Here is a 144179-nt window from a genome sequence, read left to right on the forward strand (position 1 = left end):
ACAAACAAAAAAATAGTTTAATTCCATATTGTCTACAAATCATCTGTCAGTTTGATGAATGTTTTTATTGATGTAAAAATCATGGATAAGACCTGATGGTGCCTTAACTGTAACATATAAGCAGTTCTTGATGCCTAGGATGGAAGGGACAAGAGTGAAGCCATATCAGTTGTACATGGTTGTATCATTATCATGTTATTCTCGTGGAAATCAGATATGCTATTCCACATGCTAAACTAACATTTCAAGGGACATTTCCAGGATTATCAGGGCATAGGACTTGTAGACACTCTTCCAACCCATATACCCCCTAGTTAGTCTTAAAAAAATGGAAGAAGCAATTAATGAAATTCTGCAACCATTGCCAAAACAAAGTCATTATTATATGAGACTTCAGAACGGAAGCAATAATAAAACAAAATCAAATACTCAGAAACTTTTCTTTTAATGGCCTCACTCAGCTGACTACAACCCCACCTGGTAAAACCCTAAAATCAAACAAACAATACACTTTCCAAATTAATTGTCAAACCACAATCTCATTGCCACCTCTATGTCATTCAAAACCTTGAAGCTGCAATATAAATTAATCCAAACTAAAAGCTTTTATAGTCAAAAAAGAAAATCAACTACATGAAGAACTGCATACACCTGAATGGACTAATCTATATCAGGAACCCAATCAATTAGTGAACCGTAATTTGTTTAACTCAAAACTACAAGTCTTATCTGATAAATGATTCTGTTTCAAACAAAAGGGAAAAGGGGGAAATCTGCCCATAGAAAACATCTATAGTACATCGGCTCTTCAAAAAAAGAGATAACAGCTGGATAAAACTATTCAATAATCCCACAGTTTATCATCAATACATTTTCTTAAGAAATAATTGTAAGCTATAAGTAAAATAAGCAAATTCTACCTAAAAATACAAAGAAAAAGACAACCATGCATTCAGAGCAGAAACACTGCTGGCAGATAATAAGGGATACAGCCTACCACAACAAATTTAAGCATAACATGCCCCAACATAAAAAGGAATCCTTCCACTACAACAATTAAGAATTCAAATAAAATGACTAGCTGCTTCATTAACTTAAAACATCAGTGATTCTCTATAAGTTCCTCAGTAAAACGTTTTTATAAAATAGAATTCTTTCTCCTTGAAAAGATCATTGACCATATCTGTCAATCCTCCAAGCCCCCCAGACAAGCAGAGTAGATGCTTCTTACACCCATGACTAACCTACCTATAACACCAACTCCCTTCTTACTTCCAAAGCATCTATTTATTTATTAACTATGATAGAGGATTGATCGACATGGACCTTTTTCAGATTCATTCTGGGAGCACTATCTGTTTAACTGGCTTGTTCAGAGTCATACAATAGGTGACAGGAATCAAACCCTGGACTACAAGAAGCATCTCTCTGCCATAATCTCCTATACCAAATGACAAACTATAGTCAGAGTAAAGAGTTAAAGAATATCTGAAAAAATGGAAACAACTAATCCAATCCTTAAGGCACTCCAACCAGTCTGTGAGCATCAGAAATATCAACACCTCTCACCCATACATTTAACATCTCATTGATGCTAGGTAAAGTTTCACAGAAATTTAAATGTGTCTCAGTGATACTTACCTACTTAAAAATCTCCTCTCCAGTATGTCTCCAGTACTACCGTTCCATCTCAGTTATATGCTCACTAACTAAAATATTTGAAAAGATAATATGCAGGCAAATACTGTAATACATATATGGCTTGGTTATAGACATCTAACATGGCTTCAGGTCAGGTTATAACATGCTAACATTTACCTGGTACACAATATAGTGTGACATGGAAGCAGGTCACCTCATGAGTTCATCTCCATTGACCTAAAAAGGGGATTTTATTGGCTTGATTCTGTTACTAAAACTCAAAACTTAATATTTAGAAATTAATTGCTTAAGGGGATTTCAAATTGTCTGAAAATCGATCCTTCAATGTATTAAATCAAAACCAGCTGTCATGTGGTGGCGTTTCCACAGCAGGAGTACAACAAGGATGAGTGCTTGTCCCATTTCTTTCTCCTTTTTCAATACCAGCATAAAATCAATAGTAGGACTTAAAACAACTACCCTTGCTGACTGCAGTCTACTATAACACTCCAGCATGCCTACAAAGTAGAAAAACAAGCTAAACAAAGACTTCAAGGACATCTATAATTATATCCTGTTTAATTAACTCTGAATGTAATTAAAACTGCCACCATGCTTTTTGTAACTTATCACAAACTTACTTCTGACAGCATACTTAATATCACAGACCCAAAGAGCAACAAAGCCACTCAAGTGCAAAGCTATAAGTACTCATGTCTTCCCTTGGATCCATCTTTAACATTTTTCTATCAGAAAGAGAGAGTAACTGATAAAGCTATCAAACAGTTAAAGGCATGGTATACTGTTTCAAGTAATCTAATCAAGGAATCCAGTATAGTCCTAGGGGGAAAACAATTTGTAAAATGGAAAACTGTCAAACTCTGACTCCTCAAATTCATATACTGGCACAAAAAATTCTTCAAGCTACCAAAACAAAAACTTCATTACCCTATCTCCTACAGACGAATATCATTGTAACATACTAAACAAAGCAAACTGGTTCCCAGTCACAGCAAGGACTGTATTACCACTGTCCTCACTGACTTTCAAAATATTTTATGCTGAGCACTCTCCCACTTCCCCATATGTTTATGGATTAAATACCCCATGAAATCTCAGGGACCTAAATACTAGTTCAGTTATCTCACTTAGGCAACATAATGTCAAATCAATCAGTCAGAATACCATCTATAAAATAGTATCAGTTAAATGGAATCAAATCCTTAAACACTTAAAACAATAACTATCCCGCTTTCTAAAAAACAAAGCAAAACAAAAAAACAACAAAAAATATTGACCACATAAAATAAATGTATAAATGAAACTGTTTCAAAAATATAGGCTAATGCTTCATTACAGGCAGCTGAACCCCTAAAGGCAAAATTCATTATTAAAGGAAAAAAATGCAGTGGCAATATATTCAGCCACTGTTGCTTTGACTATTGTTGCATTATAACATAAATAATGCTAAATCTAGTGTAACTATGCAAACATGTAAGTATTTAAATACTTTACAACATAGTACTTTAAAAAGCTTGCCTAAACAATTTTCTTACCTAATTCATCACTGTAACTTATTTCTACACATTCAAGCCAAACAAGATTAATTAATATTATGATTCTCTAGACCACATCTTGCATTTGTGACATTTTGAACAAATTGTTATTGTAAACCGTTATATAAACAGGCCTATTTTATATATTCGAACGCTTAAATGTTCGAATCACTAAAGATCAAACTTTAGTGATCGAACATTTAAATGTTCGAATATTTTTAAAAAATTAAAAAAAAAAACTAATCAAATAAAAAAAATCTAAAGGATATAAGCAGGGGGGCAATCATTCCTGCACCCCCCACACCCCCGCTACTTAAATATACCAACTCCAAGATCACGCTACAGTGTAGGAAATGGGACATTTTCCATTTCCGCACTGTAGCACACTGAAGTGCGTTCTCGGAGTTAGTATATTTAAGTAGTGGGGGTTGTGGGGGGTGCAGGGGTCTTACACCCTTTACTTTTTCTTTTGTAAATATTTATTTTTAATATATTCGAACATTTAATTGTTCGATCACTAAAGTTCAATCTTTAGTGATTCGAACAATTAAGCACTCGAATATAAAACATAGACCCATATAAACTATACTTTTGATTCAATACACTCTTTGTAGGCTCAGCGCAAAAATTACATGGAGTTTAGATGCATGGCAAGTGGTAGTGCACAATGCATATTAATTATGTGCAGCCCATCTAAGCCAGGTTTTGTGGCTGGCAACAGTGTTGCTGGCCAGGAAACTATGTAAGTGAATGTGGATATCAAGTCTGTGTAAGGCATAGTAGGCGCAGTATGCAAATTTATGTGGAATGCCAAAATGATCACCAGGACTTCACAGATAGCTGTCAATGTGCACAAAGGCCAACATAATGAGGAAACAAATGACCAGAAATAGGGACATATTTGATACAGATGTTGCACAGAAATGTGTTAGAATGAAACTCTCTCAACCTCATAATGGAAGAAACCTGGCCAAAGCCATAAATAATGGGGGGGGGGGGTAAATGCCCAAAACTAGGAACAGATTTTTAATATCACTTTTCTAAACTTAGAAAGTTGAAGGAATAATAGGTTGTACAGTACCATGAACTATCAGAAGAGCTGAAGTTTGAAACTCAAATACCTGTCATCAGTTTCTAACTTCAATCTGCAATGACATGCCGATGATTTGCCAGAAAACAAAAATGTTCTGAGGAAAAGAACAGAAATCCGAGATAAAAAGTAGACATTCTGTATAAATTAGGACAGTTAAGAGATATGACCTTAAATGTATGTAATATTGACTCAAATCAGTCCTGAGATCATCCCAGTGATATGGCAGAAAGCCACAAATTTGATAAGGAAAACATCTGGAAATCCTGAGAATATCTGGACAGTTGAGCGGTATGAATGTGAAGTATATGATCCAAACACTGTACAGGACAGTGTACCTACAGTGCATAGTATTGTGATATCCCATTATTGGCACTGTACACTCATGCTGTGTAAATGATCTGTAATGGGGCATGGATTGCCAAGTTAAATGAACACTCAGGGGGAACTGTATGTATTGCATTGGGACATACCCATGTATTGTAGGAGTGAACACAGGCAAAGAGCACAGGTGAAACTACTTAATGTACAGTGGAGGAGGGCATGTCAATGGAAGATGGTTGTATCAGCAACACCAATCACATATCAATCTGGTAGAGTATGGACAGTACTGTGAAAATGTGACAAATGTGACTGTCACACAAGGTGACATAACAATGAGGAGGATGTCTGTGTGAGATAAGCATCCTCACATGAATGCTGTAGGTGATTTTATTAGGGATTTGACATGCAATTGAGGTAGGGTGCATATGCATTGGCCTGGGGAGAAATGCTTTAGATGCATATCTTTGGAATGTGAGAAGTACAAACTGATGTGACTGAATAGGAGTGCACCCTCAGTAGAGGTCTCCAGCAAGGTAGACACAGGTAAAGGCTCATGGAAAACATTACAAGAACCAGCCACAATCATGGACAATATCAGAATAATACCACCGGTAATCCCATGCCTCTGACATAACATATGTGATTTAGAGTAATGATAAATTAGCCTGCACACACCTGAACAACTGTTATGATTCATCCATACTCTATGAGGATAACCATGCGCAGTGCCCCTCCTAGTACACACTATGGGCAATACAGGCTAGTTGGCTTGTGTGCTTGGTATATATATATATATATATATATATATATATATATATATATATATATATATATATATATATATATATATGCGTGTGTGTGTGTGTGTCATAATCCACACTGTCATGAATGATATACATGCCATTAATGTTGTCAAGCACCTATGTATGTAGTATGTGCATAGCCAGAGCAGGTATCACACATGCATCTGGTGTAACAACTTGATTGGTGTTCTGCACCATCAGGCAATCAGGTATATTCTACAGAAATAATACCTAGGTATGGCCAATAAGCTGTGTGACAGCTCACTGTGGCAAAGATGGTGCACTTCAGTTATACATCACTGGAAGATGTGTTGAGAGGTACATGAAGAAGGGTGCACTGTAGTCAGTTATTGGTGTGATGAAGTCTGGGAACTATGAAGGTAATAGGGTCACTGATGTGGATGTCCTTCATATACCCAGTACTTGTGTTACATTCAAGGGAGTAGTCACCACTGTGAGCATATGCTGGTGGATGTATCACTTGCCATTAACCCCAACACATAGGTCACATACCTATTAGTCTAATTATAAGATGTGATGCTTACATTATACTTGGGGGGGTGTGTTTGTTTCCAGAATTAAAAAGACCCCCCCCATGTGTCTGGTCAATGCAGGTGTTGCCATGCATGTGGCAGAAGAGTTTATGTGTTGCTACTGTCTGTATTATTTTATTTTATTCATTTTATATAACATTTGTTGACCTGGAAAGTCCGAGTAGGACAGAGCCTATTTTCAGAGGAGGCCTGGAAAGAAATGCTTCAGATGCATGTCTTTGGAATGTGAGAAGAAACTGGAGCACCCACAGGAAACCCATGCAAACACAGGGAGGACATGCAGACTCCACGCAGAAGGCACTCCAGCTGAGAATTGAGCCAGAGAACCTCTACTGCGAGGCCACAATATTAACTTCTGCACCACTGCGCTACTATTAATGTCACAGTTGGAGTCAATGATTGCCCACATTCTGTAGTCCTTCAGGCAGCTGTGTGGACACAGCATGTGTATGTCATCTGTGATGTCCATCACTTAACTAATGGGCAAGAAAGGGCATAACAGACAGCCCTGATGTATAGACCTGATCACTAAGCCTGAGATATAGGTCACGCTACACATTTCTACATAGTCAGATGCCACATATGTGAGAGACTGCTCTACTCATTTGGTGATATAGCTGTTTATGGCCACATAATACAGTGTTGAGTAAATACCTCAGTGTAGATTTGTGTCAAATGCGTTGACCTGGTTTAGTTCCAAAAGATGATACTTTTGTCATCATGCATGCCCTCGATGACCTCTTTGAGGACATCTATCAGATGTAACAGACATGATGTAGCATTAATAACTGACACAGGACTGTTGCACACAGCCAGAATGTGACTAGTGTACATGTAGAAGAGGTCCATGTGCACATGTTGGTCCACCTCACAGTTAAGGAGAGTCAAGATGTGTGTATACGTGCATCCATCAGGTGTTGTTTCCTCTACTCAGATGGATGCATGTTGATGTACACCCTTGTATGGGAATATAGCCCTTTGTGGAGGGTGTGTTGAAGTGTGTATTCAACCATATCAGGAAGGTGTATGTGTTGAGTCATGCCACAGGCAATCTGTGATGTTGTCACAGGCCATTGCTTCTATGTGATTGGACTGGATGAAGGTGAGACAGTGTGTACTGCCTATCATGATCTGACCTAGGGTTTTGACACAAACCCCCATTCAGGTATCATTGATAAACCCTCTCAGCTGGGGATTAACACTTACATCAGTAGATGGATAAGCAATTTGCTCACCAACAGAACACATACTGTGAACGATGGTGAGTCAACCTCTACTAGTAGAGCTGTCACCATTGGCAAACCCCAGGGATCTGTGCTTGGCCCTTCACTGTTTGGACTCTGTTTCTCCACAGTTAAGGCTAAAGAATCTGGCCTTTGCTTTACCAGGATTGCTGATTCTTGCATATTGGGTGCAATCATTGAGTCCACCAATGATGATAACATAGTACAGGAGGAGCTAACACAGACAAATGAATGTGGACAAAGGCACACGATGCACAACTAAAGGCAGAAATGTCTTTTTTGATGTCTATCTGAAAATTTGAATTTCACGTTAATCATAGCACTGACAACAGTCCTACTATGTTGATACTCAGTAACAAGCACTGTGAACGCATGCACATAGCAGTCTGAATTTTGACCACCAAGTGTCCACACTGGTATTGAAAGCCTATGTTATGCACATCATACCATCATATGCAGATCTTAGGATTTTATGACAGCACTGTAGTCAAACCTCATAAGAACAGTAATAGAGTATAATGTTTCTCTGACATGTACCTCATCAGACACATGCAGCAGCTGGAGAGACCACAGGCTATCTCAGCAAGATAGCACAGGGCCTACAAACCATACCATGATGTATGTTGATAGAGTTAAAACCATGTCACTGTACTCAGTGAGTTGTAGGATGATGTGACATCTGGCTGGCCTCCAGGCCAATGTTTGACCCATGGTGGGAGTACTGCATATCCAGAAATCTGAGATAGCTGATGATAGTTGATGACATCAGCAGTGGCTGCTGAGGAGAATACGATAATAACAGTGCTCCACATATTGGCATAAAAGGCCCTCTGTAATGTCAAGCAAGTGCTCTCACACACACACACACACACACACACACACACACACACACACACACACACTGTTGACTACAGTGAGAATAGAACCCCTACCTAAGTAGACAGACTACAGAACTCAGTACTTTACACAAGCACCATGGCACACATCTGACTTGGAGTGTGTCAGACAACACTATATAGCTGATGACATCAGCAGTGTATGTTGAGGAGAATATAACAGTGTCCCACATGGTGGTGTAAAACTCTCTGTGCAATGTCAAGCAATAGCTCTCACACATACAGTTGACTGCAGTGAGAGTAGAGCACCGACCTAAGTACACAGACTACAGAACAGAGTAATTTACACAAGTGCCACAGCACAAATCTGACTGTTACAGGACTGCAGAAAAACGTATAGTAGATGACATCAGCAGGCCATGTCTGGGAGACAAGATGTTGGTGGGCTGCATGAAATGTTTATTTAGGCATCTGCAGGAATCAAAATACTGTCAATACTTGCTATTGGAACAGTAACTATGGGGCACATACACATGCTCTTCTGTCTAGACACATACACACATACACACTTGACTGCAGTGAGAAAAGAATTCCTACCCAAGTACACAGACTACAGAACACAGTACATCACATAAGTAACATGGCACAAGTGTGACTTTTCTAAAAGTCTAGGTGAACTTATAGTAGATGACATCAGCAGGCCATGTGGGAGACAAAATGTTGGGAGGACTGCGTAGGCTCATTGCTTCATAGGTTCAAAGGAAGTTGCTTGCCTAATGGCCCTAGGATGTTTAGATGCCTAGCTGTGTAAAAACACAAGTACCCTTATTTAGCATAATTGGATGGTTATTATTTTCAGAAGAATTTTGTGAGCAGCAACAACTGGCCGCATCCATGAGGGACATAGGTGCCACCCCAGTGGTAACTTTACAATCAGCCAACCAGTAGTCAAGGTTGTGCTTGAACAAGGTCATTCAGGACGACTGCTTCACATGCCATGGAAACCTATTACAGAGGAGTCTGAATCATTAGGGGATATATCTGTCTCCCTAGCATGTTCTGTTTATGTCACAGGCTAGGTTGAGTACTCTGGGCCAAGTTATCATTGTCCCATTTGATTTGAAGATGGGCAGCATTTCCACTAGGGCAGGGTCTGAGACTGCTGTGTAGGGCAGTCATAGGTCAACTCTGAGCAGCCTGCATGATACTGAGTACAGTGACAGGTCTTTCACTCTTTCCATGTATGTTTGTAGGGCCTTTAGTCTCCCAGGAACAACCCTGTGTTTTCTCCAATTGTTAGAGGTGTTTGGTGAGGTACAGACAGAAAGGAGTATTGTACTCAACTAGTGGTCTGATAAGGGTAGAGTACAGCAGAGCTATGACCACCCTGGTCTTGGATATGATGTCCATATGTATAAAGTGCTCACCACTATGGACACATAGTGACTAAAGTGTAGATTGCTATCAACATGTGTTTCCAAGACTGACAACACTGTGTTTGACCTTAGAGGGGGTGCTATGTATAGCACACTTAGCAGGGGTACTTCATTGCCAAAGGGGACAATGAGCCATTGTATGCTTTAAAGTTCAGTATGTGAGTTTGGCATCAATCAGTTGTGTGTGGCAGCTCCTTTTGTAATAAGTTACCATCATTGGGGAACTCAATATTAGTGTGTCTAGTTACCAGTCAAATGCAAACTTGGAAAACACTGGCCATCTGCCATTGCCTGCACTTCAGGGATGTAGTTCGCAAACAGCTAAGGGCCAAGCACATATCCTTGTGGTATTCTAATGGTAAATGGCTAGTGTTGGAGGTGCAGTCCCCAACACTGAGAGCAAAGGCCTTGGATAACTTAACATAGGTGGTATGTCCTGTTATCCCTCATCCAGCTTTTTGGGGTCGGTATCCAAGAAGTCCAGAAGGTTCAATAAGCTAGATCTACCCCTGACAAAAGCAAAATGGGTCAGGTCAAATTTGTTGAGGGTCACCTATGTCCCTGTGGTTATGGTCCATGCCGATTAATTCCCTAGCCTTGCAGATAAACCTTTTTAGGCATATTGGTCAATAGTTGAAGTTATGCATGTTACCAGATTGATGTATATTGCAAAGCACACATTTAATATTACATTTTGTACTATGGTTACTATATGTGTCAAAAAAACTACTGAGACACCGGAGTTGCAGTGCTTGCGTAGAGTGGCAACACATGGATATAATGTAAATATGTGACATTGTTAGATAGGGCCCTCAGTTTGTAATGTTTCCACATGTAATTTCATGTCATACACAGGGAATGGACAGTAAACAGCAGTAATTTAGCATAATATATATATTTCCATAGTGAGATGAGCAGCAGGTTTGTGCAACAGTTACCAAAGTGTATACGCATGTTTGATACACATGTTTGAGCATAGTTAAAAAATGCTCAAACATGAGCTGCAGTGCTAAACTCTGACAGTTAGTATTAAATCTATGAAATACACCTGCTGCTTACCTGACTCTTTGGCAGCACGTTAATGCATTGATACATTCATTGTTGGGGCCAGATGGCACTGTGTTCAAATGCAGGTTTATATAATACTTTTAAATGCTTTTAAATACATTGCTGCTGTTCACTGTTGCTGTGTGTTGTTCCGTGATGCTCTCCTTTGCACAAAAATGGATTAAAGAGGTGAAGTTGGGTAGATAGGACAGTAGTGAAATGGAGATCAAGTAGGGGGAAGAGCAAAAGGAAAGCAGGCAGGAATGTGCAGGAGGGAGGTAGGAAAGAACCATAGCTATCCATTTCTTTAACAGTGTAAAGTGAACATATGTAGACCATATTAACTGAAGTTGGACTGTCACCTCCAGAGAGAAGGGTAACCACAACACAAGCATGTTGCGTAGTCAATTGGATTGAGTCAACTGTGTCAAGAAGACATGTATGCGAAATTGAGAGCTATGTATGGGACTTTTGTTTTTTTTTTTTTTTTTGTTTTTTTTGTGGGACAGGTGCCATTTGTTTTTTGAGAGAGAGAGAGGGGGAGGAATGTTGGGGCAGGGATACAGGTATGTCTGGGTTCAGGTAAGTTGGGTAGGTGAGGATGCAATTGCAGACAGACAAGACAAACAACACAAGAGACAGGGACAGTGATGAGCACAAAAGGTTGGGTGACACCATGATTAGGGTGAGTGTGGGGACATCCTGAACCCATGGTCATCAAGCTGCATGACAGTGAGAATCGATTCTTCACCCACTGGACTGTCATCACCCTCACTTCACTCTGCCACTGGCTGGAGTGCTCATTGCCTCCTTCTCCTCCTAGTACTAAGCCAAATGAGGAAGAGCAGTTTCTCCAGCCAGTGTAGGCAAGCACCAACAATGTGATGCACAATATATGCACCATCCCTGGCAACTCGGTGCAGGTAATAAAATCACCACCTCTGCTACTGCTCATGGAAGGTACCACTGGACCAGCCTCTGGGGCAGAAATATCTGAGGGTGCACATTGCACAGGGCAGCAGAGGCAGTGCTGCCAGGTTGGCTGCCAGACATGCTGGGCATCAGTGCTGGAGCTGGTGGGGGAGGAGCAGGCGGATCCTGTGAGGGAGGCCTACCTCGCTGTGCTGCAGAGCATTTAGTGATGTGATATACATGGATGACATGGACACATATTGGCAACACATAATAACATAAAAAAAAAATAAAAATAAAATAAAAATTATTTTTTACACTACAATAAAATATAACAATAAAATAAAAAAGCATAAAAGAAAATAAAATTTAAAAAAATTACACAGAAATGTTTTATTATAAATAATAATTAAAAAAATAAATAAAAAAAATTGAGATAAGGATTGGGGTGATAGAAAAAAGAGAAAAAAAGCAATGGACAGAGGACACTCCAACAAAAATCCAATTCAGTAGTTTAATAGAGTAAAGTAAGTGCTTTCGTACAAGTCAATGCCTGTACTTCTTCAGACAAAAAGCACCATCAACAGAATCACTTAAATACCGTCCCCAGCAAGTAACCACACCTACCAAAAAATCACATGATCAATTAATACATTCATGGATAATAAAAAAAGTTAATACATTTAAATGTATTGATTTATAAAATAGTATTTTAAAACTGGTAGAGGTGAAAACCTGACAGCAATAATTCTCATTAAACATACCTAAAAAATATAACTGTATATATTCAAAAGAAATAATAAAAATATCATCTTATATAAACAACAATTGCATATACTATTAAGTATGATTATATAAATATATGTATATATGTATAAATAAAACAAATCCTAAAAATCAATAAGCTTACAAATAATAAACAACATAAAAAAGTATGTACATATATCAAAAATCTTATCTAATTAAACTCCTTAGTTTCAAAATACAAGTTATGGAGCACACATTATTGATGCGTATGTGACATACAATGTATTAGTACAATTCTTTGAGTCTATCTCAACTTTGACATTGGAGACTACCACCTCATAACAGATGCACACTATACTACAGATTGCAGCAAGTAATCATTGGCATGTGCATACATTGCACATGCGAGTGTTCCAACTATACAGGGTACAGTTTACAGCAGAGGTATTTGTGCCACTGGTATATAGGTTTTACTTCAATTTAAATATTATTGAAGAATTAACAGTATTGCATAGTTGGGAAGTGTGGTATTTGAACACACAACCTCCGACTAAAGTCTAATATTATACTTTTAGTTTGTGCTACAGACTAATGCATGCATACTTGCTTTTGCAGTTGTTATATGCATGCTCAATTTGATACAACTCTATAAAATACCAAAAAAACTATCATTAACGTTTAATGCTACCACAACACTACTCTTCTGCTGCATATATACCACAAGCTTCCTTCTTCCTCACCAGTCTAGCCTCATGGGACATTGCACTCATGGTCACTGGCAGACAGAATAGAACATATCACATGCTTCCTTCATCCTCACCAATCTAGCCTCATGGAACATTACACTCACGGTCAATGGCACACAGATCAGAACATATCACATGCTTCCTTCATCCTCACCAATCTAGCCCCATGGGACATTGCACTCATGGTTACTGACAGCTGTGGAAAAAACAGAATAGAACAGAAGACCATTATGAATACCAGTCTTGCCTATGTTTGGTTTTCTAAGTTTTACAAATACTCCCTGTGGATGATACACAGGTGTAGGATGTCCACTAAATTCCTCAGTCCAACAGTTGAGGCATTCTTCTTCCTCCTCTGTAGGTTATTATCATGATGACTACGTTGCTCTCCAGTGCACGAGATACCAGTGGCACTGGATACAGCCCAGGTCAACTATCCCAAGCATCCAACTTATACTGGGATTCAGAATAGTCCCATGTTAGGCAGAGCCCCTTGCTGACCCTCTTCAAGAGAAATCTTGATGAGTGGATGGGAAATCGTAAATTTACTCCTGGGATCACTTCTATGGCCCTGCTGGACAGAGGCTCAGGAATCTAGTCTAAAAGGGAGGTGAAAGCCAACACATTCTGGCTAGGCTTATAAATGCCCTAGGGCAGATAGCCTAGTACCTGCCTATGAACCTATGAACCTATCTCACTGTAGTTCTTAACTAGGAGTCCAATAAAAATCTTGGACTCCTGAATATCCCTCCTCTATACCTTAAACCTGGCACCTTCTCCACAAATGCCTGCCATGTCTGCCACAGATCTAGAGCAATGGAGACTGGTGCTTTCCCGTGAATTCTAATTATCACATTTACTGGTAGTGTGCACACTGCCTGGTTACCATCGCACAAATGCATTGTTTGACAGTGAGCACCCCTAGCAATGCGTTTGCGTGTTGGTAAGTGGAGAGCAGCAGTGAGGCATTACATAACTGAAATTAAAATTCCAAGGTTATTGGATGTACAGGCAGTTGTGTATGCTTTAGGCAAATGTGAAGGCCATGCTAATCCAAACAGCAGAATTATACTTACAGGGATATAGTACACAGTATGCCCACAGTCATACATCTGATAATAAATGTGATAATAAATACATAAATAATGAAATAACTGACACAATACTACTGTGTTAGCCCTCATACATATAAATTAATATCAGCTCCATTATCTCAAGTGTTATAAGTAAGAGTGACTATAATGGGAAGTGGAACAACAGTAAAAGTGTATGGGAATATCCGGTATTCCAACCCAGGACCATGTATATGGCAGTCCTACACTTACACTTATTGCCACAGTCATTATCTTCATCATCAGCAGCCTCCTTTTTCCCATTTTTTCTACATGAGGTCAGGGTATTGTTTTAACTGCTGCCAACTCTCTTGATTCAGTGCCACACTCCTGCCTTCTTCAACACTCATGAGTGACTGTCACAGATCTTCTTTCACACAATCCATCCACCTCTTTGCTGGATGTCCTCACTTCCTCTTACCTTTTTTCTGTCTGTCCCAAATCTTCCTCACCAGATTATCTTCTGCTTTTCTACACATGTGCCCAAACCGCCGTAATCTGATCTCTTTGATATTTTCTGCAATTGGAGCTACTTTGGCTTCTGCTCTTATGTCCTCATTTCTTCATTTGTCCCACAGTGTGCATCATACCACCTTTCTCAGGCACTTCATTTTCATCACCTCTAGTTTCTTCAACTGTTATGCCTTACTGCCCAGGTTTCTGTACCACACAGTAGTATTGGTCACACCACTGTCTTGTACACCTTACTTTGTAGCTTCTTTGACATTCTTCTGTCATAGACTACACCTGAGACTCTATGCCAGTTGGCTGTAGCCCCTCTGATTCTAGCTTTGACCTCTTCATTCAGACTACCCTTCTCCTCAACCACCTCTCCCAGATACTTGAAGCTGTTTACCTATCTTCGCTTCTATCTCCATTCTCAGCTTCTTCTGATTTCCCCAATTTGCTGCCATTACCACTGTCTTATCTGTGCTTTGTTTCATCCCATGTGGCTTCAGATTTGCATTCCATTCTCCTATCCTTTGCTGAAGTTGTAGCTCAGAGTCTGCTTGTACTGCCACATTGTCTGCATACAGCAGCTTTGTTGATGTGTCCCCTCTGACCTGTTTGATAATGTAGTCCATCACCACAATAAACAGCAGTGGGGTCAGAGCTGAACCCTGGTGTACACCCACTCCAACTGTTAACCCCTCTGTGATATCAAACCCTGTTTGTACTTGAGTAACCGATTCCTTGTACATAGACTGCACAAATTCTACCAATGTTTCTGGGACTTCAAACCACCCCAGTACTGCCCAAGTCAGCTTTCTTGGGACCTTGTCATATGATTTCTCCAAGTGCAAGAATACCCAGTTGGACTCTCTACTCATCTCTAGCTTCTTCTCAAGTATCTGTCTTAATGCAAACATTGAGACAATTGTGCTGCATCCTGATCTGAGTCTGAACTGCTCATCTCCCATCTTACATTCTACTACTCTGCATATCCGTTTATCAATCACCCTCTCCAGAACTTTCATGCAATGTGGTAGGAGTTTGATGCCTCTGTACTGCCCACAGTTGTGGATGTCCCCTTTGTTCTTGTACACTGGCATGAGTATGCTTATTCTCCAGTCATCTTGGATGCACCTTTCTCTCCACACTGCTATTAGTACCATCAGGAACCATTTTTCCCCTATCTCACCCAGCATCTTTAGCATATCTGCTGCAACCTCATCTGAGCCTGCTGCTTTCGCTGTCTTCGTCTTCCTTAGTGCTGCTCTTACTTCTTCTAAGGTGGGCTCTTCTTCTTCATTCATCGCAGGCTGTTTCTAGGGCAGCACATCTTCTGTAGGGTTTTCTTCATTCAGAAGCTGCTGAAAATATTTCTTCTATCTGCCTTTGATGTCCTGTGGACTGGTGAGTAGGTTGTTGCTGGCATCCCTTATGAAGGGGGTTGTATGACCATCTTCTTTATCTTTCTGTCTTTGCCTAGCAGCCTGATATAGTTTCTTTCTGCCCCTTACCAAGGCACTTTCCAGAAGTTGGTAGAGTGCCTATGATGCCCAGTAGTCCTTCCTAGCCTGGTCAGTCTTTTCTATCTTCCACTTCTTCCTGCACTCCTTCTTTCTTTTGATAACTTCCTAAACTTCTGCATTCTACCACCAGCTATCCTTATGTACCTTATTTCCATACCTGAATCAGCCACATCTTGTCTGTAATCCTAATACATGTGTTTTTAGGTGCTGCCATTCTTCAACTCCACCTATTTCCTCCTCTTCTTGAGGTGCTAGAGCCCTGAGTAATTCCTTGAACTGCTGTACTTTCTCTCCAGTCAACTTTCAGGTCTTCAGCCTGGTCTCTGTTGACCTTAGAGCCTTCTCTGACCACTGCTTGCAGCTGATTGTGGCAACTAGTGGTTTATGCAACTAGTGGTTTATGCTGTGGGCCAACTGTTTCACTGGGGATGACTTTGCAACCATGGATTCTACCCTAGTGTCTTTACTAGGAGGAAGAATACCTGAGTTGCATGTTGGCTACTCTTGTATGTGATCTTATGACTGTCTCTCTTTCTGAACCATGTTTGGCTACTATCAAGGCATTTGCCAGACAGAAGTCTAGAATGGCTTGCCCCACTATCTGGACCAAGGCAGTCCTCATATCCTGTTCTATCTGCCTGATATGTGCATTCAAGTCACCCATTATTAACACCAATTCATGTTGTCCTGACCTAGTAGGTACTGCAACTGCTGTCTGAATGCACTCTTTTCCTCACTATCACAACCCTACACTGGAGTATGATTGCCATGAGTCTGTCATTAATTCTGATGATATCCCTCACTGCCTTCTGAAGCCTCTCTCTCACCATAATTCCTACACCATTTCTAGCCTGTCCTCCTGTAGTAGAGTTTGGCTCCCAAGCCAAGTGGCTTTGTTGCACTGCCCTTCCATCTCTTGGATACATAGGATGTTCAGCCTCCTCCGTATCATGTCATCCACTTCCAAGCTACGTCCTGATCATGTCATCCACTTCTAAGATGTGTCTGGTTTTACATCTAGCTTTCGTTCAACAGAGCCATCATGCTGGGCAACTAGAGTAGCTTATTGATCCAGGTCTGCTGGGCTTTATGGTGGGCACACATTGGCCAACAGATCACACACCCCTCCCACCATAAGCAAGGGTCCCTGGTGTAGGCTTGGTCTTTAACCCACTTATCACCGATAATTACCCATGCCCATTTTTGGCGACATTAGTCAACATGGCCAAATCACGTAGAGCCATATTTTACACTGAGTGACTAGCCCTGCCACAGTGTGCAGTCTGTGATCTGTGTTCTCCTATCTTGAGGATACTGTTCACCACAGTAGATGCCCAAAGTGGTTGGTCTGTACAACTCTTCCCCCTATAGGGCACCATGTAGAGTCTGTGCTGCTGGCCACAGTACCCTTCATTGGTGAGTTTGAGATGGAAACACTGAGCATGTTTTTCAGACATGTGAGAAACCCCACAGAGACACAGGGAGAACATGCAAACTCCAAACAGGCATTGGTTGGAGGTCAGGATCGAACCTTGTACCTTGTGCATGAGAGGTAAAGACCTTAACCATTAAACTATCTGGTCTCTCCACAAGAAGGTTGAAATAACATGTGTCTATCTTTCAGTTCATTGGTATAGACTGTAATGTCACAACAGTGAAAAAAGGTTGCACACCCTGTACTAGAACCAAGGACCATCTGTACTCCAGTCCTACATTTACACCTGCTGCCACAGGACTAGTTACATGACATTCCCTATTTTAGTAATCATTTTTAAGGTCTTGCTGTTAACCGCTGCACAATGTTGCTTAGTGGGTTTGTGCAATGGCCAGTAGCATTAATTGAATGTATCCAGTTTCTATTTTTGGCTGCCTGGGTTCTGTCAGCCTCCTTGTGGTCCAGTTGCCCAGTATGTGCACTGCCATGCTTCACACAAATGAGATAAGCACAGCCAAACCTGGCATTCATTTCCTCCATTCCTGGGATTGTGCAAAGTGCTGCAACATGCAAACACTTGCCCCCCAAAAGAAAAAAAATTAGACAAACAAAACAAGAAAAGGAGAAAAAGAAAAAAAGGGGCAAGTAGTTGAAATGATGAAAATCAATGTATGACATACACACAAGAAAATAATAGGTCACATCAGGGATGTCTACATACAGTAGATCTGGATCTGAACTCTCACTCCAATGCACCTTCAGAGCACAGGATGGGTGCCTTATCACTCTTTGCCACACAAACAGCTTTGCAGCAAAGGACTGAACTCACTCTCTGCACAACCAACTGCATCAAACCATACAAGTGTTATTTGTACATTTATTATTTTTGGATGTAGTGCACCTAGTGATCATACAACATGTCATGATTACTGTTTCCAAATGTACAGCTCCATCTTCCATTTCTATGTTTGTTGGCCATTCTTCATTTATCTGACCAGTAATCTGAGTCATGCTGTGTTTAAGCCATTGCATATCATTGGCCTTACAATGTGGGGATATTGAGTGGAAATAATATCATATGCAGTTGCCAACAAATGAAGGCCAGGCTGGATGTCAAGGAACACAACCTGTGAAGTGTGTGCTGCTTACTTATATTTATAACCTATATCTAATACTTTGTAGATGTAACCTGATACACCCAGTGAAAGTAAGCAGCCTGCAGTGCTGTAGTGTTTTTCTTCCTCCAATTACTAATCATTCACAGTTGCAATCCATTGAAACCAAACACTAAGGGAGGGTCTGCACTATGTTTACATCTCCTATATGAATCCAAGTATTTGGGATTCAGCAATTCTAAAGACTTCACACCTCATTTGCATCTTCATTGTGCTAACAGCCCTGAATCTACACCATATAAAAAGGCAACTGTGTAGCTAGGCAAACTGATGGTGAGGAGACTTGTTTATTTTGGGAAGACTGCACATAAGCTGTAGAGAGAAGTACTGAACTTCAGAAAGTATGCTTAAATTTTGTCAGCTACATATTGCATATGTTGGAATGTATTTAAGAAAAATCTGAAGCAAAGGGTTTTACATCTTTATCTGTATGCATTAGTTAGAAGTGTACTGATGACATGGGCATGTTTGTCAACCCATTTCAAAGATATACATGGTTACCAATACATGAAAATGGAATGCTGTGTGATAAATATGTACATATCTTTCAGGGACAGTTCCATTGATAGCACATTTAACAACCTGGTTTGTCAGAAAAATTTGTCATTTTCATGTTCTTTTTGGGGGGGAGCAAAGGTGAGCTACTGTTATGGTACAAACAAGGGTACACTCTACTTTTTGAGGAGGAACAAAGGTGAGTTACTCTTATAGCACAAACAAGGATAGACTGTTCTTTAGGGAGGAGCAAAGGTACGTTACTGTTATGGCAGATACAAGAATATGTTGCTCTTATTACTGTCCTTGTTTTGCATCCTGCCTGTTGTTCATATTTCACATCTGTAGACTGCTGTATGTTTCTCCAGGGGGTAATACTGAGTGATTACCTTCTCTGTTTTATCTGGAAACAATTATTTAGTACTTATGTGAAACTTATGTGCATTATCCTTCTGTTGTCTTTTAGGACACCTAGAAGTATGCCACCCAGATGTGTCAATCCTCAGAGACCCCCTTCACCGATACTGAGAGCTAGGTTGTAGTGGATGCCTTTAGGCAACATGTTGCTTTTCTGCTGGAAAAGGGATGGGGAGATATGGCATGTAGGATGCAAATTTGACAAAAGATAGTGGATGATCTGAATGCTGTGGGTGGCCACGGCGGGACATATGAGCAGGTGTGCCACATGGCCACTGGCATGATCACATCTGCATGGAAGAGAGCAGCTGCAGTGGACCATAACAAGATGGTTACCAGGGGAGGGCCTGCTATTGAACCACTACTAACACCCAATGAAGAGTTCCTAGCCAATATCAGAAATCCAGACAGCTTCCTGGACAGTACAGTACAGCATGTGTTGGACGTCAGTACAACAGTTTCAGATACAGCAAGCTAGTCCCAGGAGGAACTTCCAGGTAGGGTTTGGTATCTCTAACAGTTGAATACGGTTTTATAGCAAAACAATTGAAATCAGTAAGTTACTTCTGTGTCACATATCTTTTTTTGGAGTGGGATTGAAGATTGCTACACTTATTAGTTTTGGTTTGAGTTGTCAGCCACATTCTTGTTGAAAGTATAGCTAATGGAAACATAAAGGGGTAAATTTTTACCCCTATGTTACTGTTAATTGTGATGATGCTGCCTTTACCTCTTGCTTAACTTCTTCCAGGACCTTCTGGATTGCAGAAGAATACCTCATCTGCAGATGGTAAGCCAAACATTTTATGTTAGTACTGCTGAACAATTTAAAGAAGAATTTTAGTGTGTGCTGTTGATGTCAGGGCTGTTGTGTGTATTGCTGTACTGTCTGTAAGCATATTTTTGACTATAGTAGTGTAGGTATTAATTTTTTCCTGCGTTTGTTGCTTTTTATCACAGGTGATCATGACAGTGGAAGTGTGGGCCCTCCACTACATGATGTCAGTGTATCAACAGACTCCAATGATGATGGTGGCCAGATTCAAGTGCAGTTGGGGGTGCAGAGGTCGAATCTGACAATGAGGTTGACATACAGTCATCCCCTGCAATTCCATCTGACACAGCCATTTCAGTGAGACCTCATATATTGGACAAGTGGAGGGTGAGGCCATTAATTAGGGAAGTGTTCCTACTGTGGCTTCAGTGCCTGTTGACTCTGGCCATAGCCAGAGTTTGGGCAAGGTGCCATGCAAGAGGGTTGATTGCTGGCTTGGCGGGGGCCTACTGTCCCTCCTCCACCTCGTGCAGGTGTCTTTTCCTGTGACACTCAACATATGTTTAGGGCCTTTGTGGAGACAGAGGCATGTTCACAAAGGTACTCCAGACAAATTATTAGAGTTGTAGATGTGGCAAAGTCTGATATGCTTGACTGCCTCCACCGTGTTGCAGATTCAATGGATTGGAGGGGTGTCTGTGATGAACCGAGGGGTTTCTATCATGGAATGAGCATTGTCTGTGATGGAATGTCTGCTGGGAGGGGAATGACATCCTTGTGGGCATAGGTCAGCCACATCATCTGCTGTTAGTGAATGTGGCTATGACTGATCATGCTCCCATAGTTGCAGTACATCCAGTGCTTCATCAGTGAGTGTACTGGCCACACCTAGATGTGGCAGGCCATTGGGTCATGGTCCTGGGCATCCCCCTGAGGGGAGATCATCCAGCAGACATCAGTCGTGTTCAGGCAGCAGCACTGCATCTGAGCATGGGCGTGGATGTGCCAGTGCAAAATTATGATTCACTAGTTTATTTATTGCTTGAATTTTACTTTTATTGCATATGTTTTGCAAGATTGGAATGTTTGACTTTTTTTTAATTATGATATGAACTTTTAGTGTATACTAATGTCATGTGATTTCTTAGGGCACTATAATTAGTGTTTTTTTAGTTTAAATAAGATGGTTGTTACTTGTTGCTTTAGTTCTGATGAAGTCCTATTTCTAGGGAATATTTCAGAGGCCCGCATATGCAATAGGAATATCAAGTTAAGCATATCATAACAGGTATATTTTAAGTCATTCAACAGAACAAGAAAAATTCCTTTCATAATACAGAGAAATTCTTAGCAGGAGCTGCCAACACATCATAGCAGACCATATGATAAAGTCACCCAGAACCCCTAAGTTTTTATATCACAAAACAGAGTCAAAAAGAAAAATGAGTAACCTCTAGTATACACATCTGTCAGACACTACTATATAGAAAATGATGAAAAAAACTACATTTTCATTGCTCCCATGATGCACACAGACATTTTGAAATCCTACTGGCAAACTATGCTATGAGGAATTTCAAACAGATACAAATCTAGCTGCTGATATTATCCCACTGGGGGCATTAAATGATGATGATGACAATATGAGGAGGAGACACTATAAGATACGGAGTAGAATTTTTGTTAGGTCATGTCTCCATTGTAGATGTGAAGCCAGCATTAAATTGCAATTTACAGAAAACTTCAGGTCTGTTGTGGATAGATCTCGTCTGTATACATCACCCTATAGGGATCTAAGGGAGGACAAGTCAAATAGTTCTGCCTGAGATGACAAGCAGCTATTCCTGGTGCTCACAGCAGTACAGATGAGTGTAGTTTTACAAACTATTTCACCATAGGCTGGAAATAAGAGGTGTGAGGACCCACTATGAGTGTACACCCATAAGTGGCCATAAAACGTAACTGAAGTATTTACACCAATGTTTACGTAAGATGTGAAGGTGTCTACCGACTGGAAAAATAAATCTTTGCACATATACTGGAAAAGAAAGGTGGAATGTTAGCAACACATCTCTATCAGAAAATAAAAATCCCTGATATGAACAAGAATGTGTGTTTTCAGAGATGATATTATGAAATTCATACCGCACATCAGACTGCTTGGTGTTGTCCCTTTGGATGGACACCTGCACCTTCTTAAACCTTCTTAACCCTCTCAGAAATAATCCTCAGTACTAACTATATGACTTCTGTGCCTGCTGCATTACCACATATTTTAATTGCTGCTATTTAATTTCTTTTTATTTTCATCCTCAGACATACTCCCTTCATACTGTCTGCTTGGTTAATCTCTTTTGTTTTTATAAACCTCTCTTCTTGGCTTCTAACATTTCTACTGAACCTGCATAGCTTATTTTTTCTATATCTGCCTCTATTAGTTCCTTGCTCCTAATTATTTCTGAGCAGAATGACTGTATTATTAATTCTGATTTTTGTCTAAATCTATAAACTTTCAATTCCTTTCTAGGACATTTAACCTGATATTATGTATTTGCATGGTCTCATTTTCCTCTTCAAAAGCTAGCTTTTCATTTACATCTTATTATCTTGGTGATGTGGTATTATAAGATTGGTAGAACTCTTCTGTCACATGTAGTGATGATATTTTCAATCTCATGGTGGTTGTTAATGCCTATGTCAGAGCTGCTGTACATGACTCTCCATATCTTCCACTGTGAACTGATGTTATCTCTGGGATTCAATACCACCTTCACCATTCTGAGCGGACAAACAACACAGACATAACTGAGACCTTCTTCCTCCTAATTTTAGTTTTCCTACTGATCTGCTTACAGCTTTAAATATTGGCAGGGATTCATAAAGGTTACCACAAAGTGTAGGCTACATGTACACTTAGAGTAATCTTTCTGAGTGACTAGAAAGCATAAACAATGTGAGAAGGATGTTATTGAATGCATGTCATGTACACTTAGTGTACACTAAGTGTAGGCTTTTCCATCATAGACTGTTATCAATACTGGAAGATTGGGAATATCTAGGGATACTTATTCTTTGATCCTCTTTGCGTCTGATAACAGATGCTTTTATTTGTGACTATATATGTTAAAATATACTGAGGGATACTTATTCTTTGATCCTCTCTGCGTCTGATAATAGATGCTTTTATTTGTGACTATATATGTTAAAATATACTGCATGCATGTTCACTTCTAATGCCTTTGCTTATTTTCCATTTAATTTTAACTGAAAATGGCATCTAATTTAAGCATTTCATGGCTGTAGTTCAGTTGTTTAACTTTTATCTTCTGGAAAACATCTGATTTTTACTTTAAAATCTAACAGATTTACCTCTTTATCTTAGTATACTATTAAAATTTAATTGAACACTTTTTATTACCAACAAATTTCTTTTCATTTCTTTTCTGTGTTTCCAGTTTTATTGAAGTCATGTAAACTGTGGAACTCCATCCCATTAGAGTTAAAGCTTACAGAAAACAACAAATGATTTAAAAGTCTGCTAAAACAGCATCTGCAAGGCACCTATGTCTGCTCTTGCTATACACCTGGATAATTTCTAATCCTGAAGAAAATACAAGCTGCAATGCCTTTAACAAAATGATAGCTGCTCTGTATTAAATTCTCACATGGTGATTATTATACTTTCCCTTCTATCTACATAAACATTTAACTGATTATATTACTTAACTACCTACTTCTACTAAATCCTTGTTCTCCCTCATCATATCCCTACTTACTAACTTCAACCCAAATGACAATCTTTGTCTCCCCTTGCTTTCCATTGTATTTCTGTCTGCCACATACATATGCTTATACAATTACACAAGTAATTTCTTATTTTCTTGTTTTCCTATAGTAACAAATTGTATAATACAAGATTATCATTAATTATCTGTTACACCTAGCTATGTATGCAAATATATATATATATATATATATATATATATATATATATATATATATATATATGTAAACAAGATGAAAATATTATATAGAATGTGGAAAATGAAAATATGCTGTATGCTGCTGTTTCCCTATTAAATCAATGAAGTTTCAAAATGTCAAATGCCCTTTTATCGACACCTAAATGTTGAAACACCCAAATCCTGATCAAACAGAACAGCAATTTTTTTCCTAGGGAAAAAATCGCTGGTCCACAATAAAAAAAATAAATAAATAATACACTCCCCTACTTAAATATAGCAATGTTGAGATCGCACCAGAGTGAAGGAAACAGCTAAGTCCCGAAAAAGGCTCAGTGTTTTTCTTTCCCTAGGTAAAAAAATCACTGTTCCGTGTCTTCGGCATTTGGCCTTTTGGACAATCAGCTGTCGATAAATTGGTGTTCAACATTTCAGACATTCGCTCAACTAATACGGAACCATGCTGCCTATTTATGTGAATATGGAGCTTTTCTCCCTGATCCTCTACTGAAAAAAGGGTATCTACACCAGCTGGACTTTCCCAGTCAACAAAGATAAATAAATAAAATAAATTTATGGAGCCAAGTTTTATGCTGCATAAAAAATCCAAAGACATTGGCAACCTCCAAATGCTTGACCCCCACACCGTTTGGTTTTGTCAAAGGGAGATCATGCCTGTTAAACTTGGTTGACTTCTTTGAAACAGTCAACAAAGCCTTCTACCTTGACCTAGCCAAAGCCATTGACACTATTCCCCACTCGGGAATAATAGATAAACTCTCCCAGCTAGGCATATGTTACCAGATGGGTAGCTAACTAGCTCACTGATAGAACCCTCTCAGTCAAAGTAGGGGAACCCACCTCTAGTAGTAGACCCATAATAAGTGGTGTACCCCCAAGGATCGGTCTTGGGGCCTCTACTGTTTGGGATATACTTTTCTGAGGTGCAAGCCAATACCAGTGGTATATGGCTGACCAAGTTTGCAGGTGACTGCAAGCTGGGTGCTGTCTTAAGTTCCCCTAGTGATGTGAACATCCTCCAAGAGGGCCTTACGCAAACTAATGACTGGTGCCAGAAGCACGGCCTCAAACTGAATGCCAAACAATGCATCATTATCCCCTTTGGGGAAAATGTCATCGCCACTAATTATCACATTAATAATAATATACTAAGCATGCAATCAGTCGTGAGGGGCTTGGGGCACCCAGGTTGATAGCAACCTAACTTCTGAACATCACTTTGCCTCCATTGTACGGAAGGCTTTCTACATGGCCCATCTCATAAATAAGGGTATTTCATCCAGGAACAAGGAGATTATAACATCCCTGTACACCTCCCTTATCAGATCCATTATCGAGTACAATGCCAACTTCTGCATGCACCTTGCCAAGCACATGCAGCTGTTGTACAAGTAGAAGGACACAACAAAATACTACCAAAAAAAACAAAAAAAACCCCCCAAAAAAATGGAAGATGTGGAGCACACAAATCACTTTATTTACAAGATTAGCACTTTCATCTGTAAACCTTAATCAGACATCATCAGATAACATTCAATAGCAGAGATGAATTAAATACCCTTACCCCATGATTCAAATTTCCTCCAAAAACTCATTTAATTAACATTTAAAGAGACATTTAAAAACATATAATAACATAATTGTTTAAACATTTAAAAAACTTCTAAACAGTAAAAATCAGCCACGTTTTGCAACATCCTACATATAGCATTGTGTAAAAAATGATAATAATAAATACATAAAAGACAACATTTAATAAATAATTAATTATTAATTAAAATCTGTATATATTTTTTCATTCTATATATTATAAAAATGATAACCTCACATTATATAGTTATAATAGGAGTATAAACAGTTCACAGACCAAATAACTCCCAAAGGCAAATACTGCAAGCAAAGATAACACCAAATGTATAAGAATGAACTTTAATTTAGCGCTTTCGTCAGGTAAATGACTTCTTCAGAATAAATCAATACAGTACATCACAGTTTCAATAGAACTCCTAGCCAATCATCTAAAAAAGGCATCCATCCAGACATCATGCCTTTTTTATATGATTGTCTAGGAGTACTATTTAAACTGTGATGTATTATATTGATTTATTCTGAAGAAGTCATTTACCTGATGAAAGCGCTAAATTAAAGTTCATTCTTATACATTTGGTGTTATCTTTGCTTGCAGTATTTGCCTTCAGAAGTTATATAATTATAAGTTATTAGTTGTTGAATTATAAAAACCTTTTTTGTCATCACTCTAAAGCTTTTAATCTCAGAAGGCAATAAATAGAACTGATGTCATTCAAAGCTGGCCACGAACAAGTGTCCAATCTCAATTGCCAAATCAATGATTTCTTCTCCAAATATAAACCTATCGGGCCACCCCTAGGATCACTTCTAATATTATCTATGTCCATATATTGAAATGAGTGGTCAGGATATTCTAAAATATGTTTTGCTAAGGCATTTGATTCCTTATCTTTTCTGATACTATATTCACACTCATATAATCGATCACAGAATCTCCTTTCCATTTTGCCCACATAAAAACATTCACAAATTTTGCATGTTACTAAATAAATAATGCTCTTGGAATCACATTTATATTTATTATCAATGTAATACATCTGCCCTCTTATTAGAAATGAATTCCCAGTCTGTATTTTAACACAATCTGGGCAATGTCCACATTTAAGCATGGATTTAGTACCATTAATTTCATTTACATTGACATTCATACCCTCCAGTATGTTCTTAAAGCTCAGGCCCTTCCGATATACTATCTTTGGTTTATAAGGTATATTGTCTGTTATGAGTTTCTCACTCATAAGGATGTTCCAATTCTTATTAAACTCCCATCTAACATATTCATAATCTGCACTATATGTTGTGACCAAGGCCAGTGTAAATTGGGTAGGTGTATCCTCCACCCCGTGAATTCCCATAGAGTTCTCAATTGTATCCTTTTCTACATGGTTCATCTGCACCACCAAAATAGGGCTAAAATGGCCCAAGATCCTTTTATTACTGACTTCATTAATCAATTCATTAATCAGGTTACTCGGATAGTTTCTACTAACAAACATAGAGCTCAGCAGTTCACATTCTTTTTTAAAATCACCATCTTGTGAAACCATTCTGGCCACCCTCACCAGCTGACCCTTAACTACCGATTTCTTTTGGTGGTAAGGGTGAGAACTGGTGAAGTGCGGAAAGGAATTCAAGTATGTTGGTTACGGATGAATTAATGAAATATATCTATTATTCTCCTCATCTTTCAACAAGAGATCCAAATAGGCTAACTGAGTATCACTATATACAACAGTAAATTTCAAAAAATGAGTTATGTTGTTAATATATTCCACAAAAAATCAGTAATTCTTCCAAACTATCCCTCCAGACTATACATATATCATCCAGATAATGTTTATAAAGTCTAATTTTAGACTCATAAGTGTTATTCAGAACAAATGTTCATTTCCAATGTGCCATAACAATGTTGGCAAAAATACTACCACAGGGTGAGCCCATTGCAACTCCACTGGTCTGTACAAAATATTTGCCCCCAAAGTAAATAAAATTGTTGGAAAGTACAATATCAAAGTTTCATATAAATACAGTTTATCATGGGGTACGCCCTTATTCAATAAGAATTCAACAACCCACTGTACCCCTGTATCATGGGGAATTACAGTGCACAAATCCTTTACGTCTATGGTCACCAATAAATCCCCCTCATGAAATTCCAAATTCTTAATAGTACTCAGGAACTCCCATGAGTCCTTACAAATTTGCTTCTCATCATGTAAGATTTTTTTCAACTCAGTATCTAAGAACTTGGCAGTGCCTGAAGTTAAACTATTCCTCCCATCCACTATCGGCCTAAAAGGGGGTTTGAAATACTCTTATGCATTTTAGGAAGCCCAAACATGGTGGGTATTTTAGGTGAAAGCATGTTAACAAAATTATATTCTTTCACTCTTAAGCTTCCTTCTATCAATAAGTCATTAAGTAACATATTTACTTTGTGTTTCGCCACATTAAGCTCATTCAAGGAAATCTCCTTGTAGGTGTCAGTATCCAGTATCTCAAAGATTTTATGGTTGTAGTCACAAATATCCATAATGACTAACCCTCCCCCTTTATCTGGCTTCATTATCCGATTTTTTTGATTTTTCAAAAAGTTAATAAGTTGTTTCTCATTTCTAGATAGATTAGGTGAATTTATGTTAATATTATGCTGCCTTCCATTAGATATATATATGTTTGTCTTAAATCTAAATCGAACATTTTTTCAAAAACCAACAAAACGGGATGTAATGGTGGATTGTATGTACTGGGGGTTCTATATAGACTTGTTGATGTATTCTCATTCTGATATATTAATTTTAAATGTATCTTCCTTAGAAACATTTTAATGTCTATTAAAATGCAAGGTATTTGTGCTTTTCATTCTGGAACAAAGGTTAAATCCTTCGCCAAAATATCCACCATATCAGTAGTAACTACAGTGCTAGAAAAATTATAAATTTTAAAGTCCTTTTGGATATTACATAACTCAATAGGTTGTAATGTCTGTTCATTCAAAACATGTACAAATGTAGTATGTTCAAAGTCACAAAAGGCTCCTTCTACTAATTCCATTGTCTGCCATTCTGTCATTGAGGTTTCTTCACTGTGGGTTGCGGCCACCTGTTCGTGTTCTGCTGATTCCTCTGATGGTGTTGTTGAAAATCCTGCTGTTCAGCAAGAAATTCCTGTTGGCGAGATTGAAAATCTTGATTCTGATTTTGTTTCTTTTTAATGCGCTGAGACCTTCTGAGTGGAGGATAATTCTTATTGTAATTTATTTCATTGATCTCCTCTTCCTGATCTTGGCGAAAATGATGTGAACCCGCAAGCTCAGAATCCTGCAAGTTGTTTGGCTGATAAGGTGGGACTTGTCTTCTGGCCCTTATTTCCCCACATTTGAGAGTTAGGTGGAGCTGGATAAGCCTTACCTTTACTATAGTTCTCACAGTCACGAATCAGTTTCTGTCTTTTGGTAGCCAGCATTTTATTAAGGTGCTGCTCAATGTTGTGAAACACATGCAAATGTTGTGCTTTGACAGACAGTTTGTAATCTAATTTATTCAAATCCTGCAACAAGTTGTTTATTATGTTTGATCAAAATTAATAAAAATTCACATCCCATGTTATTAAAGAATTCAGTAAGTTCCTTATGTAAAGGTGAGTTTAATTCAAGTCCAGTGGGATATTTCCAAAATCTCAATCCTTTCGGTATTTCCAGCAGCAGCAGTTGGAGAGACCACAGAAGTTCCTGACCAGGAAAATCTAGAGTCTCAAACATCTATCCTTAACCTGGTCTGTGACATTAATAGAACTTGTTGATGGGATAGATTTGTGTCCCATAGACTCTCCCATCTGTGGAATAGACTCCGTCTCCATGTCAAGCAGAGTACCTCTCTAGCCCTCTTTAAGAGGAACCAGGACGACTAGATGGGAAACAGAAAATATACCCCTGGGATCCCACCTGTGTCCCTACTGGACAGGGAAAACAGGTGCTGACTTTGAGGGAACATGGGAGAAATTCTTGGCTAGGCTTATAAGGGTGTCCGAGCCAATAGCATTGTATCATCCTATGAAACTATGAACTTATTGACTAAATGTGATGCATGCCATGTTAAAGGACTTAATTTTTCTAGGTGTAAATAATGCAGGGAAGGTCAAGGTGACTTTAAAATAGCATCTTTTAATATAGGTTGACAATATAATGTTAGGACATCCGGTTATCAGGGGGGAAACTATTTTGTTTAATTTTATGAATGAATATGTGTTTGTAAGTATTCCTATATTATTGATTAATGAAGTTGATTGTATTATAATGCAGTTGATTCTATTATAATGTTTTATCACATTTGCAATTAATTGCTTTTATTGACATTTTAAACATTTGATTGGTTGTGTTATTTTAATTGTCATATAAAAACAGGATGTGACAGATGTTTTCTAACTCTTATGAAGTCCCTAGCATTGTGGTATGGGACGAAAGCACTTAGTTTTATATTAATAAATCTGATACAATATCTCAGGTTCTGCCACATTTTTCTTCTGGTTTTCAGGGTGAAATCTCAAACTATTGGAATTATAACCTTTCATTTAAAATTCCATTCAAAATTCAAGCTCCAGAACACAGAACGAATGTGTAAACAAAGGAATACATTTTATTTACTTCATGAACCTAACAAATAAACAATTTCTCTTGAACATATGTAACTAGTCAGGGCACCAAAGAAATGTCAGATTTTTGCAAATGGTATTTAATTGTTATTCAGAACTTCAAGCACCATCAATGTTAGGGTGTTTGGCATGAAGAAAGCAGCTGAAGGTTTTTCACAGCTCTGCATTGCTGAATTGCAGAATATAAGTTTCCTCATGAAAAGCAGCTCTGTGGCTTAATAATATAGGTTCATAGGTTCATAGTTTCATAGGAGGTTATTAGACTAATGGTCCTAGGGCCTTTACAAGTCTAGCCATGCAGAAAAAAAAAATGTAACCTAATTGACCATAGTTAGACGGTTGTTTATAGCATAGAAATTCTATGATCAGCCACCAACTGCCCCTGCCCATGAGGGACATAGGTGCCACCCCAGGATGAATTTATGGTTACCCATCCAGTTGTCAAGGTTTTACTTAAATATAGTCATTGAGGAGCTCTGCTTCATGTGAAGTGGGCATTTATTCCAGAGGAGCGGCAATCTCTGGGAGATATGTCTGTCTCTCCCATGTCTTCTTTTAATGTCACAGACTAGGTTGAGATCCTGAAACAAGTGGCTCTTGTCCCATTTGATTTGGGGATGTGCAGCATTTCCATTAGGGCAGGGTCAGAGACTGCTATATAGGCAAGGCACAGGTTACCTCTCAGCAGCCTGGATGATATTGAGTTCAGTGACAGAGCTTTCAGTCTTTCCATGTAGGTCATGTCTTGGAGGCTCTGGATTCTCTTGGTTAGAAACCTCTGTGCTCCCTCCAATTGCTGCAGGCATCTGGTGAGGTACATACAGAAGGGAGCATTATACTCAATTAGTGGTCTGACAAGTGTCGAGTACATCTGAGTTTTGACCTTCTTGGTCTTGGATGTGGTGCTCTTATTTATGAGATGTGCAGTGTAGAATACTTTCCTTACCACTATGGGCACATGGTGATTGAAGTTTAGATTGCTATCAACCTCTGTCTCCAAGTCTCACACCACTGGGTCTGAGCTAAGAGGGGCACTATCTAGATCATAATTTGGAGAGACTACTTCTTTGCCAAAGGGAATAATGAGACATTTTTTTTTGCATTTAGTTTTATTCTATGACTTTGGCACCAACCATTTGTTTGTGTCAGTCCCTTCTGTAATATGTTGACATTGTTGGAGGACTCTACGATTGTGCTCAATTTACAGTCATCTGCAGACTTGGTAATCCACAAGCCATCTACTTTTGTCTGGACTTCAGAGAAATAGATTCCAAACAGTAGGGGGCCTAGAACAGATCCTTGTGGTACACCACTGGTAACTGATCTACTGGTAGAAGTGGACTCCCCAACTCTGACAGTGTGTATTCTATCACTGATCCAGTTGGCTACCCATCTAATGACATATAGGTTAATTCCCAGCTGGGAGAGTTCCTCAATGATCCCTGGGTGGGGAATTGTGTCAAATGCCTTGGCTAAATCAAGATAGGCAGGATGTACTGCTTTCCCTTCATCAAGGGCTTTGGTGACATTTTCAAAGAAGTCCATCAGGTTTAATAAGCAAGATCTACCTTTGAGAAAACCCAACTGAGTTGGGTCAAGAGTTTGAAGGTTGCCTATGCCCTGGTTGATGACATCCATGATGATTCTTTCCATGGGCTTGCAGACAAGGCTGGTCAGGCTAATGGGTCTATAGTTTCCAGGGTCGGTTGGTGGACCCCCTTTGTGCAAAGGGATTACTGTTGCTGTTCTTCACTTCGTCAGCACAAAAACAGTGCTCAGGCTATGGTTAAATTAGAGTGCTAAGTGATTCCACTAGGTCTTATTTAAGATTGTTTAGTAAGCAGCCTGGGATATTATCTGGTCCCTTAGAGGCCGTATGTTTGGCCTTGGACAGCACTTGTATGACCTGCTATTTGAAGATAGTAGAGGACTGGTGCCAGGAATGCTACGGAGTATGGCTGGTGGGGACAGAGGGGAAAGGTTATCACCAAATCTGTTAGCTAACAGATTGGCAATTTCTTCAGGTTTAGTGTGAGTGGTGCCATGCAGTTTAAGTTTGTCGCACAGTTGGGCTTTCCTTTTTAAGTTTCAAATGAGCTAAAGAATGCCTTATAACTGTCTTTAGCCAGGGATGCTAATTTAGCCTTGTAACTAGCTTTAGAGGACTGTGCAAGGTTTCTGATTTGCTTGTTTAAGTTGTGGAGGGTAATCTTCCTTTGCTGCATACAATCCTTCTTGTTCTTAGATATCAGTTTCGTTCTTTTGTTATATAACTTATGTATACTTGCACTCCACCAGGGTGGCTTGTTTTTTTGAAAAGACCTGGTTTTAGTCCTGTCAGGTACAACCAAGCCAATACATTTCTTGAAGTGGCTATACACGGCATTTATGTACTCCTCTGCATAGGAGCCATTGCTGGCTGTGTTAGCAAGGCTTTGAATTTTTTATATTATCACTTAGAAGGCTATAATTTGCTTTGGAGACATTTTTTAGTTTTTTGCTCCCATGGTGGTGTCAGGTCTGAGCTTTACTTCAAATGGGACAGATTTATCATTTGACTTAACCAGGGTGGGCAACACATTGGGGGTAGTGCAGTGACCCTCCATGTTGGTGAGTACTAGGTCTAGGACATTGGAGCTCCTTGTGGTGATGCAAACTAACTGCTACAGGGCATTTGAATTAAGAAAGTCCAGGAACCTCGGAGCAATCGTGCTTATGCTCATCACCAAATAGATGGATGGGTAGTTAAAGTCTCCCATGACCAAGGTGTCTGGCTGTATATTTATTTTATTTGTATTTATTTAACATTTGTTTATCGGGAAGGTCTGACTTGGAACGAAGACAGTTTTCAGTGGAGGCACGGGGAGAAATGCTCCAAATGCATGTATTTGTAACTTGAGCAACTATAGCAAGTACAGGAAGGCAGTGATTGATGGTGGGGGACTTATTGCTAGGTTTGATATGGTAGGGTATTTCACCTATAGTTAATTGGGCCTGGAGTAGCTGAAGAGAGTCATACTGTTTCAGCAGTCTCGAGGTGTATTTGGATTTATTGACAACGGATGTACACCTTTGATTGTTCTTTAATGCTTGTTTTGGGGTCCAAATGATGTGTGAAAGGCATTGTAGTCTTGTACAGCTAGAGTGCTCTCTGTGGTCTTGAACTAAGTCTCAGTGACTGCAGAGATGTCAGGATCTTCCAAGGTGGGGAGTGCATCCAGCGAGTGCAGTTTACTGTTTAGGCTCCTAGCATTAAGCAGCATGACCATGAGTTTGTCTCCAGTGGATTTTTTACTTTGGAAGTTTTGTTGTTTTGACATAGCCTAAAAGGCATTATGGGGGAGGTAGGTGTCTTTGCCAGTATCCAAAAGCCTTGAGGAGACAGGTGAAGGCCATCTCTGGCCTCCTAGGCTGACAGATACTGGATCCCCTTGGAGCGGTACCAGAAGCTAAGCCAGTTATTGAAATCAGTCATCTTTTGTCTGTATTGTGGCATCATCCTCATTTAAGGTAGAATGCTGCTTAGCATTAGGGACATACCTTCATGGGACACATAATCTAAGAGCTCTATCATGTCTGCTCCTCATATAGTCCAGAAAAGTATGTCTCAAGTCATTCACTCAAACATGTGGAGTCATAACAGTAATTGCTGCTGAGTGTCTTGAGTGCGTGCATGACTTGACAGATCTTGGCACCTGACAGGCAGCTGACCAGGACCTTCTCCTTGTCCAACGTGGTGAGAGGGACATCTGTGTGTCTCACTTTTGACTCGCCTATGACCAGGAAATTAGGTTTTGAGGTATTTTGCCATAGGGGCGTAATTGCTGAGACATTGATATGTTTGTTGTTATATGTAATGGTGGATTCAGTTCATGTACCAGTATGTGTGGGCTGTTTGCGCTTGAGAAGTCTATGGTCTTTTGGTAGGCTCTTGGTAAGCACCTCCATTTATGTGGGTTTATGTGCCTTGACTTTATCTTGTGTACTGACAACCTGTTTGATGTCTTGTTTATTGTTACATGAGAGGACTGATTCAAGTTTCATGGTACAGTTACATCGCTCACATAAAGTATTTGTTTACTTTAGGAGCAGGTGGTTGTCAGTATACATCAGGCAATTGCTACATTGCCTCAGGATGTTCATGTTAATCAGGCTGGCTGGAGAAATGTTGGGAAACTGACTGTCCATAATAGCAGGTAAGTACTAATTTGTGAGGGCAAATTAGATCAGTTATTGCTCTGGGATTAACAAACGAACATAATTCTATAGAATATCAGGGGTGAAAAGTGGGGAGACACTGCTCAGTGCTCAGTTGAGTTGCCTACGGTGCAGAAGTGTGCAGTTCAGTAGTCCAAAGAGCAGCAAGGAATTATGGGAGGGGTTCACTGACTGGAGTCTTGGGAAAAAAACATTATTGCTTCTGTACAAGGCAGAGCTAACCCCGTTGAGTGGTGTGCAGCTACACACCAATGTGAAGCTTATATACAGGAGGAATTAAACAGTTTTAAACTACTCTGCCAATAGGAAATCACACAATAATCCTTCCTCTAGCAATCCCCAATTCAGACAAAGTTATATCTACACTCTTCTTTGACAAGGGTGCAAGGGAGCCCTTCTTAATGTAAGATGGCTGGATTTGAGTTCAAGAGTATGAAAAGCAGGCTAGATTCAGCAAGTCTGGATCTAGTCTGTGCTAATATAAGCAATATTTCAGTGCAAAATAATTGGAGGTAATAAGCAGGCGCAAACAGTGAAAACAGTCAAAAAGGCACACATTAATACAGTAAAACAATAAAATACAGAAGAAAAAGTGTATATCAAACTCAAAATAAGCTTACATTTTGTTCTTAGCTTTGGATGGCTTGGATTCAAGCAGAAACACTTTGGACCCCTGGCAAAGGACACCAAACGCAAAGCAGTTCCATTTAAACTGTTCTAATGACATACATCAAAAGCCTTATCTACAAAGCCATGAAAGGTATAATTACTAACTTCATAAACTGGGATAGCAAAACTCTTGTGAGACTTCACTCTCACATGGTTTCACTTTCTGAAATGTAGGTCCTATCTATTTAATCTGGTAAAATTCTTTCAAAGGGTACAGAGGCTATAGATGGCGGCCATGCTGTGCACATGGCATATCCTGACCTGGCCAAAACCTTCAATATCACTTCTTAAGCTATCACCTTACAAATGATAAATGCTTTACAAACTGACCTGTATGTTGAAGATGAATAGATAACTGGCTGAAAGAAGCAAGTCATACAGTGCTAACTGCAAATGCCTAATCAGAAAGTATAAAACTGATCAGCATTGTTAGTCAGGGCTCAGTTCTGGGACCTGTCCTTTTGGTATTTACTTCTCAGATCTCCATGCTGTGAGCTAAGACCTCTGACTAATAAAGTTTACAGATGACTGCAAACTAGGGGTTATTGTTAAGTCACCTTATAACACCCACACCCACCAGAAAGAACTCTCCCTAGTAAAATAAATGTTTTGTATTCACCATAACTATGCATCGGTGTTGTTTATTTTCTTTCTTCCTCAATTATTGGTCACGTATCTGACCTTGGATCCGGATCAGCCGCATTTACTTAGACTCTCAGGTCTGACTCTTGAGCTCCTCCCTTTACTCTTAATGCCTCAGAGCCCTGTAATACCTCAGATTGAGTTTGCTGCCCCATATGCATAAGGACTCACAATAGCCCAAATAAGATGAAAAGATAAAGGAAAGATAGGTGCTCAAACTGGAACAGTGGTTCCAATAACACCTTCAGACCACTCCCAGATGAAAGTTCAGGAGGAAGGGGGAAAGTGAAGCAAGAATAAAAATGGACAACAAAGGTGCATAGTGATGGTAAGTGCATAACTTTTTTATATGATGTTGTCATTTTCATTCATTCCTCAATGTATGAGACAGAGTCCCTAGCTATGAGAACCTTGGGGGCCTTCATGGACAGATATTCTGGAATACCACAGAACATACCTCTCAACCTGGAAACATCAAAAATCTGGATACAACCTATGAAAAATTGGTACAAATCTGTGCGTTGATTAACATATCATCTGCGTGCATAATTATGTAACCCCGCCCACTCCAGTGGAATTGTGGGATACCAACTTTCAAATGCAAACTGAAGAACAGACATACGGCCCCAGGCCCTGTAGTAAATGGTATACATGTTGTGCTACTAACACAAACAGGTTTGACATAAGCAGCACTAAACTTCCCCCCTGAAGAACTATGCAGCACAAGAAATATGGAAAAAGCCAAAATTTATTGGGGGGAAGCAAAGACCCAAAACCAGGGACACATTTTAAACTGCTTGTATAATCTTAGAAAGTTGCTAGAATAAAATGTTTTGTGTTACCATGTGTTTCCTGAAAGATAGGAAGACTGAAACTTAAATGGTTATCATTATGTAATGAACTGCTTACTAGGCTATTGGTCCTGAGACCCTTATAAGCCTAGTCAAGAGTTTACCCCATGTTTAGACAAATACTCATGACACCACTTTCATTTGCAATCACTGTTCTGTTATTCCTGTTTTTATATGATTCCTTCTGGGATCCCATTCCCAAGTATACTACACAACCACAGTTTCCTTACTTGCCAAGTTGGCTATAATTCTTTTTCCTATACTTAAGTGAGCCTTAATTTGTCACTTTTTACAGCTTAAATGAATGTGTGCACATCCACACACACACACACACACACACACACACACACACACACACACACACACACACACACACTACAAAATGTTGCAGGCTTAATAATACCAGCTTTCTCCACATTTGCAATGCATTAAAACAACCAAGTCCATCTTACCTTAAATTTATTCTTCTCTCTTAGCAATACTACCTTTATCCTATTCTGTCCTGACCTTTTTTTCTCTGTTGAACTCTCCCACATCTGTTTTAACAATCTGACCTTCTTCCAACAATATCTACTTTACCCCCAGTACTTGTATCCTAATCATCAACCCCACCTTAAAAGGAAAATACATAGTCAAAAAAGCCTCAATGAACAGCACAAACACAAGCCAATTACCAGCATCAGTCAGTGTTGGTATAATAAAAAATGCATTTATTTGTAAAAGCCTTTAATGACTATATCAAAAAGGAAAGAAAGAATAACCATAATAAAAATGTATGACACAGTCATCATAAAATGCAAATCATTAACACATATCCATGTATATGTTACTTCTACAGCCAGTTAAGAAACACTGATTTTTGATGACTAATTCACAATCACGACATACCTGATCATTTATACTACCAGACGTCAAACCCTCTGCAAGGCTATGAACCTCTGAAGAGTTTTTATTTCCTTCTAGAGACAGACAAAAAGCAACTCAACTTTTTTATCCACAAAGTTTCAAAAACATGAACTGCAGTTCTGTACCTTACAACAGAGGAGCAGCAGGTCAAGCTGATCCACAGGTCCAGTTACAAACTCAATGGTATATTCCCTTTAACTTAGAAAAAAATAAAGGTTTGCAATTAACACAAACTAAAATTGTACAATAACAAAGTAGGGGAATCAAAATGCAGACACTTTTATTGTTTTTATCAGTAAAAATCTTCACGTTAATAAGTTAAGACCTGCATTGTGTATTTAGAATTAAACTTGTGAATAATACTTTTTTTTTTTTTTTGCAGTGGGAGGCATACCTCTAAATTTTTTTTGCTCAGTTATGTCCCTGATCTTGACTTTTTGTCCAGAATTTTTGAAATATCGCTCTTATAAAGTTAGAAAGTTGCTAGAACAACATCCATTGCATGTGCATGCATTTTCTGAAGGATACAAAGCCTGAAAGTCAAATGTCATTATTTTGCTACTGCAGTCCTTAATAATTTGGCAGACAACCACACAATTTTACAAAGAAGAGACCATAACTATGATACAAAATCCAGAGATCATGTAAAATTCTAGACAGTGGAGAGGTATGGCAGGAGGCACAAAATACAGCTGTGTGTGTTACTATACAGATGTCTTTTGCAAAATGAAGGTAAGGGAAAGCGTGCATCATGATAACATCGCTAGGGTGGCCAATCGTATCTGGGTTGGGTGCCTTACAGTCAATGAATCATACTCAAAGGCCCGTGTGATGTCATGAGTCCGTCCACAGATTCCAAGTCAGACTTTCCAGGTTAACAAATGTTAAAATAAAAAAAAATAACATCTGCTATGCCTCAGGAGTTACACCTCCTTAGATATATTACTCTTAGAAAACGAGAAGCCATGCTTTTAAAATTGTGCGTTTATATATATGTAGTCATATACACAGAGAGAAAAACAAAAAAGAACTAAATGTCAACCTGGAAATATTACACCTGAAGAAAATCGTTCTGCTTTTTGACGATATGGGCAGGTGCAATGTCCAAAATGTTGTAGTGTACCTGCGACCTGTCTGCCATTGTTGTTTTCATAAACAGTAGACAGTAGTAGAAGATACTCATTAACTGCAAGCAAATAAGACCTGTATGAATTTGCTTTGGTTTTTGCTATTATAATATATTTCATAAATGCCATGGTGGATCATGTGGGGCTTCTTGTTGTTGCTTTGTTTGTTTTCTACCATCTCGATTCTTTGGTTCTCCCTTTCTAATTTTCTTTATTATGTTTTTCTACAGTTTTGCTTTTTCTTTCCCAAGCTCTCTTACAATAGAATTTATTTTTTCTCCATTTGATAGCTTCACTATCATTTAATCATGATTCTTCTTCATCACCTTTCTTAAAATTCAAACCTTCATTACTTTTTGTGATTCTTTTTTACTTTCCAAATTATTTATTTCTGCACGATTTGTGTACTCCTTACTTTTTTCTCCATGTCTATAAACTCAGTTTCATGCTCTGTTCTATTAGTGTTTCTGCCATCTCTTGTTCTACTTCTGTTACTAAAAATTTACATTCCATTCCTAAATGCCCTGTTTTTTTACATTTATAACATTTTACCTCACAAGTTCTTATATCATGCCCTGCCTTTCCATAAACAAAACATTTTCTTCTTTCACAATTATTAATCAAATTATTAGCTTTTCCACATAAAAAATGTCTTCAGCTGGCCCCATATTTTACCATACCTTTATACCCTTCCACATTTATAATGCTTGGAATGCAAACACTATTATGATTTTCAATTTTGAAAACAAAATTCCAGTTCCATGCACCCATCCACAAACCTCTATTATCATAAACTTCTAAAATGCCTACCACATCTTAACATAAACTTAATAACTGTTTTTCAAGTCACTTTTTCAACCTCAGTCCTGAATTGTAAATTAATTTTTCTTTTTAGTCTCTCTATGAAATACTAAGAATATAAAAGAGATCCAAGGATCACAGTCTTTCTTTTTTTCATACTCTCCCAAAAAAGTTTCTATCACTTGACAACTCTCAAAAATAATGTCACAAAATGTCTTTTTATTTACATGAATAAACACCTTTCCCTCATGTGAGTTAACTCTTAAAGGCGTTATTATTTAGTGCCACACCTTATATCTGTCCAGTTCACCTTCTTTTTTTCCTCAATTCATATCTTAGAAAGCTTTTTTATTCCCATATTTTCTACTTTCTTTCCTTCACCCACTTTTTCCACTTCAGCCTTTACTATTTCATTGTATGGCTTTCTGTCATCAACTTGTTGAATGTCCTCTCTCTGTATCTTCTCCATTAAATCTCCCCACAGAACATCATTACTGCTTTCTGGTTCACTGGCATTAACTAGATTTGTGATCAAATCATTCCACCACCCTCCAGACTGAAGGATTGTAACAACACATTCCTGTGTTAACTCTTCATCTCTGAAGAGATTTTCTGAAACAAGTCCTCTGAATCTTTCCCTGTAGTTAACAATTTTTCCTCTTCATTAACCCCAGTCTGAGAAAGTTCAAATGCTTTCTCAACTTTGCTGCAGTTATGATCTCCTTCCCACAAAGGCTCTCCTGCCTTTGTCTTACTACTTTGCTCCTCTGCCACCTGGCAATCATCTTTTTCAAAATAAACACCGTTAACTTTAGTCATCACTTCCATAACTTTATCGCTATACTCAAGCACTCCATTTTTTTTCTCCTCCCAGCTTTTCTGAGCCACCTCTATGCTCAGATTGGAAACTGGAAGTATCACTGTAAGAATGCATCCCCTTATGACAAGAGTAAGGGAAGTTCCCCAATGCCCTGGCCAGATTTTCCCTAGTAGTATAAATATCACCTTGGGCCTCCCCTGAAAAGAGGCTACTAGCCTACTGGGAACAACTCAGTCAACAAAAGAATAAATAAAAATAAAGAAAACAAGTCTGCTGAATAAGTGGGCTCAAACAGAGACTGAACTTCTAATGTATAAATATATGTCCCAAGTGTACAATTGATCTCTAGAGGTGGCAGAAGGGAAGCGACACAAAAAAAAGCTTTACAGACTCAAATTATAGCCAAGGGCTTCAAGTCTTGGCTATAAGAACATATATATGTATGGAGAGAAGTAACAGCTAAATGGAATTTTTAAGGAAGAATAACTAGACTAGTGTCAAAAAATTCAGAGAGGAGGCCAGCTCCATGGGGTAGAGGGCAAAAGTCCTGACTATGAACCAGACAATACAAAATCAGTTAGTAGTTTTGGAAATGAAGACGTTTAGTATGAGATGGTACAAGATAGAAGCTGTTGTTTGTTCCTATGGAGTAGATAGACAAAGAAGGAGAGAGAGAGAGAGAGAGAGAGAGAGAGAGAGAGAGAGAAACAGAGAGAGTGAGAGAGAGAGAAAGAGATATAGGCTACATGCATCACCAAGGACTAGGTGTATGTACTTTGCCAAATCTGTGCATCAGCCTTTATGGGTCATGGGTGGGCATATGCATGCCACCAGCAAAAAGATGTAGAAAATCCTCACATCAGTTGCTTGGGGTGGGGTTAGGACAGATAATGAAATAATCCTCGAGGCTGCTTGGATGACCACTGTACCATGAATAGCTTTTGCCTTGGTGATAGAGAATTAATGGCAAGTAATAGCAGTGGATAACTGTTTGCTAGACACTGGGGGCAGGAAAAAAGAATACAGGAAAAAATCCTAGAGAAATAATGAAGAAATAGAAATGCTGGTGAGGAAAATGGATATGTGTATCTAGCAGAAGCCCACATATAACAACTTCTTAATTTGTTCCTACAAATCTACAGACTGGAAAGTCACTGGTAAAATGAGATGATAGAAATCATTGTAGCTGAACATTGTTTCAATCTAACCAGTTGTATAACTGAAGTAGTCCAATTGTAAGGCTGAGACAGTAGACATCTGTGTTAAACACTAAGAGTTTGTGATGCTGCAGTCAAAATGGAATGGCTAGACAAAACTGCTAAAATATGGGAAGATAAATTTAATTTGGTCAGTACACAGACACACAAATCACTGCCACTTTTGTATTCCAAGATTTGAAAGTAAACATTGTTGCATACATTGGAGAAAATGCATAAATCAGACTTTTGGTTTAAGTTTACCCCAGTGTGTCCTTGCTCTGGCCATTGGGAGAAAAATTAGTTTAGTGTCAGTAACTCAAGAGGTAACACATTCACTTTTGATGATGGAAGATCAAATGACTGTGAGGTCTTTTCCCATATGAGGTGCTTGAATTCATACTGATACCACGTTGTAAGTGGGGTGCTGTTTTCTGAGTGTACCATCTTTTGGATGAGATGTTAAATCATGGCTTCATCTGAGTTTGTAGCAGGTCAGGTGGCTGTGAATGACCACATGATAGTTACCAGAACAGTAAGGGTTCTTTATTTGCATATTTACACTGTATAAATACTCATTTCATATGCAACACATATTCATGTTGTATACTGTACATCAAATTATTTCCTCTTTTATAACACTTTTATCATCTCATCCTTTTCACCATAACCACATATTATATTGTTAATAATCTTACATCCATCCATTTTTTTCTCATATAAAAGCACTTTTCTTCTTGTTTTCCATACAATCAACAACATTGCAAAAGCTTTTTGTCACTTGTACCTGTCTCATCATAACTTTTTTTCTTGATTCCCTTATAATAGCCATGAAAACTTAGACTTCAGTTCATGCAACAAGCTGTTTGCATAATTGATTTCCACAGTTTTTCTTCCCCATCCACATGGCTGACCATCAGCTGCCACCAGCTCCTCTAGTCATTCACCAGGTCTTATCTGAGACTCCACAGTGCTCAACCCATTCCATGTCCAGGGCTGGAGGAAACTGCAAACAGTGGTGCAGCTACAACCTGCTGAAGCAAAGTGTACCCCAACCTCCCTGTCATCCTGCAGTATCTCTGTTTGCTTCAAAGTAACTATTGCTGGGAAGTGGATATGCCTGTCTCTGCATGTACAACCTCCCAAACAAACAGTATACTGTTTGTAGCATGGATGTCACCAAGCTCTTAAAACTACTATTACAGAGAAGCTAGGCAGCCTCCATCCTCCAAAAATAGACAAACCAGCATTTTCCTCTCATTCTTATCTTCCTCATCTGGTCCTTCCAGTGTCCATTCTGCACAGGTCATTTGGAGGATAGGAAGGGCTTTATCCCTCTGCACCATAGGGACAGATCTCTCATTTTCATAATTGTTTACCCTTTAGCACTGTAAAAAGATATGCAGAGAAGTCTCCACAACCTCAAATCTATTACACAGTCATTTTGCTATTATTTCATACAATGTGCATCCTTTAACTGCCTGATTACTCAACACCAACCTTCATAAAATTATTTACTTTTCTCTTAATGTTTAAATATTCTCCTTCTCTATGTTTCTTACTGCCTTAATATCAGTACTCTGATTTTCCCCAAGAATCAATACAATAAAATCCTGTCATTATGTCTTCATACCACTGCCTTAGTTGTTTTCCCGCCATAAATATGTTTATCTTCCATAACATTATTTTTTAGTACTCCTCCATCTCTTCATTAAAACAACATTAAAATTTTGGGCAATAAAAGTGAACACTAATCAGTGGAGTAAATAAGCTCCTATCCATCAGCATTTAAAAGCACTGGTAAATGAGAGGTTGAGTTTAAAAGTTTAAATCTGATCTGGAATCATATCTCTTTATATAGTGCCCAGTGGTAATATATATTGAGTGGTCAATCCAAGGACCATATGTCATTAGTGCCCTTGGCCTTCCAAGGCTTAATCTGGCCTTGAGCACTCATGCCTCCATGTTAAGGCAACTGAGTTTTCTACCATCCCCTACATGTTATCCCAACTCTGTTGTTCTTTATTTTGTCAAACTATCCTTTCTTATGTACCAGATTATTTGACTACTGCATGCACATCCATTATTTTTTTTAGAAATATGACTGTTTGCTGGTAGAAAGTTTAGGTTTAAATTACTTGAAGCAAGATTATAAGTAATGGGTTAAGCTAAGTTAAACTGAGTGACAAAGGTATAACTCCAAGAGTCATCATGGCTTTTTTTAGCAGTGCTCATTAAATCAGAGCTAGAGTAATTATATAAAGAGGGATGACACTGGACTCCCCATGTTGGGACAGTGGATACAATACCCATTACTTAGATGTCTTGGTACAGATTTGTGTCATTTTGTGTGCAAGTTGTCACTGACTACATTGATGTCTGGAGCTATTTTAACTATGTGGAAGAATTATTGTTGTTTATTACAAAAATCTCTTGAATGCCTTCTGTGCGAGTCTGCATGTCCTCCCTGTGGGTGTGGTCCGTTCGGTGCGTGCTCCGGGTTTCCCCCATCCATCCCACAGGTGGGATGACACTTTGGTGGAAGGGTGTGCGTGTGGGTGTGTGCTCTGTGGTGTGTTGGGCACCGGGTTGGGCACCGGACACCGTGACCACTCCTCCACCCACAACAAAGCAAACATGAGGACAAGGTGTGGCGACTTGGCTCCGACCGAAAGAAGAAGAAGAAGAAGAATTACAAAAATCTCTTGAGATTATATGATTTTGAAAAGAAGTACAATATTGGTGTTTCATACTGTTTAACATGGACTGAATATTAATCTTGCCAGCATGAAGTCCCTTTATCCTTTATCCATATCCATATGAAGTAATCTCTGTCTCAATTACTTCCTTGTCAATTACTACATGAAATTTCAGTATGCAAACACGATTTAATTCATAAATAGCATTATTGTGTTAATTGTTTTTTCATTCTACCCAATATACTAGTAGACCAGAATATCTTGTTGTTGCTTGACCTCTTGATGGGCACACACAGACATATGGAGAGACACACACACACATACATATACACTCTGAACATCCCTAACTCTACCTCTTGCATTAACCTACATGGCTTTACTCAATTAATATCTGAACCTACCCACTACAACAATTCACACATCCCTACTACCTTAATAGACTGGATACTTGTAACACAGCCCTCTACATATCATAACATAGAAACTCTTCCCAGTTCCCTTAAGGATCACTAACCAATAAAAGTTATTAGATATTCTCCCCATTTCATTAGACCACATAGATACATTACTTGTCGTAACTTGTCCAACTTCTCCCCTGACACATTTAATGCCCTTCTTTCAAGAATAAACTGGAGTCACCTTAAAGAACTTCCCCTTGATGAAGCAGTCCTATCATTTAACTCTTTCTTAACATATTCAACTCTCTTGCACCACTCCGTACAGTAAGAATAAAGTCTAAAATATCTCCATGGCTCTCCAAAGCTACCCACACCTTAATGAGAAATAAAGATATGATATGGAAAATCTGGCTGAGAACCAAACTTCCTTCCGACTTGCAAAAGTACAAAGAGCTTAGAAACCTGACAAAAAACATATTACTAAGGATAAAAAGGGATTCTACTTTAACCCTCCTACACCAATAAAATGTAATCCCAAAAATTTAGGAACTCAAGTCAACCAAATATTTCATCCCGGCAACCCCTCCTCCTCTAATTCCCTACCCAAATAGGGCACCTAAAGAAACTGCCTCTATCTTTAACACCTTCTTTACTGAAACTGTATCAAAGATGATCAACTGAAACTCCCCTTCAACTTATGATTCTAACCTCTCTGTATCATCCCCATCTCTGACTTCTCTAATTCCTTTTCCCTTAGACCTGTATGTACTACTTATATCAAATCTCTACTCTCCAAATTAAAACTTTGCTCTACTTCTGCAGATAACATTCCACCATACTTCCTCCAGCAGGCAGCTGATGCTTTTGCTTTCCCAGTATCCATTTTGATTAACCGCTTTATCTCTGAGTCAAGAGTTCCATCTATTTGGAAAGAATTTTACACTCTACCTATTCATAAGGGAGGTAACTAACAAGAAATCTCTAACTTTAGACTTATAGGCATCCTGTCACCTCTCTCTAAACTACTTGAAAAATGCATACATAAGCAAACTCTCCAATACCTATTAGAGGAAGACCTACTTACCCCCACTCAACATGGTTTCCACCCTAAACAAAGTGCAACTACAGCACTTATCTCCTTTACAAATGCTATTTCCCATGCTCACGATAACAACAAACTTGTCTCCTGCTTATTTCTAGACCTCTCAAAAGCTTTTGACACAGTTTGACATCCACTACTCCTGACTAAACTGGCTAATCTAAACTTCTCTTCTGCTACTGTCTCTTGGTTTTCCAGCTATCTCACTGATCGACTTCAATCAGCGAAATGGCCGTCTCCCCTTCCCTCCCTATAAAAATGGGCATTCCCTAAAGATCTATTCTGGGTCCACTACTATTTAACATTTTTACCAACCTACTCTTTACTTCTTGCCCCCAGTCATCAGTTGTTCAATATAAGAGATGACTACAGTGACTATCTCTCACTATCTCCATCTCTCCTCTCAGGCTACTCAGGGCTAGGCTGCCTTTGGTGGAAACATGCTGGGGCTCCAATAACCACCTTATCCAAAACAACAAAAAAACTTTTTACTCTTTCTCCCAAAACATCTAAGTCATCTTAAATCTACCTTATCTATACTGCCTTTTAATAATACTCCAATAGAAGCTGAACCCAGTACTAATCTCCTAGGTGTCACTATAGATGATCAACTTAAATTCGACATACACATCAACAACTGCATTAGGAAAACTCATCAGAAACTAGGCCTTCTATACCGAAACAAAAAGTAGCTCACCTCTAAAGCAAAAGTAACTCTCTCTCATACCTATCTCCTACCCAGTCTACTATATGGGTCCCAAAATATTTACCAAACATAATACCACACTCCTAGCTAAACTACACTCAACCTATAACAATGTAGCCAGATTTGCTGCATAAGATACTTACAAAACCCATCACTACATCTCGCTTAAACTATTAAACTGGCTGAAGCTACCAAACCTCCTTCTCCTCTCACAGCTTCAGATTATGCACTCTGTCCTTTATAAACTGCTCTATTGCCCAAACATATCCTCCTACACAACTTACTACTCTCAAACTAGGTCACTCCATAGGTCACAACAAGATTTACTACTTACCTATGAACCTAAAACTAACATTGGATGTAACATCTATAGCTATCATCCACCCATAGCATGGAACAAACTTCCCCTTCAAACTAGATTACTATCTCATCCTAAACAGGTCGAAATAGCTGCTAAAGAGCACCTGCAAACTCTCTGGTTTTGCCTCAGCACTCACCCTTCATAAACTTCCTCCCAAACACCAAACTCCCCATTATCAGGCCATTAACTTTTTTTTCTCATCTTCTACTCTCTTAACATTAACATCCTCTACCCTTCCTCATCACACCATCCTCAAACATTTTTTAAGCTTCAGATGTATGCTTCTAACCCAACCTGTTCTCTCTGAATTGTCTTCTGCTGTCTACACCTGACAGTAACTTAGGCCAAAAATGAATCATCACTACAAAACTATAAGAATAGGTCTTGACTCTCATTGTCATCATTTAAACTAACACTTGTAAATTCTTTTTTTTTTATGGGTCTAAATTTTTTTGATAGTCTTATTGAAATATTGCTTCTGCTACTTATATTTGCTTTCATATACTCTACTGTACTGTTTAATGTATAGGAGCTTTTCTCCCCGGGCATCCGCTGAAAAAGGGCTACTTCAGCTCAGACGCACTAAGCCGGACAACAAATGTAAAATAAATAACTAAAATAAATAAATAAAGTAGTCGAGGGAGAGAAATATATATTCATATTTTACCTGTAAACACACTGTCCTTATACATTTTACTTTTCTCTACCAAACATTGCAGTACTTCTCAACAATAATCTTCTCTCTCCTATTTGCATATCGTAGCCATACTTCCAATTTTCTTATTTTCTTGCATCTCAAGCTGTCAAAAAAGGAATAGTCTAACAGATAAACTGAAAGTTAACACAAATGTTTATAAGTTGTAAAGCTTTATGCATATGAAGAGGCTAGGGTATAAATTAGAAATAATTAGACTTGGTGCTGAAGTAAAACTTTATGATTAACAAAAAAAAAGCTTCTTCAATAATTTTTCATTATAACACAATCTGAATTTGTTAAGTACTTAGAAGGAAATAGCTGGCAACTTCATTGCCTTCTTCATATCATCTAGACTTTTTACTTTTACAGCTGCTTGGTAGATTAATCATGTTGGCTGCCTCTCTGTTTAGAATACTTTTATAAAATTGGCTTGTGTTTAACCTAAACAGAATAGGTGTCATTGAATTCTGTGGCACATAGGCTCCTAACACAATGGACTAAGAAGATGTACTGTTTTTGAAAAATGTGCTACAGTTAGTAACACTAATCCATGATTATCTGCTGCCAACTCAGTGTTATTATTTGAAATTGATAGGCACATGTTTACCTGTATTTTATTGATGGAGAACAATGCTGAAAAGGTAGAATGTAGCATGTTACTTAAAAGGTGTTACCAGATTTTGAAATGAATTATGATTGTAGTAGTTTTTAATAACAGTATTCGTTACAATTTGTCATCCGTTATAGGTAATAAATAGTGTTCTAAAGGACAGAGCATGTGACTGTTTAGAAGTACTTAATTGGTTACAAAATAAAGAGCAGCAGTTTAGAATCTTGATATCCTTCTTAAGCATAGAAGGTTTGCTGATAAACTTTTGGCTAGGAAAATAAAAATGTTTTTCAAATAATGTGGTGAAAATGTATTAACTGGGCATGCCCATTGGGCTCACGATCCCTTTTCCAGGAAACACAGACAGAATGTCTTCTCAGAATCACACAGGTGGTAAAGAGAAATTGTGGGAACTGATCTCAAGACTGTTGAGAGTCTAAACCCCTCAGTACTTTGTTTTATTCTTTTGTACCAAATTCCCATACTTTCAAAAGTGACTCCATATATTTTTAGGCAATCTTGTAACAACAGCAATATTTATGATTCCTTGCACTTTGCTTCTTTTCACAATGTAGCAAGTATTACTTTTGAGGGAACTATAAACAATGAATAGAACATTTTGTTATCTGATGCATTTGCACCAGCAGCAATAGGTAAAATTCTTAGATTCCAGACAAAAGTTGTTGGAATGTTAAGAACCTTTTAAGCAGGTGACTTTACATTAAGAGCGTACTTATTACCAGACACAGAATGTTTAACTGCAGTGATTGCTGTTTCTGAAATTTAATATTGGATGCAGATTTATTTTTCAATATTTATTCCTGGTAAGAAGTGCTTAAGTTATTATTACTTTAACTACATAATAAAATATGTTGTTATTATAGCAATGTGCTCCTCCTATTATCATTGTCAAGTACTTAAAAAAGTTATCCCCCAAGGCTAGGTGTCAGAGATCATAGATATGATATTAAATGTATATGTGTATATATGTATATCTATACTAGTTCATATAAAGAACAAGTAAGAATTATTCTCCTAAAAGGAAAAAAAAAAGACAAGGTAAGATCTGTAAGGTCTATATTACTTCACTGAAGAGTCATTTCAATGAAGCTGACTTCATCAACCCCAAATCAGCTAACCAAATGTCTGCAAACGTTCACTACAGTGAAAGATTTCACTAGGGAAAGGAAGCAGTCGGCCAACAGCACAACTTTGCCCTTTCCCCACACAGTGAGATCTCGGAGTTGGTATATATATATTTAGAGGGTATGTGGGGGGCTCAGCCCCCCACATTGGGGAGTGTGGGGTGTGAAGCCCCCCTCTTGGGTGGGTTTGATATACTCTGGTTTGCGTTCCAATGTGCTGTTGGCCAGCAGACTACTTTCACTGGTGAATTATTTTTTCCATGGGTTCGTTTGCGGAAATTCCGTTTACTGATTTGGAGTCGATGAAGTCAGATTCATTGAAATGACATTTTTGTGAAGTAATATAGACCTGATATGTAAGTACTTACAGGACTAAGACTTATACTTATGAAAGCATTTATAATACTTAACTGTCTTGCTATGAAATGGTGATGGCACTGTTGCCCCAAGCATGGGACGTGGGTAGCATGAGAAACAGGCTTGCTCAAAGTAATCCTTGTTCCATCCTTATACCGTAAACTAGTATATACCTCTTGTAGGAGTCTCCAGCTGTACTCATTATGCAGGACATCCAGAAAATATTGGCCTCCTCCTTTCACCATGCTTGTGCTATAAAAGGAGCAATAATTCTCCTTCTCTGTGCCTCATGTTGAAGAAACACAATAAAAGGAGCAGACAGTTAGTGTCCTAAACAGTTCTTGGGTGTTCCATCTTCTGCACAATGACTGTCATCGACAGGTACCTCATTTGCATGATGGATGGCACACACTCAGAAATTGTAGGTAATATAGTGTTATGGTTCCAATGGCACTTTAAGGTATGAAACACAGAAGTGCTTCATCCCTGTGTATGCTGTTGAGAATAAATTCTCTACAGAGTCTTCATTTGTAGATGATTGAATATGGCATGGCAATTCCCTCACTCCTAAAATCATAGGGTTATTTGCCCACAGGGTCTCAGGTGTGTGAGCACTGCATCATATAGAAATCTGCATGATGGTTACCAGGTGTGCTGGATGCACAAATGGAACTATTCATAAATGATAATGAGATGATCCCTAATTAGCATAATCATCATGCCTGGAGAGGAGATTCAACATAATAGAAGTGTGACAAGAGGCAAAAACTATAGCATCATATAGAAATCTGCATGATGGTTACCAGGTGTGCTGGATGCACAAATTGAGTGATTCAGAACTAATAATGATCTGATCCATTACTAGCATAATTATCATGTCCGGAGGGTTGAATCTATGTAATATAAGTGCGATGAGAGGCAAAAAGCATGGCTTTGTAGAAATCTACACAATGTTTACTAGTGCGCTGGTCTAATGAATCGAGCAATTCAGAAACAGTAATGAGCTGATCCCTAATTAGTATAATTATCATGTCCCTGGGGTAAATATACATGATATAAGCATGCCAAGAAGCAATGTGCCTTATCACACTAGGGAAGATTACAATGGTACAAGAGTTTGATTCCTGCCAAGGATGACTTTAGAGAAAACGTTCTTCTAACTAAGATATCTGCTTATATAAATTACATACTACTTCCTACAAATCCATTGCTTTGTATATTAGTTACCTTTACATGTTTTTTATCCTACTACCTATAAGTGATATCAGTTTATCAGTACTTTTAAATGTGTTAGCAAAAGTGTTGAGAGGTTGATCTTTTTTTAATAGCCTGCAGGATTGTTAAGCTGGATGGTAGACACAACCCTGACCTTAGATTCTGAGTACTGTTTGATATTATTTTAGTTTTGTGTGCTTTGCATGTATGTCATTAGCTATAATCTTTGTAACAATGCTATTGCAATGATCATGTGTCCTTGTTCAGTTGCATTTCTCTGATCGTTTTGCAGGTAATATGTGCTCAGTACACCTTTGTGCCCTAAATTTACTTAAAGATTGTAGATATAGATATTTAACTGCCAGGCACACCACAGCATATGCAGAGTGGGATCATGGTCAAATGGGGCCCTAGGCAGTGTAATGGATGAGCCCCCCTCCAACCATTCCAGTGTCCCATTACTTGGCTACCTCTCCCCATTTTCCATAAACACTTCTCAAACTTATGTGTGCATAATATTTTCTTCTTTACTTTTGCAGTGATTACAAAAATTTGATCTAAAACCTTTATTTCAAATTTTACAGCACAAACACTGATGGGCACTTGCTAAGCAAAACAAAACAGTCTCACACTGAAAACAGACTTAGCATGACTAACAGTAAACTTCTCTTCGCTTGAAACTCAAATTTATTGAAAATGCACTGAAATTCAAATTCATTGAAAATGCATTGAAACTCACATTCATTGAAAATGAGGTCTATATTACATTGTCGAACTCACAGATGTCCAAACAATGTAATATCGAACTGGGAAGTTCTCAAAACCCAAAATGTACGAACACACATAACAGCAATTTTATTCCCAGCGAAAAAAATCGCTGTCCCGATACAAAAAAAAAAAAAAAACACGTACACTTAATCTAATGTGGAGGGCTTCACCCCCACCCCCCACTCCCACTTAACTATACCAACTCCGAGATCGCACCACAGTGGAGGAAATAGCAAAGCTGCAAAAATGGCCCACTGTTTTTTTCCCTAGGAAAAAAATCGGTGTTCCGCGGCTTCGCTATTTCCGTGTTTCGACCATTTGGGTTTGATATTACAACATTTGGACTCCTGTGAGTTCAAAGTTGTAATATATACCCTTGAAAATGCATCTGGCCGGTGGTGGATTACTTGCACATTTGTATCCTCAGGCACTCCCCAACTCAGCAATTATAGATACATTGTTGACTCCATCCATCTCAAATGTCTCTGGGAAAAAAAATAATAATAATGACCAAAGTCACATATTTCAAGTTTTCACAAAAACACACAGTAGCCAAAGTATTCAAACTTTTAATGATCTCACTCACACACAAACCACACATGCACACACTAGTCTTGCAAAGCCATATTAAACACTATTTAAAATGAGTAGATGGTAAGAACATAAGGTACTTTCAGCCACAGTGAGTCCTCACCCGCACTTCCCACCAGCAGCTATAGCCACTTTGCTGACTGTGTGCACCCTTTATTGCTTAATAAATTGCATGCATTTAACTTGAAACTTTGGGCGAATTACATGAAATTGTATAATGATCACTAATATCATACCATAAGATCTAACCAAGTGTAGCACCATTTAAACAGAAGAATATTTATGAGAGCATAAGAAATATTATCCATCTAATGTGTGCTAAGTCAACATGCACAATCTTTGCAGAAATAAAAGTTATCTGAATAATTCCACATTAAGGAGAGTTATTACTGATACAGAGGTTGCTGCTGACAAATTACTTTATAATTCATTGCTTCACCTACAAATATAGTAGTTGCTGCCCTAGAGGAATGAATTGCACATGTTACATTAAAAATGGCGTGCTGTTGACATTGCCATAACATTTCCTCAGCAAGATCAGCTGTGCAATAGTGAGTTTCAGGCAAACAACTACAACAGGTTTATAATTACTAATCATGTATTCCTGGAGAGCATTAAGAAGCCTTGCCCAAATTCTCAATCTCTTGAAAGCACTGCCTGGTTAAGAGACTTGCTTAAAATCATACAGTAGGTAAATGAAGCTGGAAAGATTCAAACCCTACACCCTTGCTGCCAGAAGTAGTTCATTATCAAGTTGGAGTCCACTGTGCTAACAACCAGATTAACAGCTTTTATATAAATGCTGAAATCCTATACAATCCAATCTTGCAAGAAAGGCTGTATCACAGTAATATGCAACAATGACTACATAATGGATGCTGAAGATCAATGACTACATAATGGATGTTGAAGATCCAACAGTTCTGATCACCACTCCAAACAATGCAAACTGTATGACCAGACAAATATCAACCCCTTTGCACTTGTTAGAGTCTGCAAAGAAGGTATTGCACAAAATATATTTCTAAAATGTAACGTATTTACACTATATTACACAATCCAGCCTATGAATTCCTTCATTCTTTAGTACAATGAATAAAACAAAACAAATAAAAGCAATATGAATGCTGCATCAGTTTTCGTAAAAGAACCCACAAGTCATAAAAATTCAGAAGTATTGCTGCATACAACATACTATCTGGAGGGGTTTACATGCCTGTAGGGCACCTAGATCCCATTTTTGGCCTCCCTATCTTTCCTCTGTTATCAAGAATAGCTACCCATCTGACATCACTTAGTACAGGTCTGAGCTACTGTACTAGAAGAGTGGCTTATAATGCTGTATTGTTGCAGCATAAACCTCCAGCATCAACAGAGCTGGATAATGGACAAATAGGGCCCTATGGAGGGTAATGAATCAGGCCACTGCCAGACATACTAATATCCCATTACTTGGCTGTTTCTCACTTGTAACCATAAATAGTATTCAAGTCTGTCAGAATACATAGTATTTTCTTATTTACTTTTTCAATTAACACAGAGGTTTGAATTTTATTTAAAACCATTATGTCAAATGTTACAGAAAAAAAGCTGACATAATTTTCTAAACAAAACACTCTCGAACTGAAAACAGACTTAGCATGAGAAACAGTAAACTTCTCTTTCCCTGAAACTCACATTTCATGACAAATGCATCTGGTAACCCATTAAATTATAACAGACATGCTGGGATTCACACTCAGATAGCAAGTAGTGAATTACTAATTAGTGTCTATGTGAAGGGTAAAAGAATTCAAACAGCATATAGGCAATGCATTTGCTAACATCCTGGGACAGCCCAATGGACCCAGTGTTCTCTTTCAGAAGCAGCTCAGGAGTATGGTCTGGTGAAGTAACTTGCCAGAGTCACATAAAAGACGAAATGAATGCTGACAAAGTTGAACCGGATACTAAAGGAAGCAGCATTTTAACAACTCATAGAGTTACTCATCTGTATTAAGTGCTAAGCAAACTGTTGTAGCCCAAGCACACTTCATTAAACATTTTTGTGCCTGTAAAAGACAAGCTAAATAAAAATGTATTCAGAATTAAAATATTAACATTAAACTCAAACATCATGTTGTCAGATTTATTCACAGCTAAATAATAAATACACTGTCAAAATTAAACAAGACAAAGAAAACAAGAATCTCTCACAACTGCTGCCTCCTTTACCAACACTTACCCATAGACAGAACTCCCTATACCCACTCCAGTCATCTCCCAAGTATGACACATTTACAACTATTAACAGCGCTAGTCTCTTTTCCTGTGCTGCTGTCAACCCCTTAAGTACTACACCCACAGTAATATAATCAACACATCTTCCCTCAGACCAAAGCCAAAATTCAAACACCATTATTTATACTCCCTGCTGTCTTTTCACTTTAAATCATATGGTAACAACCATGCAAACACAGGTCTTGCACCATCTTGTACCACTCAACAAAATGCCAAGTCTGCCATATCACAAAATAGTCATCCCTCAAAGCCATATTGTCTCCACCTAAACATAAATGCTAAACTCAGAAGTATAAGAAACAAACTGATGTGCATACATGGATAGCCTACCACTCTCAAGATATACTAGTAGCCAGAGAAACTTGTCTTAAACTAGAAATAAAATATGAAATCTTATCATAGGGATATAACACCTTAAGACTTGACATAACCCAAAAAAAGGGGGTGGGGCTGGCCATTATCATTAAGAACCCTTTAAACCTCTCCAGGTTTCTTAAAAGGTCACCACCACTATTCAGTGTTGAAATAATTATAGCATCCTTGCAAATTAATGTTCACAAAAGCTTTTGCATTATAGGGACTTACTTTCCACCAGGAAATAATGTAGTTACTGATGAAGGTCTTCTCTCCTGGGCATCAAGCAATATCTCACTTGAAATAATCATTCTATGGAAACTTAAATGTATTGACAGTAACAGTTCTTCTAATGTCATTAATCTGTATGGATTCACTCACCTTATTTTAACTCTCACAAAGTTCAACAAACACTGTGGTAGAGGCCCCAAACTTAGATTTGACTGTCTGTAATACCCCAAAGAAAATCTTCTTAATAGGTGCCTTACCTGATACCTTAAGTGATCACCTTCTCATCATCGCAATAAGGCATCATAAACCTAAACAAAAACAGCATTTGTACAACCTTGCTCTTAACCTCTCCTCCTTTAGTCAGGAACAATTCATCACAGCACTAACACTGGTCAATTAGTGGTCTCTTCCAGCCCTTCTGCTTGATGAAACTGTAGCTCTGCTCAACTCAGTTTTCCTTAACATAGTAAATGAACTAGCCTCAATAAGAACAACAAAAAAAAACTCAAATCCTGTATCCTGGTTTTCAAAAAGTCCTAAATTGTAGAGAAAGAAACAGCCTGGAAAAAATGTAAATAAGTTAAAACAATAGCTACCAGTCAATAAACATCACAGAAATTGCACGACAAATAAAATAAAAACTAAAAAGAACTAGTATATTAATGGAAAATAACTAATGTATTAATATACAGGCAGCAAATTATAGCAACCCCAGCTGTTAAAACCCAGTACACTAACAAAACCTATACCTAATTCATCTAACCATACTGTCAGCATAGCAAGTGAATTCCATATGCACTTCATCCAAACAGTAACATCTCTTATTTAAACCCCTGGCACAGGCACACACAAGTTTCATTCCTTGCTTTTTAGCCCCCTCCCAAACGCTTGTACTCAAATCAGCCTCAGTTTCTACAATCCAAAAACTATTACTAACCTTAAAACCTACTTCCTTTGCCCCCTGATAACATACCATCTGAGTACTTAAAACCTGCTGCTGATTCCCTAACTTTTCCTATCTCTTTCCTAATCAACTACTCCATTCTTGAAAACTATGTTCCAACCCTATGGAAAAGCTGCTACAATCTTTTTTCCATAAAGGTGGAAATGCAAATGAGCTCTCAGACTTGAAGCATATAGCTATACTGTGTCCATTCTCAAAAATTCTGGACAAGAGTATCTAGTGCCAACTCCTCAGCTTTCTCACTGACAACTGCCTACGTTCCCCTAAACAGCACCATTTCTATCCTTTTCACATTACAAATACAGCTCTCTTTAGTTTTCCAACATCTATTAATCACTATAGAAACTTTGGAAACTTGATCCAGCATTTTCCTGGATTTATCCAAAGTTATTGATATGGTATTCCACCAGAATATTGCTCAGAAATATAGGTTACCTGGGAATAAATGAAACTTCACTACCTCAGTTCTCCAGCTGTTCCTCAAATAAGCAACAGGCATCCCTCAAGGATCCATTTAGGTTCCCTGTTGATCAATATATTTATTAATAATATCTACCTAGCTTCTAAACAAGCCAGTATCATACAATATACAAACAATTCAACAATCATTTATTCTGCTAAAAGCAGAGATAAACTAACTTGTCTTTCTCTACCATAGAGGCCTGACTGTCTGATATACAGTTGCTTCTTATCCCTAATAAAACTGATCTTATTTACTGCAAAGCATTCAAATGAAAACAAAAAATTAATTTCGATATCACTTCCTATAACAATGCCAACATATAATTGCTATACCAAACTAAGCTTCTAGAAGTCACTATTGATGAAAGTTTAAAATTTGATTATTATATAAAACAATCTGCAAAGAACACTCCCACTCTGTCTATAGAGTCAAACAATACCTTACAGATAATGCCAGAAAAAGGATTGCTCAAACCTTTCTCATCCCTACAGTACTTTAGATTGTTTCCATTTTGATTAACCTACAGTCCACTCAACTATTATTCTTTAAACAGTGCTATAATAAGGACATCACTGTCTGACCTTAAAAATTTTCAGTGGTTACAGCTAAGGCATTACCTTACATTTTCAGAACTAGTCACTTTCTATAAACTCATCTATTATCCATAACACATGCCCATGTTTGAAAAATATTCTCCAACTTTATAACCTAAGAAGGCAGCTGAGATCCATTGACAAAACATTATTAACTGTTATACAAGCTAACAACTTGGCTGGTGATTCTTTGTACACCTCTTTCATCAACAACATTTTGACTTCCTTCTTCTCAGTCTAAGAAACACAGTAAACACTAACTCTTTTGAGGCACTGACAAGAGAATATCTAAAATATACCAGCTCTGTACATGCACAACTCCTGGATAATAAAAGTCCTGCTCCTATATCTGGCTCTGTACATGCATAACTCCTGGACAATGAATGTCCTGCTCCTATACCTGGCTCTGTACATGCACAACTACTGGATAATGAATGTCCTGCCCTAAAATATACCTATCTCTGTACATGCACAACTACTGGATAATGAATGTCCTGCTCCTATACCTGACTCTGTACATGCACAACTCCTGGATAATGAATGTCCTGCAACTATACCTGGCTCTGTACATGCACAATTCCTGGATAATGAATGTCCTGCTCCAGTGCCTGGCTCTGTACATGCAAAACTTTTGGATAATGAATGTCCTGCTCCTATACCTGGCTCCGTACATGCACAACTCCTGGATAATGAATGCCCTGCTCCTTTACCTGGCTCTGTACATGCAAAACTCCTGGATAATGAATGTCCTGCTCCTATACCTGGCTCTGTACATGCACAACTCCTGGATAATGAATGCCCTGCTCCTATACCTGGCTCTGTACATGCACAACTCCTAGATAATGAATGTCCTGCTCCTATACCTGGCTCTGTACATGCACAACTCCTGGATAATGAATGCCCTGCTCCTATACCTGGCTCCGTACATGTACAACTCCTGGATAATGAATGTCCTGCTCCTATACCTGGCTCTGTACATGCACAACTCCTGGATAATGAATGTCCTGCTCCTATACCTGGCTCTGTACATGCACAACTCCTGGATAATGAATGTCTTGCTCCTATACCTTGCTCTGTACATGCACAACTCCTGGATAATTAATGTCTTGCTCCTATACCTGGCTCCGTACATGCACAACTCCTGGATAAAGACTATCCTGCTCCTATACGTGGCTCCGTACATGCACAACTCCTGGATAATGAATATCCTGCTCCTATACGTGGCTCTGTACATGCACAACTCCTGGATAATGAATGTCCTGCTCCTATACCTGGCTCTGTACATGTACATCTCCTGGATAATGAAGGTCCTGCTCCTATACCTGGCTCTGTACATGCACAACTCCTGGATAATGAATGTCCTGCTCCTATACCTGGCTCTGTACATGCACAACTCCTGGATAATGAATGTCCTGCTCCTATACCTGGCTCTGTACATGCACAACTCCTGGATAATGAATGTCCTGCTCCTATACATGGCTCTGTACATGCACAACTCCTGGATAATGAATGTCCTGCTCCTATACATGGCTCTGTACATGCACATCTCCTGGATAATGAAGGTCCTGCTCCTATAACTGGCTCTGTACATGCACAACTCCTGGATAATGAATGTCCTGCTCCTATACCTGGCTCTGTACATACACAACTCCTGAATAATGAATGTTCTGCTCCTATACCTGGCTCTGTACATGTACAACTCCTGGATAATGAATATCCTGCTCCTATTCCTGGCTCTGTACATGCACAACTCCTGAATAATGAATGTCCTGCTCCTATACCTGGCTCTGTACATGCACAACTCCTGGATAATGAATGTCCTGCTCCTATACCTGGCTCTGTACATGCACAACTCCTGGATAATGAATGTCCATCTCCTATACCTGGCTCTGTACATGCACAACTCCTGGATAATGAACGTCCTGCTCCTGTACCTGGCTCTGTAAATGCACAACTCCTGGATAATGAATGTCCTTCTCCTCACTTTCTCCTTTTCTTTCCAAGCACTCAGAATCTCATTTTTCTCTGCCTCTCGCTCTTCTTCCTTCTCGCTATCCTAAAACATTCTCTCTCAACTCTTAAAACTAATTCTCCATTTTACTCCTTTTCTCTTCCTCTATTAAGTTAATTTCCAAACACATTTCCCAGCTCTTTACATGATGCTGCTATTAATTACTGATACTCTAAATTTTGTATATTTGCTGATTACATGTATATCTCTGCTGATTACTTGTATACCTCTGTTTATTGCGTCTTTTATCTAATACTTTTTTTCTGGTGCTTTCCTTCCAGGAAGAAGTTTCCTAGCACATACAACCAAACCCAGACCGAAACACTAAAGGTGGAGGTGTGTCCATATTCATTAAGGATATCCACACCTCCAAGCTAGTTGCTGAACATAATGCATCTGAGATTATCCAAGTTCAACTAACTCTGGGCAAAACCGCAATCCAGACTGTAGCTTGCTACAGACCCCCCGCCATGCCCCAGGATTCCCACTCCTCTTTTCTTGATACAATGGAAAATATTAAGGTACAACCCAACACTCTAATAATGAGTGATTTCAACTACCCTACCATTAACTGGGAAAACTACTCATGTACCAATTCTTTTGCTCAACGTTTTCTGGAAATCATCAATTCCAACGCCTTGGATCAACTTATCTACACCCACACCAGGGGCAGCAATGTCCAAGACCTGGTCATCACTAACATGGGTGACCGGTGTTCCACACCAGTGGTCAGCTCCTCGTTGGTCACATCCAACCACAAGCTAATCACCCTAGACATCCACATCCTGCTCCCACCCCCATTAGGAAAACAACCATAAAAAATTTCTCCAAAGCCAACTTCACGCTTAAGACAGAAGTGGCAAACTTCATGACACCCATGCAGATGGATAGTAGAGGTACGACTGCTGAATCCTACACAAATACACTTTATAAGCACTTACATGAGTGCACGGATCGTGCTATCCCTAACAGAATCAAGATGCTATCCTCCAAAAAAAGGAAGCCAATCTGGTGGTCTTCTGCCATAAACAAACTCTACAACAGAAGAAAAAAACTGCTGCAAAAAAGAGTAAAATCCCACGATTGGAAGAACTCCCTGGTCAGCCTCAGTAGAAGCTGAGATCCCTCATAAAATCCTCTAAAGCTAGTTATGAAAACAAAATTGCCACTGATTCTAAAGACATCCACAAAGCATTCTATAGCTATGTCAAAAATCTCAATGGCAACACTCAGATCTGCTCTGAGTTACAGCACAATGACACTAAATATACAGAACCAACTGATATTGCCAACATCCTGGCAGATAGGTTCAGTGCTAACTTTACCCCCCTCTCACCCCCTAAAGGGACAATCTTTATACCAGAAGAATGCAAAGTTCCTGTAATCACGGCTGCACAGGTAAAAACCTCATTCTCCAAAGCCAAGAACACAGCATCCATGGGACCTGACAACATCCCAGGCTGCCTTCTACATGAACTACAGAATGAACTGGCACCCCACCTAAGTACCATGTTCAATCATAGCCTCACCTCAGGCTTTGTGCCCATTGAATGGCGTACCACGACAGTTATCCCATTCCACAAAGGGGGGGGCCACAACAGACCCCGGGAGCTACCACACCATTAGCCTGATGAGCCTCGTAAGCAAGGCCATGGAACGTATCATCATGGAACTCATAAACAGAGACATTGGAGATCTCCAAACTCTGGACCCCACACAGTTTGGGTTTGTAAAAGGCAGATCATGTCTCCTAAACCTGATAGACTTCTTTGAAGTAGTCATCAAAGACATAGATGAGGGTAAGGTGGTTCACACAGCCTATCTAGATCTTGCCAAGGCATTCGACACCATCCCCTACTTTGGAATTATAGATAAACTCACTAAGCTAGGTATAAATCTTTATGTCACAAGATGGGTTGCCAACTGGCTTACTGACAGAACCCACACCGTGAAAGTAGCAGACTCCAAATCAGACTTCAGACCAGTGACAAGTGGAGTACCACAGGGTTCAGTCCTGGATCCTCTCCTGTCTGGTATCTACTTCTCTGAAGTACAGGCTAATACAGAAGGTCTTTGGCTAACTAAATTCGCAGATGACTGCAAACTAGGAGCCATAATCGAAACTCCTAACAATGTGGACATCCTACAAAAGGGCCTCACTGAGACAGATGCCTGGTGTCAAAGACATGGTCTCAAGCTCAATGCCAAAAAGTGCATTGTCATTCCCTTTGGTAAAAACTCTGTACCCATGAACTACCACATAGGCGGTAGTCTACTTAACACTGAAAGTTTGATAAGAGACCTTGGGACACAGGTGGACAGTAGTCTCTCCTTTGATAATCACATTGACACAGTGGTCAGGAAATCCTTCTACGTGGCACACCTCATCACAAAAGGTTTCTCATCCAGAAAAAAAGAGGTCATTGTTCCCCTCTACTCATCACTCATTAGACCCATTATAGAGTACAACACCCCTTTTGGTATGTACCTCACAAGACATCTACAACTGGAAAGGCTACAAAAATACCTCACAAAGATGATTACTGGCCTCAAACAGATGCCTTACGAAGACCGTCTCAAAAAACTCCAGCTTTACTCCTTCGCATATCGCCTACTCAGAGGCAATCTCTGCCTAACATACAAAGCTATGTCAAACCGAGAGTTGTTGGACATGCTCCAATTAAAGAAATCCCCAATCCCTCCGAGATACACTCTCTAGGGACCTAAATCTTGTCACCACAATAAACAGAACATGCTGGAGTGATAGATTCCTATCCCAGAGACTTCCCAAAGTCTGGAACAGACTACCTGTCTATGTTAAACAGAGCTCCTCATTAACACTCTTCAAGAAAAATCTTGATGATTGGATGGATAATAGGAAATTCACCCCGGGGATCACTTCTGTGGTTCTGCTTGACAGGAGCACAGGAAAATAATTTTCTTGGGTGGCGAAAGCCAGGGTACCTTTTTGGCTAGGCTTGTATAGGCCCTAGGGCCAATAGCCTAGTACCTACCTATGAACCTATGAACCTTTGCTGCTATTAATGATACTCTATTTAAATGCTGTATATTTGTTTAGAACTATGACCTTTATATAATGTTCAAATTTTTATATAACTTTTCTCCTCAAACCTCTACTGAAAAGGGGTAGCTTTCTGCCCAGTTGGAATCTCCCAATAGACAAGGGCAACAAATATGTAAAATAAATAAACAACATGGTAAATAGAATTACATTCCTGTTTCTAACTGGGGCATTTTACAGATTCACACACACACACACACACACACACACACACACACACACACACACACACACACACACACACACACACACACACACACACCTTGTATCTATATCTGTATCATGGCCACAAAAGAAATCCCTTCCTATAATGCCATTGTAGATCATGTGTGATTAAATCTTGTGCTAGCTTTCGAAAGGCTCTCATTCACTCAGTGGTGCATGTGCATTTCATTGGCTTCATAACTCCGTAGTGCATGCATGCAAGCCAAGTTAACATAACGGTGTTATTCGGTTGGATGTGAGGAACAATTTATGTTATAGCCACGTCCCCCTAGCCAGCACTGGGCCCTAGGTATCTGCCTAGGTATGGATCTGGCCCTGACTACATGATCTAAGAGGATAGTAGTAGTGTAAGGATTTCTAAGACACGTGAAGGAGCAAGACTCTTAATTTCATTGTTTTTCATTCTAACAGAACAATGTCTAAACAACAAGGCAAACAGAAAAAAAAATTCTGCATCTTGTGTGCAATCCACAACCACCCGCACACCAAAAATATCTGATGCTGAAAATGAGGTGATAATACAGGCACTCCATGTCCATGGCCAATGACTCTTTGATGTCCATGCAGCCAGTCACCCAGCCAGCCATACCATGACCACATCTGGGATGAGATCATCAGCAATACAATTGTGGTGGGTGGTTAGGGTTATGAAATGGTCCTATGTAGGGCCATGGATGTGATCCATACTGCTGGCCAGAGTAGAAGCCATGGTGTGGGAAGGTAGCGTAACTGGTTGTGGACTATCAACTGAACCACCTCTTATAGAGGCAGAGGAATTACTGTACGCTCTTAAAAGCATTACTACCTCCACAGAATCACACAGTGCAATGCTGGATGTTGGAGTGGAGAGTAACCCCCAAGTGAATTTCTACTGTGGAAGACCCATATGTGTATTGATATTTCATTGTATCAATAGTTGCAAGTCTGTTCTACTTCTTAGTCATTATAAACTTCACTAAATTTGTCTGACATACGCAATACAAGTACACTGGAGATCCAAAGTGTACAGCCAACTATACAAAGTATGACCAGGATTATTATATTTTTAATATGTTTATATTTGCAAAGGTATCAATGCATGTTGCAGTTTTGGTACTTGGTCATAGTTACACTATATATTTTTCCTTTGTGTATTCACAAGTGAATCTTTATCCAGCACAAGTACCATGGAACTTCTCCATTGGATGGTGGAGGATCTGTAACCTCTGATAATGATGATTGGGAATAGTTGGCACAGTAAGGGGTGCAGAGTGTATGTTTAACACAGGGAATGTGACCGTTATATCACTTGCACAGTCTATGGACACAGTCTCTGTGCTTGTGGATACCCATGCTACAAAATCATCTGAGAGAAGACAAAATTATGGGGATATTATTGATCAGGGAAGTATACCAGTGTCAAGGAGACGGATGTCTGAATCTACTCGTATCACTCATGGGCAAAGATGTCTACACAGGGGGTTTGGTAATGATACTCACATGAAACATGGTTGCCACCTTCCCCCTCAGGCTGGTGTGTTATGAAATCCAATGTATGTGCAAGGCCTTCATGAATGCACAGGCTACTGGCACCATAGCCATGGCAAAAACATTGTGATCAAGGGTGTGCATGTTAATTAATAGGAGTGCATGTCCTATATATGTGTGATTCCTTGGATAGACTGAGCCACACACTTGACCATATAGTTTCTTCTCTGGGTTGTCTGGCGGGCACAAGTGGCTATTCTTGCAGTCACTCATTTGCTACATCCACAGATGTTAGCCAACATGGCCATGGATGTGTGATATCACTCTGCCACAGTGCTAACACTTCCATGGCAACATCTATTGTGGAGATGTCTACTCCCTGATGAGGACATCCCCATGATCATGGATGTAAACATTCTGGAATATCTCCTAGCAGACATTGGTTGAGATCATGTAGCACACTAGCAGAGACAGCTCTTGTTGATGAGGGAATGCAGAAGATGCTGATCCTCTGTTATGCATGTCCCAGACCTGTCCAGTAGTCCAAGCTACAGTGCTGCACTAGCTGCTGAGCTTGTGTCCCTGCAGACCCATGGTCATCCCTCTACAGCCCACAAAACATTATGCACATGCACTGACCAGGGTCCTTAAAAAATAACCCCTTCCCATACCAGTTCTAACACTCCCTATAAAATCATCTATTTATTTGTAGAACCTCAGCGCTTGCACTCACACACTTCTCTATGACAGATGTAGACTCCTGCACTCCCTTCTAAATCTGTACAAATGATGACTTTGCCCTACTCATTATACATTGCAACTGGGGATACTCATGCCTGATGCAAAATATGTCCTGCCTATGCAAGGGTAAGCTCAGTCTGATGTTAGTTTTGCCACCATGCACACCATGCACTATTTTGACTGCAACATATCTGCTTATCTCTTGAATAGCTATGCTGTGAAGCTATATGCAATCCTCTTTGCTTGTGCCATGGCTTACAGTGCCCACCTCCATCTGGCATGATCATGCCCTTCAGCTCCTCCTCCTCTGACTCTTGACTCTGGTCTCCTCCTCTGACTCCCGTCTCTTAGTTTACACTGCCTATTGTGCTAGGCAAATGTTGAATCTGCAAGAGTCCACCATGCCATAACTACTTCATAAGTATTATATTGTGTAATATTCCATACACAATCAGTATGTTGGCACTTGGTGTAGGATTATACCACAGGGCACCACCAGATGAATCTTATCAGCAAAAGCATGTCTTCAGCAGCTTAACTGCATAGATAGTGTTATAGTTTTGTAAAAGTTTACAGTATATCAGAATCAGTATGTCACATTTACTAATTTTGAGGTTTACTAATTTATGGATCACCAATCTGCAGTAAATTCCATTAGATTCATCCAGAATGAACTATGAAAAGCCATACATTAAACATATTAAAACACAACATGGTATATTTTATATCTGATTGTGTTGAATTGTATTACAGATCCTGGTCTGAATTATTATGAGTAAATTTGTTATATGTTTGAAACTAATGTCCACATATTTTGCATGTATTTCATTTTATATATTTTTCAATAAAATAAAAGTAAACTAAAAAAAATAGGGTAAGGTCTCAAGATATATACCGTCTTAAAATATGAGGTAAGAGATACAATTTAAGACGAAGAGAAGTATATTGTTAATAACTAAATGGTTTATTAATTAACTGGTTGGAATTATGTACCATAAGCATGTGTTCAGGGCATGCACATAAAGAAGAATTTGAAAGTTACAGCTCATTGACAGTAATCAAGCAAATATTGCAAATGGGAGACCTATACGCTGGCAGCCCTGACATGCTCATTTATTTTTTTTATTGTGACTGTCCTGCACAATACGTTTTTCATGGACTCAGTTGCAGAGATGATCATTCACCATTTTTAGGCAAAGTGTTCAACTATAATCAGCACCATCTTTTTCCAATCTTTTTATTTAGCTGTGATCTTTGCATTAATACTGTGGTGACACTTGGAATTCTTTAGCAGTAAGTTTAGCTGTCTATTCCAGCTACCATTTCATCACAGAGACAGGAACTAAATATAGCAGCTCCCTATTGCACTGTCTACTGCTGTGAAACAAAATGCTTTCTTCTACTTTATTTAGAGTGGCTTCAACAGAAAAACTTTTCTGCACAAATTTATTACAGAATTATAAAGAAAACTGAATGGCTATGTTAGTATTCATAGAGCTTACTTAGTCAACTTCAACATTATATGCGACTTGACATGGGCGGCTCATAATACTAGCCCTTGTCAACTACAAACTGACTGATTTTGATAAGTCATTTTAGACCTGGATGCTAGTCATTAATTTTTGCAGAGCACATACATTAACTACAGATACTGCACCGTCAGCTTGCACAAACTATGGAGTCTTTTATACACAAAGGAATATACCCATGTGGGAGCCTCACATGCTACTAACTGAAAAAAAAAAAAAGAATTCATAGTCATGATGATTTACATATTTCTGGCATATTTAACAAGAATGACTGTGTTAGATGATGAAGTTTTAGAATATTAATTTAATTGCTGAATTTAGCTAAGTGCTGGTTATATTGCTTATGTTACCTTTGTATTTTTCAGTCTTCTAGTCAATCTGTGCAAAATAATTGTCTATCTTCCCTACAGATCAAAGTTTCATACACACACACACACACACACACACACACACACACATATATATATATATCTATGGGTCTATATTAAAAGACTGAATGTTCAAAGCCGCAGTTATGACAACTGCAACACGTAAACGCCAAACAGCTGAAACAGCGAAAGATGTAAACATCGAAATTCGGAATGCCGAATGCATTTCTGCAAACAACAGCGACATACATGTAAGTAAAACTTACTTAAACAAACCTCAATTAACACACTTTTGCAGGAGGGCAAGCCCCCCTGCACCCCCCCATGTGAAGGGCTGCACCCCCCATCCCCCCCTACTTATATATACCAACTCCGAGATAACACTACAGTGGGGAAAAAGATATATTTCCTCTTTCCCAAGATCACCCTGCTGGCCAAGGAAATACATTCGGCATTCCGTATTTCGATGTTTACATGTTTCACTGTTTCAGCTGTTCGGTATTTACATGTTGCGGTTGTCATATTTGCAGTTTTGAACATTTGGTCTTTTAATATAGACCCATATATATATATATATATATATATATATATATATATATATATATATATATATATATATATATATATATATATACACACACACACACACACATATGCATGAATGAAAAAATTCTTAGGTAACATTTAGTAGTATAGAAGAAAAACTTGAGTTGTTTTGTTTCATTTCATCACAAGCTCATTTCATGGACAAAAAAAAATGTGACATATTTCACTGAAACGCATTTCACTGAAAATTGTTTAAAGGTATATAAATATATATATCTTCTTCTTCTTCTTCCAGCTTTTCCCGGTTAGGGGTTGCCACAGTGGATCACCTGTCTGCTCATGATTGTCAGTGAAGTTTTACAGTGTCGAGTTGCCAGCCCGGTGCCCAACCTTCCACAGAAGGCACACACACACATGCACTCACACCTAGGGCCAATTTAGAGTGTCCAATCCACCTGCAGCAAGTCTTTGGGATGTGGGAGGAAACCCATGCGACCACAGGGAGGACATGCAGACTCTGCACAGAAGGCACCCCAGCTGAGGATCGAACCAGAGAACCTCTTGCTGTGAGGTGACAATGCTAACCACTGCACCACTGTGGCCACCCCAAGTATGTATGTATGTATATATATATATATATATATATATATATATATATATATATATATATATATATATATATATATATGTTATATTATATACATATATATATATATATATATATATATATATATATATATACATATATATATATTTAATGAGTGTTATATTTTGAGTATATACATATATATATATATATATATATATATATATATATATATAATGAGTGTTATGTATTTTGAGTGCAGGTTCTGCAATACAACTTAGTGTGAATCAGTATTTGTACCTTGCTAAATGCCAACTGTTATGTTGTGCTGCCATTTCTGGAAGTTTTTTTGAATATGCAACAACGATAATTCAATGTGTGGGGAGCTTTCTCTTTTCTCCATAGTTGCAAGATGGTGGAATTAGTATAATCATGCTAGGGGTTGGGGTGATGGATTTTGGATGCATATTTAGAGCACAGGAATTTTTTTAATGAAATGCATTTTGATAAAATGTGTTTTTGACAAAATGAGTTTTTGTCACAATGTGGCATAGGACTTTTGTTGTTGTTGATTGGATGGGATTGAAATGAAAGTTAAAAAGTTAACACTGCAAAGCATATCGATGTATATTATATCACCTCCATGCAGACAGTGTCCGCAAATTCAGCTGTTAACCCAAACAACTATCACAGATTTTTCAAATGACTGAAGAATTCTGAGTCAGTCAGCCTTCAGGGCTAGCAACTAAAAGAGTGATCCATCTGCATGCACCTGTTACTAGTGTAGTTATTGTTTGGCATTAAAATGAGGACACAGGCTGCTGACATTTGAGGACAGTCTCTGAGATGCACAAATTACTTTAGCTGCTGTATTATCTGTAATGCTAGGTGGAGTGAAGGAAAATGTTAGCTTGCTATTTTATAGCAAATAATGGTTGTGGTCACTGGATAACATTAAAACATCCTGAAGGTTTATTCTCTTATTGTATGACATATTGTGCAGTATACATTCGTGATCAAGGAAGGGACATGATATTCAGTACAATCCTTTGTTTATGATATGTCACAGGGTGAGTGAATTCTCTGGAAGATCTTTACAGATGATAGAAGCAGTTTGATCACTATCACAGGTATATTTTACATGAGAATGTATAATCACTAGGGATAAAATAATTCTGTATACTCCAGTTATATTCATATATTTTAAATGAAAGCAGACTTTCATTAGTAATTATAAATGTTGTCACTTTAAAAGCTCCCAGAAAAATGTTACTCTGAGTGCAGACATTAAATCATACCTTGCCTTGCTCTTGGTGTTTGGTGCAATAAGTTGATTCAGCATGCTGTTGCTAAAGAGATCCATTGACCTGGAGTTCAGCTCCAAGAAATTGAAAAATGCACTTTTTTAATGTCTTTTCAATAAATTCAACATTCTTTCCAGGAGACAGGATCTGCACTTTGCTCTGCTTTCATGGGGTTAGGTGAACTGAGAGAATGACATGTTATTTCAAATAGCAATGTTTGCAGAATTACAGTCACTTTTAGTGCATGTTCAGCTATATGCATGTGTGAATGGAATAAAACTGGCATATTTCTCATAGCTATATCAAACCATCAGCCTGAGTGGTATTCTAAAATAGTGATTCCAACCACTCAGAAGAAATCACAGCTTGTTTCAAGGGAGGCATACTGTGTACATTTAAACGCTAAACTTTAGTTATTTGTATAATGGAGTGACGTCAAATGTAAAGGGATAATAGAAATGAATTAGTGCATCTGACTTCAAACTGATAACCAAAAATAATGTGTAAAATAAAATCTTAATTATTTCATGTGTATAAGGAGTAGAGGGTCTAATTCTATAAATTGAATGTATGACTGCTTAACCTATTTGTTCTAATTTATAGTGTAGAATCTGCTATTTTATTTAAATATCAGGAGGCCTACGGTTAGTTTAGCTTTCTAGAACAGCACAGAGTCTTGTCTGTTGTTACAGAGTAGCTCCGTATGTCTGATTGAAAACATCTAGACAGGAATTCATAGACAAGTGCTTCATGTCTGTGCAGGACTAAATAACATCGACCTGAATGTGTGATGTGATCCAAACAAATCAGGTCTGTATTAAGACCAACACAGTGCAAAGATACTGAACAATTGAGGTGTTATGGGGGGGAGGCAGCATTAAGTTGGCACACAGGAAGAGTAACACCACAGGTCAGTGCAAGAAGGATGTGCTTGACATCTTTACTAAAGCAGTCTAGCACAACATGGAATTCATTTGTTTGATCAAATATACAAAACATTGAATCACAAAATGTTGAAAATTCAAAATATTAAAAATCTGTTTAATGCACACCCCAACCCCTGCTGATTATAGGTTCATAGGTAAGTACTAGGCTATCTGCCCAAGGGCATTTATAAGCCTAGCCAGAGTGTGTCAGTTTTCGCCACCCCATTGATTAATTAACTGATCCTCTGTCAAGTAGAGCCAATGAAATGATCCCAGGGGTGTATTTTCTGTTACCTATCCACTCGTCAAGGTTTCTCTTGAAGAGTGTTAGTGAGGGGCTCTGCCTAATGTAGTTTGGAATTTTGTTCCACAGCATGGGGAGTCTCTGTAACAGGAATCTATCCCTCCAGCATGTTCTATTTATTATTGTGGTGAAGTTTAGCTCACTAGAGCGTGTGGCTCACAGTGACTTGGATTTCTTTAGGTGGAGCATGTCCATCAATTCTGAGTTGGACATGGCTTTGTAAGTCAGACAGAGATCACCTCTGAGTAAGTGATATGCCACCGAGTACAGCCAGAGTTTTTTCTGTCAGGCTGCATAGGACATATGTCTGAGGCCAGTAATCCTCTTGGTGAGGTACTTTTGTGGTCTTTCCAGCTGTTGGAAGTGTCTTGTGAGGTACATCCCAAATGAGTCATTGTACTTTATGATGGGTCTGATGAGTGACGAGTAGAGGGGCACTATAATCTCTTTATTTCTAGATGGGAACCCTTTAGTAATTAGATGGGCCACATAGAAGGATTTCCTAATTAATTTGGCAATATGATTGTCAAAGGAGAGATTACTATCTACCTGGTCCCCAGATCTCTTATTACCTCTTCTGTATTAAGGGGGCTGCCACCTATGTGGTAATTCGTGGGTATTTTGTTTTTCCCAATCGGGATGACTATGCATTTTTTGACATTTAGCTTGAGGCCATGACTTTGACACCAAGTATCCGTCTCAGTGAGGCCCTTTTGGAGGATGTCAGTATCAGCCAGAAAGTCAGTTATGGCTCACACTTTGCAGTCATTGGTGAACGTGGTCAGCCATAGTCCTCCTGTGTTTGTTTGTACTTCTGAGAAGTATAAACAGTAGGGGTCCCAGAACCGAGCCTTGCGGGACACCACTTGTGACTGGTTTAGAGTCAGACCTGGAGCCCTCTATTCTTACCGTGTGAGTTCTGTCTGTAAGCCAGTTGGCAACCCATCTCATGACGTAGGGGTTTATGTTCAGGCTGGTGAGTTTTTCTGTAATACCTGAGTGGGGAATGGTATCGAAAGCCTTGGCGAGGTCAAGGTAGACTGTGTGAGCCACCTTTCCCTCATCTATGGCCTTGGTGATAGTCTCAAAGAAGTCAACCAGGTTTAGTAGGCATGATCTGCCCCTAACAAAGCCGAACTGTGTTGGTTCAAGTGTTTGGAGGTTCCCAATGTCTTTGTTAATGAGTTCCATGATGATGCACTCCATAGCCTTGCAGACCAAGCTAGTCAGGCTTATAGGGCGATAGTTACCAGGGTCAGTTGTGGCTCCTCCTTTGTGGAGAGGAATAACCATTGCTGTGCACCATTCTATGAGCATGTAGCATGTGGAGAGGCTGAGGTTGAACAGAGTGTTTAGGTGGGGGGTTAGTTCGTTCTGTAGTTCATGCAAGAAGCAGCCTGGGACACCATCTGGCCCCACTGATGCTGTGTTTTTGGCTTTTGAAAGGGCTGTTTTCACCTGTGTGTCTGTGATTTCCAGGACACTACACTTTTCCATTATTGTTGTGGACCCTTTTGGGGGTGGGGGGGTGAAGTTTGCACTGAATCTATCTGCTAGGATATTGGCAGTATCAGTAGGTTCAGTATATTTTGTGCTATTTTGCACTAGTTCAGTGCATATCTGTGAGTTGCCACTTATTTTCTTAACATAGCTAAAGATCGCTTTGTGGTTATCTTTTGAATCCTTGGCTATTTTTCTTTCAAAGTTAGCCTTGGATGATTTTATGAGGGACCTCAGTTTCTTACTGATACTGACCAGGGATGTCTTTCCTTCTTGGGATTTGCTTTTTTTCTGAACTAGTTTGCTCCTTCTATTGTATAGCCTGTTTATTGCAGAGATCCTCCAAACTGATTTCCTTCTCTTAGAGGAGTGAGTCTTGGTTTTGCTAGGGATGGCATGATCCATGCATCCTTGTAGGTGCTCATAGAGTGCATTTGTAAAGGTTTCTGCATCTTGGGCAGCATTATCCTTTAGCGATGGGGCTGTGAAACTTGCCACCTCTGTCTTAAGTAAGGTGAAGTTTGCTTTAGAAAAGTTTTTTACTGTGGTTTCCTTAGTTGGGGGTAGTGGTGGGGTGTGGACATCCAGAGTGATTAGTTTATGGTCTGATCTAACCAGTGACGGGTTGACCTCGGGTGTGGAACACCTGTCACCCATGTTGGTGATGACCAGGTCCAATATGTTTTTACCTCTGATAGTAGAGTTTACCAGCCGATCCAGAGCATTTGAGTTGATGAATTCCAGGAAGTGCTGGGCCTGGGAGTTTGTACTCGAGTAGTTTTCCCAGTTAATGGTAGGGTAATTGAAATCGCCCAATATCAGGGTGTTTGGTAGGACCTTCATGTTTTCCAGTGTCTCCAGAAAGGTGGAGTGGTGGTCCTGGGTCATGGAGGTTGATCTGTAGCAAACCACAATTTGCATTACAGATTTGCCCGATGTTAGTTGCACATGGATGATCTCAGAGGTATCATGCTGTGCCACTAACCTGGAGGTGTAGGTATCCTTGATGAATATAGATACACCCCCTCCTTTTGTGTTTTGGTCCATGTTCTGTGGCCAAAACATGTGGTATGAGTTGTAGCCCAGTAGTGCTGGGGTGCTCTCTGTCGCCTTGAACCAGGGAAATGAAACAGGTAGAAATTAGCCCAAAATGGCCAATAAACTACTAACTTCTGGGCTGAAACCACTCCTCCAGGGACAGATAGGCTTCCTCAAAGCTCCCCTCTCTCACAGGTGAACAGAGAAACTTCCTTCTACCTAAGTAAGGTATGGGCAACTCAGAAACTAGTATCACAGTCCTGAATTCAGCACTAGCCTGAAAACTGGACTATACTAGCTTAGAAAGGCGGGAAACAAGGAATTTTTTTGTTTTGTTTTTTATTTTGTTTTTTTTTTAAAAATCAGGAAAAACAGTAAAAAATGCACTTAAAACAGCTTTAAATGACTACAAACGATCAGAAAAGGCTATTGTACTTTAGTGTGTAGCCTACAACAGTTAAACAAATTATTTAAACAAAAAACGGCTTTTTAAAAGTGCAGCCAGTCAAATAAGTACAATATGTGAAAAAACAAGCTTTTAAATCACAATAAATGCTGGAAAATCTGTGTTTAGGCAGAAGACAGTTAAGTACAGCAAGAAAGAAAAGAAAACTGATACTTAATCATGCCAAAGTCTCTCTTCTAAGTTAGAAGGCTTGTATCAGTTTAAGGCTTTCTAGTGCTACCCAGTAGGTTAGTTAGAGGAAAGATGGGAAACAAGTACAGATGTGGTCTTTTAAACCAGAAAGTTGAAAGAGACAGACAAACTGTCCAAATGGTCAATAAACTACAATTTCTGGGCCAAGAACTACTCCTCTCGTGGTAAACAGGCTACCTAGTGCTTTCCACTCCCACTGATAAGCTAGAAGGCTTTTTTCCAACACAGAAAAGCTTGCGGGGCTCAGAAGCTTACCAACAGTCCTGGATATAGCAACTCTATATCTGGACTAGGCTAGTTACAGGAAAGGTGGGAAACAAGTGCAAGTGCGGCTTTTAAACCAGATAGTTGAAAGAGATGGAAAAAAACTGTCCAAACGGCCAACAGCTACAATTTCTGGGCCAGGAACCACTCCTTTTGTGGTATATAGGCTACCTAATGCTTACCACTCCCACTGATAAGCTAGTAGGCTTCCCTCCAACACAGAAAGGCTTGGGGGCAAAGAAGCTTACAAAGAGTCCTGGATACAGCAAATCTGTACCTGGACTAGACTAGTTAGAAAAGCGGGGAACAAGTACAAACGCAGGCTTTTAAGCCAGCAAGTTGAAAGAGATGGAAAACTGCCCAAACAGCCAAATAAACTACAATTACTGGGCCAAAACTCACTCTTCCTGTGGAGAATAGGCTACCTAGTGCTTACCACTCCCACTGATAAGCTAGAAGGCTTCCCTCCAACACAGAAAGGCTTGGGGGGCTCAGTAGCTTACTAACAATCCTGGATACAGCAGCTGTGTAACCGGACCATATGTATACTTACTCCAGTATAGCACAACAGTGGAGAAAGGGCAAATTCCTCTTTTCAATATTTTCAATGTTCGACATTTTGTCATTTGATATTTTGTGTTTTCAGTCAAATTAATATACCTCACAGCAGCACAGTTCATGTGGATCCATGCATGCAGCTAAGCACTGTATATCTGTCACTTCAGATATCTAACAGATGGTCAGCAAGTGCCAACCTTTTTCATCACTGAAATAAGGAAGAAATGGGCAGATAGGACATTAGGATCCAGGAGTATAGCAAACAGAGAAGAACTGACATCAGCATCCATAAGGTATGACAGGTAGGTGAGGGAAGGGAGGGTGATGTATCTTTGTGGAGTGGAGAGCCTCAGTTTCAGTATATAAAGAAGGGTAAGTGGGGTAGGTAGTTAGGAAATGTTGGAGAATGGGTAGAGCGAGAAAAGAAGGTACAGGAAAAAACAATTCACATTTCTTCTTTAAGGAGGCACACTCTATTTCTATGGGTCACAACATTGGGGATTTGGTTTAAATTTTCATTGAGAAGTTTCATGAATCAGAGCTAGTATGTGTGTATGTGTGTGTGTGTGTGTGTGTGTGTGTGTGTGTGTGTGTGTGTGTGTGTGTGTGTGTGTGTGTGTGTGTGTGTGTGTGTGTGTGTGTGTGTGTGTGTGTGTGTGTGTGTGTGCATGTGTGTGTGTGTGCATGTGTGTGCATGTGTGTGTGCATGTGTGTGCATGTGTGTGTGTGTGTGTGTGTGTGTGTGTGTGTGTGTGTGTGTGTGTGTGTGTGTGTGTGTGTGTGTGTGTGTGTGTGTGTGTGTGTGTGTATGTGTGTGTGTGTGTGTGTGTGTGTGTGTGTGTGTGTGTGTGTGTGTGTGTGTGTGTGTGTGTGCAAAATGTCCTCACTAGGGATAGCAGGTTAATTAACTACCTTAGTCTCAAAACCCTTACTTTAAATACAGAAGTCGAGAGCCTTAATTCTCTACACCGACTACCAGACTGGTAACTTAATCATCATAGTTGATTGAAATGTTCTCAAATGCGTACATTTGCCTTTTATTGGTTCATACATTTTGTTTTGCTGCTTAATGGAAAAAATCTTCAAAACTACAGGGGTGCATTTTTAAGGAATGTGAATTTCAGTGCTTTTTCAAATGTGGGTTTCAGTGCATAATCAAGGAATGTGAGCATTGCTGTATTCTCAAATGTGAGTTTCAGTACATTTCCCATTCAGCTCTTGGACTGGATGACATCAGCATTTGCAACTGACACCAGGAAGTAATGGGAGACCCCTCTAGGTCACTGTGAGAAGAGGAGTCTCTGCCCCTCTCTTCAGAGTTGACAATGGAAGCCACCATCAATCTCCATCAGGTCAGTTTCAGAATGGTGACCTCCACTACCCCACTGAGAAGTATACCTTGTGCCCACTGATGACTCAGAGTCAGGGGCATCAGCTGGCTACATTAATGTGACTGCCACTGCCACACCGCAACTAATAACACAAATGAACATGTAGAAGGATAAGAAAAAGAGAACACAGTGGAACACCCATACAGTGCACATACAATGACAGCCACATATTGAGGTGCCACAGATGGCATACTAACCTCACTTCAGGGATAGTTGCTCCCACCACCTTTGAAATCTTGACATGTTCAACTCATGTTTCCCAGCCACTGTAAAGGAAAATGTGCACAACTCAGGACAAAGGCACACCAGGTACTTCAGTAATAAGAAAAAAATGATTATAGTATACAGCTATCACTCTGTTCCTAACTTCTGTCTCCCACTGCTGAAACAACAGTGGGTGGTGCCACTGAAGGTTGCTGTGCCAATGCCAGCACTCTTTACTATTATTAGTGATGCCTGTGTCATCGTTCACCATTTTGGCAAGCCCTTGCCAGATATTCAGTTTCCACAGAAGGCTATCATGCCCCCACAGCAGGTTCACTGAAAGATCTTTGTGAAAACAGAACAAGAAAATCTTGGTCTCCCTTGCATACCAAGCAGGGACCTGCAGCTAACCACACTTGACTAGTTCATGACCACAATATAGGTCCACTCAAGGAACAAAAATAATCATCCTGAATGCACAGATGCATGTTCAAACATCACAAGACTCCCAGTGTTGCAGAGTAACTGAATGCTATTAAACATTCATAGTGCAGAGCTACAGTGTTCAGAGTCCCAACAAGGTTGGTACATGAGGATACTGGTAAAATGCTTCCATAGCACCATGCAAAGTGTGGCTAGTACTGATTGTACTGGTTAGCACATTGCATTCTGGATGTGATTTAAGCACCATGCCAAGCATGGTTATTACTGGTTGTGCTGGTTAGCACATTGCATTATGGATGTGATTTTGAGCCAGTGGTACTCAACTAATTCAGTAGCTACAATGTTCTTATACATATATATATATATATATATATATATATATATATATATATATATATATTTATGACCTGATTACAGAGTACCCAGCTGTTAACATACTGCAGCAGTGTACTCAACTAGAAGTGTAGCTGGCCCAACCAGCTGCATGTGCTGGTATCACGAACCAACACAGGGTGCTAGTTAGTCATTCCATGAAACAGCGCCTCACCTCCACAGTTCTCCAAGTGAGGAGAAACAAATAAAACACTTTACTATATTTGGCTTATTGAAGATGCACTCCACCCTAGTTGCAACAGTTTAGACCACACATGGAGCTCTTAAGTGCACAGTTTTAACCTCAAATGCAATACTGGCTTTTAAAAGATGATATTACATTAGAGACTGGGACCGGCTGATCATGCCCCCAACAGTTTGTGCTCAGAGCAATTGCCCATCCCACCCTGACCTAAATACTCTATTGTACTGAACAGCTGACTAAGGATGAGGCAGAACATAGCACAATAAAATGGCACTGTCATGCCTGGCTATGATAGGAATACAGACCTTGGCACTGAGTACAAAGGGAAGGACAGGAGACAAAGGACATGAGTACACCTTTACATAGCAATAGACATGACAGTGTATTGTAAGGTGGATGGGTTAACATGGCCTGCATGCCACTACATGGAACCTGACAGTGATATAAGAAGATGTATAAGGATTCCATGTCCATAGTAACAGAGTGTTCATGTGGGTAGTGCCCAGAAGAACAGAAGCCTGCTATCCAGCTGTATAATGAGGAGATTTGATGATAGACATGGCAAGTGCCCTCCAGTTTGCCTCTGCAGGCAACACAGTGTTTGGGTATGGGACGGTCTAGATGTAAGGTATCCAGACACCTGCTACATTCACGCACACATTACAATAATAAGTCTCTTGCTGACCTTGGAAAGGTCCCTATAGCTCAGATGGTTAATGCTATACATACTTTTGTGTCTGCTGGTATGGACATTCTATACATCACCTTTAATTTCCCCTTTTGACCAACACAGTTTGACCAGCTCTTCTATACTGTCCCTGGTCACCTGGTAAGAGTCCACCATCTGCTATTCCATTGGGTGTTAGTATGTAAGGCATTGTCAGTACCCTCTGTGATGGCATGGATGGCTGCTATACAAAAGGTTGTGGGTACTGCCTTCAATGGTAGCCACTAGCACATGCTATTCTGTTACAGCCACAGCAACTCCTCTCATATTCATGGTGTACATAAAAACCTCATTGGTGTTCAGACTAGGTCTGGCCTATAGCTCACTTCAGAGTACGTGCATTTTATGTTTCTGAATAATTCTACTAAGTTAACTGTCATCATTTCCATAATCTATGTGCTCATTTGCAAGGGATACTTCATTTCTGTATTATTACCCCCACTTTTCACATTGCAGGACTGTGCTATTTGTGTATCTAAATCCCACACATCTTACACACTACTAATACCTGAGCTAAATTACCCTGCAAATTGTGCTAAAAGTGAATGGATTGCGGCTGTGTTCTTGAGGCACACATATGGAAAACTGTGAACAAAAGAGGTTTCATTTAAACTCCTTATTATAAAATGTCTGCAGCTGCCATACATGCGCTTCAAGACAAAACTGACAGTTGGCATAAGGCAACCATGAAGTTATTTCAGCGTTTTGCTTACTACTTTACAGCACATCAAGGCAGGTTATTACTTTTATTCACATGCAGATTTCACAACGAGCTATAAATCAAGCAATTTGTATGGTTGAATCTGCTAAAGGTATCAATTCAGGAGGCTCGAACACTCTTAACATGTGCATAGCAAATTATATAGAATTCTAATAAACACGAAAAGAGAGTTCTCACTCATCTTAAACACGTTGTCTGATGTATCCTTACCACCTTCTTGTGACTGCAACATTTAAAGAAATGGTTACATAATTGTATAATGATATATTATTTTGATTAAAAAATTACTACACCTTTTTACTGGTTGCCGAACCATTTGTTAACATTATAGAATTGCACAGTCCAAAACACATTTTTAAAGGATGTTATTGTTAACAATTTATGTATCCTTATACATATACTTTATTTACACAGGTTATTAATTTAAAGAATTTCTGGAATTGAATTAGGCATTTCCATTACTCAGGTAATGCTGTTCATCCTGGCACAGAAGTTTCATGGACAGGCACAGTGAATTATATTTTATGCAGCATAATCATGCACCATTAAGTCATACAACCATTGCTGGCAACAAGGTTTACATGAATATTTTGTCTTGATTTTATCTCTTTAATATATTTAGTCAAAAGTGATTACAAAGGCATTTATTAGTTTTTTGTTTTAATTTGTTATATACTGTTACTGCTGAGCCACGATAGTTACTCATTGCAACAAGGTAAATAAGCAATATTACATATAATACTTGTGATTCAATACACTAACAAAATAACTTTTACAGAAATATTAGAACAAATACTACACTCAAAAATACAAAAAAAAAAAAAAAAAAATGACATGACACAATTCCCACAATGTATGTGCACATAGAAAAATGGTATGCTGCAGTGACCAATGTAAAAGAAATCGGATAAGAAGACAAAAATAAAAGACGCATGCAACAAAAATCTAAGAGAAAAATAAATTGCACGAACCCTATAAATTGGACACATTAAATAAACAGCAGCACTGCTACAGTTATTGAAGGAAGTAAAACTTTAGCTAAATAACATACCAATAATAAATTGAAGGTAATTCTTAACCGTGTAATAGTGTATAAATAGAAATTTGTGCATGTATCATAGGATCATAGAATCAAAGGAAGTTACTAGGCTAATGGCCCTAGGGCCCTAATAAGCCTAGCCAAGTTCTACCCTTATTTCCACAATCAGCACCTATTGCCGTTGTCCAAGAGGGACATAGGTGGAAACCCCAAGGGGAATTTACATTTACCCATCCAATCGTCCAGACTGCATTTGAAGAGGGCCAATGAGATACTCTGTTTGACATGAAGTGGGAGTCTGTTCCAAAGGTGTGGTAACCGCTGAGAGACAAATCTGTCCATCCAGCAGGTTCTATTAATGTCACATACCAGGTTAAGGGCTTTAGAGTGAGTAACCCTTGTACCATTTGACTTACGGATATGCAGAATTTCCAGTAAAACAGGGTCAGAGATTGCCTTGTATGCAAGGCAGAGATTGTATCTGAGTGGTCTGTATGAAACAGAATAAAGTGACAGTGATTTCAGAAGATCCACATAGGACAGATGCTGACGACCTTGAATTTTCCTTGTGAGGAACGTTTGTGGTCTTTCCCAATTGCTGCAGGTGCTTGGAAGGTACATACCAAAAGGGGTGTCTTGTACTCAAGTAAACCCATACATACATACATACATACATACACACCCACAGACAAGAGACAGGGATACAGATAAATAATGAAAAACTACGGTGCTTCTGAGAAAATACATATAAGTATTTATTATCACTATATCACTGTCGTAAGTAGAGGTATGTAGTAGGCAAACTGGTACACAAATATAGAAATATGAACAAAATGTATGTCGCAGGTGTCTGCAAAGTAAAGCAAAACATTTTTGCTATGAATGCATAAATCATTGTTAAAAGCTCTTAGATAATTGAAATCTATTTAGCAAGAGTTCTAAGGCTTTATTATAGTTCACAAGATTTTCTCAGTCATTTCTTTCGCCAATAGTAAGAACTGATAGAAATCAAGACCCTGTTGCTTCATAGTTACAGTATCCAAATTTTGTATTGCTCCATCTCAGGTTGAAGGGCTGTGCCTGGGGAAACTTGACAACAAAACACAGTCAGCTGTGATAAGACCATGATACCAGACATAATCATAATAGGATCTTTGAAATTGTACAACTTCTAGAACTGCCTTCTCACAATGTGTAGCCCTTCATTCCTACCCTAAACAGCACAAGCATTCATGAGAATATACCTTTTCACTGCATAGAGAAAAAGTATTTTTAAAAGTGTTACATATCTTAGAAAATATACAGCATGTATGGTGCATGTCTAGTTACAAAAATAAAAATAAATCTACTTTGAAGTCAGGTGTCATTATCCCTAGCTGGAAAACCAAGTCCAAGTTGTGTCTAAAAATGGCTATAAATAGTATTCATCTAAGCAAATATGAATTTCTTCATAACTCACAGAATGTTTTTCTTTTTCCTGAGAAAGATTGCAGAACAGATTGCCATGTGGGTATATTTGATTTGAAAAAATACATGGCAATTTTCATCTCTAACTAGACTCTTCACCTTGAAACGTTCTGGAAATATACATTCAAAGCCTGGTCTAGCACAACCAACTCTCCCTATCACCAGTCCTATAAATAGCAATACAATAACTCTAGCATCAAACCATAGCAGCTCCGAACCGCATTTTATAAATATTAACCTTAGAAGCATCTGTAATGAAATAATAGAATTACATGCTTTCATATCCCTTCATAATTCTGACATATCTGTAGCCACAGAAATTTGGCTGAAACCTAATATCAAAGATAGAGAAATTCTCCCACCTGGGTATAACATCCTTAGAGCAGACTGTATATCTAAAAAAGCTGGATGCATTGCCATCATATACCAAAATAACCACCATCGATCACACTATAACAGCAAACCTACATTCAGTAATGCAGTGATGCTAATCTATTTTTCAAACCCAAGCCCTATACAAAATAATCATCCTAGCCCAGGCAGCAATGTTTGCACATCCGAAGACATACTATCCTGGGTGTCCACTAATATATGGTATGAAACTCTCTGACTTGTTGACCTAAGTATTGATTGGGATTAAATCATAAATTATACTCCTACCAGTATTAATCTATATGGGTTTTCTCAATTTATAGTACTTCAACTAGATACAACAAATCCTCTACCAAGGTTTCTGTCCCTGACTTGAAAATAACTAATAAATTCTGTAATATTTCCAAAATCAGTACTTTACCTGATCAGCTAAGTGATCATTGCCTGCTTTAGCTAATAGACTCCCTAGCCATAATCCAAAACAGCAATAATACAAAAGAGTGCACAGCGTAACAAATTTCAATTAATTCTTTGCACTAAAACAATACAACTGGGACTTTTTAAAATCATTCCCCTAGGCGTAGCCACTCGGCAATTTAAATCTTATCTTTTTTATAATTTAAATCTGTCTTTAATAGTATACTAAACAAACTTACTCCCCTCAGTAGAAAAAGACAAAAAACAAAATCTAGTCCCATGGCTTAGTCAAACAACCAGGCAAGCAAAGAAGGCCAGATATAATGCATGGAAAAGATGGCGTGCAATTAAAACTGAGGAAAACTTCCTAGAGTACAAAAAACTAAGAAACAAGGCCAAGTATAGTGTAAAACATGACAAAAGACACCACTATTATAATCAACAACAGTCTGATCAAAACATCCCCAGACTATTCTAGTCATCTGTCCAAAAATATTCAACCCAGGCCATAGCCCACAGCCCAGTCCTTCACCTGATCATACCTTTGCTATCATAGCAACTTGTTGTTGTGGTGGTGGTGCTGCAGTAGCATTGTCGCATCACAGTAAGCTGTTGTCCTGTTCGATTCTCAGCTAAAGCGTCTTCTGTGTGGAGACATGCGTGAATGGGCATTCCTTTGTTGAAGGTGGTGCGTCAGGGCTGGCAACTTGTCACATAAAAATCTACTGCCAATCATTAGCGGACCGGAGTCCCACTGTGGCGACCCCTAACCGGGAAAAGCCGAAAGACATAACATCATAGTAACTAACTGTAGTAAAAACATTCTACAGTCATTGCCTTCACTCATTAAAACCAATTCTTCCTTTAATTCACAGCTCCTATAATAATCTAACCCAAATATAATCCAGTTCTCATGCAAAATCATACTCACTTCTACATTAAAACCTCTGTCAAAACTAAAAAACAGTAGCTTAGCTGCAAACAGCCATCCTTTTGATTACTTAAAAATAGCCACAAATGCCATAGCTTTACTCAATATCCATCCAAAGAAACAGATCCATTCTAGAATGCCACATCTCATCCATTTGGAAAAAAGTATGCATGCTTTCCCCTACATAAAGATGAACATTCCAAAGTCTACTCAAATGGCAGACCCATTGCAATCCGGTCTCCAGTATAAAACATTCTAGAAAAGTATATTCATTCCCAGCTGCTTTACTATCTAACCAGCAGTGACTTCCTGTTCTCCCCCCAACATGACTGTAGACCAAATCACAGTACCAACACAGCTCTCGTGAAATGTATTGATACTATCAATAAAAATAGGAACAGGTAACCTGGTCTCTTCTCTATACCTCAGTTATCAAAAGCATTCAATCCAGTCTTAAATCATCAAACACTACTTCAAAAGCTTTCTATCTTGGGCCTCTCCTCCTGCACCTACTCCTGGTTTAACAGTCGCTTGTCTGAAAGGCAACAAGCAGTTAAATGGCAGCAAGAATGCTCTTAACTTCTGCCTTTTACAGTTGGTGTACAACAGGGATCCATTTTAGATCCCCTCCTGTTTAATATATTTATAATTGATCTTCCAACTGGCACTATATATACTAGATTAATACAATATGCAGATGTTTCAGTCCTCATCTCTGTTTTTCCTAACATACAAACATTTCATCAACTGACTCAAGAATCTTTCTTTTTAATAGAATCATGGTTAGACAATTCACAGCTAATACTAAATCCCCCAAAACAAAACATTTATCATCTTCTCATTAAATAACACAATAATTGAATGGTTATCATATACTAAACTTTTATTAGTCACAGTAGATAAAGCTTGACTTACCAGACAGAACAAAGACATTGTTAACAGACAGAATAAGAGAAACTTTTACATAAACCTACCTTATACCCATTTTACTTTATGCCTCGTCCCTCTTCACATACTTAAAATTCAGTACACCTAATAAACTAGAACAATGTTATAATAAAATAGCCAGATTTGCAACTTACCATTGTAAAATGCATCATTTCAAAGTCCTTAAACATCTCAACTGGATAAAACTCCCTTATTATCTCCAATTCAACCAACTGTCATTATCCCACAACCTAATTTACAACCGTGATAAATATCCAGCATTTAAAAAACATGCTCCAATATTTCCATTCACATAGAATTCTCAATTCAAAAGATAAACCACTGTTCACCATTACAAAATCCCAAAACTCACCAGGTGACTCACTACAGCCCAACTGAACAATCTCCTAACAGCACTTAAACTGACAGAGAACAATCATGCTTAAATTTGTAAACCAAAGGGAATACTTTGTAACAAAGTTGATTTGAAACTGTATATACCCTGGCTAGCAACAATACTTCCAGCCCAATATCTGTGTCCTATTCCCTTCTCTTTTATATATACTAAATGGCCAAACTCCTCCTAAACACATTCTCCCCTAAGACCATCTGCATGACTCATCCCTTTTCACGTATTCTTCAACATCTTTCTATAACTACAGCCATTCTCTCTTTCTCTTCCCTAATATCTATACTGTGCTCTTAAACTTACATTATAGTTACAAACCCACAACAATAAGACTACTATTTCCTTCATGTATATACCCAGACAGCAAATATAAATTCACAACTCACCATCTCCTCTACCAAACATCTTCCTTTAAAAAGCCTTATAGTCAGTAAACACAACCACTACACATCATATATCCTTCATTAACTAAACCTTTCACTATGACATTATGTATCTTCCTATCCAACAAAATCTAAAGCCTCTGCCATCTACACCGTGACCACATTCATATTTCTCTCTGAACTTACAATTCAGTCTATTTACCTGGAGTCTACTTCCTACAGCAACTATACTAGTTAAAGCTCATTTTACATTGTAAATATTTCAGTATAGATTGACTACTGTAATTATAATCTCTGACTGTATCAGCATACTTTAATTCCATCTCATGTACAAATAATCAATCAGTTGTATGGCTTGTTGTAAAACTGTCACTGTAAATGATGGAACTTTTCCCCCCCAGGCATCTGCTGAAAAGGATTCTTCATGCCTAGTTAGACATCCCAGTAATCAAATGTAAAATATAATAAAATAAATAATAAATGCATATTATTTTCCTCTATTTTTTTTTGTATAAGTTGCATCATTTAGTGGTCTGTTGTGTTTTTTTAAGGGCCTTTAAATTTCATTCACTTTCGTAAAGGTTTTTCAGTGTTTGAATCATTGCCTACCCCAACATTCCAGCTTGTTCTAAATAATACTTCCATTAATTTCTGTACACTAGCAAATACATTTAGAACAATTTTTACACCTGGGATGACTATCCAAAGCCCAGCCATCCTCATATCTCTCAGTCTCCTACTTCCACCCCCATCATCACTCGAGAACTGAAAGTGCTGCCCAAAGCTACATTTCCTCCATAGGACTAGATAATACACTGAGCTGTCTGTTGAATAGTACTAAACATGCTCCGGTGGAACTTCATCATAAGTTATCTAACCTGAGATTGTCTTTGGGAAAAAACATGTACCCGTGAATTACCACATAGGTGGCAATACACTAAACACCGAAAGTGTGATAAGAGACTTAGGGACACAGGTGGACAGTGGTGTCACCTTCAATAAGCACATCACCACAACAGTCAGGAAATCCTTCTATGTGGCACACCTCATCACTAAGGGCTTTTCATCCAGAAAAAAGGAGGTCATTGTCCCACTGTACTCATCCCTCATTAGACCCATTATAGAATACAATGCCCCATTTGGTATGTACCTCTCAAGACATCTGCAACAACTGGAAAGGCCGCAGAAATACCTCACTAAAAGAATCACAAGCCTAAAGCAGATGCCCTATGCTGACCACCTTAAAAAACTCCAGCTATACTCTGTCGCATATCGTTTACTTTGAGACGATCTCTGCTTAACATACAAGGCCATGTCAAACCCAGAGCTATTGGACATGCTACACTTAAAGAAATCCCAATCCCTCAGAGCCACACACTCCAGGGATCTAAACCTTGTCTTCACAATAAACAAAACATGCTGGAGGGATAGGTTCCTGACCCAGAGACTCCCCAGACTCTGGAACAGACTGCCCATACATGTCAAGCAGAGCACCTCTTTGGCCCTCTTCAAAAGGAACCTTGATGACTGGATGGGAGAAAGGAAATTCACCCCAGGGATCATATCAGTCGCCCTGCTAGACAGGGGTCCAGGGAAGTAAATAGTGTGGGAAGAAATAACCAGGGAATTGTTATGGCTAGGCTTGTATAGGTCCTAGGGCCGATAGCCTAGTACCAACCTATGAACCTATGAACCTATTTACCTCAGTCCCACAAGAGTGGAGTACAGCACTGGTGATGTCATTCCTTAAAAACCTCAGCTTTGGCCGGCTAAGATCTAGCTGTATTCAACTGGATGTATAAGAGAATTTAAGTACCTTTTATCTGCACTTTTTTCAAATAATACAGTATTTAAATTGATTTAATTGTGTTGCATGAATATTAACTCAAGTGGAAGTTTTAACTCTGTTCTTCAGTTAGTGCTTGCTTGAATTTTATTGTCTGTTAGTAATTGCAAGTGTGGGGGTAGCCACATTCTTTGATTCCTGTCATTGCCTATTTAAGTGGTACAGTTTGAAATATTTTCTGCTTAAAAACCTCAGCTTTGGCCAGCTAAGATCTAGCTGTATTCAACTGGACATATAAGAGAATTTAAGTACCATTTATCTGCACTTTTTTCAAATAATACAGTATTTAAATTGATTTAATTGTGTTGCTTGAATATTAACTCAAGTGGAAGTTTTGACTCTGTTCTTCAGTTAGTTTCCTACCCACCCTCCCTGTTTTTGTTTTGGTGTTAATCTTAGTGGCTTTGAAACTGCCTGCCCCTCTTGTAAATTTGTGTTTGGATACTCCTTCTGGGCCCATCTCATTTGCTCACTCAACTGAGTGCAGTGAGATCATATTCTGATTTCAGGCACTCCTACTGTGTACAAAGAGAGCATCTGGGAAAGAGAACAAAAAAAAATGTAAGCTTGTTTCCTGCCTTTCCTGTTAAGTAGTCTAGACTGTTTGTAGACCTCTGAGCCCCTAAGCCCTTCTGTGTTGGAGGGAAGCCTTCTAGCTTAGTTTTGTTTCTTATAATTAGCAAGTTTTCTAGTTTCATCACTCAAATCTGTTTCTTTGAACTCAGCACTTGTTCAGAACTCATTGTAAGCACTACATAAGCTGCAAATTACTACAGCACTCAACTTTCCTCACTTGTCTAGAGGAAAGCAGTTTTTAGTACTTAATAAATAAGCACCTATCCAGGCATGTCTAAGGGTCAGCTCCCAGTGATTTATCCTGTCTACCTGATGAATCTGGGCATCTTGGGGCAATGCAGCAATTGCCTCATGTACACAGACAACCCTCTCCTCCTACCACGCAACACTACAACCTATGAGAGATGCACTTATATAGCCAAACTGGAAGCAAAGCTCTCTTCACCCAAGACTGGATTAGACAGTCAAGAGGAGAAGGTAAACACTTGCACCACACCACACTCATCACATAGTCCCTCAAAACGTACACCATCAAAACACACACATAGAAACACAAAACACACATCTACATTCGCGGAGGCTCTCAATAAAAACCTGCCCAAGCATCAGGGACATCCAAAGCATAAACGCAAGCAAACTCCACCCCCAACACAACCCAAATGACACATAGCCCACAAACACAGTGTGCCACTCAACCACAGCCCATAAGGCATAACAACGTACCCAACACTCTAGTCATAGGTGACTCTATAGTCAGGCACACTGATGTTCCACTCACTAGACTAAACAAGGAGAAAGTTACTGTCAACTGCCTGTCAGGTGCCAGGATCCACCACATAACGCATGCACTCAGGTCACTCCAGAATAAGTACAAATATGACACTGTCATTGTCCATGTTGGTGTGAATGACCTGAGACATACCTCCCTGGACTACATGAAAAGAGAAATGGAGGAGCTCTCCGATTTTGTATCCCAGGCAGGTATGACCCTAACCCTGAGTAGCATCCTGCCATCACCCAGAATAATACCACAGTACAAGGACAAAATGATTGACTCCAACAATTTGCAAAGCTTCTGGTGTCATTCTAAGGGGATCCAGTATTTGTCTGCCTGGGACGACATGATCAACAGACCACGATGCTTTGCCAGAGATGGCCTGCACCTGTCACCCTTAGGATTCCGGATACTGGCTAAGGCTCTTGCCACCCCTATAGTGCCTTTTTTAGGCAAGGTTCAAATGACAAACTCACCAACGTAACAGGTACAAGCAAGCAAAATCTGAGGATAATGCTACTCAATGCTAGAAGTCTAAACCTCAAAATGCACTCACTCGAGGCACTCCTTAAAATGGAGAACATTGACATCTGTGCAGTGACAGAGACCTGGTTCAAAGCTCCAGAGAGCACCCCTGCATTACCAGGCTACAATTCATACCACACCTTTCGGCCACCTAACCCAGAACGAAGCACTAAAGGCAGAGGCGTGTCCATATTCATTAAGGGTATCCACACCTCCAGGCTAGTTGCACAGCATAATGCATCCGAGATTATCCAAGTGCAACTAACTCTGGGCAAGACCGCAATCCAAACTGTAGCTTGCTACAGACACCCCACCATGCCCCAGGATTCCCACTCCTCATTTCTTGACACACTGGAAAGTATTAGGGTACAACCCAACAACCTAATAATGGATGATTTCAACTACCCCCACCATTAACTGGGAGAACTACTCATGTACAACTCTTTTGCTCAACGTTTTCTAGAATTCATAAATTCCAATGCCTTGGATCAACTTATTCACATCCCCACCAAGGGCAGCAATGTCCTAGACCTGGTCATTACCAACATGGGAAACCAGTGTTCCACACCAGAGGTCAATTCCTTGTTGGTCAGATCTGACCAGAAGCTAATCAGCCTAGACATCCACATCCCACCCCCACCCCCAATTAGGGAAACCATCGTAAAAAACATCTCCAAAGCCAACTTCACACTTCTTAAGACAGAAGTGGCAAACTTCATGACACCCATGCAGACGGACAATAGAGGTATGACTGCTGAATCCTACACAAATGCACTTTATAAGCACTTACACAAGTGCATGGATCATGCTATCCCTAATAGAACCAAGATGTTATCTTCCATAAAAGGAAGCCAATCTGGTGGTCCTCTGCCATAAACAAACTCTACAACAGAAGAAAGAAACTGTTGCAAAAAAGAGTAAAATCCCATGACTGGAGGAACTCCCTGGTCAACCTCAGTAAGAAGCTGAGATCCCTCATAAAATCCTCCAAAGCTAGTTACAAAAACAAAATTGCCACTGACTCTAAAGACAACCACAAAGCAGTTTATAGCTATGTAAAGAATCTCAATGGGAACACTCAGATCTGCTCTGAGTTACAGCACAATGGCACTAAATATACTGAACCAACTGATATTGCCAACATCCTAGCAGATAGGTTCAGTGCTAACTTTACCCCCCTCTCACCCCCTAGAGGGCCCATCTCTATACCGGAAGAATGCAAAGTTCCTATAGTCACAGCTGCACAGGTAAAAAACACACTCTCCAAAGCTAAGAACACAGCATCCATGGGACCTGACAATATCCCAGGCTGCGTTCTACATGAACTACAGAATGAACTGGCACCCTACCTAAGTACCATGTTCATTCATAGCCTCACGTCAGGCTTTGTACCCACTGAATGGTGCACCGCGACGGTTATCCCATTCCACAAAGGGGGAGCCACGACGGACCGTGGGAACTACCGCCCCATTAGCTTGATAAGCCTGGTCTGCAAGGCCATGGAACATATCATCATGGAACTCATAAACAAAGACATTGGTAATCTCCAAACTCTGGACCCTACCCAGTTTGGATTTGTAAAAGGCAGATCATGTCTCCTAAACCTGATTGACTTCTTTGAAGCAGTCACCAAAGCCATAGATGAGGGTAGAATGGTTCACACAGCTTATCTAGATCTCACCAAGGCTTTCAACACCATCCCCCACTCTGGAATTATAGATAAGCTCACTAAACTAGGTATAAATCCCTATGTCACAAGATGGGTTGCCAACTGGCTCACGGACAGAACCCACACTGTGAAAGTAGTGAATTCCAAATCTGACTTCAGACCAGTGACAAGTGGAGTACCACAGGGTTCAGTCCAGGGTTCTCTCCTGTTTGGTATCTACTTCTTTGAAGTGCAGGCTAACACAGAAGGTCTTTGGCTAACAAAGTTTGCAGATGACTGCAAACTAGGAGCCATAATCGAAACTCCTAACAATGTGGACAAACTACAAAAAGGCCTCACTGAGACAGATATCTGATGTCAAAGCCATGACCTGAAGCTCAATGCCAAAAAGTATATTATCATCCCCTTTGGTAAAAACTCTGTACCCATGAACTACCACATAGCTGGTAGTCTACTTAATGCTGAAAATGTGATAAGAGACCTTGGGACACAGGTGGACAGTAGTCTCTCCTTTGATAATCACATTGCCACAGTGGTCAGGAAATCCTTCTCCGTGGCTCATCTCATCACAAAAGGATTCTCATCCAGAAAAAAAGAGGTTATTGTTCCCCTCTACTAATCACTCATTAGACCCATTATAGAGTACAACGCCCCTTTTGGTATGTACCTCACAAGACATCTACAACAACTGGAAGGACCACAGAAATATCTCACAAAGAGGATTACTGGCCTCAAACAGATGCCTTACACAGACTGCCTCAAAAAACTACAGCTTTACTCCATCACATATCGCCTACTCAGGGGCGATCTCTGCCTAACATACAAAGCTATGTCAAACCCAGAGCTGTTGGACATGCTCCACTTAAAGAAATCCCAATCCCTCTGAGCTACATGCTCTAGGGACATAAACCTTGTCATCACAATAAACAGAACATGCTGGAGGGATAGATTCCTGTCCCAGAGACTTCCCATACTCTGGAACAGATTACCTATTTATGTCAAACAGAGCTCCTCATTAGCACTCTTCAAGAAAAATCTTGATGATTGGATGGGAAATGGGAAATTCACCCCAGGGATCACTTCTGTGGCTCTGCTCGACAGGGGCACAGGAAAATAATTTTCTTGGGTGACAAAAGCCAGGGTACATTTTTTGGCTAGGCTTATATAGGGCCTAGGGCCAATAGCCTAGTACCTACTTATGAACCTATGAACCAATAAAGATGGCTCTACAACCAACCCTGGAGACTGTGGGCAGATTAGCCTAATGAATCTCATTTGTAAAGCCATCAAACACAATAAAACAGATTTGATTAACATCATTATTAAAAATCTCATCAGACTAAATGTAAAACCAATTTGGTTTTGTAAAAGGTAGCTCCTATCTAATTAACCTTGTAAACTTCTTTGAAAAATTAACACAAGTTGTTGACAGCAGTCACATTGTACACCTACCTTGATATTTAGCCAAGGCATTTCACACTACCAACCATGCTAGCATAATTAATAAACTAAATGTATTACAAACAGACCCCTATGTGGTTAGACAGACAGCAAATTGGCTAAAAGACAGAACCCACATGAGGCAGGAAGCAAGGGAGGTTTCAAAAAGCATAAAGATGACTTGTGGTGTCCTGTAGGGCTCAGCACTAGGACCACAGTTGTTAAATATTTACTTCCCTGACCTACAGACTAAAAAAAAACCTACAGCTAACCTTATTTGTAGATAACTGTGAGTCACTGTCAAATCCCACTCTGACACAGAAGCCCTCCAGCAGGAACTTACATCTATAAATGCCTAGAGTATTGAAAATGGGCGTATATTAAATGCTAAGAAAATACAGCTTTGTCACATTTGGCAGACAAGCTGTTACCCCAGGATTAACAGTACTACCACTTAAAAATTAAAATGTAACTATAGACCTGGGAACCTGGATTGATATTTCCTCTCTCCTTTGTTTAGCATAAACAGCAGTTGTTAGGAAATTCTTCTATCTGGCACAGCTAATCACCAAGTTTATATTGCCAAATCTAAAGATATTATTGTTCCCTTGTATTCAGGGCTAATCAGGCCAATTATTGACTACAACAGTTCCTTTGGGATGTATCTCACTATACATATCAAACAGTTGGAAAGACCTCAGAGGTTCCTAATGAAGAAAATCACAGGCTTAAATTCATTAACCTACCAGAAAAGACTAGAAACACTGTCCTTCTTTTCTGGGTCTTATAGGCACCTCAAAAGAGACCTGTGCATTACCTTCTGAGCAACTATGGACCCAGTACTTCAGGATATCTTGTAGCATTGCAAATCCAACAACCCCTCAAATACCAGAACTAGGAATTTAACCTACTTTAGTGGAGCAATAAAACAAGGTAGATACACAGATTCATTACTTAGTGTCTCCATCTCCTCTGGACTAGACTCCACCTGCAGGTAAAGCAGATACACTATCATCCTTCAAATGTTGGATGGATATTCATAAATTCACCTTGAGCTTGACCTAACTGGGCCCTTCCTGAGAGGGAAGTTACAGTCTAGGGCAGGAACTGGAAAGAAATAATAAGTCTGAGTAGCCTTAAACTTTTTATGATTCCAATGATTCATATGACTGCAATATTATCTAATTCTTCTTGCAAAACAAGCTTAAGAACCTCTGCACTTGGCTTCATATTAGGAAGCTCATGTTAGACACAGCCAGAACCTAAAACATGCTTTACAACAACCCATCAATAATGTCTTCTAACTCCCAAAACATCACATGGACTTGTGAGAAAATTGTATTTCATCCACAAAATTCTTATAAATGCCCAGGTCCATGCCTAACCTGCCATCTACTCATAAATGTAGTTGAATCAAAAGCAATTTTAGGATTCAGACATTGTTGCATGATTGCATTAAACCTATTGTGGCTGCTACACGTTTGCTTCGTGGTTATTCTGACACCTCCAATTGGTACCATTTGTGACTGTTTATGATTGCTGACTACCTTACCAGCACTTTTCTTTATATCATAATCCCTTACCATGCTTTTATTAATGCATTTACTTCCCTTATTTCCCTTTCACAGGAACTCACATATTATTGAAAACCTGCAAAAATCCCAGATCAGGACATAGATGTTATTAACATATCTGACATAGTACTGATCACTGCTTTTTCCAGTTCTCCACAAATACCTTTTCTATTGCACACTATTGCACAGAGTGTTACCTTTATTTTTGCTATTACCCTGTATTTACTTCTGCACCTGGATTTCTGCCCCCCACTAGCCTGCAAACATATTAATATTATCTCAGAAATAAACTCCTAGGATCTTCAATATTAAAAAAGAGCCTTTTTTTCACTTTCAGCCACTGAAATGTCATTAAATCCTACATTAGAAGTAACGTACACTGTTCCCACCAAAATTAATATCTTTCCCAATTTATCAATGTTTACAACCCCTCTAGTCTTACAACTCATCTCTTCCACTCATAGCAAATGTTACTTCTACTCTACACCTGCCATCTCTCCAGCACAGCCACATGGATAATTTCTTTTTTTTCCCAATAATAAATCTTTATTGTTTTACCATTTGCCATACAAACTTAAACAAAACAGAAATATTGATAGGTTCCAACTAATGTTTCTAATAATAACACAACAACATATATACAATATTTACGTGAATGCTTCCAACTGTAACAACAAATTATAGAAGAACATATGAAGAGAATTAAAAATAGATCAACTATCTAAAAATTTTACTTATTAATAAATTTCCCTTATAATGCATATATGTCTCAGGGTAAGTTTGGGTTCAATGTATTACGCCAATATAATATTAAAAATTTGTTCCCAAATTTTCGGATAATTGATATTTTTATTATGATCATTAAGGAGTAATTTGTGGACTAATATATGTCTCATTGCTAGAATCTTAAAGTTATCCCATGAAGTTTGAGATGGATTTAACCAGTTTGTAACTATATATAGTTTCATTAACAAAAAAATATTAATACGTATAGTCATTTGGGATCTAGAGAAATGTTTTGGAGGGATATGTAAAATCATAAATTCCCATGAAAGTGTTGAACTTTGATACCCCATCTTTTGAAGTTGTATTCTTAAAGAGTTCCAAAGTTTATAATTACATTTGCAGCTCCAGAACATATGGAGAAGGTCTGTGGATTGATCTTTGCAGTATGGACAGTTTGGAGATTTTTTTAGAATTGAATTTATGCAAGCTAAGGCGTGTATAATAAGCATTATTAAATATCATAAGCTGAGTATACATCAACTTTTGAAGAGAAATTGATTTTGTTGTTAAGTTTATTGCTTTTAGTATTTGGTTTTCCTCTATCAATGGCATTTTTTCTTTCCAATAGTTTGACAAAAGAACTTTATTCTGAAATTTGAAATCTTTTATTAATTTATTTGTAGCTGCTATAAATTTAGCATCTTGTTGAAGAGTTTGCCACAAGTTTGAACATTTTGTTAAATCCTCATCTTTAAGTTTGAAATCCTTAAATTAACTTATGGAAAGTTCCTTAATCTGTCTCAATATAACTAAATATGATTTGGGCAGATTCATTTCTTGTCTTATTTCATTAGTTGAATATTTGAGGTATGGGTATATGTCAAATAAAGTTAAATTAATCATAGAAGGGAGATTTTTAAGATCTATTAATTTATTATTAATTTTCAGGTTGGGATTCCCATGAAAAGGTTGGAAGACCATCATATGTTGAATGAGATTTAATGATTGAAATAAGTTTTGTACTGATGTTATATATAATTTAATGTGATCCATTATATCATATAATTTAAACTTTTCCTTTTTCTAAGAAAGGTAATGCTTTGGGATTAATATTCAGATTCAAAATATGTTTATAATTCAGAATTAACCACGTTGGTGACCATTTATTACTAAATGTATCATAATTAACAATTCTTAAGATTCTGTTAGAGTTTATTATTAAGTAATAAGTTTCAAAATTTGGTAAATCCAATCCCCCTCTATTTTTTGGGGTCATCAATTTATCATATGATATCCTAGTCTTTCTTGGGTCCCAGATAAATTTAGCCGACTCCATATGACTTTTTTAAAGAACTTCTTAGGGATTAGAACTTGAGCAGATCTAAAAATGTATAATAATCTGGGTAATACATTCATTTTAATAATTGAAACTTTTTGCTAATACCGGTAACTTTAAATTATTCCATCTCCTAAAATCAGATAATATTTGATCCCAAACCAATTTAATATTAGTAATATAAAAATCTTTATCATCTGTGGAAAAGGTAATACCCAAATATTTAATTTTATCTTCAGATTTTACCTGCCCTACCAATAGTAAAAGTGAAAAGGGTTTGGGAGTTTTTAAAGAGAATATATATTTTTTTTAAGGTTAATTTTGTAGTTAGATATTACTGCAAAGTCATCCACCGCTTTTAGTAACTTTTTAGTGTCTGACTGGTGTTGTACAGTATGAAGAAAACGAAGCAAAGTTGGACACTGCTGACAGCTTAAAAAATCTTCTTTATTCTTAGAATCACAAGATAAGCGCTTTCGGGATGACCCTTCTTCAGATAAATAAAATGAATGAGATGGTTTTTGTTTCTACAGTTTCTGTTTGAAGCACAATATCACCCCCTAGTGCTGGGTTTAACATTTACAATAACCCTAAATTTAAAATGTATGTGTAGGATGCAAAATCGAAACACTTTTGGTAGTGGGATGTATAAATACAGTATCTTTATATATGTGAAGCTTTACATAATCCACAATTACCGCTCCTGGCTGAGCATGGCAGACATAGACACACACACAACAGAAGGTTCCCTGCACAGCAGATCAGTTTAGCTTTTTTCTATACCTTCAAGTAGGCTAGGCTCACTATATTGCAGATATCACTGGTATTACTGCTGTAGTTTAACATAACCTGCGGGGATTTTGCATGAAGCCTTTCAAAGCTCTTAAAATCCAGGGCTTATAATCCAGTGATAGCTTGGATCTACCCTCTTTCCACACAGTTTCATTTAAAAATTGCTTATAGCCCCTATCATTAAAGTTCTCCTTAAGTCTAGTCATCTCCTCTTCAAAATCTGATTCTAGAAGACATAACCTAGAGACCCTGCTCACCTGTTCTTATGTAGCTTGGACACATACATCTAAGAAATCTATGGAACTGCGTGTGACATGTTGATAGAAAACCTAAAAAACTTCGTAGTGGAGCGTAAATGGTTAACTCATCCTAGTTCTTCCTCTATCCCCACAAAGAAAAATGTTGCTCATTGTTGATGACATGTGTTCTTTCCCATTGAGAGAGAACCAAATTATATGTATTTAGCAGGGGTCCCCATGGCGACCCACACTACGCTTGTCTACCATACATGCCCCAGAAAACATTATTCTCCAAAACAATGTGATGTAATGAGTGATAACTTATCATCACTAACTCCTAGATCACCCAAATTGTACACTATCAATACCAAACTTGTTGTCAATCACAGTGAATAGACTTTGAATATCCATAGTGACCATCCAGTAAATTCTTACTATAGATTTATTCAATTGACCTAATAACCTTAAAAAATGTGCTGTGTCTTTCAACACATTATCCATTTGATCTAGATAGGGTTTTAAAGTGTGTTCCACCCAGATACTATCGGTCTAATATCTTCGGTAATGCTTTAAAATCGGAATAACTGGTTTCTCTATTTTGAGGAACTGATAGGTTTCCTCAGATATTTTCATTTCAAACAATAGAGCATTCAATTGAATATTCACCCTATCTACAATACTTTTTAATGTTAGGGGATTTATGAGTAGATATGTGTTACTATCTTGTAATAGCTCATTCAATTTGTTGTTATACCATATCGTGTCCATAAGGACAATGGCACCTCCCTTATCCGCATTTTTTATCACAATGTCCCTGTTGGCAATGAGACTATTCAGTGCTATCCTTTGTTCAGCAGATAAGTTGTGATATTTCTTAAAGTCTGCTTCCTTATAGTAATCTATCATATCTTTCTCACATGCACTAACGAACAAATTCAAACTTGATGTTAATTGCGGGAATCATGATGTAGGTACCTGATCTTCACAGCAAATTGTCGTAGTGAACTCTAATTCAGATGGCAATTCCTTGGGAGCACGCCCCAAGATACAAGGAGCGAGCCACAGTAATAATTTTTTGGGACTGCTACCAGCACCGGTCAAAAAGAAAGGTGCCTGGGCGGCTGTCAGTAACTTGAACAGGGGACCACCAAAGAGAATTTTTGGGACTGCTACCAGCACCCGGTCAAAAGAAAGGTGCTGGCGGGCGCAGAGCGGGGGACCGGACCTTAGAGAGAGGAAAATTTGGGACTGACTGCTGATAATGATATGGGTATTGTTACTAACTTATCATCTTATGTTTTAAACTCTAGAGAATTAGAGGTGTTGAGTAAGGATTAACCTTTCGATTCGGCAGGGATTAACCTTTTATCGAGCAAAATGGTTGTTATGATGAAATGTTGATAGATATTATGTTATACTGCAGCAATGTGTCACTGAAGTTAATGTATGGTAACAGTAATGAGAAGGATTATTCCCTTAGAAAACCGAGTGGTTTTGTCCATAATTAACATCAAGTTTGAATTTGTTCGTTAGTGCATGTGAGAAAGATATGATAGATTACTATAAGGAAGCAGACTTTAAGAAATATCACACTTTATCTGCTGACAAAGGATGATAGCACTGAATAGTCTCATTGCCAACAGGACATTGTAAAGCATTACCAAGATACATAAATCTATCCAAAACCCCCCCCCTTAGACGATAGTATCTGGGAGGGATGGGTTACGGAGAATGTGTCGATATGGTGGGACACACACAAAAACCACTCTATCTAGATCAAATGGATAATGTGTTGAAAGACACAGCACATTTTAAGGTTATTAGGTCAATTGAATAAATCCTATAGTAAGAATTTACTGATGGTCACTATGGATATTCAAAGTCTATTCACTGTGATTGACAACAAGTTTGGTATTGATAGTGTACAACAATTGCTGGGTGATGATCTAGTTAGTGATGATGTTATATCACTCATTACATCACTAATAAGCATTGTTTTGGAGATGTTTTTTTTCTGGGAGGTGGCAATAACATGAACAACGCGGCGGGAGGGGGGGGGATGGACCCCCATGCCAATTATGTATTCAATTTTCTCTCTCAATGGGAAAGAACACATGTCATCAACAATGAGCAATGGAGACGTCAACTACAGTTATATCTACATTTTGTAGATGACATTTTCTTTGTGGGATGGGACAGAGGAAGAACTAGATGAGTTTATTAACCATTTACACTCCACTACGAAGTTTTTTAGGTTTTCTATCAACATGTCACGCAGTTCCATAGATTTCTTAGATGTATGTGTACAACAGGATACAAAAGGCTTTAGATCCAAGCTACATAAGAAAGATTGCTGGAAGAACTCACTCTTGGCATTTGACAGCATGCATCCTAGATATACATATCGCAACATAGTACAGGGGCAGGTGAGCAGGGTCTCTAGGTTATGTCTTCTAGAATCAGATTTTGAAGAGGAGATGACTAGACTTAAGGAGAACTTTAATGATAGGGGCTATAAGCAGAATTTGGTAAATGAAACTGTGGAAAGAGGTAGATCCAAGCGATTCACGGATTATAAGCCCTGGATTTTAAGAGCTTTTGAAAGGGATGAGGTCAAAAAGAGCAATGAAGCTTCATGTTATGTTAAACTATAGCAGTAATACTAGTGATATCTGCAATATAGTGAGGAAGAACTGGAACATCTTGACCAGTGATAGTACACTGGGGCAATAGAAGGAATAAGGATCTACTGTGCAAGGAACCTTCTGTGCCAAATGTGTCCTATGCTCTACCATACTAGGAACGAGTAATTGTGGATTATGTAAAGCTTGTCATCCCACTACCAAAAAGTGTTTCACTTTAAAGGAAGAGCAACCTGTATTTAGCAGAATGCTGTCAATGCCAAGGTTTTATGTGGGTAATAGCATGTTCAAAGTAAGGATTCTTCAGCATCTTTCGGTATTAGGAATAAAGATGAAAGAAATGCGTTATAGACATGTGATTTTGCATCCTACATACATTTAAATTTAGGGTTATTGTAAATGTTAAACCCAGGGTGATATTGTGCTTCAAACAGAAACTGTAGAAACAAAATGGATTGCTAGTTTAATGGCAAACAGGAAGCCAGGCTTAAATGATTACATACCAATTAAGCCTATTTTGAAAAATAGGCGTGTCTTTCACTGAATTATGTATATAAGTGAACCATCTCATTCATTTTATTTATCTGAAGAAGGGTCATCCCGAAAGCGCTTATCTTGTGATTCTAAGAATAAAGAAGATTTTTTAAGCTGTCAGCAGTGTCCAACTTTTGCTTTTTTCATTTATTGCTACTCTACCAAGTTGGACTTTGGCGTCTTACTGGGTATTTGTTTTCTACTATTTTCCTTGGATTTGTGTATCCAGTATTTTGCATGCTATGGCAGTGGAACCTGTTATGCTAGAAACTACTTCTGTGAATGGACATCAAAATCAAGCCAATAAGAATGTTTTATGGCATCCTAAGAAAGCCCTGAACTGTGGAAATCCATTACTTAATTTGGGCTTCTCTACATGTAAAATAAACATGAGTGGTTCCAAACCAGTAGCTGTGGATAGGAACTTTGAGGAACTAACTCGTGACTTAACTTTTAAAGTGAACAAACTGCAGAGACTTCAATGGCAGGAATATCATTTAGAGGCTTGTATCCAATATGGCATTGTTCGAGGGTATGGATACTTTGTATGCCAGCACAAGGTGACTTTTGGCCAAATGACAAACTATCAACATTGAGACTAGTTTTAAGTACATGTCCCTGCTGAATGAGTTCTTTTCTCGGAGTTGGACAATTTAAAAAGAAGTGACTGAATTGCAACATAAGCTTGAAGCTGAGTTTAGCGATGGGCCATATAGTGAAGCATGGAAGCACTATATGTTACCTTTACTGAGAATGACGATAAATTGAAAAACAGAAAGCGGGTAAATTACAAAGAGATTTCCTGGACTTCACTAATGGGAACATCTTCGTATGGGCGAGGGCCAATGAAAATAGATCGATGGTGAATACTGCTAGGCGATTGGCAGATTCAACCAGGAGGGAGGGAGGAGTGATGCGATGACGATGATGACGAACATAGCGTCTGAATGTAACCACGTTTTTCAGAAGGAGAAGGAGAGTGGTATCGGAACGCGTTTTGTGACAGCCAATATAACAACACATGAATCAAGGGAGGAAGAACCAACGGCTGACTTGGCTGATGAACAAACGGACACGAGTCTATTCGAGTGCAGGAGGGTCCTGCCAGTGTCACGATTGATGTGACAAACTTAGGTACCAGTTTAAATCATGATGTAGGTACCTGCTCTTCACAACAAATTGTCGTAGTGAACTCTAATTCAGATGGCAATTCCTTGGAACACCCCCAAGATACAAGGAGCGAGCCACAGTAATAATTTTTTGGGACTGCTACCAGCACCGTCAAAAGAAAGGTCCGTGGAAGCGGTCAGTAGCGATGACAGGGGACCGACAAGAGAAGAAAAATATGGGACTGACTGCTGATAATGATATGGGTATTGTTACTAACTTATCATCTTATGTTTTAAACTCTAGAGAATTAGAGGTGTTGAATAAGGGATTAACCTTTATTCCGAGCAAAAATGGTTGTTATGATGAAATGTTGATAGATATTATGTTATACTGCAGGAATGTGTCACTGAAGTTAATGTATGGTAACAGTAATGAGAAGGATTATTCCCTTAGAAAACCGAGTGGTTTTGTCCCGCAATTAACATCAAGTTTGAATTTGTTCGTTAGTGCATGTGAGAAAGATATGATAGATTACTATAATGAAGCAGACTTTAAGAAATATCACAACTTATCTGCTGAACAAAGGATAGCACTGAATAGTCTCATTGCCAACAGGGACATTGTGATAAAAAATGCGGATAAGGGGGGTGCCATTGTCCTTATGGACACGATATGGTATAACAACAAATTGAATGAGCTATTACAAGATAGTAACACATATCTACTCATAAATCCCCTAACTGTAAAAAGTATTGTAGATAGGGTGAATATTCAATTGAATGCTCTATTGTTTGAAATGAAAATATCTGAGGAAACCTATCAGTTCCTCAAAATAGAGAAACCAGTTATTCCGATTTTTAAAGCATTACCGAAGATACATAAATCTATCCAAAACCCACCCCTTAGACCGATAGTATCTGGGAGGGGATGGGTTATGGAGAATGTGTTGATATGGGTGGAACACACTTTAAAACCCTATCTAGATCAAATGGATAATGTGTTGAAAGACACAGCACATTTTTTAAGGTTATTAGGTCAATTGAATAAATCCTATAGTAAGAATTTACTGATGGTCACTATGGATATTCAAAGTCTATTCACTGTGATTGACAACAAGTTTGGTATTGATAGTGTACAATTGCTCCTGGGTGATCTAGGAGTTAGTGATGATAAGTTATCACTCATTACATCACTATTAAGCATTGTTTTGGAGAATAATGTTTTTCTGGGAGGTAATGGCATGTATAGACAAGCACAGGGGGTCGCCATGGGGACCCCTGCATATGCCAATTTGGTTCTCTCTCAATGGGAAAGAACACATGTCATCAACAATGAGCAATGGAGACGTCAACTACAGTTATATCTACGTTTTGTAGATGACATTTTTCTTTTGTGGGATGGGACAGAGGAAGAACTAGATGAGTTTATTAACCATTTACACTCCACTACGAAGTTTTTTAGGTTTTCTATCAACATGTCACGCAGTTCCATAGATTTCTTAGATGTATGTGTATAACAGGATACAAAAGGCTTTAGATCCAAGCTACATAAGAAAGATTGCTGGAAGAACTCACTCTTGGCATTTGACAGCATGCACCCTAGATATACATATCGCAACATAGTACAGGGGCAGGTGAGCAGGGTCTCTAGGTTATGTCTTCTAGAATCAGATTTTGAAGAGGAGACGACTAGACTTAAGGAGAACTTTAATGATAGGGGCTATAAGCAGAATTTGGTAAATGAAACTGTGGAAAGAGGTAGATCCAAGCGATTCACGGATTATAAGCCCTGGATTTTAAGAGCTTTTGAAAGGGATGAGGTCAAAAAGAGCAATGAAGCTTTATGCAAAATTCCGCAGGTTATGTTAAACTATAGCAGTAATACTAGTGATATCTGCAATATAGTGAGGAAGAACTGGAACATCTTGACCAGTGATAGTACACTGGGGGGCATAGTGGGACCTCAGCCTACTTTTAGGTATAGAAGGAATAAAAACTTAAAGGATCTACTGTGCAAGGAACCTTCTGTGCCAAATGTGTCCTATGCTCTACCATACTCAATAGGAGCAGTAATTGTGGATTATGTAAAGCTTGTCCCCACATAAATAAAGATACTGTATTTATACATCCCACTACCAAAAAAGTGTTTCACTTTAAAGGAAGAGCAACCTGCACAACCAACATAGTATATTTAGCAGAATGCTGTCAATGCCAAGGTTTTATGTGGGTAAGACGAATAGCATGTTCAAAGTAAGGATTCTTCAGCATCTTTTGAGTATTAGGAATAAAGATGAAAGAAATGCGTTATGTAGACATGTGATTTTGCATCCTACACATACATTTAAATTTAGGGTTATTGTAAATGTTAAACCCAGCACTAGGGGGGGTGATATTGTGCTTCAAACAGAAACTGTAGAAACAAAATGGATTGCTAGTTTAATGGCAAACAGGAAGCCAGGCTTAAATGATTACATACCAATTAAGCCTATTTTGAAAAATAGGCGTTTCTTTCACTGAATGTGCTTGCTATTTCTGAATGTGATTGGCTTTTATATGTATATAAGTGAACCATCTCATTCATTTTATTTATCTTAAGAAGGGTCATCCCGAAAGCGCTTATCTTGTGATTCTAAGAATAAAGAAGATTTTTTAAGCTGTCAGCAGTGTCCAACTTTGCTTCGTTTTCTTCATTTGTGCTACCTGCTTAAGTTGGACTTTGGCGTCTTACTGGGTATTTGTTTTCTACAATTTTCCTTGGATTTGTGTATCCAGTATTTTGCATGCTATGGCAGCGGAACCTGTTATGCTAGAAACTACTTCTGTGAATGGACATCAAAATCAAGCCAATAAGAATGTTTTATGGCATCCTAAGAAAGCCCTGAACTGTGGAAATCCATTACTTAATTTGGGCTTCTCTACATGTAAAATAAACATGAGTGGTTCCAAACCAGTAGCTGTGGATAGGAACTTTGAGGAACTAACTCGTGACTTAACTTTTAAAGTGAACAAACTGCAGAGACTTCAATGGCAGGAATATCATTTAGAGGCTTGTATCCAATATGGCATTGTTCCGAGGGGTATGCGGATACTTTGTATGCCAGCACAAGGTGACCGCTACCCGGAACTTTTGGCCAAATGACAAACTATCAACATTGAGACTAGTTTTAAGTACATGTCCCTGCTGAATGAGTTCTTTTCTCCGGAGTTGGACAATTTAAAAAAAGAAGTGACTGAATTGCAACATAAGCTTGAAGCTGAGTTTAGCGATGGGCCATATAGTGAACGCATGGAAGCACTATATGTTACCTTTACTGAGAATGACGATAAATTGAAAAAACAGAAAACGGGTAAATTACAAAGAGATTTCCTGGACTTCACTAATGGGAACATCTTCGTATGGCCGAGGGCCAATGAAAATAGATCGATGGTGAATACTGCTAGGCGATTGGCAGATTCAACCAGGAGGGGAGGGAGGAGTGATGCGATGACGATGATGACGAACATAGCGTCTGAATGTAACACGTTTCCCACGCCGTTTCAGAAGGAGAAGGAGAGTGGTATCGGAACGCGTTTTGTGACAGCCAATATAACAACACATGAATCAAGGGAGGAAGAACCAACGGCTGACTTGGCTGATGAACAAACGGACACGGAGTCTATTCGAGTGCAGGAGGGTCCTGCCAGTGTCACGATTGATGTGACAAACTTAGGTACCAGTTTAAATCATGATGTAGGTACCTGCTCTTCACAACAAATTGTCGTAGTGAACTCTAATTCAGATGGCAATTCCTTGGGAGCACGCCCCAAGATACAAGGAGCGAGCCACAGTAATAATTTTTTGGGACTGCTACCAGCACCGGTCAAAAAGAAAGGTCCGTGGAAGCGGTCAGTAAGCGATGACAGGGGGACCGACAAGAGAAGAAAAATATGGGACTGACTGCTGATAATGATATGGGTATTGTTACTAACTTATCATCTTATGTTTTAAACTCTAGAGAATTAGAGGTGTTGAATAAGGGATTAACCTTTATTCCGAGCAAAAATGGTTGTTATGATGAAATGTTGATAGATATTATGTTATACTGCAGGAATGTGTCACTGAAGTTAATGTATGGTAACAGTAATGAGAAGGATTATTCCCTTAGAAAACCAAGTGGTTTTGTCCCGCAATTAACATCAAGTTTGAATTTGTTCGTTAGTGCATGTGAGAAAGATATGATAGATTACTATAAGGAAGCAGACTTTAAGAAATATCACAACTTATCTGCTGAACAAAGGATAGCACTGAATAGTCTCATTGCCAACAGGGACATTGTGATAAAAAATGCGGATAAGGGGGGTGCCATTGTCCTTATGGACACGATATGGTATAACAACAAATTGAATGAGCTATTACAAGATAGTAACACATATCTACTCATAAATCCCCTAACTGTAAAAAGTATTGTAGATAGGGTGAATATTCAATTGAATGCTCTATTGTTTGAAATGAAAATATCTGAGGAAACCTATCAGTTCCTCAAAATAGAGAAACCAGTTATTCCGATTTTTAAAGCATTACCGAAGATACATAAATCTATCCAAAACCCACCCCTTAGACCGATAGTATCTGGGAGGGGATGGGTTATGGAGAATGTGTTGATATGGGTGGAACACACTTTAAAACCCTATCTAGATCAAATGGATAATGTGTTGAAAGACACAGCACATTTTTTAAGGTTATTAGGTCAATTGAATAAATCCTATAGTAAGAATTTACTGATGGTCACTATGGATATTCAAAGTCTATTCACTGTGATTGACAACAAGTTTGGTATTGATAGTGTACAATTGCTCCTGGGTGATCTAGGAGTTAGTGATGATAAGTTATCACTCATTACATCACTATTAAGCATTGTTTTGGAGAATAATGTTTTTCTGGGAGGTAATGGCATGTATAGACAAGCACAGGGGGTCATGGGGACCCCCTCATATGCCAATTTGGTTCTCTCTCAATGGGAAAGAACACATGTCATCAACAATGAGCAATGGAGACGTCAACTACAGTTATATCTACGTTTTGTAGATGACATTTTTCTTTTGTGGGATGGGACAGAGGAAGAACTAGATGAGTTTATTAACCATTTACACTCCACTACGAAGTTTTTTAGGTTTTCTATCAACATGTCACGCAGTTCCATAGATTTCTTAGATGTATGTGTACAACAGGATACAAAAGGCTTTAGATCCAAGCTACATAAGAAAGATTGCTGGAAGAACTCACTCTTGGCATTTGACAGCATGCACCCTAGATATACATATCGCAACATAGTACAGGGGCAGGTGAGCAGGGTCTCTAGGTTATGTCTTCTAGAATCAGATTTTGAAGAGGAGACGACTAGACTTAAGGAGAACTTTAATGATAGGGGCTATAAGCAGAATTTGGTAAATGAAACTGTGGAAAGAGGTAGATCCAAGTGATTCACGGATTATAAGCCCTGGATTTTAAGAGCTTTTGAAAGGGATGAGGTCAAAAAGAGCAATGAAGCTTTATGCAAAATCCCGCAGGTTATGTTAAACTATAGCAGTAATACTAGTGATATCTGCAATATAGTGAGGAAGAACTGGAACATCTTGACCAGTGATAGTACACTGGGGGGCATAGTGGGACCTCAGCCTACTTTTAGGTATAGAAGGAATAAAAACTTAAAGGATCTACTGTGCAAGGAACCTTCTGTGCCAAATGTGTCCTATGCTCTACCATACTCAATAGGAACGAGTAATTGTGGATTATGTAAAGCTTGTCCCCACATAAATAAAGATACTGTATTTATACATCCCACTACCAAAAAAGTGTTTCACTTTAAAGGAAGAGCAACCTGCCGCACAACCAACATAGTATATTTAGCAGAATGCTGTCAATGCCAAGGTTTTTATGTGGGTAAGACGAATAGCATGTTCAAAGTAAGGATTCTTCAGCATCTTTTGAGTATTAGGAATAAAGATGAAAGAAATGCGTTATGTAGACATGTGATTTTGCATCCTACACATACATTTAAATTTAGGGTTATTGTAAATGTTAAACCCAGCACTAGGGGGGGTGATATTGTGCTTCAAACAGAAACTGTAGAAACAAAATGGATTGCTAGTTTAATGGCAAACAGGAAGCCAGGCTTAAATGATTACATACCAATTAAGCCTATTTTGAAAAATAGGCGTGTCTTTCACTGAATGTGCTTGCTATTTCTGAATGTGATTGGCTTTTATATGTATATAAGTGAACCATCTCATTCATTTTATTTATCTGAAGAAGGGTCATCCCGAAAGTGCTTATCTTGTGATTCTAAGAATAAAGAAGATTTTTTAAGCTGTCAGCAGTGTCCAACTTTGCTTCGTTTTCTTCATTTGTGCTACCTGCTTAAGTTGGACTTTGGCGTCTTACTGGGTATTTGTTTTCTACTATTTTCCTTGGATTTGTGTTGTACAGTATATATTAAGATTGTCAGCAAAAGCCACCATATATATTTTAGTTCCATATAGTATTGGGGCATTATGATATACATTCTGTTTAATATATAAAAATAAAGGCTCTAGATATATATTAAATAATAAGGGGGACAACGGACAACCCTGACAAGTTCCGTTTTTAATTTGTATTCTTTTAGAAAAGTTTTTATTAATGTATAAAGTTGTGTAAGGATTGTTATATAAAATTTGTAACGTTAGGATAAATTCTTGGGGTATATTAAAATATGGTAAAGTATCAAGCAGAAAATTTATATTAATCCTATCAAAAGCCTTTTGTGCATCAATTATGAGTGCATAGATATTTAAATTATTTTGTTTAGCATAAGAAATGAATGTGTGAAGTGTTAATGTATTGTCACTAGTTTGTCTAGCAGTTATAAAACCAACGTGTTCATTAGATATTATTCGGTTCATTATTTTTTTTCAATCTATTAGCTAGAATAGAGGTCAAATTTTTCATATCTACATTTAATAGTGAAATTGGTCTATAATTATCTGGATTTTGGGCATCAGAATTTAGTTTAGGTATAAGAATAGTTTTGACGCATTAAAGTGGGGGTCATTGATTTTATTAATTATGTAATTAAGTACATGCGAGAGTATTTTACCAAGAATATCACAAAAAGTTTTATAAAATTCAGCACCCGGTGCTTTATATGATTTCAAGTTTTTTATTATATGTATTATTTCTTCATCAGATATAGGTTTAATTAGATCTTTTTGAGAATTATCATCTATTTTTGGAAAACTAATTTTTTGGAAAAATTCTTTATCAGACCTATTTAAAGATGAGTCATTTTGATCAGCATAAATATTAGAGTATATCCATTCAAAGACATTAATAATACCTTCAGTTTTAGAGTATATTGTATTCTCAAAATGTATTTCCAAAATTAGTGATGCTGTTTTCGATTGATTAATAATTCTAACTAATGCCCTTGAAGGCGTTTGAATATGATTGGCATATCTCACTAATATTTTATGTTCATAAAACGTCAATCGATTATTTTGAATTAAAAAAAGATCTTTTTGACATTTAAATAGTTCCGTCTCTGTTTGACTATTGTAGTTCTGAATCAGCTCTTGATCAAGTGTTTTTATTTTGGCTTCCAATTTTTGTACATCTCTAATTTGCATTTTTTTGTAATATGAGGCTTTTTGCAAAAAGATCCCTCTTACTTGTGCTTTAACTGTCGCCCATTCAATATCGGGTGGATGTTGCTGTTTCTCTAGTTTAACTAATAGGCTATTAAGAAACCTGTAATTTCCTGTATTATTTCTTCTTTATTTAACAAATTTGGATTTAGAGACCAATTATAACCCCTATGTAGCAAACTATATCTAGGATCTTTAGAAAAACTTAATGAAATTTTAGAATGGTCAGATAAATAACGAGCATGTATAAAGATTAAGGGTTCAAAATTAGTCATTGTTTCTGAAATCAAAAAGAAATCTATTCTAGACCACATTTTGTGACAAGATGAATAAAAAAGTGAAATTATTTGTATTAAGGTGATTATTTAGATATTTAAAAGGGTCATATAGTTGAAAATCCTCTTTTATATCACTTAGTGCAACTACCACTTGTCTATTAAATGAGCTTTGTGGACAAGACCTATCCAATTTCAGATTCTGATAAGAATTCCAATCTCCTCCTATAAGTATGTAATAGTTATTATACTGGTTTAAAAGCGGATAAAGTGATGCTATGAAAAATTGCTGATTATTACATGGTACATATACGTTAAGAAGTAAAATAGGTTTATCATAAAGAGTAGAGGAAAGAATAACATAGCACCATCTTCCTTCTTTATCTATTTTTAGAGTCCAGAATTTTTTCTTGATATTGATTTTTAATAACTATAGCTACCCCTGCACTATTAGTTTTACCTTCCGAGGCTACAATCTCTCTAATCCATTTTTTTTTCTTGATATCTGCCCATTGATCATTAGTTAAATGAATTTCTTGAAGTAATATAAAACATGCCTTAGCCTGCAAAAATAAATGAAGAAATAATTTCCTCTTCTTTAAGTTCTGTAGCCCTTTTGTGTTCCATGAGTCTATTTCCCACATTTCAATAAGTTATTTTATATAGAAGACGTTTAAAAAGGAGAAAATAGGATAAAGTCAGAAAAGTTTTAAAGACATATATAGTTTGGAAGCATTCTTGAAATCCCATCCCATACCAGTGCCTATCCACTCTACCCTCGGACCAGGACATATATAGGTCTTGTACAGGGTAAAAGATTATAAAGATTAATAAAATAAACCTATGTATGCTCTTCAGGTTATAATAACTCAAATATATACCATAAACAGAACCTATATAAACTAAGATTAATTCTACAAAGCCTAACCTAAACATTCCCTACTAAACACTACTGTTCATCAACATCTCTTGTATTAACTATTCTTTGAATAAATCATGTAAGAGATATGACAACAACATATATAGAGTTTTTATTCCTCTTGATTGACTAACTAGAAACTACTTAAAAGTACTAGCTAGTATATCTTGATAAAAATATTCACAGAGTAAAGAAAGCTATAGATTTCTTAAGTATATAAGTAATTAGCTTGCTCAGTTTATGTGTGCACCTCTATTTAAACAATAAAAATCACATATGATAAAACATAAAAGTCATAAAATAAGATGAGGATCTAATACTTGGTCAACATAGTCTTCTATTATTTAAACAACAGGTGAAAAAAAAAAAAAAAACCATCCTGATATATTATATCAATATAGTAATATGGGCATCTACATAAAAGAAATAACTACCTCCTCTAGTGTCAATATTAACTCCTTCATTATTTAAACATTTCATCTTAAGACTAACCACTAATACCATTAGGTACTGCCAAGCTTAATGTTTTAACTATTAACATCAACAGTTTCCAGGAGTATAAAACTATACCACATATATCTAGTAGTATATGAATCTTTACTATATGTTAGAATTATGTATAATGTCTAGTGAAATTTCTATGTATGTGCAAATCATTGGTATTAAGGGACTAAATAAATCCTTTCAGTAGTAATTTTGAAGTAGTAAAACAATATCTATTTAACCTTAGATACATTTCTTGCTAACCATTAATATATTGTATACTTACAAAAATTTGCTGTTTCAAAAGATGTAAGTGTGACAACATGTGAATATGTGTTTAAATTATTATCAGACAACATCATTTATTGTTTCTTTAACATTATTCAGTTCAAAACAGTTCTCATCGGATTTCCAAGCCTGGAAACTGGATAAAACGTTCGCAATGGGGGATTCCTAATACGACCAGACTTCCGGAAGCGCCACAATAAAAAACGCACCCTCAGAAGCAACACAGGCATTTCCTGTCTCTTTGTATTAGAACAGACTTCATGAAGGCTATAAAACTTTGGGAGACACTCGCTAATGTCCAGGATCTAAAAAATAAGTTCTTATCTAATCAAGAAGAGGCCTAAAACACTAAAATTTAAAAAAAAAAAGGATTACCAAGACCTTGAGCCACAGCAACAGATGAATCTGACCTCGGATGACATGTCAATCGCAATGGAAATCCATATCAAGTCTCTGAAGCAGGTAAACACTTAAAAAGCTTCAAAAAGATAGTCTTTGCCTCATTCTTTGTTGAAACAGAATATCTAGACCCATCAATTGTAAATATTAATGTATTAGGATATTTCATTTGAAATTTTATATGTTTTTCAATGAGAAATTTACAATAGGGAGATAGTGATTGTCTAGCTTGCCTGATTTGCAGAGGCAAGTCCTCAGCCACAAAAATTCTATTGTTATTCCACATAATGTAGCCTCCATTTTTCTTTATAGTTGTAAGAATTTTATTGACATCTTAGTAGTTGAGAATTTTAACATACACAGGTCTTGGGCTATTCGAAGCCTGAGATTCCATCAAAGCTCTATGTGCCCTTTCTATGATTATTTGTTTTGTCATATCAGAGTCTTTAAGAAGAATTGTGAGTATTTGTGTAATAGATGTAATTAAGCACATGGATAATTTCTGATATTTCCTTCTACATTAGCATATATATGGGGTGAAGTACTATAAGCTCCTCAACAAATAACAAGAGGTGTGCTAAAAAATTCAGTGCTCAGGCTTTTACCTTTACTACAGTCATAAACAAAATGCATAAAAACTCCCACCCAGCAAATCTAATCTAATATGCAAATGACTCAACATTAATATTCACAGCTTGATCAATAAAAGAACTCTAAACCTGCCAACAGAATTCCTTTACTAAAATAAAACATTGACTGAAGCTAACTAAACTGCTTTTAATCCCGTAGAAAGTTAACTAATGTAATTTATACCTGAATCCTAACAAATTATAACAACTTTATAATACGATCAATCAATATTATTAAAATTGAGATGGTATAAAATATAAAACTGCTGGGTATAATAACTGACCAAGCGTTATGCAAAATACCCTCACACACAGATAATTTAGACAAAAACCCTCACACACAGATAATTTAGACTAATTTACAAAATGAAACCTTTCTTAAAAGGCAAACACATAGGGTCACAGCCAGTACCTTTGTACTCCTGTCTCCTCTATGCTTCATCAATTTTTGATAACTTACAATTTTATCAACTAGCTAGACTGGAGTAAAATTGTAGCAAAATCTCAAAATAGCGAACTAACTACAGCTACAGAAACAAATCACTATCTTGTGCTAAAGTCCCTTAACTGGTCAGTGCTGCCAAGGGTACTATCCTGATGTCACATCAGAGCTGCCCATGACATCCTTCCCCTATAGCCTCTAAAATGGCCAGCCACTAAGCAGCTATGGAACTGTCACACACCCCAAAATGACAAGCCACTAAGAAGCTATTAACTGCCACACACCCCACAGTGCACTGTGCATGCTTAACCAACACCTAGCATTTACTTACATTTCTAACATTTTTAGCAGTAATTGTCTATATGCTGTATACATTGCTAATGCTGGAACTCGACCACACAAAGTATCTGAAAATGTTTATTCTTTAATTCTGTCCACACTTTAATAAACCTCAATAAAATACATGCTTAGCAAAAAAGTTTTTCTGCCTGTGTAGCACACTTCTCTTCTCAATTAAAAAAAAAAACACTCATAATGGTGCACATATGTCTCAACCATATATGCAACTGTTTATATGCAATATGCATATTCATACTCTTCTGTTTAAGTGCAAAATTACTGTACACCTGCACACTCTGCAATACATACAACTCAGTCGGTACTGTTAGTCTTTTAAACAGTTGCGATGACATTCCTAGATTAACACATATGTTGCAGTGTAGATATCTTGCATATGTACTGTTAAAACATGCAACATGATCTACGGAAGGTAGTTAACATGTTATTTGCATGTTAAAATGTATGCAGATAATGTCAATGTTCTCCAAATGTACATGTAATTAAATTATGATGAATGATATTCATAATGTGTATACAATAAAATGCATATACAGAGTACACCGAGTACTACTATTACACTGCAGAAGTGGGGGGAAAGACAGGCTTGTTAAGCACCTTTTTAATGACAAAAGGTGCCTAATAAACTTTGGCTAAGTATCCCTCACTGCAGTTAAGCTCTTGTCTCACACTTTTATATTAACAAAGGTCAATGGTCACCACAGATCAGTGGTAAGAAGTAGAATCACTTTAAATCACACTCAAAGACTTCATTCAGACATATTTTTTTGAATGAACCTTGTAATTCACCAAGACTTTCAGTGATGTGGGGGACCATAAATCCAAAGCTTTCCATGTTGTAATAAGCCTGAACAATTTGCAAAATGATCTCTTACTATTATTTCACAATAGCACTGACTGTGTCATGGACAGAGGTCTGCGTTGTGAAACCTGTGCAAATGAAGCAGTCCTGGGGAGTTACTTAAGTGGTCCTACATAGAAATGGCTTTAAAAATTGATTAATGTGGCAGAGTCATAGGTTCATAGGAGATTACTAGGCTAACAGCTTAAGCCCCCTTATAAGCCAAGTCATTATTACCCAAATTTTACCCAGATTTCGATCCCTAATAGCTACAGGATGGCTTAGGTTTGTACCTATGCCTTTTACAGACTGTCCCTGTCCATAAGGGACATTGTGCCACCTCAGGAGTGAATTTATGATTTTCCATCCATTGATCTAAACTGAGTTTGAAGACACTCAAGGCAGGGCTCTGCTTTACATCAATAGGAAGCCTGTTCCAGGGAAGGGGAAATCTCTGAAACACATGTCTGTCTCTCTGGCATGTTTTGCTCATGTCACAGACCAGGTTTAGATCTCTAAATCAGGTGACCCTCATACAGTTTGTCTTGCAAATGTGTAAAAGTTCCATTAGGGCTGGATTTGTGAGTGCCTTGTAGGTTAGGCATAGATCACCAATTAATTGTCTGTAGGAGACAGAGTAAAGAGATAGGGCTTTTAGTCTATCTGCATAGTACATGCTGTCTGTACCCTGTACTTTTTGTAAGGAACCTCTGAGCTCCTTCCAGCTTTTGTAAGAGCCTGGTCAACTGCATGCCAAAAGCTGCATTGTACTCGATTATTTGGTCTGATGAGGGCTTAGTACAGTGGGAGTATAACTTCCTTGGATCTGGATGCCATGCCTTTTCTTATAAGCTGTGCCACATAGAAGGGCTTCTAACCACTGTAGACACAAGGACAACAAAATTCAGGCTACTATCTATCCATGTACCCAGATCTCTCACCTCTGAGTCTACACAAGGGTGTGAAATTAATGTTGTAATTTTCAGGGGTATTTCACTTCCCAAAGAGTATGATTATGCATTTTTTTTTGCATGTAGTTTTAGGCCATGGCTCTGGCACCAATTATTTGTCTGAGTCAGATCTTTCTGAAGGATATCTACATCACTGGAGGATTCAGTGATTGTCCCCAACTTGCAGTCAGCAGCAAACTTATTCAGCGAAAGGCCTTCTACATTAGCTTTGACTTTAGACAAACAGGAGAGGTCCCAGCACTGAGCCCTTGGCACATAGTAACTGGCCTTTTGCTGGATCTGGATTCACCCACTCTAACAACATGTATCCTGTCCATGAGCCATTTGGCTAACTATCTGTTGATTTAGGGACTTATGCACAATATCTACAATACTCAAGTGGAGAATTGAATCAAATGCCTTAACCAGGTCAAGGTAAGTAGTATCCACTGTTTTACCCTCATCCATGGCCCTAGTGAGGTTCTCAAAGAAATGCACTAGAGTAAACAGGCAGGATCTGCCCTTGACAAAACTGAACTGGGTTGGATCCAGTGTTTGGAGGTTTTCCATGTCTTTATTTATCAGGCACATGATTATTTTTTCCATGGCTTTGCATATAAGGCTAGTCAAAGTTATGGTCCGGTAATTTCCTGGTTCTGCTGATGGTTCTCCTTTATGCAGATGAATGACTGTTGCTGTCCTGCTCTCCACAGGAACAAAGCCAGTCTACAGGCTGTGGTTAAACAGAAATTCTAGTGGGTCTGATTGGCCCTCTTTCAAGCTATTTAAGAGGCATCCTGGGATTTTGTCAGGACCCATCAAATCCTAATTTTTAGCTTTAGAGAGCACAGTGGTGGTATTTTGGGTCTATATTATAGCATCGAAGTCTAAAAACTTCAAATGTTATAATATCGAACCCAGTAGAGCGAACGCTTGAAATAGCGAAGCTGCAGAACACCGAATACTTTCCTAGGGAAAGTATTCAGTGGGCCATTTCTGCAGCTTCGCTATTTCCACAACTGTGGAGAAAAGGTTACGGACCTGGTTAAGGTAAGTGTGCGAAAGAAGGTGAGTGTGCGATTGGGCATGGGTTAGGTGAGTTAGCGTTAGGGCATGGGTCAGGTAAATGTGCAATTGTGTGGACATGAGGGTTAGGGTGGGGTAGGTGAGTTAGGGTTAGGGAGCAGGTAAGGTGAGTGTGGGATAGTTAGGGACCTTAGGGTTAGGGTTGGGTTAAGGTAAGTGGATAGCTAGTGGTGTATGTTCTGGTTTAGTGTAAGGTTTTGTGAAGGGTATGTGTGTGGATTATTTATTTTGGTGTGCTTGAGTTGTATGTATGTTTCTCGGAACAGTGAATTTTTTCCCTTGGAAAAAATTCACTATTATGACTGTTCGGTTTTCTGGTGTTTCGATTGAATGGGTTCGATATTATAACAGTTGAAGTTTTTAGACTTTGATGTTAGAATATAGACCCAGTATTTCTTGGGGGGGGTGTAAGCAGAAGTGATGGGGAGGTAAAATCTGAACTGAATTCATTGGTTCGCAGATTTGTGATATCTTATGGCTAGGTATAGGTGATGCTGCCTACAACTAATTCTGCACATTATTGGGTGTTGCCTTAAGACTGCTGACATAACTGTAAAATGCCTTATGGTTATCCTTAGCATGGAAGATTATTTTTGCCTCTAAATTTGCTTTTGAAGACTTGACTAGTCCCCTGATTTGCTTGTTTAGACTAATGGGGGATGGGGGGGTTGCTCTGTTGTGCACATTCTCTAGACAGGATTTTCTTCCTTTTGTTGTCCAACCTATTTATACCAGGGGTCCACCAGGGTGGCTTCTTTTTGTGGTTCGTCCTAGGCTTATTTCACTTTGGTACTACTGTTTCTATGCAGTTGTTTATATGATCATACAGGTCTTTTATGTACACTTCTGCATAGTCTTCTGTGTTTTCTGGGTTTGCAGAGCTTGGTAACTAGCTATTCCATCATGTAATAGAAAGTAGTTTGCCTTAGAAAAGTTCTTAATGGTTTTGGGGTTAATGGGGGTTCTAGTTTTATATTTACTTCAAGGAAGACCATGATCTGATCTAACCAGTGAGGACATCACACTCAGGGGGTGGGGTGGGAAGTTGCACCACTTTACCATATTTGTGAGTACCAGATTTAGGATATTTGTACCCATACAGAGAGTGCAGACTAGCTGCTCCAGGGCATTTACACTGACCAGAGTCTAGAAATCTTTGAGCCTGCATGTTAGTGATCATGTATGCTTCCCAGTTAATTGAGGGGTAGTTGAAATCACCAATGAATATGGTACTGGGCCAAATGGTAAGTGATTCTAGTAAATTCAGGTATGATGTATGGGTTTCTGGTTGATAGTGGGATACCTATAGCTGGCAAGGATATGGTGATGGATTTTTCCTATGGTTAGTTGGACACTGAGTAGCTTGAGCATATCATATTGTTTGATTAGTCTTGAGGTGTACTTATCCTTTATATAACTGATACATCTCCAGCTTTTGCACTTTCATGTGCACTGGGTGATTGGAATTATACCTCTCAACCTCTTAGAGCAAGAAATTAGGACAAAGTCATAAATAAAAGTGGGGCAAAGACCTAAAAATAGGGACACATTTTAAATATTGCTCTTGCAAACTTAGAAAGTTAATGGAATAACAGGTTTGTATTAACATGAATTTTCTGAAGGCTATGAAGTCTGAAACTCAAATGTCTGCCATTACATTCTAACTTCAGTCTTTAATGATTTGCCACTAATTTGCCAAAAAACACAATGTTATAAAAAACAGACTAAAAATATGAGGCAAAACTCTGGACATTCTGTGAAAATCTATACAGTTGAGCAGTATGAAAAGAATGTCTGAAATACATTATAGCCATGCACTGTAAGGGTGTATTCCCTGGCTTTGAAAAATGTTTCTGTAACTGCACAGATATCAGCATTCTACCAGGCAAGGACTGCTTCCAGGGAGTGTAGGTTCTTTCTGAGACTCATAGCACTGAGCAGTAATACCTTTAGCTTACCCTGAGTAGATTTTGCAATGTTGGAAGGTTTGCCTGTTTGGCAATACCTAACAAAAGTAATATAGGGGTGGATAATGTTTTGGCCACTATCCAAAAGCCTAGTGGTGACTGGTGGAGACCATTCCTGGCAAAGCAGTGTGACCTGTTAATCATGTTCTCCTAGGCTGACAGATATCGTACCCCTATGGTATGACACCAGTAGCTTTTTTATTTTTATTTATTTAACATTTGTTGACTGGGAAAGTCTGACTAGGTTCCACAGAACCTGTTTTCAGCGGAGGCCTGGGGAGAAATGCTCCAGATGCATGTCTTTGGAATGTGGGAGGAAACCGGAGTACCCAGAGGAAACCCACGCAAACACAGGGAGAACATGCAAACTCCACACAGAAGGCACCCCAGCTGAGAATCTAACTGGAGAACCTCTTGCTGTGAGGTGACAACGTTAACCGCTACACCACTGCGCCGCCCTATAAGTAAGCCAGTTATTAAAGTCAATAATTTTCTATTGGTATTGTGGTGTCATTCTCTAAATGGATGAGAGGTATCATCCTTGGTGACATTAGAATGCTGCTCAATACCAGGCTCTTACATGCCCGTGACACATATTCTGAGAGCTCAATCATTTCTGTCTTGATATAGTCTATAGAGGTATGTTTCAGGACATTTACACCCACATGGACTATGATTGAGTCATACTGGTACTTGGGGTACCATTGGCAAATCCTGCCACATGACAGGCAACTACCTGTGACCTTCTCCTTATCCAGCATAGTGAGAGGGACATCAGTGTGTCTGATAATGGGTACTCCTATGACCAAAATATTGCACTGAGTGGTGTTTTACCTCATGGGTTTGATGGTTGATGGACAGTGAGATGTTGTTTTATGTGTTGTGGTGGGAATTGTCTTGTTTGTATGCATGCAGTGTTTCTGAGGACTAAGCTGAGATACCGTTGAAGTCTGGGTAAGTTACATGTGAGCAATTCTGCATATGTGGGTCTTAGAGTCTGTTCCTTTGTAAGTGTAGTGAGTGTTTTTGTGTGCGTCTGTGTGTGTGTGTGTGTGTGTGTGTGTGTGTGCGTGTGTGTGTGTGTGTGTGTGTGTGTGTGTGTGTGTGTGTGTGTGCGCGTGGTGTGTGTGCGTGTGTGTGTGTGTGTGTGTGTGTGTGTGTGTGTGTGTGTGTGTGTGTGTGTGTGTGTGTGTGTGTGAGTGTCACTGACAACCTGTTTGGCATTTTTTGTGCCTGGATGTGAGAGTCTTGCCTCCAGTGACATTGTGCAACTACATCTCTCACATACTGTATTCATCTCTTTCAGAATTAAGTGGTTGCCAGTATACATATGGCAATTGCTACAGTGCCTCAGAATGTACATGTCCACCAAGCCTGATGCAGAGATATCAAGAAACTGCCGATCCATGGTTGCAGGTCCTTAATATGTGCTTTCCAAAGGAAAAAATGGGAGTGTTTGCAACTGGCACAGTGATGGGTGCTTACTTAGTGTATTCTACAGCTAACTTATCTGGTGATGCTACCCTACTACTTGATGTAACTGGTTTGCATGCTGGGCAGCATCACCAGTGATAGTTCTGAGTGTTGTAGTAATGTAATCTACAGCTAACTAAATGTGCCAACTCTGCACAGTGAGCAAACTAGTTGCTCCCTGAGAACCGCAGGACTGTGGAAAATTTCAGAGGTAGTTTTTACAGGGAAAGTATGACTTCTAGTGTTGTGTGTATGCAGGGTAACAATAACTGCTGCTGTGTGAAGCAGACAGGAGCCTTATATAGGAGTAGAAAAAAAAACAAGTTTTAAGCTATTTATATTCACAAGCCAGTCAGGGTAAGCACACAATAAGCTTTCCACCAGCAACCCCTTGCTCAGATAGGTGAAATCAGCCTTTTCCTGCACATGAGTACAAACTTTGACCCTCTTAATGTAAAATGACAGGTTTAGAGCCCAAGTGTTAGGGAACTACAAAAATATATTCCTAAAAGCACTGAAAACAGTAGATATAGTGTATTTAGAGTACTAGAAATGCAGAAGAGCAGCCCTTATAACAGTGGAAAATGCTACTTAAAACTCTTAAGAAGTGCAGAAAAAAATAAATAGCATAGAAATCTTTAATAATGCAATAAAAACAAGCAATACAAGTGTAAAATAATACTTACTTTTGTTTTTCTTACCAAGGATGACTTCTTAACCAGACAAAATCTCTCAGACTATCTAGCATAATCACAAAACAATGAGCAGCTCTGGATATCTGAGCCAAGATTTGCACACACAAGGCATATATACATAAGGAGAAAGAAGCAACTATAGTAAAGGCAATATTTGAGCTCTTTCAGAAACTTTAGCATAATGTGTTAGTGGGGGAGGGGCAGACACAGAATGCAATTTTTAAGCGGGTAAAAGGTAAGCAGAGTATAAAAGCACTGATGCACAAACTTCAGCAGAGACAATTCTCCTACTATTGACCTTCTGTTATAGACTAAGGCACCAGACTATAATTAACCAGTAACACTAATTATAGAAAAAAAATGTATTAATAAATGACTAAGGATCAAAATCTTTCAGGAGTACACAGTCCTGCCACAAATGTAAATTAGACTAGAAGACTGTGGCCCAGCAGGGTTTAAAATACAAATGGATAGCTTTTACAGGTACTTCTACTTGTATAAACAGAAGTGCACAATAATGCAGAAACACAATCTTTCCATGATGTCTAATAAAAATACAAGAATAAGGTCCCAGAAAAGCTTAAAAAGCAAACAGACGGAAGAGAGTAGAAAAGTACAAAGTATTATTACCAAAGAGTTTGCCAAATGCAACTTAAATATTTAAGTAAAATTGAAATAATTAAAAGTATTTAATTATTTTTCATTTTTTTTAAACCTTACTCACAGTTCCGCACCTCTCCGATGCTTGGATAAAAGATGTTAACTAACAAAGAGTAAATTTACCAAATTCATTTTTTGAAGAAAGGGAAAAGGTGAAATCTTGCATAAGATTGTATTCACTCATTCTGTGCTATTACATGGACATAGTTACAGGTAAATATCACAGAGCATTCCTTGTGAAAGTTTGTGTGTGTGTGTGTGTGTGTGTGTGTGTGTGTGTGTGTGTGTGTGTGTGTGTGTGTGTGTGTGTGTGTGTGCATTTCTATGTGCATGTGTGTCCATATGTGTCTGTAGAGACATAGAAGTAGCTACATGGATGTGTGTGTGTGTGTGTGTGTGTGTGTGTGTGTGTGTGTGTGTGTGTGTGTGTGTGTGTGTGTGTGTGTGTGTGTGTGTGTCTGTGTGTGTGTGTGTGTGTGTGTGTGTGTGTGTGTGTGTGTGTGTGTGTGTGTGTGTGTGTGTGTGTTCACAATGAAGGATGCCTATGATAGTGTGATGGTTGTACTGGTAGAGAGAATACTGACATGGCTGGATCTGACAGCACTGAAAACATTTATGTCCAAATTTGCAAACAAAGCAAAAATAATTATGGGGAAAACAGATTGGGGCACTTTCAAATGTTGGCAATATCACATTTGAACATCTCAAAATAATTTGCAGTTTTAGGAAGGAACAAAAGTGTGACAGCAAATAGGTAGTGTCCCTCCAAATGTCCACACACATAGTTAGGAGGGTGGCCTAATGGTTAAAGTGCTTGTCTTACAAACACAAGGTGCAGGGTTTGTGTCTCACAAAGGATAATTGGCTAGGCTTAAAATGGCTTGAAAGGGCAGTTAGCTCAGTATGAATCTAAATCTTGACAGTTAGAGTTATGCATAGTGTTTGATTTAGAGACATGGTAGTTATTTGCTAATGAGGTGCTGCACAATGCACGTTTACCTTGTCTCTGAAATGAAAATACTCATACTTTTGCTAAATGACTGAATCAGCCTAGCCAAATAGTGCTAGCAGAGATAGTCTCTCTGTATCTATTGGAAGTATTTCAATGCATTTTAAAGTTTTTTTCTCCTTGTCACCACTCCTCTGTGGTGGCCTCTCTTTATGTAGAAGCAGCAAGTGTGCTATAGCTTACAAAGTTGTAAATCACTTAGCCCTCTTAGATTTTTTTCACTGCTTTAGTTCATGGGAACAGGTTATGCTACATAAAGTCAAAAATTATGATCTGGTCTTCCCAGACATGATCATGCTTGCAATATGTTCTAAACGTGAATGCAAAGATTCAGCTACTGAGAATTTCTTGACATAAGTATTGAGAATACATAACAAGCTGGGTAGGTCTGAACAGCAAATCATAATCCTCTATGTTAAAATATATATTTATATATATATATATATATATATATATAGAGAGAGAGAGAGAGAGAGAGACTGTATATGATAAATAAATATATATATATATATATATATGTTCCGTCAATTTGTTCGAAGTTCCACTACTTTGCACTCCACTTCACCGAGTCCACTTGTTCGAAGTAGTGAACAGCATGCACACTACAGCGCGGAATGGGAATAATCCCTTTTCCTCACTGTACTGTGATCTCAAAGTTGGTATATTTAAGTAGGGGGGTGTGGGGTGCAGGGGGACTTGCCCCCCTGCAAAAACATGTTTAGTGTTTTTTTTTTTTTTTTTTTTTTTGGGTAGTACACTTCAGCGAAAGTTCACTTTCGTTTAAGTGGACTTTCGCTTAAGTGAAGGGTCTACTGCTTAATTTTGGAGAAGTGTATTTTCGATGTTAAGCAGTAGACCTATATATATATATATATATATATATATATATATATATATAGATATATATATATATATATATATATATATATATATATATATATGTATGTGTATATATACATATATATATATATATATATATATAAAGATATCTACATATACATATATATATATATATATATATATATATATATATATATATATATATATCTCTAGGACGTTTGCTCGACTGAGCAAACGACCGAAATGCAAATGGCCGGGCATACTTACGCGAAAGTGCTTTTCACTGAAGAAGCAATTTTGCGTAAGTATGAATGTTGCCGAGGCTGTACTATGGTGCAGGTAATGGAAAGTTCCCTTTTCCACACTGTAGTGTGGTCTCGGAGGGAGAATATTAAAGTAGGGGAGGTGTGGGGCCACAGCCCCCACATGGAGGGACATTTGCTCAGTCGAGCAAACGTCCTAGATATATATATATATATATATATATATATATATATATATATATATATATATATATATATATATATATATATATATATATATATATATATATATATTTATTTATACATACATATATATATATATATATATATATATATATATATATATATATATATATATATAAAAATATATACGGGTCTACTTTACATGACTGAAAACTCATTTGACAGAAATTTCATTTGACTGAGACCAAAATACCTAATTTTCAAAATACTGAAAACTCATTCAACTGAATCTCATTATACTGAAAGCTTGCAATGCTGAATTTCAAAATACTAAATTTAAAATCATAGACATGCACACTTACAACACAAATGACTAACTCTTTCCAGAACTTAAAAACTACTTACCATCTTAACAGAAACAGGATAATATCAAACCAAACTAGGTGGGGGGCTACGCCCCCACACTCCCCTAACTATATATACTAACTCCAGGATTGCACTACAGTGAGGAAAATGTCATATACCTTTTACTTGCCTTATAATACTCTACATGCTGCCACTACTGCTGGGAACACACAAAACATCCGCCATATTACTTTAGATACTTCCCATAAATATGTAAAGAGACATATCAACATTTAGAAACACTACAACACTACTTTCTACATGACAGTCAACCCTTTAAGTTACAGTAATTCTTTTTATCCCAAGCAAGTCAAAGGTGTAGAGAAACCTACATGATGGCTATGGCTTAAAATTCAGTGAAATGAGATTCAGTCAAATGAGTTTTCAGTATTTTGAAAATTAGCTATTTTGGTCTTGTTCAAATGAAATCCTGTCACATGAGTTTTCAGTCATGTGAAGTAGACCCTATGCAGAGTGAGAGAGAGAGAGAGATATAGATTAGATATAGATAATATACAATTAACTCATTATGGTTGTAAAGGGACTTCAGTCAGCTAGATGTTGCCAATACAAAAGACAAATAAATGAATAAACAGATAAATAAATACACACATACATACACACACACACACACACACACACACATATATATATATATATATATATATATATATATATATATATATATATATATATATATATATATATATATATATATATACACACACATAGAAATAAATAATGTGCTCTGAATCCAGTAATTTAACAAAATTATATATTATCTTAATGAAAAGTTAAAACAATGTTTGTGCTATACTATATACCTGTCTGTATTTAAAACAGTTCAGCATTCAGTATTAATTTTAACCATTGACAATATGCTTGTCTGTACTTAAAACTACCGGGCCCATTTTTATCAAATTTATAATACCCTCTGACAATGCCCTTATTTTGCAAATTAATTTCCAGCCCTTTTTTCTACTTACTGATTCTACCTTGTGCCTAGGTTATGGATAAAATAAAAGATTATGTTACCAAACCACTCACCCTGCTAACAAATATAAAATACAAATAAAATCCTCACTGTGTCCCCAAACCTCATCATCTGGCTTTCCTCCATACATAAGAATGGCATCTTTACTCAGAGATCTTCCTGAACTGCTTAACCTTTCACCCGATCATGGAGTGGGAGTCCAACTATCCATCAGAGGAATCTCCCTTCTGCTACTTCATCAATAATTTCATCCTCACTACCACTACCAAAAGCTCATAACCACAGGAGAAGATGCAGTCATAGGCTGACCTGCAGACTGACAGCTTCATCCTATTACTTACCTTTTGCCTTACTACCACACTTTGGTGCAATGCCGGTCAGTTTGTCAGCTGCTAATTCCCATCAGCTTCATGAATGAACCAGGCATCAAGGTACTTAAAAGTCCGCTGTTTTAATGTAGCTGTTTCTCCTCACCAGCAGAGGGCAGTTTGCTCTTTTTAGAAACAACCATGACCTTTCATTTAGATCTGCTGGTGGTCATCCCAACAGATCCACATTTAACATTGAATTCTTCTGGTGCACACTGGTATCAGGTTAATAGGATATTCTTATCTGCAAACAACAAAGATGTAAACTTCTGGAACATATCCATACAGAGGATGCTTTGGTGCTGAAGAACAAATTGTTATTTAAAGAAACTATTTTTATTCTCAAGTATGGTACACTAGAACCAAGGGGCTTGAATATGGAATGTATTTGGAAAGCCCTGTTGTAATTGAATGCTTCTACTGGATAATTATTGTACTAGTATTAATTATTGTGCCTATTTAAAGGTATGTTTTTTATTATAGTTAACTCCTGGAATGCTTTTTAGCCGAGGCACTAGAGTGTTATACAGTGTGCTGTGTTTTTACTGACAATACATTTTATTATTTTGGTGCAACTTTGTTTTATCACTAGATGTGTCATACTCTAATTCTAAGTTGTTTTGTGGTTTTGGTCTATTTAAAATGCTCTACTTAAATGTAGCATTCCTCCTCACCACAGAGGGCATTTTGCTCTTTTTGGGAAACAACTATGACCTTTCATTTAGATATGTTGGTGTTCATCCCAACAGATCCACATTTAACATTGAATTCTTCTGGTGCACACTGGTATCACAGTCATTTCAGGTTAACAGGATATTCTTATCTGCAAACAACAATGATGTAAACTTCATGTTCCCAGAGTGTGTCTAGGCTTTAGACATTGTCAATGCTTTAATGCCCAAAACATAAAAATTGACAAACAGGAAGTAAGGTAAGACTTTCTCTTGCAGGAGTCCTGCAGTTACTCTGCTAATATCTAATTTAATGCTCATAATGTAGACCTAACGTTCAGTTCTCAAACACATGGACAGATAGGCACAAAGCAGAGATACTGGAAAACTTATATTTTTTTAAGTGTATAAATTTGTTTCTTCTTCTTTTATTTTAATTTTGTTGTTTACTGTAGCTGACCATCACTGGACCTTAGTGCCTCTCTTCATTCATTGGGTCTGCTTTCCTCCTACTAGCCTCCCTATGACTTTGACTTGCTCTAATAAGGCTTGGGGTTGGCAAAGAGATGAAGGTGTTCTGAGTCCTTGTCAAACAACATTTTTTTTCCTTATGCCCTAATTTCTTCTATCCTTGCTCACTCACCTGTTGATGTCCAATGAGCAGGTGTGCAATGTGTGATATACTGATGTATCATTCCAGCTCAGTGGTAACACAGTCAACGTTCGCTAGTCTTCCCCACTAAGTACAGTGCTCCCCTCCTTATTTGTAGCCTTCAACAGGGATCAGATGTGAAGAGCATTCAGGCATGTACCCCTAGTAATGAAGTGCATGTTCATCTTTCCCTTGCCAGTGCCTCAAACGCCACCAATGGAACCTTAGTCACCTGGGCAGTAGTCAGGGTTTTATCCCTCTGTGCCATCTATGCCATGGTGCTGGCTCTTTGAGTCTGTTTCTGTCTGTATTTACTAAAGAGTGATGAGATTGTATAAATCTGTAGAGTTACCATTAAATCATTATGCTTAACATTTATGCCCTTCTCATATGACCTTAATATTCCTTTCCTTAACAACTGGAAGACAAAACCTTTATAGAAGACCTACAGATACTAATGAAATGCATAGTCTAGGCCTTCTGAGGCAAAAGGCCTCTCCCTTGTAAAGAATTGTCCTCTACGACAGCTGGAACATCATAAGACCAATACTATTTCTTACTGGAATTGAACTCTTCCATTATAAACTTTCAGGAAACAGGAAGTAATGACATGTGGATTGCTGTGAAAAGATATTTAGTCTCTATGCCAGTGCGTATTGGTAGGAGAAAATATGTGACCACCATCGGGCAAATTGTTCCTGAAGGTCTTTAAAATTTATGGTTTCAGAACTTTGATAAGGTTCTTTCAGGAGCATTGGGTTTTCCTTTATTTAATCTCAAGTTATACCAGCACTTGCAATTAAGTATATGCTAACAGTTTTTACTTTTGCCAACAATTACGTCTCTAGTTGTTTTGATTTCAGGTTAGATAAGAGTATATTTATTTTTCAAGTGTATAAATGTTTTTCATACCATTTTGTTGTCAATTACCTTGTCCTGGAAATGGATGCCATAAGTGTTACTGTTTTCCATTAAAATGAGCAAAACTAATTGAAGTAAAGAAAAAAATATTATTTGAATTTCGATAAACTGTTATGCTATATTTTGCCAGGATGTATCACTATTTTCTTACACAAAATTTAAGTCATGATCATGAGTTTCTGTCTAAGGCTTATATTAAATGTGGGTTCTGTCTTATCTGGCATTTCAGTTAACAAAACAAAACTAAACAACTGTATAAAACCTATATAGGCTGTTTAACCTTTTGAGTATTATCATATGTAACAAAGAATTTACTCTGAATTCTGCACTGTAATAGATGCTGAGTGTCTTGGCATGAGCATAGCTCTTTAGACAGAGTATATTCCATTGATATTTTGAAATCGCATGATTTTTGCCATATCTCAGGGCCACTTACCCTGTAGTTCTTGCATGGAAGGTATCAGTGGCTCTCTGGGATCTCATGTGGTCAAATGGCACAAAGAAAAATACATACGTAATTTTAAGCCATAATAAGAAGGATGCTGGATTAACTTGATTTGAGTAAAATCTACTGCCATGCCCAAATTGGTATATAATGATATAAGAATGCCATTTAGTCTTGGTAAATGTACAAAAGCAACATTTAAAGCAGGAAAGCTGCAACACCAAGAAAATAGTAGTTTGGGACAAGAATGTGATATAAAGAAACCTGAACAGGAGGGAGTGTATAAATATTTGGGAATTGATGAAGAATCAACAATAAAACATGAACAAATGTGAATATCACTTAGTAAGGAATATTTTACAAAACTAAAATTAATATTGAAAACAACCCTGACATCTAGGAAGAAAGTCCAAGCTATAGACCACTTTGATCTTCCTGTCCTAGCTTACAGTTTGGGATGATTGACTGGCCCCAAAAGGTATTGGATCAGATGGACACAAAAGAAAAAAAAATGCTTTGGGCTTATCAAATCATTTACAAAAATCAGTGTATACCAAGTTTATATATTCCCTGTTCTGAAGGAGGTACAGGCCTCCTCGCAACTGATTACATGTATAGTTCTACAATCGTAGGACTGCATACATATTTGCTGATCTCACCAGATCCAAGCATAGAGAAAGTTTTAAAACATGAGAAGAACAAGTCTGAGATGACTTCCCTGCTAAATTTAGCAGAGGCATATCAGTGTCGAGTGGGAATGTAAAACAAACCAGAAGAGAAAAATCAGGCAGCACTTGAGTGTGTCAAAAAAACAAAATAAAAAAAAATAAATAAAAATAAATAAATAAAAAGAAGAATCACATGAGAAGGCAAGAAATGTGGAAAAGCATAAATACAGCTGCAAGTACAGAAAACTCCTGGAGTAACCTCATGATCCATCACAGGAATAGCTAAGGATGCTTGGATTTAAACCAAAAGACGAAAAGTTAATATTGGTGGCCCAGGATAGTGGACTATGTACACATTGGATTATGAAGCCAATGAACATGTGGGAGAAACAGACGAATGCTGTTTTTGTAAAACAGAATTGGAAACAGTCACACATCTTGTTACTGGGTGTGATACTCTAATGGCTGAGGGCTTGTATACTGAAAGGCATAATAATGTGGCAAGACTGTTGAGCTGGGGATTTTGCAAACATTGCAATATTGAAGTAGCTGAGAAGCATTGGAAACATAAGCCACAAAGCATTATAGAGAATGATGAAGTTTATATCACATGGGGGTACCCATTACCAACAGTTCAAAAAATGGATGGGAGAAAAACAGATATAGTAGTCCATGAAAAGAAGACAAAGGTAGCACTGATCATTGAAACTGCTGCACCCAGTGATTACAGTGTCTTACAAAAGGAGAGACACAAAAATCATAAAATATCAGAACTTGGAGGCAGAAATGAGGACAATGTGGAAGAAGAATACCCAGACAGCTCCAATAGTAGTAGGAGCAATGATTCCCAAGAAAACGATTTTACAGTCATATTTAAATATTCTACTGATAGACATAACTCCATATGGATTTCAGAAGGGGTCATTCTGGGTACATTGCAGGTACTGCAAAGAGTGCTTTTGGCTGACATCAAAGTGTGAAATCATACTAAATTCATGACCTTTAATCATACTTTGACTTAGGAGTGGGGTCCATGCTTGTTATGGTATTAGAAACTTAAATGACTTGGAGAAATTAAACTTAGGAAAAGAAGTAACTCTATTTCATGTCTTCACATTTGTATGTCAATATATATCAAAAACTTCAGAACCTGAGGATTCTTTCAAACCAATGATATGCAGCTTACAAGAAAGGTAATGCTAGTGGCTAGATATGAACATATAGCATGTCAAAGCTGGATCATTCAGAGTACATAATATGACGGGTATCGTAAAACTTAAACTTTGTAATAAAAACATGTCAGTAAGTGACATTTTGTAGAGCAGTTTAATCAGATAGACTTCTGCAAGAATGCTCTGCTCTGTACTCAACCAGCATGCAATCTTTTATCACACTTCAAAACAAGCATTTGTGTCCATTAGGAATTTCTGCTGTTAGAAACAAACAAATAAACATAATAAATAGTAATATTAGGTGACTGTGCTTAACTGGCGTGGACCTTTGTCTTTTGTCCCTATTCTACACAATGAACATCACTGATCACAGTAAAATACCTGCCTCTAAGTATAACATAATGTTTTAACAATAATATTTATTTTAGTGTAAGAACTGGGATAGAACACTTATCTCAAATAACAAATTTCAGTCTTAGCCTGGAAAGTACAAAGCAATAATTTGTACAGCGATTTTAAACAAGAATACAAATATAACATACAAAGGACACAGTGAAAATCTGAAAGTTTTAATCTGCTTGTTGAAAGTAAGTCTAAACTAGGTCTCCATAGACAGTTACAACATGCTCAACAAAGCATGGGAAGGTTGAAGCGGATTCCGTCAAATCCACTGTGCCAAAGTCCGGAGGCTGAATGGCGACAATGTCAATCCCAACATTGTCAAAGCACAAATCTCACACCCATCTCGACCCATGTTAAAGCCAGTTCTGAGGTCAAAGTCGCGATCTATTTCAACAATGTCAGAATTTGACATTGTCAGTTTCTCGGACATGGGTCAGTGATTCCATCATTCAGTGGAATCTGGATTGACCTTCCCATAGTAAACCCAAAGTTTAGTCATGTTAATACTAGTTAAACCACAGATGTTTGACAGATAACCATATGGGTTAGACACGTATGCCATTCTGTAAGAGCATGTTTGTACACATGGCTAAATGACCTGCTTACTGACTTTTTATTCTTGAGAATAGTAAAATGTCCAGTTCATTCAGAAACATTGTATCGACCCACATCTGTACAGCAAAATTGCACTACTTCCCTGTGTTTCTTCAACATCCTGATAATCAGAGTAGGTATTTAAAAGAACTAAAAGCAAACAATCAGAAGATGCTTTTTAATATAAAGGCATGTGCTTTAACAATTACAGCCCACCCATATGGGATCATGATCCTATATTTCTTCCTTTGTGTAATGTTCATTTGTTTTTTATAAATATCTTTATTAAATTCACAGCATTTAAACAATGACATGGCATGCATTCAGTTATAGAAAAGAAAACAATTTGTACAATATTCCCAGTGGTCTCCTGGCTGCTTTTTGTTATGGCTGTATCTGCTTAGCCTTGTTTATGATCTAAAGACTGCAGAGCCCAATGGCATCTTAGTGCATACCTGCTGGTTCAATCTGACTGCCAGTCATCCTACACTCTATCAATTCTCTGATGGTCCAACAAACATAACCCCCCCATGGCTAAGTGGTGGTACAACATTTCAGATTAGGGAAGCAATTATTAGCCTATATTTCTCATCCTCAAAGAATCCTAGACCAGTTTGCTGAGGTATCAAAGATAAACAATAGTAAAGTCTATATATGGTTTCACTTCATAAACACGAATTGCTGAAATATCGAATTTCAGCAATTTGTGTCCATGAAGCCGAAACCTCTAAATAACAAAAGTGCATAATAGGGGAATAGGACTATGTCAAATTCACGCTTATGCATTTTCATTATCGTACGGAAGTGTTCCCCTGGGATGGTGTCTGCTGTTTATGGTGAGTGAGTGTGCATGAGTGGTTTTTGTAACTTGTACGAGTGGGTCAGGGTAGGGAGGTGGGGGTACGAGTGTGTGTGTTGGCTGTGTGTGATTTTTTTTTGCTGCATGGAGATCTCAGAGTTAGTATATATAAGTAAGGAGGTGTGAGGGTGCACGGGGGCACAACCCCCCTGCATATGTGTAGTGTAGGTGAGTGTCTGTGTGGTGTTGTGTTGTATTTCAGTGTTTTGTGATGTCGGTGTTAATGTTTGTGTGTTGTGTGCTGCATGATGTGTGTCCAATGTGATTTCATGGTTGTGAGGTTTCGGTGTTTTCATGGTTTCAGCTTTATACTGTCGAAATACTGAAATTCGATATTTTCAGCATTTCAGCAATATGAAGTGAAACCATATATGCACAGTGACTGAGTGGCCATTACATGCCTGCAGAGTAAAAAAACAAATTCATTTTCTAAAATTGCCCATTTGGTTAGTAGGTTTCACAAGATTTTCATGTCTGCATTTTTTTCTGGCAGCTTACCATCTATGATGCCATAGTATAAGCCACTGTTGCCCTCCCCTTGTTTAGCATCTTGGGTGCTAGGAGGGAAGTTTAAGAGATACCATGGTGAAATGAGAGGACTGAGTAATGGCTTGCTGTCACCTGTCAGGGAAGGGTACAAATTAAATGATTTTAGGACTGGCCTATTGTGGAGGGTAACGGCCCAGCCTGTCAGTTCTCCAGTGCAGCAGGGAAGTATGGGCTGACGTCCTATATGTAAATACAGACTTCATTATACATATTTCAGCCATTGATATCATTGCAAACTTGCAGCCAAAATGTTGTGCTGGGAAAAGCCGTTCCAGGAATAAGGATCCTGAAGAACTTATCCCATTATCGTAGCTTCCTTAGCTGGTAATGACAATACCATTGAAGAGGTGTGAGATATATTTCCCTTTTATTCCTCCAGGTAAAAATGGTGTTCTATTGGCATGAAACCATATCCTTCCCAGCAGGCTGAACTGAATAACCATATTGTGACAAGCAATTAGTGAAAACGATAGTAATGCACACATTGCAAATTAATACTTAATTAGGTAAGCATCAAAGAAACATGGTCGCTTTCAGTTTCCTAACTATGGATGGAATGAACATTTAGTTACAGAGCTGCTCTGCAAAGATACAGAAATATATGTAGGCTCATTATATTTCTGTTTTGAATTGTAGACTATAAGGAGCAAAGAACATGTGAAAAGTATTTCTGACAGCCAATCCTACATATGAAACATCATAAATGTGACCTATGCAAGTGGTGTGGGGGATGTTCGGGTTGATTGTGACCTATGTAAGTGGTATGGGAGATGTTTAGGAGGATTGTAACCTATGTAAGTGTTGTGGGGCATGTTCTGGTGGACAAGACCATATCCCATTGGCACTTCATGCAAATAGAAGAGCAGTTCTTTGGTCAAAGTAATCCTATCTAATTAATTCTTTAAAAATTGTGAACACTAACTGTGTCTGAATATACATGTATCTCTTATTTGTTTTCCATATTAATACTGCAGATAAAATAGAAGCAGAACATTGAACTGTTTAGCCACTTAATTTATACAACCTTCCAAGAAGTGACTCAGGAAAGTCTAGGATGATGTTTTCAGTAATGAAAAAAAAATGCTGATGAAGAAAGGCAGAAAAGGACAGAAACATAAGCACCTTAGAGAGGAAATAGAATGTTCTAGCTTATGCCAGCTGAAATGTTCTTCCCTTTGCTTTCTATAATTTGCATTAATAAAGAGGCTGCTCCTTGTCAGAATGTGTTTTATCTGGTTTTAAAATCCCAGAACACTCTGCTGGGAGGTACTGTGGGAAAAATCTGGCTGTCACTGTTGACAAGACAAATGAATCCCAGTGTCACCAGCATGCGGTTCAACGATGACAGATTGTGAAGAGCTGTCCCCCCTCTCGACAGGCATGCTTCATTTCTAAATTAATAAATCTGAATAAAAATCTATTCCCCCTTCTCCATTATAGTGGGTGCTTGGTTGACAGTTCCTCTGACAGCAGGGCATTGCTACATGGAAAGTGAACAGCTTGCCTGCATTCCTCTGGGGCTTAGGCTGTTTTTATTTTTAGTTGCTTTTGCATCCTTTTTTTCTTTCCATGTTTATTTTTCATTATATTCTGATAAAGTATGCATCTCTCCTTCACTACATTGCAAGACATTCAATAGGTTTCACTATGAATATGGCACATCTAATAATGCAGAAGTTAACAGTTTTCATAAATTTAGCCATACTACAACCATTTTATTGCTAATTGAGTCTCCAAAGAGTAACTTTATGATAACCTGTTATTTAATGAGCTATTGGTAAACACCAGTAGTTTTTGCATTTGCCTTTAATTGATACATAAAATGTATTGGCAGGGGAATGTCTATTGCCTCATTTTGCTTCCCAGCTTGATTACTTAAATGAAGAGCAAAATCCTCTGGTGGTTATTTGCTCTTTGCCACACCCCTCCCTTTATGAATTGTTTCCCTCAAAGGTGGAGTATCACTGTATTCTTAAAATATAACTTGTGTTAGTTAGATTATTTGTAGTGACTGGAAGCATTTAGTTTTGATATGCCCTGAAGCATCAGTTTGATAATGCCTTATCACACTGTTCACTTGGGAGAACAACAATTTAAAGTCCTTATTCAAAACAGACTGCATCTTTTCTTTCAAAGTCTTGAAACACACAACATCACAGTACTACGATTTAATTAGCAGCTACAACAAGCAGGTCAATGCATTCTGTTTGACAATTCTTTGCAGTGTTATTCCAAATTGTTATGGTATTTGGAATAGACTAAATAAGAAACAATAGGGAAATTATGTTGCATATTCTCTTGGCTTAGAAATACTTTTTTTTTGGAAAAATAAATAAAAAATAAAACAGCCAATCACACCAGTGAAAATTAATCATCCATAAAAAGTGTGTCTTAACCCATAAACAAAGTGATGCTACACATTGTGACTGACACATATATTATTATTTCCTGGCCAGGTCCTTTCATGCTTCTACTGATCGATTATTTTTTTAATACTTGTAAGCATCACGGTTTAAAAGGCAGTGGTGCTTTCAAGGCATTTAGCTAAGTTTTACGTGAGTGTTTTTTTTTCCAGTATTTTCTCCTGAGCAGTCCTTCCTTCCGACTATGGAAATGTCTCAGAGAAATGTGGAATTTTGACTGTGCTGAACTATAACTTTCCCTGCACATTTCTTGAATACCCTCATTTGAGTTTCCAAGTTTCATTCCATGTCCTCCAAGTTTTAAACTATTTGTACAGTTAATGTTGACTCTGGGGCATTCACAGACATGAACCAAAGTGTGCAGTGTGCTAAAAACAAGAATGTGCAGCGAGGTAGTGATTCATAAGATCACATTGTGCTATGAGGCCAAAAGGTACAGAAAAAGGATTATGAACATTATGGAATAAATGCATGCAAAGGAAGTAATGCAGTATAATAACTGTATAATGACCTACAAATGAGATTGGAGGAAAACAGTTTGTGATTCATAGCGGTGATCAGGTGTTAAACAGGGCAGGCACTTGCATCTGAGTCTAAAGGCAAACAGCACACCAAAGATTTGTGGCTGTCCAAACAAAACAAAGACAGCAACAGCAACTTCCTACGCTGCATCTGCATTCCACAGGGGATGGTCATTCAGATGTACATCATGGCCACATGTTCAGCCAAAATCATTGCAAACAGCAGAGGTCTTCATAACAGCTGACTGACATTGGTCTGGGAATAGCTCTGTATAGACAGAGATATCATATGTGGCCCATGATTCCCAAGGTATGTGTAGAAATTACTATATTGGCTACAAGAAATTTTCAGACACAAACTGTGTACACCTTGGGTATTTCACATGCATCAATAATTAGAATGTTCTCCAGTACACTGTCTCCACATATGGATAAACACATCTACTTTCTCGGTATACTAAGGGAGAGCACCCCCACCATACATGCCTTCTATGATATTAACTGCCTTCCTAAAGTGCCAGGAGTCATATATTGCACCCAAATGGCAAAAAGCACCACGCCCAGTGTGCATGGATAGTGTTACTTTCAACAGAAAGAGCTGTTATCTAATATATTGTATATTATGCACAAGGGCTAATAAGCAAATTGCCCTGACAGCACTATGGAAGTGGTCATGGGTCCCACATATGGTATACATGTTAAATATATTCTCACGTTCTGAGGTTTGATTTCTCTAAATGCTTACTGTTTTACATATCTTGACAGGAACGGACTTCATTCCTAAATCAGGGTATAATTAAAGTCCATGAAGTCAGTATTGCTTCAGATGTTGATGTTAGCCAAGAGTTCTCTTCTCAGCATCCTCTGTGTACCCAGATATGTCTTCTTCTGCAGTTCATATGGGGTTACACATGGTAACATATTTAAGTATGATTGCAATTTTTTTAGGAGTCTTGTTGCTCATTCTACTACTGGAACTGTCTGGATATCTTTCTTTCACATAGCTCTCATTTCTGTTTGCAAATCCTGGTCAGTTGAAACGTTATGTCTCTCTGTATGTACAACATGATAATCACTGGGTGCAGCAGTTTCAATGATCTACTTTTGTCTTATTTTTCTTGTAGTACTATATATATATATTTTTTTTTGCATCTTTTTTTGAACTTCTGGTAATGAGTGATCCCACATGTGATTCATGTCTCCAATGAACCATTTTTCTTGCTTTCTTGCCCATTGATTCACTACTTTTTGTGGTTAGTCAATAGCATGAAAGATGTAAGGTAGAACAGGAAGACCAAACTCGACTTCATTTATAGATGATAGTCTCGCTGCTGCTGTACTTCTGGAAGGTCCAAGGAATATTGACTTGTCTATCTGCTGGGTCTGAATCATGTACAGGAAGGCATCCTACATGCCCACCACCTAGTAAGTATGTGCAGGCACACAGATGTACCTACATATCCACAGTCATGTCCATAACAGATGTAGATACTAACCCCACCCCCAAGCACTAACCCCACCCCCAGGCTCTTTCTGTATGCCCCTAAGGTGTTACAGGATATCAGCTAGAGCTTAGGCTGGTGGTGCCCATATGGAACCCACAATACATGGCTAAACAGCAGTACATCACTGACATACAAGATAACAATGTGATTGAACATATATATGTTCAGCCTGCAGAAGTATCGGCGCCATAGTTTGGACATACTTAGGGGTCTCTGGAGTATGTACCCCACTACATCATACCAAATATTTGTTGTACCCTGTATAAGGCACAGTATTACTCAGCATGCAAAGACAAGGCAGGCAATATTACATGGGCCTTTAAAAGTACAGCAGCAGGCCCACAGTGACCCTGTTGGCATCCCACAGCAGTGGCATGGATGGCAGCAAACAACCAGCAGCAGCTGCACCATACCCCTTGAGATGCCATCTCACACAGTATACAATAGTGCAGGCAAAGCAGCAATAACCAGTCCAAGGTTTAATTTCTCCAAATCATTTGTGTTTCTAGTACCATGATGGGAATAGATCCCATTCCTAAGTCAGGACACAATTAGAGATCATGAAATTAGTGTTGTTTCATTCACTGATGTTAGCCAAGAGTGCCCTTCTCAGCACCTGCAGTGTGCCTGAAATTGCCTCTTTCTGTAACTCATACAGCATTACATGTACTGGTAGCATATCTAAGAATGACTGAATTATTTTTTATTAGACCTGTTGCTTGTACTACCATTATCTGAGTATCTTTCTTCCATGTTGCTCTAATTTCTGCCTGCAAATCCTGGTATTTTACTATTTTGTGTCTCTGTGTATATAAGACACTGTAATCAATGGGTGTAGCAGTTTCAAAGATCAGTGATATTTTTATCTTTTTTTACTATTATATCTGGTTTTCTCTCTGTTTTTTGAGCTGTTGTTAATGGGTAATCCACGTAATGTAAACTTCATCATTCTCTATAATGCTTTGTGCTTCATGTTTCCAACACTTCTAATTTCCTTCTATATTGTAGTGTTTGCACAGTCACCAATGCAGCAGTCTTGCCACATTAATGTGACTTTTAGTATACGTGCCTTCTGCCATGGGTTTGTCATAGTCAGTAGCAAGATGTACAACTGTTTTCAGTTTTTTTTTTTTTTTACAGAACCTGCATTTGTCTGTTTCTCTCAGATTTTTGATGGACTTTGTAAACAATTATGAATGTAGTCCACTATCCTGGGCAATCATTATTAGCCTGTCATCACCCCTCCATAACAATTTTTGGTTTGATTTCCATTCTTGCTTTATGCCAAAATGTTTCTGCTATACTAACCAAAGATATCCCCCAGATTCAGCAAACGTCTTTGCAGAAATAACTTATTCCTGCATGGAAGGGACCATTCCCATGCAGCATGGCAGCATGCCATGGATATGTATGAAGGCGTGCTGCCATGCCCATATACATACATGGGGATGTGTACGAGCACAGGTCGGTATGTCTGAGAGCAGTGCTCTCACAATACACATACTGCCTGCACACCAGAATTGCCATACGGCAATCTAAAGAGTGAGATCGCTCATCACACCTCTCAACCTGTTAGAGTAAGAAATCTGGACAAAGCCATAAGGGATAACTGCTAAATATTGCTACTAAAAACTCAGAAAGTTTTATAGAATAACAGGTTTTGCATTAGCATGAATTTTCTGAAGGGTATGAAGTCTAAAACGTATACTTCTCAACCCGTTAGAGTAAGAAATCTGGACAAAGCCATAAGGGACAACTGCTAAATATTGCTGTTACAAACTTAGAAAGTTGATAGAATAACAGGTTTTGCATTAGCATGAATTTTTTGAAGGGTATGAAGTTTAAAATGCAAATGTCTGTCATTATTTTCATTATTTTCAAATTTCAATCTTTAATGATGTGCCGGGGAGCCACAAGTTTATGAAAAGTGGACCAAGAATATAAGGCAAAAATCCGGACATACTGTGAAAAGTTATATGTCATCAATGTTTGAAAAGAACAGTCCCCAACAAATACATTTTTTTTTCACACCTGCAATAAAGTTTAAGCATAGCTGCATGGGATAAATTTCTTTTCACATCTGCAATAAAGTTTAAGCGTAGCTGCATGGGTGTGCCTGTTACTTAGATATGCTTAGGCCAGCTTAAATGGCACAAGAAGTTAAATAGCAATAGACATCCAACATAAACAGTTGTGCAATAGTGTAGTGGTTAAACTGCACTTTACAAATGTCATGCACCAAGATCTGATATCTAAATAGTAATGTTGTGTTAACCATTGTTTTCCACACTGTGCTATGTGAAAAAGTATGTATAGGAATGTATGTTTAAGAATGTTGTAATTACAAGGTCAGATTGTACAACAAAGAGAGAATGAGAAAGAAATCATTCAAATAAGAGACAGCAGTTTCTCAATAGCTCCCTCTGATGAAACACACATTTGTTATATTTTTAGGAGGAACAGACATGGTTCGAATCCCAGGAGTGGTAGCAAGCTGTATGCATAATTTCAACTAGGATTTTGTGAAATGTGTAGAAACAGTCAGGTAGTATTAACAAACATTCGCGCCACAGGTCTTCCAGGTAAGAGAAAGTATAATGTAGCTATAAGAAGGCTGTAGTTATACTGTGTCCAGCACCCATGGCCCAACCCCAAGGCTGCAAATGACAGCAAGATAAGTACATACACCAAGTGCCCCCCCCTACACACACACACACACACACACACACACACAGTATGAGTGCACATATGTAACCCTGAATATGGGAATATGGGTAGAAACAGTCATGTAGTATTAACAAACATTCCCTCCACAGGTCTACAAGGTAAGAGAAAGTTCAAAGTAGCGATGAGAAGGCTGTAATTATACTATGTACAAATATACCACTCCCCAACACAAGGCTATAGTTGGTGTAATAATACCTGTAGAGTAATAACTAGAGCAATGATCACTAAAGCTGTGACCACTGCAATAATCTACATTTGTTAACTGACATCTCTCTCTCTCCCTCACCATATCTTCACCAGTAATGTCAACACATAAATGAGTGGGTATGTTTTACACCAAACCTACTGTTGGGACATGTGTCCTGTTATTCTAAAAATGCTGAAATTTATTCCAATTAATGTTCCCTGTTCAAATGCCATAACTGGTAGCCTGTTGCTATCAATGTAACCTGCATGCTGGTGTAATGCCCACTGTGGTTCCATATATGCATGTGTTCTGTTTGATATGCAAATGTTCCAAATGTATTATACGGGGTTAATGGGAATATTCAAGCATGCTGTTATAACTAATCCTGGAATGTGTTAACCATTACTAACCAACATATGTTCTAAAACTGCAACACCATAGCATGTCAGGGAAGGACGATCCCAGCAGATCCACCTCTCCTACCTCATCTGGCCATGGCACCGGACCTCAGCACATCTGGGACCCACCCTGGGAATGCCTCATCCACTGGTCCTGCACCATCTTTGGGTGGAACTACCTCAGGCCCCTGGGCTCGGGCGCAGACAGGATCCTGTCACCCGAACCCAGGTGCGGGATCTGGTGCATAGTGATCTCCGCAAGGAATTCAGAGATCTGCTACTACAGCTTGAGGGCCACATGGTGCATTTAGAGGGTCAGCCTGCCCCTCATGCTCAACCCCCAGCACAGCCACCTTTGGGGCAGTGAAGGTGCAGTGGTGACTGCCCATGGGTGGGGACCTAAGTCCCACTGTATCCATTTGGGCACTCGTGGGCTACCAATTACCAAACACCCCTCCCCGTCCAAGGTCTTTACCCCCCACATGTGTCATATACCACCCCTGTCTGCTGTCTTGTCTGTATTGTCTGTCTTCTTACCAACCTACCTCCCCAAATATACCTACTATCCTTCCCCAACATCCCACTCTCACCTTAAAAAAGAAGGACAATCTGTTCCCAAAAGAAAATTTGCCCCATACATAGCTGTCCATTCTGCATATGTGTCCACTGGACACACATAATCTGGTCTAATTGGCTTCACAACACAATATTGTTGTCCTCACCTTTTTCTCAGGAGTTAGAGTGTCCAACTAAACCTCCAAATTCATTATATATGCACAGCTGTTGCTGTTGAAGAAATGGACAGCTATGGACCTTCCCTACACCCGTCCTGCACATCCCTAGCTACTTTCCCTATTGTCTTTTCCTCTGTGTGCCACCTTTTTCACTGCTTTCTGATCACCCCTTTTTTCTTTTCTTTTAAAGAAATTAGTGTGGAGGTAAGAGGGAGTAAGCTGTTTTAAGCAGCAGTAAGCGGGATTAAGCCTGTTTGTGTGTTGCTAAGCAATGCCTACATAGATGAAGCACTTTTGAGGCTGCCTGTAAGCATATTTAACTGGAACTTAGCATTGCTTACCGCCACACAAACCCACACAAACCCACTTACAGCTGCTTAAAATGCCTTAATAACTCTGTATCCAACAGCACTTGTTCTGCCCAGCAAGAAAATAATCAGCCCTTGTAAATCTTGAACCCAGGGCCTTGCACACCATAGCCACAGCAATTTACCACTAAGCCATAGATGTGACTCATATTTTCTCAAAAATATCATGCAGCACAGTCATTCAACAGTAAGGAAAATGTATTTATATATATATATATATATATATATATATATCGAATGATCAAACGTCCAAATCTATAACCACTGAACACACTTTAACAAAAGTGCTTTTATCGAAAAAGTGCTTTCGTTAAAGTGTGTTAATAAAAAAAAAAAAAACACTGCATTAATGTTTAGCACCCCCCACCCTCCAACCTGAATATTCTCCCTCCAAGACTGCACTACAGAGTAGAAAAGGGAATGTTCCCTTATATGCACCGTAGTATGGCCTTGGCAACAGGCATACTTACACGAAAGTGCTTCTCCGATAAGAATGTAAGTATGCCAGGCCATTTGAGTTTCAGACTTTTGATCTTTCGATCAAAAGTCCTAGGCCTATATATTTATATATATATATATATATATATATATATATATATATATATATATATATATATATATATATATATATATATATATATATATATATATATATATATATACATACACACGTGTGTGTATAGATATGGGTTACCTTTAGTACAACAGCCCACTGCATTGAATTCCACTTCTCTGACACAGCAGAACATTGACAAATGAAGAGCCGAAGTTTCCCGCATGGTAAGTTACCGTTTGGCCATCCAGAACTGAAAAACTGCCATTAAACGCTATGCCCCCCACACACCCCTACATGGGGGGCTTTGCCCCCCACACCCCCTAACTTAATATTGTAACTCCAAGAACGCACTACCATGGGGGTACTGTGCAAAGTTCTGGTGGATGGCCAAACAGTAACTTACCATGCAGGAAACTTTGGCTCTTCATTTGTCGATGTACTGCCATGTTGGAGAAGTGGAATTCGATGTGGTGGGCTTTCGACGAACTAAGGGTAACCCATATATATATATATATATATATATATATATATATATATATATATATATATATGTGTGTGTGTGTGTGTGTGTGTGTGTGTGTGTGTGTGTGTGTGTGTGTGTGTGTGTATGTGATGGCCGTGCCCTGGACCAGCAATCAAGGAGCCTCAATCCTTACCACTAACACCAAGGAGGGCATCTCATATAAGAGGAAAGGATAACAAATACAAACAGTAAAGTACAATTTCCTTTAGGTGTACACTGAGATCGCAGTCAGTCTGGGGCTGGTTGCTCCCTTGCTCCCCAGGTCCCCAATAAGATTAGACTCCCCAATGGCACAGCTATAGGGTCCAGATCTCTGCCTAAAAGGTTTTAAAATATTTAATAATAATTAATTAAAAACACAAAACAATACTACTACACCACAGTGATATCTAAGAATTTAGAGGTCACACAGAAACTTAAAACAATACAGTAGGAAAGTTCTGATATAACAGAAAAAAACATTTAGTCTAACTTTCTTCTAAGTTCCTAGCTATTACAACAAGAAAACATACTTCTAAGGTACTACTTACATAAAGAGAGCATAAGGCAGAGCTGAGAGTTGGATATCAAGATCAAAATGCTTATAGTCTCTCTCTCAACAATAGTTTTTAAAATCACTAACACATTTCTGCTGGGCCCTCCCAGATTACATCATTTTGACACTTAGGTTTTCCCAGTATACACATTACATAATTTTGACACTTAGTCTGGAGTTCTCAGGCCAAAAGGCTACATTATTTAACAATCTAACACCTGCTCAGGAAACTACAACAATAAAAGACATTTCATATGTACACTCTAGTAATTATTCCTTAAGTTAAGACAATCGAAAGAATGTGTTCAGTTAGCCTCTTTGGCACCACTATTTAGATCAAAAGGGTGTAAAGGGCATAATTTTAATTTCAAAAGAACAGATGAAATGCTTGGCATAGTTTTCCTTACAGCAGATGGCAATGTTGCTACAATCTTGACGTTCACCTTTTACAGTGTTTTCTTTCATTTAAGAACACAAGCCTGTAATTTACATTTATATTTACAAATGATAGAATTATGTATCAAATTCTATTTGACTAGGCTGGCAGCCTTCACCCATCTTCCCCTAGTCTTCCCATCTCTGAAGAACTCAAGCTAGTTTTACAAGTGACACTTGAGAAACGCAGCTTGAGAGGGTTAGGTCTATCCGAGGGTACCTCACCCCATTCCGTGTCTTAAGAGCCCATCTGGATTGGCATTCCTAACTCAACTGTGGTGCTACGCTGACATATCATATGCTTGCAACCCCAGGCTTCATCTTATCAACTTGGCATTTTTCTGGCTGGCTCTGTTTAACCATATTAGGGGGTTGTGATCTGTCATTCCAGTGAATTTTCTTCCATACAAATAAGGCTGAAGTTTCTGCAATGCCCCCACTATGGCTAGACATTAATTTTCTATGGCTGCATAGCATTCCTCCCTGGGTTGGAGCCTACAATGGAGATAAACCACTGGGTGCTCTTCCCCTTCTGAAGTAATCTGGCTAAGTACAGACCCACCCCATGGTTTGAAGCATCCACCTGCACAACAAATTATTTGCTGTAGTCTGGACTGGCTAACAGAGGGGGGTCCTCCCAAAGCTTCTTTAAGCTTCTGAAATGCCTGCTCACATACTGTGGTCCACACTACCTATCTGGCCTGTTCTTCCTTGTTAGGTCTGTGAGGAGAGCAGCTATGGTACTATGACTAGTGACAAACTTGCTGTAGTACCCTGCTGTCCCTAAGAATGCCCTCACTTGCTTTTTGGTAACAGGTGCAGGCCATGCCTGAATGGCTTCCACTTTGGCAGGTTCTGGCCTTATCTTACCATTCCCCACTCTATGTCCTAGATAGGGAGACCTCTGCCATGCTCACCTAACATTTGCTTGGCTTAATGGTCAACCCTGCACTCTGTAATCTGCTCAGCACCTCCCTGACATGCTGAAGGTGCTCTGGCCAGGAATGGCTGTAGATGGCAATATCATCTAGGTAAGCAAGGGCAACCACCCCTGCTCCTGCTAGGATATTATCCACCAGCATCTGGAAAGTCACTGTGGCATTCTTCATCCCAAAGGGCATTTTTGTGAACTCATACAAGCCAAAATGAGTCACAAAGGCTGACTTCTCACTAGCACTGGGAGTCATGGACACCTGCCAGTAACCCTCGATAAGATCAATGGTTGTAAGATACTTAGCCCCACCCAGCTGCTCTAGGGCCTCATCTGTCCTAGGCATGGGGTAAGCATCCGACTCTGTGTGACTATTTAGTTTCTCGTAATCCACACAGAACCTGGTGCTGCCATTCTTCTTTGGCACCAACACCACTGGGGAAGCCCAGGGACTGTTGGACTCTTGAATCACCCCTAGTTCCAACATCTCCTGTACCTCTTCCCTCAAAGTCTGTCTGACTCTCTCAGGCACCCTATAAGGGGCCTGCCTGATGGGCCTTTGGGGTCCTGTATCCACCTGGTGCTGCACCAGGTGGGTGCACCCTGGTTTCCCAGTGGACATGTCCCCAGATTCCTGCAACACTGCATGGATTTCTCAAACCTAGGTAGGAGATAGCTGCTGGGACATTGCTACCCCTTCCACTGAGGTGTCAGCCCGAGCCTCACTGAGGAGATCAGTCCTCAGATCTCCCTCAGACTCCTCCTGCAATCCACTGCAAATACTCAGCACAAGGACCTCCCATCATTTTGACACTTAATTTGGAGTTCTCAGGCGAAAAGGCTACATTATTTAACAATCTAACACCTGCTCAGGAACTACAACAATAAAAGACATTTCACATGTACACACTAGTAATTATTCATTAAGTTAAGACAATAGAAATAATGCGTTCAGTTAGCCTCTTCGGCACCACTATTTAGATCAAAAGGGTATACAAGACATAATTTTAACTTCAAAAGAACAAATGCAATGCTTGGCTTAGTTTTTCTTACAGCAGATGGCAATGTTGCTACAATCTTGAAGTTCACATTTTACAATGTTTTCTTTCATTTAAGAACACAAGCCTGTATTTTACATTTATATTTACAAATGATAGAATTATGCATCAAATTCTATTTGACTAGGCTGGCAGCCTTCGCCCATCTTCCCCCAATTTTCACAATGTACACACACACACACACACACACACACACATATATATATATATATATATATATATATATATATATATATATATATATATATATATATATATATATATATATATATGTGTGTGTGTGTGTGTGTGTGTGTGTGTGTATCAATATATATGTATGTAGTGCAGTTGGACATTGGATCCACACTCTGAACCTCTTACTGCAACAAATCTGACCAAAGGCTTTGTAAATGGGGGTGAAGTGGCCCAAACTAGGGACCTCTTGTAATTATTTCCCTTATCCCTCCCACCACAGCAAAACTGTTCTGCCTTGCAATAAAATAATAAAACCTGCCAAGTTTTGCACCCAGTGCCTTGTAAACTATGGTCAAAGCAATGTACCATTACACCATCTGAGCCCTACAAAATAGTGTAGAATCAGTCAGGTAGTCTATATATACATGTATATATGTATGCTGATACATATATGTGGAGAGATCTCTACATAATACACACACACACACACACACACACACACACACACACACACATATATATATATATATATATATATATATATATATATATATATATACACACACACACACACACACACACATAGAGAGAGAGAGAGAGATACATCCACATTTATATCCACATATATGCATACATACATATATATAGAAAGGTGATACACATAGAGAGAGAGAGATACATCCACATTTATATCCACATATATGCATACATACATATATATAGAAAGGTGATTAAATACATACATATATATGTATAAATATATGTATATTTATACATAA

The sequence above is a fragment of the Protopterus annectens genome, chromosome 10.part0 (genome assembly GCF_019279795.1).
Source record: "Protopterus annectens isolate FY-2018-M chromosome 10.part0, PAN1.0, whole genome shotgun sequence".
Classification (NCBI taxonomy): Eukaryota; Metazoa; Chordata; order Ceratodontiformes; family Protopteridae; genus Protopterus; species Protopterus annectens.